This window comes from Aulonocara stuartgranti (assembly GCF_965226115.1).
Source record: "Aulonocara stuartgranti genome assembly, chromosome: 2".
NCBI lineage: Eukaryota > Metazoa > Chordata > Actinopteri > Cichliformes > Cichlidae > Aulonocara > Aulonocara stuartgranti.
In genome coordinates this window covers 5,679,474-5,823,652 of record NC_138940.1, presented here as the reverse complement: position 1 = coordinate 5,823,652, position 144,179 = coordinate 5,679,474, and the positions used below count along the sequence as shown (strand labels likewise).

At 38.3% G+C, this 144,179-nt stretch overlaps 3 protein-coding genes across 8 annotated transcripts in view; 1 reads left to right on the top strand and 2 right to left on the bottom strand.

Moving 5' to 3' along the window:
* Positions 1-27,249, bottom strand: part of gria2b (glutamate receptor, ionotropic, AMPA 2b) — a 53,867-nt gene extending 26,618 nt beyond the window's left edge. For 2 of the 5 annotated variants that reach the window (XM_082506061.1, XM_082506060.1), the window contains exons 1-2: positions 26,861-27,248; positions 26,580-26,720 (exon numbers count right to left, since the gene is read on the bottom strand). In XM_082506061.1, coding sequence (XP_082362187.1) covers positions 26,580-26,720; positions 26,861-26,945 — 226 coding nt within the window. In that variant the 5' untranslated portion in view covers positions 26,946-27,248. Of the gene's footprint in view, positions 1-26,579; positions 26,721-26,860 lie in introns of all 5 variants that reach the window. The other 3 variants (XM_082506058.1, XM_082506059.1, XM_082506062.1) reach the window with 2 other exon arrangements.
* Positions 27,250-37,028: 9,779 nt separating this feature from the next.
* Positions 37,029-66,528, bottom strand: glrbb (glycine receptor, beta b). 2 transcript variants are annotated; one of them, XM_082503004.1, is made up of 10 exons: positions 65,861-66,520; positions 62,308-62,436; positions 59,453-59,559; positions 57,951-58,018; positions 52,685-52,911; positions 49,654-49,736; positions 49,026-49,166; positions 46,007-46,159; positions 41,097-41,389; positions 37,029-38,175 (listed from the first exon to the last, which is right to left on the bottom strand). In XM_082503004.1, the coding sequence occupies exons 2-10, from the start codon at positions 62,427-62,429 to the stop codon at positions 37,879-37,881; spliced, it is 1,491 nt and encodes a 496-aa protein (XP_082359130.1). In that variant the 5' UTR covers positions 62,430-62,436; positions 65,861-66,520; the 3' UTR covers positions 37,029-37,878. The 2 variants fall into 2 exon arrangements, with proteins under 2 accessions (XP_082359130.1, XP_082359131.1); XM_082503005.1 differs by lacking the exon at positions 37,029-38,175 and adding an exon at positions 43,894-43,978 and having other exon boundaries at positions 41,303-41,389; positions 65,861-66,528.
* A 6,733-nt stretch (positions 66,529-73,261) lies between these two features.
* On the top strand, positions 73,262-125,377 carry pdgfc (platelet derived growth factor c). Its single transcript, XM_082506203.1, has 6 exons — positions 73,262-74,034; positions 102,350-102,542; positions 107,745-107,925; positions 117,526-117,733; positions 117,872-118,092; positions 123,752-125,377. Exons 1-6 carry the CDS (start codon positions 73,857-73,859, stop codon positions 123,863-123,865), a joined length of 1,095 nt encoding a protein of 364 aa, XP_082362329.1. The 5' UTR covers positions 73,262-73,856; the 3' UTR covers positions 123,866-125,377.
* The last annotated feature ends 18,802 nt before the right edge of the window (positions 125,378-144,179 follow it).

The following is a 144,179-nucleotide window of genomic DNA, read 5'->3' as shown; positions in this document are numbered from 1 at the left end:
ACATTATCTACAGTAATTTGATGCTGATTAATTGACCAATTTGATATCCACAGCAGATGCAGCAGATGCACAGGCACATTAAGGAGAAAACAGCATGTGTTATTACTGTTTTGTTTTTATTTTTGTATTTTGTTTGATTTGTTTTGCCTGAAGTTGGGTTAATCTAATGGATAGAATATGCCATTTCTTGTAACAACTCCATTAGTTCACCCAGCAGTTGCTCCACATTATTTGTGCTTACATAAACACTCATCAGGCACTCCGTGGTCATCAGAAGGTTCTAATCCCTTCATTACAGGATGACGTTAAATGTGCTGCAAAAGTGACTCTGGCACAGTTTATCACCTTCCAAAGAGAAGGTGTACCCTTTGAAATATATTTAGCCGTCCCAATTAGCTGACCTCGTTTTCACCACTGTGGCACTGAAGGCAACTTCGCTGCTCAGCCACTGTTTACATGACTGCTCCGTCACTGATCAAAGATTAAACTTGCATAAATTTGCAACTTCAGCTGACATCTAATATGCCCTGAAATTGTCCAAACAACATGGATGAATTCTGCAAATTCAGTTAATCTCATCAAAACATACTTAAGTCTATCAAAGTATGCCCATAATAATAATATAGTAAAGCTATTATTTTTTAATATTGTCACCATTTTAAATGTGATAAGTATCTAATCATATTTAAGCTTCAACATAGTTTCAATGTATTTTATTTTGAAAATATCAAATCCAGTAAACAGAAATCTTTGGCATATTGGTGCTTTTTTATTAATATCTACATAAAGAAAATACACAATTTCCCATTCAGTAGAAAAAACTGACTAAAACAGGCATCCAAATCTGACAAACCATCTGGTAACAGAAGGCCAAAATTGGCAAAGTGCTTCAGCAAACTGATGAATCAGTGTAATGCACATGCATGCATTCGCACATGCCACGTCACTGTGGTGATAATCATCAGCAGTCCACTCACATCTAACAGAACTCACTGTTATATATCTCAGCATCTCCAACACTTCTGTTCTCACCACATAAAAAACTGCCTCGAGACCTTAGGGCTTTTATGTAGAACTGATATGTCACCAGTTTGCACAGCATAAAAGCACCCCAAGGAAATTTGTCACTGATATAGTTGTTGCACAGGAAAATTTTGACCTTGGATGTCTACAAAACACTGGAGAAACCTGGTGGCTTGTGGCTTCCCAAAACAACCCAATGGTCATGCTACTGTTTTGTGAAAATGATATTGGAAGATGGAAGGGATTTTTTGTATTATTTTTTTTTAATAATGAAAAAAGGACAAGTTGAGAAAGGACTGCAGTGAAGGACATACTTCATCAAGCTAGAATTCACGGCACTCGTGGGAAGAAAAATTTTTTTTAAATCAAATTTATAGTGTAGGGAATCTTTTTATAACTTATAATATGTTTTCCTCTCAGCAAATAAAAACTAAATTTTATTTTATTCCCTTTTTGCTATGTTGTTTTGATAACCTTTTTCAGGTTTGTTTTCTTTATTTATTATATTTTGACTGCAGTAAAGAAACAAAGGCAAGTTTTGCCAGTAAATGCAAATGAAATATTTAATAAACATACTATTCATTGACAAGTAATCAAAAAATGAGGTTCACGGGACATATATGGGGAGTTATATTTTCATATTTTTCAACATATTTCACTGATTAATGCTTGTTCTATATGCTATATGCATTCACTTTCCTGTTGCGTATTAGATCACAACATTAACTCTACTCATTTTGTAAAGATTTCTGATAAGGTGGGGTCTGTTATGCTGGTAATTAATATAAAATTCCATTGCATACAGGTTAGAAAATTAAAATTCATAAGCCATGTGCTTTAACTGATGATCAGTTTATGTAATATATAAGTATGTAGCAGAATCCAGCAGCTGGTTAGCTTAGCAAAGCATTGAACAGCTGTGCAAAGCATATATAATATATTAGATGTAGATGGCAAGTAAAATGTTTTTTTAGACATCTGTGACAAAATTTAGTTTTTCACTTGTTTTATAACCTCAGTAAATGTTCTTGTTTGTGGATTTATGGTGAGTTTCAAATTGTATTTTATAAAGCATTAATTCCACCTTGTAAATGGTGGTACCACTAAGCATTAAATAGAAGAAAAAGCATCCTGTGCATTAGGGGTTGTCTACCTTATGCATTGTCCCCAGATATTGAGTTAAATTTGGGTCTGATCTGATTTCAAGAAAACAACATGGGAACAATGAAAATGCCGAATTAGATTCAAAGGCTCCACTGTAGTACAAAGCAAACAGAACTTGCCTAAAAGCACCTTTAAATTCTATTTAAAAATGATTGTTGCATGCATTATATAAACCAATCTAAGTAACTATTGCTCAGAACAGCTGCCAAGAAACTAACAGACTGCAGACTTTATGATAAGCTAAGCTTACAGTAAGAGATAAAGATGTGTGAATCAGTGTTCAACAAACCAAATAACTACCAAACTGCATAAGAACCATTCACTGTTACCAGAAAGAATGTGGTTTCCAACTGCAATTAGCAGGGTTAAAATAAAAATGGCATTTTCATTTTCCTCTTCATTCTAGACAAGAGATGCTTTTAAGCACCTAAAAAAACATCTTTATTGGCTCTCCTGGGTGAACTCAATCTTTTTAGGCCCTTGCACAGTCCTCCTGTGTGTTCAACAGTGCTGTAGGTGATGTAAGGACAGCTACAAGCAGCTTTTTTAACTAAATTTATTGCTGTGTTCCTAAATGCTCTTGTAGTACTGGATTTTTTTTTTAAGTATTTGCATCCTTATCACTGTGGCTCAGATATAGAAAATGGGAAAGAGGTTTCTAACTTAAGGCTCTGACACGGGAACAATTTTGAGATTGCATTTTTTCTCAATTAACACACATTTTAGTGCAGAACAGAATTCCTACTCTTTTGATTCCCAGACATTTTCTTTAAGTTGAAGCCTGTGGTTGTGGTTGATGAGTCAAATAAATGACCTCATGTTTTTTATTTTTTTCCTAGACACTTCTCCTCAGTGGCAAACAATATGAATTCATGGAAGTAAGTGAAGGAAGGATTAAGAACGTACAATATGACATACTTCCCCCTTTCTTATTGTGTTGCTTAATGCAGGCTTGATAAACTGCTAAATTTCTCTTCCCTTTGCAGTTACTCTAGTTGAATTATTTCTTTTATTAAGGCTTTCATCATTTGATTGAAGTAAAATTTATGAATTTCAGTGCTAAACGCTGACAACAACTCTCAAAATAAAGACTCAGTGAAGCCCAAGTGAGTTACTCCACCGTAACATTATTTTTAACATTGATCTTTATAAATGGAGAGTCCTTTCTAAATCCATTGTGCAAACTGTCTTACACAAAGCAACAATTTGACCAGCAGAGACTTTGCAAAGAAAGATGGATGCAGCTTCTACACCTGAAAGGTGACTCCAGTGAAGACGTGCCTTGAAATGGCATTGTTTCAAAAGATCAGCATGAGCCTGGTCCTCTTGTTTCAAAAATATTTCTGACTTGAAGAAGAGTTTCTTGAAGACGTTTCACCTCTTGTCCGAGAATCTTTTAAGCTTCTCGGCTGAAAAATAAAGAAGTCCAGGTGCTTTCTTTCCAAGCTCCTTAAACTACAATGACCTGGATGACTGAGAACATAAACAGATATTCTGACTGTATAGAAATCTAAGAGAACTCACTGTAGTCTCCTTCAATCACTGTGGATCCTGGTGAGTTAATGGTCTCAATTACTAATTTCATGTTTTACTGTTTTACTGAAAATATGATCACCATTTGTTTCCCAAAGCCAGTAAAGCAGGGTATCCAATAAAATGTCAATCTTTTATATACAGTATGTGACAAAAAAACTGAATTTGCCTATTTACCTTGTTGATGGTTCAAAACATATCAAAATATTACCAAGTTATGGCACAAGCCTTAAAGCACAAAAGTAATTCATATGATGATCTGCATCAGTCATGCTGATATTATGGTTTTCTGAATGAATGGATGACGTGCCACTTTAAAATGTGGGACAGCATTAGCTCATTCCCTTTTGTAAGGGATGGTCTAGTGTATCCTTTGCTGAAAGAGGAAAGAAAGGAAGCACTGACTTATTAATTTTTTTGGTAAGTAGAGAATTTGAGATGGTCTTATTATGGCTATCATCCTGACACTTAGGTTACAAAATGTCTATTCATCTGCAACTTAAGAATATAGACTGTAAAACGTGCAACACTTACAGAAAGCAAAATATTAATATGTACTTCGTGTGCTTTATGACTTGTCTGCAGCCCATAAAGGCGTGATCTGGTTTAATTCCCTCTGTAGACTGTTGCCAGGGTAACGTATTTCAGCCATGTTCTCTCTCTACATAGCAGGAAACACAGTACACAGTTAAATGCAGTGTTTAGGCTCTAAAATCTTTCTGAAAACCTCTGGGATAAGGGAATTAGAAATATGGGTAAGATCCCTGCAGTTATTATTTCAACAAATTTTTATGCATGCAGAAATTGTTCTTCCTGAATTTTACAGTTACATAAACTCATATTTCCTATATGACCAAACTTGTATGTGAAAAATCTCACTTTTTGTATTGCTAATGTGGATATACATGTAGTAAATCTCTGTAGGCTGTTGCCGTGGTGACAGCTCTCAGTCATGCTTTTGAGTGGCCGATAGGACTGGGAACTGTTTTTGTCTGCCTTTGAGCAGCTCTTCCGGCAGCTGGTCTCTAGTAGAACAGTACAGCTCAGTTCTTATCAACTTCTGACCTCCCTCCTCCCATCTCCCATCCTATTTCTCTCTGTCTCCTCTCTTTCTCCCTCCCCGCTTTTGTTCACTGACCTGTTTCCTGCAGGCTTTCTGCCGTGGATACATGTAGTTTTCACAAGAACAGAGATTGCTGAATGCCCCTATACTAAATACCCAGTGTGTGATCTTAGTACAGAACCCACAATGTCCTGAGCATGATGTACACTTTGACTTTTGTTGCTTTCTAAGCATCTTTGAATGAAGTACAGTTGTGGTCAGAAGTTTACATACACTCATCATACTCTTGAATGTGATGGTCATTTTTCGGCTTTTAATGCATTGTTTAAACTCCTCTTTTCCAGGGTGGAAGTACTGTTTAGCGTACATCTTTAATGAGTAAAAAACAGGAATTGGGTGGACAAGTTTGAATTAATTTAGGATTTTCTCTAATCCACACAAGGTCAAAAAATCATACATATAGACTCTAAAGTTTTACATTCTTTAAACTTTACAACACTAATGCATATTAACTTCTTATCAGTGATCATAATTTACTACAACTGGTTGTTCTTTGCCAGCATTAAAACAATTTGGTTGACAGAACTCATTGGATTGGCCAACAGAACCTGTGAAAGTCCAAAGAACTTTCACAGATTAACTGATTTGACTTGGGAGAGACTCCTTTCTAAACAACTGCAGATTTCAAGATTATCAGACAACTGTATGTAAGCACAAGTGATCTGGATGTGTTAACACCTTTCCCACCATCGGATGAGATGAAATTGGCTAGGATGTTCACCAACAACCCAGGAACCACCAAGGCTCAATAGTGCCATGAATTTAAACACCACTCTCACTATCCACCATGAAGTTTTACATCACTGAGACAGTGCTGGCCAAAAAAGTGCCGACCAAAAAAGAAGCCTTGACGTCTAACTCTACAAGCTCGACTGAAATTTGCAGATGTCCACTTGAACAGGAGGAAAGTTTTATGGTCAGACAAGACAAAACTCGTTCTATTTGGCGTAATGACAAATGGTATGTTTCATGAAATGAAGGTGAGATTTTCAAATAATGCCCAAAATCCATATTTTGAGCATTATATTAGATATTATTCATCCATCCATCCATCCATTCCGACTGGGTTATGGGGGCAGCAGCCTGAGCAGAGAAGCCCAGACCTCCCTCTCCCCAGCCACCTCCTCTAGCTTATCCGGGGAAACACCAAGGCGTTCCCAGGCCAGCCGAGAGATATAATCTCTCCAGCGCGTCCTGGGTCTGCCTCCCGGTGGGACATGCCCGGAACACCTCACCCAGGAGGCGCCCAGGAGGCATCCTTGTCAGATGCCTGAACCACCTCAGCTGGCTCCTTTCGATGTGGAGGAGCAGCGTCTCTACTCTGAGTCCCTCCCGGATGGCTGAACTTCTCACCCTATCTCTAAGGGAGAGGCCAGCCACCCTTCGGAGGAAGCTCATTTCCGATGCTTGTATCCACGATCTCGTTCTTTCGGTCACTACCAACAGCTCGTGGCCATAGGTGAGGGTAGGGACGTAGATCAACCGGTAAATTGAGAGCTTCGCTTTTACACTCAGCTCTCTCTTCACCACGACGGACGGGTGCAGCTTCCGCATCACTGCGGCTTCCTTCTCCCGTCACTCGCGAACAAGACCCCGAGATACTTGAACTCCTCCACTTGGGGCAGGAACTCATCCCCGACCCGGAGTGGACACTCCACCCTTTTCTGGCTGAGAACCATTGCCTCAGAGTTGGAGGTGCTGATCCTCATTTCCGCTGCTTCACACTCGTCTGTGAACCGTTCCAGTGCGAGCTGGAGGCCATCACCCGATGAAGCCAACAGAACTACATCATCTGCAAAAAGCAGAGATGAGATTCTGAGGCCACCGAAGTGAAAGCCCTCCGCCACTTGGCTGCGCCTAGAAATCCTGTCCATAAAAATTATGAATAGAATCAGTGACAAAGGGCAGCCCTGGTGGAGCCCATCACCCACCGGGAACGAGTCTGACTTATTAGATAGATATTATCCTTCTAACCTTAAATTGAAACAAAGGAGAAAGTAAAATAATAGCCAGTGAGTCAGCCACCAAAGACTAGAATAAAGGAAACGTTTACAGACAGGTGAAGGGTACAGAAATGGTTTCAATATCTGGGAAGAGCTGGGAAGTGTATCTGTAACCGGAAGGTCGCCGGTTCGATCCCTGGGCTCTCTGTCCTGGTCGTTGTGTCCTTGGGCAAGACACTTTACCCTACCGCCTGCTGGTGTTGGTCAGAGGGGCCGATGGCGCGATATGGCAGCCTCGCTTCTGTCAGTATGCACCAGGGCAGCTGTGGCTAGAACTGTAGTTTGCCTTCACCAGTGTATGAATGTGAGAGTGACTGAATAGTGGCATTGTAAAGCGCTTTGGGTGCCTTGAAAAGTGCTATATAAATCCAATCCATTATTATTATTATTATTATAGCTAATTGTGAACAAGACTTCCTAGCATTAGCTGGCAATACAATTCTACTTCTTGTCCAAATTTAATCTCTAGTTCCTACAAGACAACATGGTATTGGGAAAAATGCAACAATCAAGGCTTCAGGCAGAATCCATGATTATCAGGGCAAAGTTAAGGAAGCCATCTTTTATTTACAGTCTATGTTCTAGACAACAAATGCGACTATTACAAATACATCGTGTGACTGATCAGTCTTCTCTCATCTGATTCCCTCCTTTCTACTGGTTTACAAAGCTCTCGTTATTTATGTGTTTCCCTTGTTAATTTTCAGTCTGTCCTGTATCTGCCTGCTTGCAACATGTTCATCTCCCACGTGAATTGCCATTTTTTACTGTGCTATGTTATTCTTTTTAGTTTTTCTGCTATTTCTGATTACCCAGCCTTTTTGTTTGCCAGCCTTAATTTTTCTAAGCCACATCATGCTCCCATTTTTTTGTGTTTGGAATTAAAGCTGACTTTTTGTTCATTTTACCTGCCTCACGAGTCTTGTATTTGACTGTTTTTTAGCAAACAAACATAACACTTTCAGAATCATCTTTTTGAAAACAGGAACCCCATTAAAAAGAGCAAAAATAATAAACAGAACAATCAAAGACCCCTGTGATGTCTGTATTTATGAATTTGACTCTCCTGCAATTTAACAGTGTTAAATTATGTGGAATAATTTATCACAGTATACATAATAGAAGACACCTTTCTATTACATTATCCAATACATTATATTATCTATATATTATCTAATAAAACTAGGGTCTCCACTTTGCCTTTACATTATCTTGAATTCAGTTTCTTCGTCACCCTGAAACTAACTGCATTACAACAGCTAGATACAATTCAGCAATCAATTACATGTGCAACCATTTGCAGACACCTATTCTGCAAGACATATTCTTCAAAGAAATCCTACATAATGAATGTTTATCTTGCACAAAGATCAAAGAAAATTCCATAGCTCAACCTGCTCTCTCTAAAGACTAATTTGTACCTCATTCACATTAATCATGGAGCACTCTGATTAAAAGATCTTTAAATACTTCTACTGTTAAAAAACTGGCTGCATTTAGATCTAAAGACTGTGTTGTATTACTGCACACACACACCAGTCTATTTCATGAAGCACAATACAGAATTCTTTAGTTGTATTGATTTTGCAAAGGCAGTCATACATCAGACACACTGTTCGCAATCTGCCTCCCATAATAAAACACACCGTATGTCCAGTGACCTTTAGTGGAAATACCAAAGCAGACTTTGGATCTGCTGTTTTATGTTGTAATGATCTGGGAACCTGCCAGAGCAAAATTAGTTATCTATAAAAACACAGCCTCATCCAGCATCTGAGGGAGCAGCTGCCATAGCAACCAGACACTCGGTGTTTGCTGTAGATATATAGGGATCAACTCAGAGAGGTCTGGCAAAGTAAAGAGCATTTAACACACATAATCCTGCACTTACTGTTCATGTGGTAGCCTACAAGTACGCTACTAAAGTTTTGGCACCTTCTTTGTTTTCTTTTTTTTTTTTTTCTTTTTTTTTTTGTAGAATCCTCTCATTTTTTTCTTTTAATCTCTTTCATTAGAGGGATGTAAAGAGAAAATACAATATCACCACACTGAATGTCAACTTCTAATTTCAGGTCTCTCATCAGCTAATTATTTCATTTAACCTCAGACTAACCATCTTTTCCTTGACCCTCAGTTCATTCCTCTTAAACTGACTTTCATACAACAATCCATCATTCATTTCTTTGCAGCAATTGGTGAATGTGTTCATAGATGTTCACAGAAAAATAGCAGTAAACAGTTTGTGTAATTACTAATAAAAAAAATAAAGACCATCCCCCTACCAATCAAAATCAAACATTGTCTTTGGTCATTATGTCATATAATGTCACAAACTAATAATCTGCAATATATATTCTATGCTCTGCTATCATACTTTTTACATCTTAATAGTGGTAAAAAACCAAAAAATGTGTAACTATTAAGATTATGCAATGATTTGTAAATAATGTAAACTTGAAAATAGTGCATGTTTTCCACCTTTTTTTGTCAGGTTTTGAGAACTGACATGTTTATGCTTGGCCCCGGACATCTTTGCAAACAGCTGTGCTGAAAAGTCATCTCATATCTGTGTGTCATTTAGGGTTGTCATGTTTTTTTAATCTGTCAAGCGACACAGTTGATGCAGCTGACTTGAAGAGAGCCCCAGGTTATACAGACAGAGATACTGCTGCAGCTTGAAATGATGAGACTTTCTGACTAGTTTGCTTCTTGTTTTGATTTTTTCTAATCATTTACCAGCTGATGTGGAACGTTTTTCTGAGTGCTGACACCTATAGTTCAGAAGAAGGCTGCTGCCTGCCCTCAAGTGTCAGTATGAACAGTATCAGGATTATGGTGATGTCACAGTCGGTGCGGGACACAACCAATGCGGTTTGTAAATGAGACTAAAAAGACCGGTTAGTGTAGTTGTACAATGATAATATTTCCTCTGTCTTTCTTTATACTGGTTTACAGCAGTTAAGCAGTTCTGGGCTTCCATTGTCCTTTGTCATGTTTCATAAACATCAAATCTTTTTACTCCAATGTCTGTGTAACCTGACTAGCGTTAACGGAGCCTTCACAGATGTGCAAGCTGACGATGCTAAGTCCCCCAGTGTCATCAAATTGCCTTACTTTGGCCCCAGTCACATAGGCCTAGAGTTTGATTGGTGACTGCTTGGCAACCACAGGTCACTAGAAAAAAATAAGTGGTTTCTGCCAGTTGTTGTGAAATCAGTTGCTAAAACTACTAGAGACTGGTCACTCAGCCCCTTGCAACTACCGATCACTTGGGAAAAATGTGTTTATTCCACTTGGCAAATGGTTGCTTGCTGTCACTCAGTAAAATTGGTTATAAAGCAGTTATCATGCAGTTGCTTTCGTTATGACCAGGTTGCTTCAATCACCCAAAGCTTGTATGTAAGATAATGACTTATCTTCAAACACTCACTAACTATTCCCTATGCTGAAACTTCAAAGTGTGCAACACAAACTGTCTTTAGTGGTAAGGCAGTACTTTTATGTTGAAAGTGGTTAGTTAGCAAGTGTTTGCAGACAGCTCTTTCACACCAACATAAGGCAACTGTGGCAATTTTCTAACAACCAAAGCAATCACAAGGAGGTTTTTGTTGCAGCACACCCTTGGAGACCTTCACCCGGCAACAGCCAGAAACCTCCAGCAACCGCTTGTTCGGGTTATACACATATTCATCAACTACAACAACAACCTGATCATAGCCACCATTTAAAAGGAAATACAAATTGAAGTAGAGGATACAGTAGTTAATGTCAGGGACCTGGGCTTGAGCGACCCAGGGTCCCTGAGCAGTTATGGACTTTATTATATTTTGTAGAAATGTGTGTGCACTGTGCTGCTGTCTGTGTGTGCATTCCACGCGTGTATGTTTAGGCAGGTGTGGGTGTGTGCCTGTCTGTGGGCGGATGTGGTGGTGTCCTGTAGGCCGGGTGACAGGCACCTGTGTGGCCCGGCTAGGGGGCTGGCCACACCAGAAGACCATGCCACGCACCTGCTACTGATGAGGCTCGTCGGGGGAGCTATTTAAGAGGATGATGGCGCTCCCACCGAGGCTGGATGATTGAAGTCGACTACAAGTTAGTTTGCCTAAGTGTAGTGACGTGCAGTAAGTGTGTGCCTGCTGGAGTGTGGTGTCCTGACGGCTGCCTCTGTTGTTTTTCCCCCAGGAGGAGGAGAGTGGAGCACAGGTGGACAACAAGCACGGGGAGTGAGAACAGAGTACAGAGTTTTGGGTGAAGACACAACACAGGAGTCGAGGGAGCTCACGGGGATTATTGTGTTGTCTCATTTACTCCACTGTAAATAAAATGCACTGTTCATCGCAAGAGCCCTGCGTTTGGGTCCTCCTTCCCCACTTCTATTAGTATGATTGAAAATAAAATTAACAGAGGTTAGAAGTCTTTGTTGAATATAGTATGGAAACTGTGTTTGTTATTTTACGTCTCCAACACTAAAAACACTTTAATATATAAAATATAGTCATGTTAGATAGGGGATCAATGGAACCATGCAGCACAGAAAACTGACTTCAGGGGGGAAAAATACTGCCTAAAGTCAATGAGAATTATGTTGTATTTACTTATCCTTCCTTGTTTTAATAATTTATTTTTAACGCAAGCACTTTATCTCTGCACCAGTATCACAAAAGACCTAGATTAGCAGATCGTATCCACAGAGCCCAGATTCTTATCCTCAAAAGATGCAACCAAGGCTTTATCCTTGGATCTCTATCAAGATGTCCCCTCCTATATCTATAATCTGAAAAATAAAGAAAAAAAATTCTCCTACCGTTATAAAAGCTTATATACTGCAGTGCCAACAGCATTAATATTAACACCACCCCTTTCCCTTGCTGTTTTATTATGAGAACTAGCTGTGTGAGAGAGAGGAACTACTGTATCACCACAGCAGAAGGAAAATTTGTCATGAGTCAGATGCTGGGTATCCAAAATGATTATGGATTATCTCACTTTGCCATCGAGAATTGATCACAGTTGATGAAGAGCATATTGTTACCACTGTATCTCTGAAACGTGGGCTGACTAGATTTTTTAAATTCTATAACTTTGAAGAAACGTAAAATTATATTTAAGATGGCTTTATTTATATCATCTATTCAACTAAGGCTCCAGATTATAAAGAATGTTTTACCAGGAAAATAATATAGACAACCAGTTTTTAAGAGAGTAGTTAAGTTGGACATTTCAAAACTTTAACAAAACTATCTTAAAACTAACCTAAAGCCCTGGTAACACAAGCAGAGAACAGCTGGTAACTGGGAGTTGGTAACCACTAATTCCTAGGGGAAGATGAGTTTTCAACAACCTGTTACAAGTGGTTGTTGGCAGTTGCTGTGAAACTGATTATAGAGCCACACTCATGCATGCCTAGAAACTGGTTCATGACTCTTTAGGGACTAAAAATGTGTATTCCCCAAAGGCAAGTGATTGCTGGAGGACACTTGCTGTCACTAAGTAAAATTGGTAACAAAGACATATGCAATACTGCACTAAAAACCTCCTTGGAATTGCCACGGTTTCCCAAAATTTGTATGGAAAACACAGCCTTGTCTTGTTGTCACAAACTACTCTCTGAGCTGTCGTGAAATTGTGAGGAGTGAAATGTAACAAGAAACCTTCAAAGTAATACATGCACCTTTTGAAACATGCTGGTTTCTGTGGTACGGTAAAGATAAAGTAACTTTAACTTGAAAACGAGCATTCTCAGTTTCCAGTATGTACTGAAGTTTTTTGAGTTTCCCTTCTGCTCGATGGTTAGTTAGCAAGTGTTTGCAGACAAATCAGCATTTTCCATGTTAACTATGAGGGACTGTGGCAAACTGCAAGTGACCAAGCCAATCTCACTGAGGTTTTTGGTGCAGCACCCTCTCTGTGACCGATTCCCCCTGACAACTGCCAGCAACCTGTAGTGCACATCTTTTCCTGAGACCTAATTTAACAACGTTCAACTTACTGAAAGAACATGACACAAAGCAAAACAAAGAACACACATTTAAAAAGGAGCTAGGTGAACTTCAAGTGGCTGTTATATTTCTACAAGAATCTTCAAATCTAATTACAATCATTGTGAAAGTCATTTAACTGAATATTTTCATTATTTCAACAAATAATGTTTACTGCTTAAGAGGGATACTCATCAACATGCATAGAGGAGAACCTGTGCTTCCTATCATTGTGGAATTACGATTTGATCTGGTTGCCTTGTCTACTCTTAATGGGTGTTTTTGTCAAGCTTTTTTTTTTTTTTTTTTTGTGTTTTTTTTTTGGCCTGTCCCGTTTGGCTCTTTTGCCATCAGAATTGTTGTCTAAAGGCAAAGAAAGATGCCCAACGGATTTACTTTACCAAATTGACCATCCCAGCCTTGCCGTAATGGTCCATTTGATTCACCTTTTATTGTTTATTTTATTTTCACTTACTGAATACGGGACAGACTTGACTGGGGGAAAGAAGGGGAGAAAGAAAGAGGGAAAGAGAAACAGCTGAGAAGAGGGACGGGGGAGAAGGGCAAAAGACAAAAACCAACAGAACGGGCAGAGAAAAAAAAAATGCATATATCAATCACCTGGATCACCTGCTGAGAAAGAAAAAAGAAAGCAAGCAGAAGAGAACAAGAGTAATAGAATAAACAACATCACAATGATATATGGGAATATGACAGTAAATACTAAATGTTAAACATTATTGTGCAGCACATAAGATCAACAGAACACAGTGTGCTTTGAGGTAGGAGCCAAAAAGGGTGTAGTTTGTGGGTGTGATCACCCGTGTGTACACCTGTGAGCATGGACGCGCTTGTTTTTTGTTTTTTTAAAAGGTTCCTTCATGTAATAATCTGCTAGAGGGTGTGGGGGGGCCACAGCCCCGTCCTCCAGGGCGTGAAGCAGGTGTGGAGGAGATCAAAACTCCAGACATCCAGAGGCCCCCAGAACACAAGAGACCAAGGAAGACCAACAGAGGGGCAGCCGCGCCACTGTCCCAGTAAGAGCTGAGGAGAGTCCCAGATGAGGGCTCACTCAGCAGCCGCGGAGCAGAAGCCAGGGGGAGTTGCAGTGACGCGCCCGTGAGCTCCGCCGGCAGCCAGCTGCGCCTGAGTGACCGAGCCCCAGACCGAGAGGCCGGGGGCACCCCACCTCCGAAGTGGCCCGAGCGAGCCCCAGGCTCCAGGCCCCGATAAGCGGCCGCCAAGGAGTGAGCCGGTGGGTACTGGACGCCCATCCCCGGACACAAAGAACCACCAACGCACCGATGTCTGAGGGGGTCCGCCACTGGCAGGGGAAGTGGTGGTAGGGGGAGATAGGCCTCCAAACCTTGGAGGGCCTGAGATGTCCCCAGAGAGGTGGCGCCTGACACCCAACATGACATATAGACACAGACATACAGGCACACACAGATACAAACATCCATTCCCACCCTCATGCTCTCATATGCACTTACTCCACACTCAACCAACGTGGAGACAGACATAAAGAGAAAACGAGCATTCTCAGTTTCCAGTATGTACTGAAGTTTTTTGAGTTTCCCTTCTGCTCGATGGTTAGTTAGCAAGTGTTTGCAGACAAATCAGCATTTTCCATGTTAACTATGAGGGACTGTGGCAATCTGCAAGTGACCAAGCCAATCTCACTGAGGTTTTTGGTGCAGCACCCTCTCTGTGACCGATTCCCCCTGACAACTGCCAGCAACCTGTAGTGCACATCTTTTCCTGAGACCTAATTTAACAACGTTCAACTTACTGAAAGAACATGACACAAAGCAAAACAAAGAACACACATTTAAAAAGGAGCTAGTCTTTCGCAGGTGAACTTCAAGTGGCTGTTATATTTCTACAAGAATCTTCAAATCTAATTACAATCATTGTGAAAGTCATTTAACTGAATATTTTCATTATTTCAACAAATAATGTTTACTGCTTAAGAGGGATACTCATCAACATGCATAGAGGAGAACCTGTGCTTCCTATCATTGTGGGATTACGATTTGATCTGGTTGCCTTGTCTACTCTTAATGGGTGTTTTTGTCAAGCTTTTTAAATCTGATTGTGTATTTGTGGGCATTTTGTGTGTGGACTAAAAGAAAAAAATACAACTGAAATGACAGGAAAGATAAAGAAATAAAAAAAATGATGAATGCAAATGACACAATAGGACGAGAATGTCTTAAGAGTTTGATAAGCTAGAGAGCAGCACATTTATAGATGTCTCTGTTCTCTCTATTGTTCCACCGTTATGTGTCAGTGAGCAAAATCTAAATGTAATGTAAATGTAGGACAGACTTTCTTTAGGCTGGCTTTGTCCTTTAAAAAAGGGCATGATGACTCAGGGTAAAGGTAGATAAGAGTGGTGGGGCGGGAGGGAATCTGGGTCTGTTTTTGTGATCTTAGCATTTCATACTTTCTCTGTAAACTATTAGGAAGGATAGATAAATACTCAAACTTAGCAAGTAATTGATTATACTATTTACATTAATTGCACTGATTAATGTAACTGACTGAAATTTATTTAATTGCGTAAATTAGTCACATGAAGAAGAGGAATTAATTCTCTGTTTCCTGCTGAAAAAGCACATATGCCTTTTTTTCCCCAGCCCTGTCTCTCAACCAGAGCTCACTTTGCCCACTTCATTTGCAGCTTTGATCCCTTTGAAAGAGTTCTTTATATTGTCAGCACTGCTGTTAACTGCTGTCTGTTTTACAGACAGCGGTATTGTACTCTTGTAACAACTTGCTCCCTGATGATCTGCCTGCTTAAACAAAAGGTTTCATCTGGACGGTAGCCAAAGCATCTCAGCAGCTGTTGGCTTGTCGTTCACTTTTTCTACAGTTGTGTAGAATTTTTTTGTGCACCAAAGGGTTGAAATTGTGAAACTAAGCCTGCCTACACTGCTAAAAACAATATTTCTGTGTTTTGTTTTTTGCTACATAGATTTGCATTTAACTTATAAATATTAGCCTTTGTTTTACATAGAACATATGAATATGTTGGTTTATTATATTTATTTCTAAGCATAACACTTGCTTGCTGAAAACTGTTTATCTTTTACATGTATAAGTGTTTGAGCTGTTGAGTGAACTATCACAAGATGATTTTGGTTTTCAGCCATGCACCAGTGCAGTCGCCCCCCTGCTGATTTGCTCTGCGTTGATGTTTGTCTCCATTAAAGGAACTTCATATGTTTCCTGATCAAAAGTTTTGTAAGGCCACAGTCCCTGAGCAGTTTCTTTAATCTACCTCTTTCATTGGACAGAGAATCATCTTGCCAAAGTGACTATGCAGTGTATGTCAAATTCTCTCTTTATGCAGAGGTGTGTTGGAGTATTCATCTTCACCTATTGCCCTGCTATGTTTATGTTTTAATAGGTGCAGTTTTGGTCTATTACCCCACTGCTTTATGAAGATTAAAAGGATAAATTATTGACTGTACAGGTTAAATGACATGCAAATTCTTCTCACGTGTCGATAGCATTTCCCTGCTTACATCATAACAAATTAAATTAGTTACAGTTACATGGACTCTCTAAAATAAAATACGTTTTATGTGTCATTTATCAATGACTGTCAATAACGTACGTGTTTTGGCTAGTTTCCTTATATGTTAAATGATATGATTGTTATTTTTCATACTAAACCTAACAAAAGATTGTCTGGCAGAGACTTTAAAGTTACAGCTGCCAGCAAAATGTGTTGACATTTATTACCGGGCCTACTGGCTCAGCTCTCAATGAAAACATAAAGAGACAGTGGGTCACATTAAAAGTTCCTTTATTTTAAGTAAAGCATATGGGTTTTTTTTAATATAAAATTACACTGATCAGTAATATTGCCCAAAAAAGCATTATTAGTGGATAGATTTTTCATAAATGATTAATCATTTTTTTAGTGGAATATCTATGTAGGTGAGCAGAGGACCATTTCAAGTAACTATAACATAGTTGTCTGGCTCCCAAAAATCATGGTTATCATGGTACGTGTGGAGAAAAAAAATAACAAAAAAAATTATACAATGGTGTGTATGAAAACTCTCTTCAAAATCTGTCTTTTACTGAGATAAAAAGAGAAGTGGGACTCCAACAAGTAAGTATCAAGTTTAACAAGCAGATGCCTCACAGGTCCTCATCTGTTAGTTTCATTTAATAGTACCCATAAGTGTCCAATAGTGCTGGTTTGTGAAAGGAGTAGTATACACTGTTGTATAAAAACTTTGACTGTTCTGTTGGTCTTTGAAAGCTCATCATTAGTTACAAAATTATTAAATTACTGAGGGACATCAACAACAACTATTGTCAAATCCCAAAACATATCAATACTAAACTAGCCAGTCTTTATTAGTTACAATGATTTTTAACTATGCTAACCTGACCTGATGAAACACAGGAGTGACGTTGAAAATGAGCCTCAGTTCTTCTAATACAAAATATTAAAAGGAAATAATTAATTAATTGACCCTAAACTTTTGAGCAGTAGTGTATACAGAAATGTGGACTTACAGTACATCACTGGTTTCTAGAAACTGGTTGGTTTCTAGGCACTTCGGAAATGCTAACAGAAGTCAAGGACAGTAGTGGCTCTAGCTCAACTTAGCATATGCAGCAGCATCAACCCTACAGTTAAGATAAGGACAAACTCACAATGGTAAATTCAATGAGAGATTGGTCACAAGGACAGCCAAATATTCAGCAGGAAGCAAATGGGTAGCAGGTCAAAACAATTTAATGGACATTAGAAGCAGATAAGAAAACAAATAATAAAGAAACATGATGAGAATGGAAAGAAGAGATGGGATTTCAGCCAGAAGCTGCATCAACAAAAGCTTGATATGCACACATGCCCAGTGACAACATTGTGTGTGACAGGTGTATGAAAAAGTGGGCAAACAAACCTACACATGCTTGACACACTAGTACCAGATATTCTTGCCCATGTACATGCCTGGGCAGCAGACAGACAGTGAGCATAATAATAAGGCAAGAAGAAACTCCAGACTGTTCACTACTTTCAGCTCAGATTTCAACATGAAGATAAAGTTAATGGAAAAGAGTGAAGTTGATTGTGTACAGGTAGTTTCTGAGTTTGGTGTGGAGACTTACAGTATAATGTTAGCAGTCATATTCTGCCAAAATATTTCAAAATTATACAGGATAAGAAAACCGCCCTTGCATTTTTGGCAGCTCAACAATCCACCCTGCTGTTTTAAAACAGCAGGAGAAACACTAGAAAAGGGGGGCAGCTGAATAAATTATCTGATATTTTCTGATTTCACGGTTTCTATCTGAAAGGAAGTCAGGGTAAAACATCTGATAAAACAGAGCCATGACAGTTTATATTCTGTGGTTTCATTTTACATATCCAGGGTTCATATTTGTATCATTTTTTCTTACTTTCTAAATTTTCTACATTAAGCTGCCCTTATTTTATGAAAGACAAAGAGTAAGAAAAATGGCTGTAGACCAAGTCCCTCCAGAATGATCAAAGTTTATACCATATTAGTGTCCTACTTATATTTAATACATTAACACATTTATATCATTGTATTTATTTTTCATCTATACAAACAAATACTTCTAAGCAAATATTAATATTTGGTCCAGTGTTGTGTCAGCACACTAAGTTTGACTTTTTGTCATGTCTGCACAACAGAACAGCCTTGTGCTTAACAGAGGTGCTTGTCAAAAATAGTCAAATTTGCATGAAAATCCCCAATAGTGATGAAGACATCAAATCCCATGAAAGAAGTGCAGCTGCAATCTAAATCTTGCTTTTTAATGCTTTCTCTGTTGTTAAAAGCCAAGGCCTGTGGAAGTTCACAACTTTAGTGTGCTTCCTTTTAAACTAAGAGTATTATGTACACTCAACAAAAATATAAACGCAACACCTTTGTTACTGCTCCCATTCCCCATGGGATGGACGTAGAGACCTAGAATTCATTCCAGATACACAATATAACCATCCCTCCCAAACAGTGGTCACACATCAGTCCAAATGTGTGGTAGTGGGCACATCTGCTATATTGAGATAATCCATCCCACCTCACAGGTGTGCCACATCAGGATGCTGATCTGACATCATGAGTAGTGCACAGGTGTACCTCAGACTGCCCACAACAAAAGGCCACCCTGGAATGTGCAGTTTTGTCTCACACCAAAATGCCACAGATGCCACAAGCAATGAGGGAGCGTGCAATTGGCATGCTGACAGCAGGAATGTCAACCAGATCTGTCGCCCGTGCATTGAATGTTCATTTCTCAACCATAAGCCGTCTCCACAGGCGTTTCAGAGAATATGGCAGCACATCCAACCGGCCTCACAACCGCAGACCACGTGTAACCACACCAGCCCAGGACCTCCACATCCAGCAGGTTCACCTCCAAGATCGTCTGAGACCAGCCACCCAGACAGCTGCTGGAACAATTGGTTTGCACAACCAAACAACTTCTGCACAAACTGTCAGAAACCGTCTCAGGGACGCTCAACTGCATGCCCGTCGTCCTCATCGGGGTCTTGACCTGACTCCAGCTCGTCGCCGTAACAGACTTGTGCTCACATTCGATGGCGTCTGGCACGTTGGAGAGGTGTGCGCTTCACGGATGAATCATGGTTCACATTGTTCAGGGCAGATGGCAGCTGAGAATGTCCCAGTTCTTGCATGGCCAGCATACTCACCGGACATGTCACCCATTGAGCATGTTCGGGATGTGCTTGACCGGCGTATACGACAGCGTGTACCAGTTCCCACGAATATCCAACAACCTCGCACAGCCATTGAAGTGGAGTGGACCAACATTCCACAGGCCACAATTGACAATCTGATAGACTCCATGCGACGATGTGTTGCACTGCATGAGGCAAATGGTGGTCACACCAGATACTGACCGGTTCTGGGTCCCCAGACCCCCAATAGCGCAAAAAACTGCACATTCCAGGGTGGCCTTTTGTTGTGGGCAGTCTGAGGTACACCTGTGCACTATTCATGATGTCAGATCAGCATCCTGATGTGGCACACCTGTGAGGTGGGATGGATTATCTCAATATGGCAGATGTGCCCACTACCACACATTTGGACTGATTTGTGACCACTGTTTGGGAGGGATGGTTATATTGTGTATCTGGAATGAATTCTAGGTCTCTACGTCCATCCCATGGGGAATGGGAGCAGTAACAAAGGTGTTGCGTTTATATTTTTGTTGAGTGTATTTCACATTGAATATTCACTGGCACCAATTCAAAGTGTGTAACCCTTCACAAAGACACAATGTCAAAACTGTTTTAAATAGCACAAGTGAGTGGGGGTGGTGGAAGGCGGAGTCACTGTATATGAAAATGAAGCCATTCTCAGGAGTTGCAGTCTTTTTCTCAGTAGAATACTTCACGCAAATGACACGGTGCATAAAATTATTTTCCTTCTTGACATTCATACATGTTAAAATGTGTTGTATCATGTTGCTTTACATGATTTACTACTGTATAGCACAAGGTAATGTCAATGTTATAGCATAAATTTGCATTAAATTACTCAATGAATGGATCTGGAACATTTACAAGCTCAGATGTTTCATAACAGTATTTCATGACTGTTTCATCAGCTCACATGACTTAGTTGCTTAGATTCTAGCAGGCTTTCAGACAGGAGAGTGGCAATCATATTCATCAAATCATATCAATCCAGTTATTATTACCACACATGTAGGAAATGTTTATTTATTAGTTAAATTAATGCAAACTGTTTAAGACTTATCACTGATGCAGTGAGTGAAATGCAAAACACCACAGGAGTTTAAGACTGAGTTATGATAATAAAAGTCAATGAAATAACTTGGAAACTTCCAGCTAAGAACTTTGAATTACACTGTAACACATAATATTTCAAGCTTGTATTTTTTGAGAACACAGTCATAAGGGCTTGGTTGAGGGCTGTATTCAGGGCAAGCTAAGATCCACAGAGGGTTTTTAGCCTCATTTTCTGACCGGCCAGCTCCCAGGCCTATTTAATATTTCACAGCACTCTCTGAAATGGAGGAGAATGCACTTAATTAAGCGTGAACAATAAATTGGCTATAACCAATTCACCACAGTGCATGTATGGCCGGTTTAGGCTTTTGATCATTCAGCCAGGTCCCTGAATATGTTCGTCCCAGAAATGCTGTGTGCATTCAGATGCATGAAATTACAGTATGACATGATTCAACCATGACAAACAAGAACTTTGAAGTGTTAAAATCACCAGCTGGCTGTCAGTGCCCTCAAACTCTTCCATTGGTCTTAGAAAAGCAGTTTGCTTGAAAAGACGTAGGGAACAGAAATAACAGCTCAAGAATATACAATGGAAGCATTTGAACTGAAATTAAGTAAACACACATAAAGATTATCATTAACACTATAAAACCAGAAGGCTGAGCCAGAAAAGATGGATTATCCTAGCAATGGCAATAGTGGAATTACTCCAAGTTATTAGGGCCACAACCTTTTGGAGTATTCTTTAAATGAATGTCTTTAACCTGCTAAATACTACTGGATTTATAAATAGTTTTAGCGGGGTTTTTTTAAATTCTACTTTCACATTGGATGGTTCCTTTTCAAGTGCACAGGGATAAATAACAGTCTGTCTTGTGGCTATTAACTGTGATGCTCTTAACTTCAAATAAGTTTTGAAGCCAATGAAAAAAGGCTCTTCAAGTCAAAAGAAAGAAAATTATCATGAAGAAAACTGCTGAGACAAGGCTTTGCAGAAATGTTTCAGTTAAAATAATACTAATGGCTAGCTAATACCAACTTTTGGCTTACTGTTATATACTAGCATTTCTACACTGAGTCTGACAAACATTGATAAAGACCAAATGAGCTGCAACGTCTTCCAGTGTGCCAAATTTTTCATTTCACACTGATATTTTCCAGCTTCAGCACATGAATTTACAGCTAGGACTTCTTTGTCTGTTTAGGGTATAATGAACTGCTCTAAAATTGTGTCAGAAATAATACAACCTCAACATGAACCCTCATAAACCCTCATAAAGGAAAGGGGGCAGCCATCTGCCGTGACCAGTTGGGTGTGGTGAGATGGAGAAAGGACAAAAGATGTATGAGACGGTCAGAGTGCAAACTGGTGTGTAAACCCATAATGAGTGAAAAAATAAAGCAAATCAATTCTGTATTTAACAGAGAACCAATGAATAGAGTCTAACAGGAGAGAAATATGCTCTCTCTTTTTAGTCCCTTAGTACTCTCACTGAGCTGAAGGCTTTTTAGAAAGCTTTTAGAACAACCTGATAATAATGAATTACAATACTCAAGCTTTAAAGATATTGCACAAATGCAAGGCAGTATAACATATTTTTTTAATATGTGCATTGAAGGACATATTTTGTCAAAATGAATCAAAAATGATTCCTCACAGTGTTACTCAGGGCTATGGTAATGTCATCCAAAGTAAATATCTAGTTAGTCGCCATATTACTAATATATTTTTCTAATATTTTTTGGGCTAAGTACAATGACTTCAGTTTTATCTGAATTTAAAAGCAGGAAATTAGAAGCCATCCAGGTCTTTGTCTTTAACTAACTGGTGTATGTCATCAGCTTCATAAAGGTGAGTGTCATCAGCATACCAATGAACATGTATGGTATTTCTTCTAATAATAATCCCTAACAGAAATATGTATACTCTACGTATTATTAGTCCCAGCACAGAACCTGTGGAATTCCTTAATAAACCTTAGTTTCTTAGTTAATCTCCAGATCAAGACCAGGTGACCAGGAGTAGGCACAAACCCACCCTCAGGGGTCACTATACTGCTAGTCCCGAGCCCAGATAAATTGAAAGATTGAGTCAGAAAGGGCATCTGGCATGAAATCTGTCCCAGATCAAATATGTGGAGCCACTACTGTAGCAGCCCCATGGGAAATAAGAGAGAAGCAAAAAGTAGCATTGATTATTTAAACAGGTGTGACAAAAGATAATGTAATGGGTAAGAGAGTTCACTGAGAGTGCATATGTGAATGGACTATAATTGCTCCCTGTACAACTTTGCCCTGTTAGTATTAATTGGTTATGTTATTTGGAATAAATTGTTTGCTATGTCCAAACTGGCTTTCAGTACTCCAGCGCACTGCTTGTGAAGGCAGGAGAGAAAAAACCAGAAAGATTATGTGGTGTGAGTTCTCACGTACAAGTAACTAAAAAGTTGTCATAGAGGGTGTGATATTTTGCACTATCATTGACAAAGCTGCAAACTGTAGCTGCTTGAGATGGAGTTTTGTTTGTGACTCCCTAATATGCAGCCACTTTTAACCCACTCAAAACTCACTTAAAAGTATGTATGTCTGTGAGCTGTTCAGCCATTAATGAATCTCCCTTTAAATTACTTGCTTCATGTTTTTCAAAGGCAAAAGGGAAGCTAAAAAATTGGATATATATTTTCTTGGGACTGGGACAGAATGCTAATGTTATCTCATGAAGGTATAAAGGAAATACATAATGTCAATGTTGCTTTGACTTGTTCCATGTCTGTAATCAAAGGTAGACACAAGAGTTATGACACAATAAAAGATGCAATTACGTAAAAAAAAATACAATAACAAAAGATACATATTTACACAGGTCTCGTTTATGGTAACGTTCCCAATTACTTATCACATCATGGATCTATAATTATAAATAAACTAGAGAAACTTTTTTTTTTACTGAATGGATAAAAATGGGCAGAAATTGGAATCTTTGTTTTGACTTGTCCTAGTATGAGTCAACCATTTTTCCTTTTCTTTCCTCATTATTTCTTTACCAGTGATGAAGAGTTTCAGGGTGTGTATGTCATGTGGGGACAGACAGCTGGTTATAATCTACAGTGTTCGAACATTTTTTTTTAATTTTATTGCTTTGGGTAGACAGCACACCAACCTGACTACACACACACAAACACATAACACGGTAACAACAACTCCCCTAGTCTTGGCAGCAGATGCCAGCCTGACCAGATGAAGTGTTATTGATGGAGGAATGTATCATCCTCCCTCCCACTGTCTCCGACACACTACATTGATGAAGTATGCTGGTGCCCAGAAGTACAGCCACAGTGTGAGAGATACCAGTCCATATATTGAGTCCCACATATTGCAAGGAAATAAAAGAAGATACTTTATCCACCAATACAGTAGCCAGTTACCTCAAATATGATATGTGAACATTAGAATATATCTCATATGAAAAATGCAAAACACATTGTGTGCCAAGTAAATTTTAGCGCTCTTTTTGTAGCTGATGACATTATCTACTTTCACATTGAGGGAACACATTTTAAAGCTAATCTGTCTCTCAGGGTACATACTGTAGTCCACTAAGATCGATTTATATATAGCTGGATATTGTCTTTCATTTTCCCCTCGTTATTAAAGACTAATGTACTTTTCTGGTTTGAGATTAGAAGAGTCTGATTATTGCATTCACAGAACTAAACATACAGCTTATAAAAACCTTTTGTTACAATGTTTTAGATTTCAGGATTGAGAATTGGCTTTATTGTGTCTCCCATTATTCTCCCCTGCATGTGTTTCATAAAGTATAGCTAACAAAAGACAAGGTGGTGGCATTAATGTGCTGTAATTACAGATGGAGGCGGACTGTGGGGCACACTGCCATCTACTGGATTAAATGCGACCCCCCCCCCCCCCCCCCCCACGCCTTACCCCAGCCAGTCCTACCTTTTCTCATTCTCACTCCCACTCAAAAAGTCAGTTGATGGAGTTTATACACACGCAATCTGGTATCACCAGATGCATGCAACTATGTATGAGACACAAAACCTCTGAATAAATGTGTCCCCATTTTAGTATACAGTGTGACTTCCTTTGTCCAGCATAACACAGTCTACATCTATCCATTTATTTGCTATTTTGTGTAACCATTTGTTCACCCTTCAGGGTCACTGCTAACTTTATGCATCTTTCAGTACTTTTTTAGTTCAATCCTGGACCAGCAGTAAATGAACTGAAGTCACTGTGGATGTGAACCAAGGTCATAGTCTCTACTACCATCTGAAACTGCACGAGATGACGAAACATCATGCAGGAAGTCCATTAAATTAACTACAAGGATAAATAAATACTGTGCTTAACTAAAAGATTAACTCAGTGCAAATCTTGCAGCCCATTGTTTTCCTTCTAGTCAGCGATAAGTTCTGTTTACTTCATTTAAAATAATGAGAATCAGTTCATTTGCCCACACATTAGCCTAAGTTAAACAAGTAAACAGGTGCGGGTCACTCCATGTTTTTATTATAAGTAGATATATAGTTTGCATATAGTTTTCCAAAACACGATTGGTCCCATCTAATCGCTCAGATTAATATATATGTGGCACAACATAGACAAACTTCAAGAGTAAAGTATGTAAAGTGTGTGTGTTTATGTCTGTGTGGTGGGGGTGGGTACAAAGAATGCACACAGGATATACTTTGCACAAAAAATTGTACGTGTGAGATGCATTTAAACCAAGTCAGCTAAACAACAGTGGTTTATATAGACTGCTGTAAACAATTCAATCATCAACATGACTCTCACTGTGATCTGTCACGCGCAGTGAGGATCTCTAAGCAGGAAGCTTTTATATGGTAATGAAATCGATTGGACCGATGCGCGCACCAATCAGAAGCGTTTGATTTATGTTTAAGGGACTGTTGAGAGGAGCAGTCGCTTGGCAACCGCTTAATGAAATGTATGAACTGTGGCTGTTAAAATAGCGACCTCCGAACCTATCAAGGAAATAAAGCTTAAAAGGGCCATGGATTTTTTTAAAGCAGTAAATGCATGTTAATCACAAAACTCGGTTTACTGACGTCTCGTCGAAAAAGAAGAAGTATTAGAGATTAATGTGGCAGACAATTCGAATGTCGTGATTCAAATTTCATCGAGAGCTATTGTCCTGTTTTTCACAAGAACCTTTGACGTTTTCGCTGCCTCGTGGTATCATTAGTTCTCAATGGGAATGTTAAAGCTTCGCCTAGTCGCTAGGCAATGCCTGAAGCGCAGTCAAAGGCTATATGAACAAACAATGGTTGAGCACCGCTCTTTCTGGGCTCAGAAAAGACGTGACAGCGGTAACCAATGAAAAAACGTCAGTCTCAGCAAGTCCTACATCTCAGATTTCGTCTTGAAAGATGAAAGAGGAAAACAGCGAATGCATACCGATCCAGTTAACCTGTCTATCTTCAGTATAGTTGATCCTTTCAGTGAACATTAAATATAAAGTAATGAAGGTGGCTGCTTAAAATGTCATTTGTTACAAGAAACAGATCAGAGAATACTGAAATTAAGTCTAGTTCTACCACCCCCTTATCTTCAGTTACTTTCGAAAAAATAAGTTGGTTTGCATGAAAGCAGGATCATAATAAATATTAGGATCGATATTCTTGCAGTACAGTCTGTTTGATCTCTAAATCTGAAGAAATGAAAATGGGATGGATGTGACCGACTGTTTCTGTGGAAACCAACTTTCCCCTGCCTACACGAGCCTCGTTCATCCTCAACTACACAGCTCACAGTCTGGATGTGTTTGCTGACAGAATATAGATTAGACAGCTCAGATCATTACATCCTAAGAGCTGATAACGTGTATCCAAACTCTTATGGTAAACAGCACAGCGGTGGAGATTATATCACAGATGACATTGAATGCTTCTTTCAATAAAAGTACACTTAAAATATGTTTAACTTACAACAATTGGTAACAGCGAAACTGTTTGCCACTTCCAAATTGTCAATATGAGGCGTCAGTCTGAATTCCGAGGTGCCAAACTGAACCATTCCTATCCGAAACGCGCTGTATTCTTGATCCGCGCCCCTTGGAAAAAGTCCCCCTGAAATAAATACAAATAATCTTTTTTACACTGGTAAATATTTGATTAATACAACATATTTAGAACCAATTTCACAGGTTTTTGCGCACAAAAATGTTTGTAGCTAACTGGCTTTTTCGGTTGAACTAATGGGTGCTTACCAATCTGAACACTGGGCGAGCCTCCAAGCGCGCATCCCCATAAAACCAGGAGAAGTGAAACGAATAAATTCACTATCATTTCCATGTCGACAGTTTAGTGTCCACATCCACTAAGGTATTGTGATATTCCTCTGTTTCTCCAGAGATATTAGATCCCAGACATATTGGACACCTTCAGTCTTGGGGAGAAAAAAAATAGAAAAGGACCGTTTTCTGCAGGTGGCTAGCAGTGAAAGGACACCGGCAGTGAAGGAATGGTCGCCTGCAACGTAGGTTTGCCGTTTCTTCTTCCGCTCCTCCTCGTCGCTCCCCTCCTGCCGCCAGCTGATACCTCCTCTAACGCACAGGCACACTGCGCGTCTCCGCTCGGCGAGCAGGAGATCTTCTCAGCATCACACCCACAAGTGAGGAATGTTAATGAGAAGGCGGACAGAGACGGAAAAAGCCGAGAATGAGCCACTTGGCGACAAGAGAGCACACAACACTTTGAAAAAGCGCTTCTTCTAAACAATGTAATCTTCTCTTTTTTCCTAACATTGCAAAAATAAGAAGTTACATTTACAAATATGCTTTATTCACAACATTCGAGAGTTATAAGTGACACTTTATTTTCGTTTCCTGATGTACGTTTCAACTTTCCTTTGTTAGTGTCCCAATTCATTTTAAAGTCTGTCCACTTTTCAGCATCGTTGCCACCAAGTTTATGTTAAATGAACCTTCAATAAACCAACAAACAGACTTCCAGTATAAAAGCAGATTTTAGTACAATTTCCATACACTCATATGCTTTTTTACATTAGATCATCACATCTACTTTCTCCACACACATATATGTTTAAAGTGTGCATTTTGGGCATTTTACTGCTATTTTCATAACCACTTTAACTCAAGTGCATATAAACATAAACATAACATTAAGATATTCAGTTTACAATAAGAAAAAGGAAACAAAGAAGTTGTAATTTTGTGATGTTATCTCGAAAAGGGCTACTGCTGGACTCAAAACAACTACAAATATCTAAACATTTAAACCTTCTCCAAAACTAAACATCTTTTCAGTCAATATCAGCAAAACCACTGATTGATTTTTCTGTTAATTAGGTAATCAGTTAATCTGTGTTCACTGTGGGAATTTTCATTAAGTGATCACAAAGAAAGATATCTCTTCAGACCACTGTAGTACTTAGCTCCAGCTAGTTCCAGCAATCACTGACGATATCCAAAAGGCATGAGAAATATGGATGTGACGATATATTTTAGATTTTAAGACTATACAAGTGTACTTTATGTAGTTACACAAAAGGATTTATATTAACATTAGTAAGGGTTACAAAAGTCTACATGTAGTTTATCCAATATAGACCTTTAATACATATTTACAGGACACTGTTTTGACTGTATTTGTCAGTCACTGTTTTGAATGACAAATATCACATATGTATATTAGACAGCTTGGATTAAGACATTCGAATATAGTTGGTCACTTAAAAAAAACAAGCCTCATCTACAGCACGTACAAGGCCAACATTTCTTACTGAGAAAACTCATCAAGTGCATCAGCTGGAGGCCATCACTCATGCCCTCCAGGAATAACCATCAAATGAATCTCCTCTTTAACTTTGATCTAGTGCTTATCTCCACCTTCTGCATACAAATCTGATGCAAATATATTCCTGGTCTTGGGTGCCATTATGAATGGGGTTAAATGGAGGAGAGCTTGCCTTGCAGCCAGCAGGAAATAAGTAGCAATCCTGTCACCTGCTTTTATGATATGCATATCTCAACCTGCACAGACAGATGTATATTAATCATTGGCAATGCAAGATAGCAGTCTAGGAGCAAACTAATGAGGCTGAGAGTGAATTAGAGCTGAGGGCAGGGGCAGTTATAAGCAACAAATTGGCAGATTTCAGCACCATGGACAGCACATAACATGTATACTGTCTCCTGTTGTGAGAAGTCTTTAGGTGAATGAGAACACGTAGGGGTGGTAAAGATCCAAGATACTATAAGAAAAAAACATCTTTTGTTTTGTTTTGCTTTTTGTCCATGATTCTAATTGATTATCACAACAATATTTTTGGAAATTGCAGGTAACTTCTTAAATCTGGTGGCAAGGATAAGTACAAATGGGCAAAAAACATACAGTGACTGGCCACTTTATTAAGTACAATAGTATATACAGCAGTAGTGCTATTGCTGGTTTCTGCCCCCCAGAATTCTTTGTGGCAAAGATACTGAAAACATTCCTCACAGATTTTGGTTTATATTGACATGACAGCATCATGCAGTTGCTGCAGATTTGTCAGTTTCACATCCATGATGTGAATCTCCTGTTCTACCACATCCCAAAGGTACTCTTTTGTGTCAAGATCTGGTGACTGCCAATTTGCGTGCAGTCATTTTTAACAAGAAACTAGTTTGAGATGATCTGAGCTTTATGACATGCCACATTATCCTGCTTGAAGCAGCCATGAGAAGATGGGTGCACTCTGATCATAAAGGGATTGACATTTAAGCTCTGGTATTTAAACAATGCTCAGCTGGTACTAAGGACACCTAAGTGTGCTGAGTTTTTAAAAAAATATATATTTTCCTGCATTTAATTTTGTTAAGTCTGCAATTTGTTTTAAGGTTCGAACATTGTTGTGCATTCTGATATGTTCTTATACATACCGTGGTTGTATGGAGTGGATATTTGTGTTACTGTTGCCTTTCTATCAGCTTGGCACAATCTGGCCATTTTCCTTTGGCCTCTGGCATTAGCAAATCATTTTTACCCGGAATATTTTCTCTTTTTCACACCATTCTCTGTAAACCCTAGAGATGATTGTGAGGCAAAATGCAGGGTTGCTGCCATCTGAACGACTTATTAGATATTTGCTTTAATGAGTAGCTGAATAGGTGTACCTAATAAAGTAGCCAGCGAGTGTAATTACCCACATGAGCAGACAAGTACAATTCAGTTCGAAAGATTTGCAGTTTATCAAGGCTTTAGATGAAATTATGACTGAAATTTAACACAAAATATCTGTAATAAGATATTATTACACATAAAAAAGCTCTGTGTGCACGTCTGTGATACTTATAGTAGGCTACAGTTTAATTTTAGGAAGGTAATTCTTAATTTCCCATGGTATGTTTTTAATTTCCAATTTTCACTCACTTTTGAAATGGCTGACAAAGAGTAAAGTATCTTAGTGTTTTAGCACTGCTGCCTTACGCACAAAAGTAATTTCTCCTGTCATTGTGTCCTTTATAAAGGCACTGGCTTGGGACAACCAGGCCTCTGTTGGTAGCTCTTTGTGTTTAAGTAAAACGCAAAGATGGAGTTTTCATACAGACATCAGAAAGAAATACACCCTTATCCTTCTTCATCCTCAACTTCGTATCTGTAAACATCTGTCTATCTCCAACTATTCAAGCTGGAGCTACTGAATGTTCAGAGGAAGGGTACATGCTAGAAAGGTTACCAGTCTATCACAAGCTAACAAAGAGAGACAGAGAATCATTCACACTCACCCTCACACCTAAAGCCAATTTAGAATCACAAATTAACTTAACCTGACCTAACGCTAGCTGGAGTAACTACACAGGCACAAGGAGCACAAGGAAGACAGGTAGACTCCAGTCAACCAGGAGCATCAAAGCAAAATCCTGTTTGCTGCCTGGTCATAATCCTGCAAAACTGTGGTGCCAGAATTTTGCTGTCTTAGTTCCCAAATTACAATAGAATTAAATTGTATGACACCACTATTTCCTTTCAACCTGTTGGGTTTTTTATTTATTCCTGCACTTCCTTCGTTTTATGTAAATAAACCAAACACCAAAAACTTTGCTTTCTTATGGTATCTTCATCGGTCAATTTAATTCTATACTCAACTGCTTGTGTTCCACAGGCACACATATGTTCTCCTGTTTGACCTTGTCTAAAGGTTCTGCCACGCATGGATTCCTTTTGCTGCTGCTGTTAGTAAGAATTTCAATTCCAGTGTGATTAGTTTAGAGCACATTTGCCAGTGTGCCGAATTGGCAGCCTGTGAGATAATTTAACTGTGACAATGCTGAAGTGTAATCTAATTAGTTTTTAGGGTGTGAGTAACATTTTAAACCCAATCAACAGCTCAGAACTCTTAATCAAATCACCCCACAAGCTGTGTAAGAATGTTTACATGGGGGATCTTTACATAAAAAAGCAAAAGAGTAGAATGAGAATTTTACATATGCTAATAAAACTGTTTCTGCCTTGTGAAACCATCATTGCGAACAGCTGGTAAAACTAACTCAATGTACTTTTGAGAACTATTTAGCTCTTAAGGTGTATGTGTTCCAGATATGCTCTAAAACCATATTCTAGAAAGCATTTATATTTCTGACATTTAGTTGGCTCCCCTATCTAGAGAGGTACACAGCACAACCGAGCAGCAATTTAGTGTCCCACTTATGACTATTTCAAGAAGACACTTAAGCTGTGATGGCCACACACTGACTAATGAAGTAGCACATTTCCTTTCTGCAACAGTATGCTGATTGTTATTGTTCTGTAAGCAGGATCAGTATGAAACATTTACTGGCTATTATTGTATGTGTTTGCATGTATTTACTCATAGTTCACTGATGATTTAAAGGCAAGTTAGTGTGCAAAATGTCTTCTATGTTCTGCATTGTTTTATTCTATATTTTTGAAACTATGTTTGTAATAACTTTAAAAGCAGGTGTATGCAGAATTTCAAGACAATTAGCATTGGCATGTTTTGGTTTAATAAAATAATAATTAGAAATTAGTTAACTGTGCATCCACTTGGGTAAATACGACCAAAACACAAAGCAATTAATATCAAATATTCTTGTTCAGTTCTTACTTGAAAAATCAGCAGGGTCACATCTACTCTAGCCTTTTCCTATTTCTAAGGAACTTCCCAGCACAGAAAGCAGAAAGAGATGTCAGACATGACCACACTGCTGTCAAATGTGTGACTACAAGTTTCAGCTAAACCATATTTCTATTGACTAATCCTGTATTTCAAGGGGCGTTTGATGTTTTAGAATATAAGCCCTTTCTTCCCATCTTTTGGGCTCTAAATAATTGACAGGGACAATAATGTTTGGTTGGTCCAAACATTTTTGATCTTGTTAATAATTTAGACCAAACATGGGGAAATATTAAAAAATAATACCAATGTCTTTCCTTAAAATCATGAGGTAACAGTCTCCACCGCCAAGCAAGTGTGCTGCCTCCAGGCTACATTGTGTAGAGTGAAAAATTCAACACTCCTCTGGTTCAAGAAAGGCGAACTCCAAGATCCACATCTAAGCACAGCACATAGGAGGAGGATATGAACTCAGTGTTATAAGTTCGCAAGTAATGAATGTGTGCATTGGCATATGTGCTGTTTTTTTGTGCGACACACGTTTTATATTATATAACTTAGTTAACATGTTGTTTATGTGTGTAAAATATTTAATACCTCAGGGAAAAAAACGCTAATAAATGCACCATGGTGTCAAACAGCTGAGCATGAGAACACCCACCCACAAACAGATGTTTAGACTAGCATTTGCAGCATTTCCAAAAATGTTCAAAGACTGTGAAAAATGCAACTGAATATAAAAATGAAAGTAAATATAATGACCTGGTAATAATTTATAGGCTATTTAATAAATAAAATATAAATAAAACATATTAGATATTATTTAAAAGATATATGCTCTTTTAAAAATGAGACATCAGCATCTCATTTTAAAACAAAAGGGAGGGGCTTGTTAACTACTGTGTTGAGCCACCTCTTCTTTTTAAATATGTGGGAAGGAAACAAGACGACCATTTGCTGTCATTTTGAATGCAAACTACATTTAAACTGGATTGGATGACTTGATTTGGTAATCTTGGAATTCAGCTACTGAAAAGCTCTTTTGTAGTATTGTTATTATTAATAAATGGAATTGCAACTAAAAGTGGGAACTTATGGATACAAATGCAACTGGAATTATTATAATAACTATTTTTTATTTTAGTGATTAGTTTTCTTGTGCTAGTTGATCAGAAAATAGAAAACAACATTGTTCTGTGACTTACAGCTGCTGCTGATGTGACACTGACTTCAGGGCTGTTTGTGCATACAGTAAAGAGGTGATGTGAATACAAAACAAGGCCTTTGGTCACACAGAAGTTGCTAAGCCAAGCATATCCTGCTATTAGAATTATTTTGGGGAGTTAAACCTGCAGGGATCGGTCCCAAGGTCAGGGAGAGTGCTGAGACTGGACACTCTGACTGCCTATGCTTGCATCGATAGCATTCAATCAATCTTTACACGTATGCATTTACAACATGGCCTCTAAAATACTTTTCCTTGAATCACATGAAAGTTTCTAAAACCCACTTAGTCCTTATGTAAGTAATATTATGTAATATATAAAAACTGTGTTTTGTAAGAGAAAATACAGTGTAGTTCTAAAGTCTTGAGTTACTCCCATCTCTTTGTATTTTGTAGGAAAATGAGGTTCAGTGATTTATTAGAATGTGTACATTCACACATGAAAGTACAGTACAGAAGACAAAAACAGAGCGATTGAAAGTCAGTATTTGGTATGACCAACTTTTAAGGTCTTTAATCCTTTATTTCTCCACTTTCCGTATATTTTATAATGACACAATGCCAAGATATGCCACATTTTCAGCTAATAGCTTTGGGAATCACCTTGTTGGTGCAAATGCATGTCAATGTTAGTTTTGTCATTTGTTTCATAGATTTGGTTGAAGAAATGGGAAGAAATTATATGCGTATGCACCAGTAACTAAAAATGCAATTTAAAACTAGTGCTTTACTGAGTTGTCTGATATGTCACTGGTTCTCTCCTTTAGTTAGGTGCCTTTTTATGCTTGGATGATTCATAGGTCCAGGTTACGTGGGTTAACAAACAAACATTCTTCTTAAAATGGCCAAATAAAAATGTGTGGAAGCAGCAGCAGATGTCCAAATTTCAAAACTTTGAAAGACCTCCAAAAAGCCTGAAAAAATATTGCTCAAGACTACTTTAATATCGGACTCCAGCAAAGCAATGAGTGGTGACTCAAGACATTTGTACAATACTGTAATTAAAATGTTTCCTTTAGTTATGAATCATATTTCATGTGTGAGAAATTGTGTGGCAGAAATTATATACTTAAACTAAGGAAAAATGTGAAGTGTTGAGCTTTAAAGCATTTAGGAAGATGCTTCAATAATACCTAAATAAAAAAATAATAATCATATGAATATATGACACTGTTAGACACTGACACTGTTAAGGAATTTATTAGTATTTGGTGTCATCTTGTCTTCAGGGTTCCCTTTATTTTTGTTTTAATGAGTCTGTTTTCAGGCCAAACAGTTAAAAATGCTGCTTTTACTGGTAGACTTAAAGTGATCTTTGATGTGGATTGTTCCCGTAACGAAACAACTAACTCCACACTGCATTCAAAGAGAAGCAAGTTTATAATGGTTTCTAGCTGTCTCTCCTAACTAAATCATGTCTGATGCATGTCTCTGTAGGTTGTCATGGTAGTGTTAAGAGCTTGAAAAGATATGGCAACTGCCTTCCATTTTCAAACTCTTAAGACCATGTCTGATGTATGTTTGTTTGTTTGTCTTTCAGCTACATAGCATATTACTTCATGCACATTTTGCATATGCATTTAAGGCTGTTGCATTATGGTTTTAAATGAGGTGAAAAGCTGAAGGTTAAGATTAAGATGTCATTCATTACATTAAATTAATCATTTAATGATACCATTATGTTACTCATGGGATTCTGTGTTCCTTTCTACCTAACTGGTTTACATAGTTCTGCCTAAACACCTGTTTTATTATAATATAGTCATTCATACACAATTAAAATGTAAGTGATATGTAAATTTAATACAATTGCAAGTCCAAATGCTTAAAAATAATAAGATGCTTCATGATTCCTGAGCTGGATAAAACTGATGACTCCACATTTTTATTTTAAAGGAATTAATTGTCTAGCTTCTTTTATAATCTCTAGTTCACTATTTTATTCATCAGCTTTTACTATCCTTCAATTTCTGCTTTTACTGTTTCTTACCCTCTATTTCTTCCAGGTGCAGCCTTTTTTGACTTGATGACAGTATTTCATCCCTGTCTTTCCTCACTCTTTTTTGCTCTTGTGCAGAACTAACTTTAATGATGGGACCCATGGTCGTGGCTGTTTTACAGATTTTTTTAGTCTGGCTGGAACTAAGCTTTTAGCCACTTTGAGCTCTGACAGGAAATGGCATCCTCCACACTTCCTAACCGTCCGTATTCAAGGTACTGCCAAAACCCAGACAGCTATGGTACCTGTGAAGGGTGAGGTAGTGGAAAATTGTAGCTGACCCAAAATCTGTTTTGGTCTTTGGGGAAAAAAATACTCCATTATGTCTTCGGTTTCAGATAAAACATTCCCAATGACAGTGTGCAAACATGAGAAAAAAGTAAAAGTAAACAGAATGTACTTTATTTGCTGATAGATGTGATAGTTACTGAAATATTACAACATGGCACTCTTTGCACGATATGGTCTTTTGAATTAATTTATTTTTTTGTGGTAATAATGTTACGCAATGGTATAAATTTCCTGACAAGAAAATCATTGTCTAGACTTTATTTCTTTATTTCAGTGCCTAGGGAAAGGTTCTAAAAGCACAACACTCATGTGTGAAAACCTTGTTTAAAGTAAATGAGCTTCCAATAAGCCTTGTGGCCTCTTCTCCCAAACTCTTCCTCCACTAATCATTGCCTGACTGTCATGGTGCTTGTATTGGTGCCTTGGGTGGGTGCCTGGCGAGAGGTCATGTTGGATTAGAAAGCACCCTGCGTGATATAGGTTACTGCACTGTGTTACTAGCAGGGTGCTGGGTTGTGGGGGTGGAGCACAAGTACACACACAGACACACAGATAAACACACACACACTCGCAAAACCACAGACAGATGAGTCACACCTGTAACAAGAGCTGCATCTACTGTTGCGGTGCTATAAATGACATCATTAATCTTTTTGTTTTTATTGCTTCCACTGCTGGTAGCCTATTAGCAGATGTATCATTATGTTTATTTTTGGAGCAGATAAAAGCCTCAGCTAGCAGCTGCAATGTGTACTGCTTATAAAGACAATTCAGTGCTAAAACGCTTCAAAGGTTTAAAATGTCTGATAATCTTGGATTATTTACAAAACTGAAGAAAAATAAACTTTCCAAGCAAATGTCATGTAGCATTTCATATGTATTTAAATATAGAGTGGAAATCCAACTCTTTGTTTTAAAGTGATACCAGTACTCTAGTGCAAAACCTGGCATTGCATCTGTTTTTCTCCCAGGAGAGCATTTTATCGACTCATCACTTAAAAGAAATCTAGATGCCGCCATTGGGGGGCACTGCAATGCAAAATCTTTTTCATTTGTGATTCAGCGAGACCTGGAAAGAGTCTACAGAGCTATTAAAACTAACCTCAAATATGTAATCAGTAAAATATATACTTTTCTTATGAGTCATACTTTATATGCTTTTAAATGTTATTTTAGAAGCTTCAAATACTGTTTTTCCCCGTCTCAGTCTGACTACCATTCTGTGTCATAGGTTGATTTTTGTAGTCTGTCTGTAACCATGGCAGCTGCAGAAGAAGAAAAAAAAATGTTTTTGTCATGTAGTGAAATCAAAAAAGAAAAAAAGAAAAACAGGAGATCAGGGCAAATAACACTTTAACTGTTCCGTTACATGAGCAAACCTGCCCTAAATGACTTCAAACTTCATTAATATGACCCTATTGTCATGACATGAGGTCAGCATTTATCTTGCTTCATTAAGCCAGAGACAGATTTCATACGAGAAGTCTCACAGTGATGGTCTGGGGTCATTTTCAAAGCAGGTTTTCATGAATAATTGATGGCTGGTTTAGCAGATTAGGAGAGGTCAAGCCTAGGTGAAGAAACAGATGTCGCATGATGTTCCGAATGCATATGGACAGTGCAGAAGGGAAAATGTTGTAAATATAGACCGTTTTTGTCTTATTGTTAGCAATATATGTTAACCAGCTGTAGGCTGAGTAAGAATCAACAAACAAGTAAAAAAAGAAAGGTAAAGAAGATGAATATTTGGAGCATAGCAATGAATGAAAAACAGTTCTCGGTTTAAATCTTTGTTTAATTTAATCACATTAAATGGTGAAAAGTTGCTTGTTCATTTATTTTTCTTTGCTTGTGTATTTCACAAACATATGGTCCCAGTTCAGTAGTGATCCATTTACACACAATAAAAGTGTCAAATATTACATTTGCTGGAGGAGTGGCAGTGTCACATGGCCGTCTGAGCAGGAATAGAGTGTTTCGCATCCACATATCTTCTCAAGAGCAAATCAAAATAATATTAAATAAATATATTAAATATATATTCTATACATATATTTTTTTATACTTTGTTTTCATATACATGCATTATTTTAACATGCAAGGTAATTATAATGTTGCACGTTGCATTAAAGCTTAAATAAAACGCTTAAACGTATTAAACTTGCGAGCATACTCCCACTGGGCAATGGCAAAAATTAATCAAACAAATAAATTAATAAATCCATAAGCATCATCAATCGATCTGCGCGACTACAGTTTATTTCTTAATCAGTCTTTGTGGATTTGTTTGCATCACATCAGTTGCTTTATTTGCAACCCTGTATTAACCTCTTAAGTACTACAAAAACAAAGCTTCAGATTTTATACTTACTTTTTAGGAAAGATAAGAAAGACTGATTTGGAATGATTTTTTTTATACACAAATGGTCACAATGTGTGTGTTTTTTTAAGTTAAATATAACAATTATAGTAATATATAATGACTCTCAAAATCATTTTGCATGGGTAGGTTTCACATTTCTTTAAGTTCACTTTGATAGTTAAGAAACTTGTGACGGTGTGTGTGTGCGTGTGTGTGTGTGTGGGGGGGGGGGGGGGGGGGGGGCGATAATACAAGATCATTTGAAGATAATCACAAATATATAGACCAGTAAATCACATTAAAGAAGAGGAAGGAGAAAGGGAAGAGAGCTCTCGAGTACAGGTCAACTCTTTTGGCAGCAGAGGGGATGACCGGCTTTGGGGGAGGAGGTTTCTTGTTGTTCTTTGCTTGGGATTTGCCGAGACCAGAACCAGTATTGATGGCCTTCCCGTAGCAGTCAAAGTTTGACAGTTCAAAGTCCCGTGGGAGTGAACCCACAATGCTGAAATCATTGGTCCTCAGGTCTGATTTAGAGGTGCATACCTTCTTGCAGCGGGTCTCAGCAACCTGGGTGGACAAAAGCACACACAGACACAGACCGACTTGATTATTGAATTCTGCATCATTTCTGTCTAAAAATACGCTTATCTGTGTGAAACATCTGAGCCATGATAAGATTAGAGTAATATTCCGAAAGCGCTACGGGCAGCCTCTAAGGCAGAGTAGCCACAGCAAAGTGGTTCAAAACTGGTTGAGTGAGCAACAGACTGACTTTACAATCCATAAAGGCTTGTAGCTTTATCAGTGGCCCCAAGATTATTCCACCTGTACAGCAAGTTCTTCAGTTAATTTAAGACTTTAAACCAATGAAACCATACCTCTACTGCGTTATTCTGCACTGTAGTGTATTGTAGCTTGGTAGAAATTAAATAAGGATGGTTAGCTGCAAAGTTCACACTGGAACACTATTCCCATGTTGACCAAAGTTAAGTTATTAGAGCAGACAGAACTCATCTGCTACTTTAGTTTAAGTTCTGCACATCTTTCCTCATGCCTGTCACTTACCTCTTGCTGCACAATCAGTCATTCTCTACTTGTTTAGTAGCTGCCAAAAATGTTTTCTATTACATCCAGTCACTTGAGCCAAAAACATGCTCCACCAGGAAACCCAGAGTCCTGCCATTTATTTCGATGCTGAAGCACGGCTGCAAGCCAAGCACACCCTGAGTGGAAGTGGCCTTTCCCAGCGAACAATGCACAGGAGCAGTTATAATGGAGCTGATCAGTCTATACCAGCACATTGTATATGCTTCATTTGTCATGAAATAATGAGGGAATGGGCCTGGTCTGGCCACAAAACTGCTTATTAGTAAGCCCTAAAAACAGGAGACTATGTATACAAATGTCTGTAATTCCTAAAGACTTGATCCAAATTTGTTGTTAAACCCACTGAATTACAGCCAAAAGTCTGCACTTCAATCACATCCGAATTGCTTGATTTAAAATCCCCTGTGGTGGCGTATAGAAGCAGAACTGCAAAAATGTGTCTTTGTCCAACAAATTATGAAGGTAAGTGTACCCAACAACATCACATAAGATATAAGAGTATTTTCTAATACACAAATACAGACACATTCATTTTTCTGCAAGTTGGAATTTATCTTTATCAGACTAAGACTGCATGAGGGTTTACAACTGAAACCCTTTTCCATCACGTCTGTACTTTGTATAGATACCTTTCTTGCGAACCAAGCAGCACAAAACAGCATATAGAAACATTTTTGACTGTGCCATTTTTAAACCTCTTATTATGGCAAAAGGAAACTGAATGCCACACTTGCTCTAACTACTCTTTGACACATTAAAAAGTGTTCTGTTTCTTTACAGTAGTGATGATGTCATATTGATTCTGTATGGAGGTTTTTCTCCAAACTGAAAGGAGCATTGAAATGAGGCTATGCAAGATAGCTGGACTCAATTGGAAACAGACTACCCTTTGAAAATGTTGTAAAAGAGCTGTTTGATCTTGAAACTTGGATAGAACTCTGATGCTAAATCAAAGCTACGGCTATTTTAAGAGGAAAAAATATCTTTGGAGCCAAAACTAGACTTGCTTTGTTTTATGAAATTTTGCCTAATATGGCTGTTCTCTCATCTAGGTTCTTGTGACTCCTCTACAGCCTCTACATGTTATCACAACCTGTGCTTACACAAAACAATCTGCAGGAGGACTTAAGTTAATGTCATCCAAAAAAAATCCCTTTCATCGACTTCCCTAAAGGCCTGCGGGGTGAACAGGATCTAATCAGACTAAGGATGCTTATTCACTGAAGTCATTAAGCTCATTAAAGCTTCATTATTTTGATTTGGTTTTGACAAGAAAACCTATTAAACCTCAATGGAATAATGTAATCCTCTCAGACCAAATGTGGTTCGGACTAACATAGACTCAGAGGTAAATTAATTGCAATTAGGGCATACAATCGGAAGACCCATGCAACATCCTCCCTGTGCATGTAAGTGTCAGACTTGAGCCCTGACCAAGCTGTGCGTATGTGTATGTCAGACACAATGCCAATTATTAATGACTGGATTTCCCTTTTCTCAGTGCCGTAATATTCCTATCAGATACTGGATCTGGTTGTTGATGTGGTTTGGGAGTTACATAAAAGCAAAAAAACTATACACAGGCATCCAAACACTCAACAGTCACTCAACAACAAAAATGCACCATCGTTAAAATGTTTTGGTGATTAACTGGGGCATCAAAACCCAAAGAGGTCGTTATGGATATCATCATTATTGATTACACAAGCATCTGTGCTCTCATTAAGCAAAATGCAACTGAAATCAAGTCCCACATAACATAAATACCCTCGATGTTATCTTGATGGATGATGCAAATATTTATGCCTAATGTATGAGTTCTTATTTAGGGTTTCAGGCAATGTAAAGATGTTTTGGTTTATGCCTCCATGTCCAAATATTCTTTAGCAAAAACTAAATAGATATAAGTGGATAAAGAACAAAATCAGAGGTTTTAAATGCCTTTCAATGGGGAATTTTAAGCTTTTGATGTGTCAAAAAATTGCTTTTTTTCTACTTGTATTTGAAGACAAAAGGTTTTGCGTTTTGAGTTTCTGTGTTCCAAACATAGGCATATATTTTTATGCATAATGTGGCCACGCCTATACCAACTGCCCTCATATAGATGGACAAGAAATGGTGACATTGAAATTATACTACGCATATGCAAAGTTGAAACTCTGAAAAGTAAAAGCTGTTGATGATCATGATAAAAGATCTAAAATGGACTGCAAAAAATGGATTCCACTAGTTTGAGCACCATATGCAAAGCATGTGTCCTCTGGTGCATTTTCATTTGAATTGCTCCTGTTATACTACATGCAAACTCTCATAAGAAGGCTACTTAGAGGTGACTTACAGATACAAACACACTCAAATTATCAAAAACCAAATATACTGACATGCAAGGTGCTGACGTGAAGTGGTGTCCCTCCGGTTCCGTTGACCGTGTTGTTCCGGGCAGCAGGGCTCTTTCCTGCAGCCTTCTCTTTGGATGCTATCTTTGCCTTCTCTGCCTCAATGCGTTTTGGGCTGTTGAGCATCACTTGAACCACGGCATACTCCACCAGCGAGGCGAAACCAAACAGCAGGCAAGCAATGAGCCAGATGTCGATAGCCTTGACGTAGGATACTTTAGGCAGCTCTGAGGCCAAGGAGGTACACTCAGAGGACAAAGAGAGCACTGAGAGGATGCCTGTATGGAGAGTTATAACAAGAGACCTTGTCAGTCATTATAGTCAGATGAGGTATTTTTTTGTTTTTTATATTGAGAGATATGTGCACATTTTAGTCCCTGTGAAAACAGCTAGTAATCAAAACATAAAACCTTCATCCCTGTATAGCAAAAATATTTATTTATCTCAGAGGTTAAGCATTTGATTAACTTACGGCTGAGGAGGGAACACTAATACGTTTCATCTTTAATGAATAAAAAAATTAAAAATTCATTTAGTAATACACTAATCTGCAAAAAAGCTTTTAGAATGTCGGAGTTACCTCATTTATTAGGACATTTCCAAGAGCTCAAATAGCCTTTAATGAAATAGCATTTTTAAATCATTTTTACAGGTTGGAGATTCCTTTGCAAAGCACCAAAGCATCCTTACAGGATACTAGTGATGGGTCGGTCGCGAACGAAATGGCTCTTAGAGCCGGATCTTTGAAGTGAACGATGCGAGCCGTGGGTTTTTTGTTTTTCGCTTCACGCTGCAAGTCACCCTTGTGTTTGCGCTGAGCAGAGACGGCAAACAGAGCCTTGCGTTTGCGCCCCTTCCCCCTCTGCTCAGCGCTGAGTTGAGGGGGCGGTAGTTACATTCGCAACAGCAGTAGCACACAACAAGAGCAGGAGGGAGAGGGAAAGAAAGAGAGCCGGGAGCAACAACAAGAGACAACACCGTCACATTGGAAAGGTACAGTAAAGAAAATGAGTGACACCAAGAAAAGAAGCAAAGTCTGGAACCATTTCAATCTTAGTGACAAAACAAAGGCAGAGTGTAGAGTCTACAAGAAAAGGATATCATATAGAGCCGGCTCCACAAACAACATGCACATACACCTAAGAACTGTCCACCCATCAGTGCAATGGGAAGATAAAACGCAGTCAGTTGAGTGTGATATTAATATTTCTAAATGCCAACCTTTCCCTTAATTAAAGATCTGGGCGTTCTCCCCCCCCCCCCCCCCTCTTTTTTTCCCCCCCATATTTTAATTTATTGCGTTGTGGTTTGCAGTGTTTTGTGTTGTTTCACTTTAAATTTGTTTAAAAGGAAAAAGCTGAAAATTTAAGTAGTTAAAAGTTGAAATGTATGAAATGTAAATAGTTGGTTTCTGTATTTTATAATTTATTTATTACATTTTATGTGGAGTGAATAAATAAAAGTATATTTACAGTGGCCTTTAAAGACAAAACACGTACAAACTCCAAAACACAACGGAAGTGCTCCAGGATGCTAGGGGCCGTGTTGAGCTTTTGTTACCTAGTGGCTACTACACAAGCCAGGAAGTACCAACAATTGGATTGGGTGTGTGGTAGTAACAGGTAAATGAAGTTTTTTTTTTTTTAATTATTCGAATACACACACACACACACACACACACACACACACACACACACACACACACACACACACACACACACATACATACATACATACATACATACATACATACATACATACATACATACATATATATATATATATATATATATATATATGAGTGTTTGTGTATTAATACAAAAACAATAGACATATGAATTCGATTGTGTAATTTAAGTGATCTAGGTAGCTCTGTTTTGGAAGTTCAGTTAACGCTAGAAATGTGTTTTGGAGTTTGTACGTGTTTCATCTCTAGGGGCCCCCATAAATATTTATACATAAACATACATAAAGAATACCACGTTTTTTCACATTACTAATTCCTTTTGTGCATAATTTTATATTGTTGTTGATAATTAAGTCATTAAAGCAACAAAAAAACCTGAAGAGCCGGTTGGGAGCCGAAAGAGCCGGCTCTTTTTAGTGAGCCGAGCCGAAAGAGCTGTTCTCTAAAAAGAGCCGGAAATCCCATCACTACAGGATACAGCACAAATAATTACAGCCAGCCTTTAGAGGGTGTTCTAACAACTGACAAAGAGATTTGCACAATTTTTTTTCAAATAATAGTGCTGCTTCAGGGACACAATAAAACACACAAATAGTTACTAGGTTTTGCCTCCAGGCCTCATATGGGTCACTCATCAACAAAATGTTCATACTGGGTTCAGGAATTCTAAACAAATTGCTTCTTTCTCACTGGAATAAACTTTAATTACAGAATCGTGGAAGCCTACCTATATGAACAGAGAGAAATATGAAAGTGGCAATATTGGTGTCTTGTTCATCAGTGAAAAAAAAACAAACGTGGGCTATATGAGAATGAAAAACAGGAACAACATACTGTACAGAAAATTTCTGTTGTGTCATGGCAAACCAAGTTATATTGTTACATCTGTTCACACTCCCTATACGGCAAGAATACATGCTGTTTAAACATAAAAACACACACCTCAGTTCAATGAGCACATGGACACATACAGTATATCCACATGTACACACACACACACACACACACACACACACACACATAGACACACACACACACACACACACAGCACAGAGCTATAAATGAGAGTATTCCCACACCTGGGTGCTAACTGACCTGGACTGATCCCATTTAGAGAGAAGTCAGGGGAGGCTTCCAGGAGGAGTTGGAGTGATGATGGAATGAAAGTGGTGATAAACAACTGGAGGGAGGATGGAAAAAAGGAAGCAGTGGAAGACTGAAGTGGGATAACAATGGATTATCTTATCTGTGCAGCCCTGAACACACACACACAGACGTGCCAGTGTGACACTGGGTGTGGGTGACACTGACATATTACACACAGGTTGAATTATGAAGGAGGGGGACAAGCAAATGGAAAGATTTTTTTTCTCAAGCCAGCACAAGATCTACAAATACTCTGTCAATTCTGAAAAGTGTAGTGTTTGTAAAGTGTAGTATAAGCATTTACAGCATATGAAGGAAAGATAATGCATAAACATCTATAAGAAATAGGCAAATATAACATCTATACAGTGATATATAACCTTGCTTGAGGCATTTTTCTAATTAATCTGAACACATAAGGGTGTGCCAAAACGTTTATATTTGGTACATGTAAGACATACTTGAAATATATCTGCTGTAAAAATAGTGTTAAAATTGTTAGTTCACTACATTCATTCATGTGACAGTAGTAGTGTCTTTATCTGAGTATTTTTACATTCAGGACTTGAATTTCAAGTTGTAACATCATTCAGAGATGGCCTTCTCTGAAATAGCCGAATTACTTATTCAGCTATTTCATTAAACTGAATGTGAAAAATCACAGTGGAGCCTGTGATTTGGAGCATTTGAGTGGTAAGTTTATCACTGTTATGTGTTGTACCATACCACATCAGACGTTAAATTAAGCTACAATTTGACCAGGTTAGTTAATCAGTTCCAGGTGTCACATGTTTTGAGGACATCCATTAAGTAGAGACACAAGACAGAAGGGCATCCACGGGGCAAGACAAAGAAATAAAAAAAAAACCCTATAATGATGCTATGAGAAGAGTGTGTTTTAGCTGAGGAAACTTATGAAACCGACTGTTTAAAAGAACTGACAACTTCATATTAGCCAGTGGTGCCAGCCTGTGCTTAGAATATATTAACCTAGTTCCTTTTTCCAACATACAGGCCTAAGCGAAAGACAAATTGTGTCAACAATCAGTGTTATAAAAAGGGCCACTAGATATTGTTCATCTGGGTCCTGTGATTTATGCAGTACATATACAAAGTCACACTATAATCTAAGTACTACCAGTACCAGACAATCCTTGTCACTTCCCTTGGGGCTCGTTCTAACACTCTAGTAATCTACCTGAACCTCCCTCAGGCTTGATACAACGTGTGCTTCTTTAATTTGGAAAAAAAACAGCACCTGTGTGCTTCAGCACACTCCTTCATTACTTTGGTTAATAGGGATCAGGTGTGCCCTGTTGGCCAGCTCAAGTAGCTTCTGCATTCCCACTGTCTCCGTAACACTTTATTGACTGCACAGAATAACATAAGAATTTAAGTGAAAGACAAGAGCCTGGCCTTGCCTCCAGCGATAATAAGCTAAAATTTAACAAAAGGCATTTTATCAGTGGATGTTTATAGGAATCAGCTTCTTGTCTAATGGGAAAAATAGCTTGAGTGGATGAATGTTTTAGATTTTAAACATAACAGCAAAGAGAAACCAAAGTTATGACAATTAGGCATAAACCAACTGGCTAACCAGCAAAGGGGGCAGTTATTGGTCTTAAACATGGGTTTAAGCTCTCAGCTCTGATTCATGTGTATTTAGCTTACACTGGACAAGGGTTCTTGCTTCATGGGTCCCATCTGTCAATTACAGCGACATTCAATGATTTGTCACATACAGAAAAACGATGGCTATGACACCAACCTCGACAGATAAGTCCTTCATGGTGTCAAAGTGATGGATAAGTCAGTGATCCATACAAACATCCAAATACTTTAGAGTGGTTTCTATTTATTTACTATAGCCTTTTGCCCAATAGAAATCCTTTTAGACAGTAGTTTAAATGTCTAATTCCTCCAATAAAAAAAAAACAAAACACTCTCACCCATCACTCTTTTTGATCTAATTATGCACTTATCCCTGGATGGAAGCACAAGAAATAGTTCACAGACAATGTGTACTGATAAAGATCGGTGAAACTTATCAAGTAATCCATACCCAAAGGAACCCTGGCAGCACTTGCGTCAGGGTTAATCCAGAAGGAAAGCCATGAAAGGACTACGATGAGCAGCGTAGGGGCATAAACACCCATCATGTAGAAGCCAACCTGTCGCCTTAGGGTGAAGATAACCTCTACACAAGTGTAGTACCCTGCATGACAATGGAAACAATGGTCACATATCAAAACATGATTTCATCAAAACATAGCTAAGGTAGTTAAGTAGGCATGTGCTTGATGGCACTGGCAGTGCCTTCATGCACATGATTTATGTGTCCCAATTCAGAGAAATGGCACTATATGAAGCCCATGCTCCACCTTACCTTTTCCCATAAAGCATAATTAATTAGAGACAATAGCCAGCAGTAGTTTTAAGATCAATAAGAAAAAATAAAATGTTACGTATTGGTTGAAATGTGGTCTTCAGAGCATCCAGTCCCTTAACTGAAACAGAGCAGGTGAGAGAACTGGCACTTCACTGAACGGTCTATAAAAGCCACATTAGGCATTAGGAGGTAAGGTAAGTTCTTTATGCACTCTACTTCGTCCTTTGGCCAAAGAGAAAAGCAAACTGCAGTAGTGTGCATCATTTGTCATGGAGAAAGCAAAAAGAGAAGACAACAGCCAATAGGCTTTAATATAATTTCACATAACTTTGTTAAAGCTGAGACTTATTTGAGCACTCAAGGTCGCACATCAGAAAATACTGCTTCCTACTGTGAATGTGCCAAATGTGTAGGATGTCTGAACCTGCCCCAAATCCTTTGAGTTATTACTGTTAGAATTGGCACTTCCATTTTCTCTTTTTTTTAAGTGATTTTGCTTGAAAGTACTATATACATTCCTACTAATAACTTATCTATTTTTCAATCACTCATTCCTGTTGGAAGTAAAGCCATCATTAGTAAGCCTGAGGAATAAGAATCCATAAGATTCAGACCTTTTCAGGAGCCTTTTGTTTCTGAATATAGAGCCTAGTTAGTCGGTCTAATGGGATGGTAGAGTGGGTGGGCTGAAGTAATATTTAACTAGCTCAGGGATCTCTGGAGCTTTTATACAGCATATAAGAGCCGCCTGTGTCGCCAAGCAGGCTTGAACCAGTCGTAGACAGAGGTGATCTTTGTGTCTGGCCAGGTAGCCATGGCAACCAGTTAAAAGCCTGACTCATCGCCAGCAGTGTGCCTCCCCAAGTGTGAGAGCATTGAGGTCATACCAGCTCTGTTGGCTGATAGAGATTTTTCCATTTCATTGTGAATTCATTTTGTACTCACATAAGTCTGCATGAGTGTATACCACAGTACCATTACCTTTTTCTTTTTTGCAGTTTTACTTCTTTTATTACAGGATTAGTTATTATTCTTAGTTCGGCAAGCAGCCTGGAAAATGACAACTTTTACAAGCTGTCTGCTACCCTTCACTGGTATTTAGACACATTTAAAAAAGAAAAAACCTCTTAGCAACAATATTCAGTAAGGACCACATAATTGTATATAAGGGTACTGAGGCCTGTAATGCAATTCAATATTTAGGACCAAGAAGGATAACCCAGTAGGTGGTTCACTTCTGGCAGGGCACACTGTCATGATAACTGATGCTGCACACCTAATTTGCTAGCTTCAAACACAGTTCAAGACAGCAGATAAAAACATAAAATCACCACCTGGGGATAAATCTGATTTTTAGAAATAATAAACAATTTTATTATTTCATATTTATATAGTAAATAGCTTTTTTTTTTTTTTTATTCTTCTCATGACAAATGGGAACAAACAGATCTTATCCTGTGTAGTCCTTGTTGTACATTTGGCCATTTGATGATAACATCAGAATTTTTGGTAAAACATACTTAGAAAAAACTTGGTTAACTTCCTTAAGAAACCACCTTCGTGTGATTGTTTAAAATAATAGGCTGTAATGGACATATTGAAGCCAAACAATTAAAAGATTCTTGGAAAACTGAATGTTACCACTGTTATTTTTACTATACTCAGTGCACAACCTATTAGCTACACCTTGCTAGTACTACATTCACCCCACTTTGGCCTTTACAACTGCCTTAAATCTTCATAGCAGAGATTTCTCAAAATCCTGTAAACATTCTTCAGAGATTACTTTTATTCTTATTGTACAAATGGATGAGATTTTCATGGTAAAGTGAAAAATAGATCCAGGACAGAAAAAGCTGCATTATGCCGGTCATACAACTTCAGCTTTTTGCAAGAGTCTGCACAGACAGCATGCTAATGCTAAGCTAGCCAGCATACTAAGAGAAGAGTCATCTGTGTCCTAGTTTGAACAGCGACTTGTGTTGGTGTGTTGGGCCCAGGGAACACATTCACATAAAAAATTAAATACATTTCAATGGGGGTTTTTTTTGTTTGTTTTTTCTATCTTTACATTTTATTTAACCATGAGCAAAACCTTCCCTGTGGTTTGTCTTTTAAAACTCTAAATTACTTTAAACTTGTCAACATTAGGTTTGACTACTGATAACACATCATGAAATAGAAATAATATGAATGAGAGGAGTTTGCACTGTGACAACTCAAAGTCACTCCATGTTTCAAATTACAGCGTGTGCTAATATTATTACTTTGTTTACTTTGAGGAGAGTCAGAGTAACCTTTCAGTCATGACTAAGTAAATTTGTAATATTTCTGAATTTGTCCTAAGTTATCTGATACATCTGTCTGCTCAGTGACTGTGATTTTTGGTGGCTTCCCAAGAGGGAGATAGTCAACAGTTAATGGCAGACATATCCATATGACTATACTTTTAGGTTGAGGATAATTTTCTTTTAAAAAAAAAATTAATATTGCTTAAAACAATGTTCATAGAAAGTCGGAATTTTAGCGCAGATGCCAGCGCAGGGAAAAAAAGTAATTTAGTAGTTCAATATACCCATTCAGACTTCTACTGTACATTTTTACTGTCAGCTGAGCGTAACTACTTTCTTTGGATGGTCAAAACTTTTTAACTTTCTTATCACTTTATATTGTTTCATAACGATGAAAGTACCTGTGCCTGCATAGTATTTGGTGCAGTTTCCATAAGTAATATCTTCTTGTCGGATATCAAACTGTGGCAGAGCAATAGCATCCATTTGCACAGGGTCTCCTGTCTGCCACATAAACTGCAGGTCATCTGTTGTATAACCAACTGGAAATCAGGAGGGCACAGATACAGAGATAGAAAAACAGTCAAACACAACAGATATATATAGTTTAAGCCCACCGTTACCACCCTTCCAATGAACATAACAGTTCAAATGCATGAAGCCATCCAGAATATGATACATCTCAGCAGTCAGGTTTGGCTTTACAGGGTAATGGCTTCAAGTTATGTTGCTTATTTAAGTCTAACTGCTTTGTAAACAAGATGCAGTAAAGACATGTCAAGCTCAATTAGCTATGAGACTCTCACAACAACCCTAAAATATGATGATTTATTCTACTGCACTAAGTGTTCACCACTGGAATTGGCTGCTAAACACAAGCAAAATGCTCTTATTTACCCTAAAACCAACTACTTTACAAAAACAACAACTATATTCCCAACTCATAAATACTGAATGTCTAAAATATCAGCAAGCACATGTGTATACTGATGAGATACTTTAAAGAGTTGTTAATTTAGGAAAACTTACAGCTTTCAAGTTGCATTTTACACCTCTGTGTGTCCATAGGGAATAAGGTCAGATCAAGTGGACAAGAAAGGGTGACGGACAACCTGTCGGAGGAAGAAGATATTTATTTTTTTTCTTTATGGCTGCTTTATTGTATTCATTGCATATATTACTGTATACACTTCACAAGATGAAACTCTAGATTACACTGGAGCCAAGGGTTTAACCCGAAAGGGTTTTTTTTTCTGAGTGATATATTAACATGGAATAAAATGGTACATGCAAACATACAGACAATTCTCTTTGGAGATGAATAAAACCTGGCAGCAATCCCTTTGAAGATTAAGTCTGTACATTCACATTTCTATTGGTTATCCAGTTTTGTGTTACATGGGGGCCTGGAACCTATTCTACTTGTTGTAAGGTAGAAGGCGGGGTACAAATCTGTTTTCCACTAAATCTTGTGCATGTAAACAGTTTTATCTTTTGAGTTTCCAGTTTTACAGTCTTAATTACTGAAGAAAATATATTAAAATAAAGTAAAGAAGGACAGAAAACACAGGCAAATATTTCCAGTATAGACTAAAATATATCAGAGTGAATTTGCAGTACTTCAGGTCATAGACACAAATGATCCATGATTAAATACATTGGCAGCACTACAGGTAATAGTTCTATGCAGCTGGGTCAAAAATTATTTAATGTGCTCAGTCTACAGATGTGTCCACAGCTACATAATATAATTTTGCACTTTTATGTAGTCTAATATTGAGAACACTGAGCAGTCATTTGGTTACTACTAAGGTTGATGCTACATTAATTCAGTCTGAAACTATGCCAAATTAGCCAGGAGATAAGATGTACCACAACGTAAGGAGTGCTCTGACACGTTGATAAATATGTTTTTTTCCTTTCTCACTGGGAGGTTGTTTTGCTCTAAATAGTAGCAAGAGGTGTCTCCTTTTTATTTGACATAAAAGCCATAGTAAAGCCTAAAAAGAACAGTTAGTGTTTTGACACAATATGACAATCTTAATGGTCAATTGTTTCTGTATCCAGGGATACAGCCCTCAAGGCACACACAACCAGGTAATAACTTAGAAGTGGGTATTGATAACTGGTTGAAGTATTGATAAGAAGTGATAAGCCATGATTGCCATGGTTCCCTGTAGTGTGAATGGAAGCGTAGTGAAACTGTGAAGAGACTATTCATGAAGTCAGATGCATCTTTTGAAATGTGTTGGTTTCAGTGGTAAAGCACAACTTTTATTTTGAAGGCCAATGTTCTCCGATTCCAGTTTGTGCCACAATTTTGCAAGTTTTACTACAGGGTGGTGAATTTGCAGATAAGTCGGTTTGTTCCATGGAAAACACAAGTGACCCTGATGATCTGCTGGTGACCAAAGCAGTCACAAAGGGGTATCTTCATTGCAACTGATTTCTCTTAGTAAAATCCAGCAACACCTAAGAACCACTTGCAAACCAGTTAAAGAACACACATTTCTTTCATAGCAAGCAGAGGTTGTCAGGGAATCGCCAGCTTGGGACTGAGGCCTAACATGGTTTACAAATTTCTAAATATTCCACTATGAGGCTGCCATTATGAAGTGATTACTTTTGAAGTCATGTAAGTGTTTACATTCTTTGTTCTATGGCCAATAATAAACTCTAATAGCCTGAAATACAGCTTAATGTATACTGTTTATAGAAAGCTAGATGTAAGGTAACACCCTATTGATCCCTTTCAAATACAAGATTTAATAACTCTAATATCTAGCATATTGGACTCCTTTAGCTAAAAGGCTGCTGAAAAGGCTGTGTCTTCAGTATGGCCGCCCAGCTCCAACAATTGAGTTGTGACTGACTTGACTTCAAGATAGGCAGGGTAACGCTACGCTATCCTTTTTTAAAAATTAGTCTCTAGTTATCAATGCAGGACACAGAACTGACTTTAAGTGCTTTGTAGATGTTTCTAATTAGTACTTAGGCACCAGCCACCGCTTAAGTGCAGTATAAATGGATAACACTCAAACAACCAAATGAGCTCCAGTCTCAATAACTAGATAAGAGAAAACTAGACAGGAAATTTGAATTGCTCTTCCTTCATTCCTTAATTGGAGTCAAATTATTTCAGTTGTTGTATGCTTGTCACCGAATATTTAGAAATGCAAAAAGCCTAACTGCTAGGTAGTAAAACAGAAAGAACACATTTTATATTACTTTCACTAGCTGGGCCCACGTCCTCATTTTAGGTTTGAAAGCGTATTAGTAGATAAAGGTGAATGCCGTGGACGTGAATTGAGCTGGGGTTTAGGGAAGGCCACTGGTGGTGGCTCCCGGACCCAGCAGATCCCTGTGTACTAATTAGAAGTGAAGAAGTTAAAGAATTGAAAAGAGGAGGGAGGGTGAGGAACGTAAACGAGTATTAACAGGTTGTAGAACTGGGGGAAACTACATAGATAAGAATCAGGAGGAGCGTGTTTGGAGGCGCGGTCCCACTCCTGAAATTCTGGTACTTTATCTCCAATTGTTTTAAACTGTAGGGATCACAGGGCTTGACCCCAGATCTAAGTGATAAAACAACCTCATAATTACTTGAAATAAAGATCAGCGAATATGGCAAAAGCATAAATACACCCTGTTTAAGCCATTTAGTAAAAAATATAGAATGCTATATCAATATCATAAGGTATATGTTTTGGTATCATAAATCAATGCTGGTATTGATAAAATATTAGTGAAGATCATTCCTAGACTGTATGAGATCTGTTTGCAGACAGAATCCTTTCTACTTAACTTAAAGTTTTTTTTTCATCAGCTTTAAACTTGAAGATTCATGACTTATGGCCCAAACTAAAATTGAGTGGTACTGTCGAAAGGACTTTTGAATTAAACCAGATACTAAGTCATAGCAAAATTTACAGTAATGCTGCATTTTCCTGGATTATTGCATATCTGATGAAGTGACTATTTTCAACGAATCACATAAGACTGAACGACATTTCAAGTACACTGATTAAAAACAAGTTAAAAAAAAAAGTAAATAAATTACCTCATACTGATTAGGACATCTCCATTACGGAAGATGAAGAGGAGAATATTTTCTTGGGTAACATCATGAAAGTTGGCGCTCTTCTCATTAGCGAAGAACAGGTCGGGTTTCCAGAGACATTTGAACATCTTGGGATCAACAGTGAGAGAATCAGACTTGAAGTCGTCTGGCAGTTTCAGCCTGGGGTCATTCCAGCGCTGCCGCAAGAAGATGTTGACTCTGTAATCCTGTTAAGTGTAACACCAGGCGAGTACAAACACAGTTAATGTTACTTCCATGTAAAGTCAACTGGACACAGTTTGGGTGCTTTCACGGTAAATGATGCCCAAAAGGCAAACTCTCTAAATGGAATAAAATAAAGCATATGCTAATCTTTCTGCTAACATTTTCTGAAGCTTTAAGGGGGATGGTACAAAAAAGTGCATTTTCTGTGGGAATGAATGAGATGCTTTAACAGGGTAACAAAAACATTTTTAAGCCTCCTAAATATGTTTGAATAATGAATAATAACATATAGATTACTTTAAGTGCAGAGTGACAGTTTACATCTGCAACATAATGCCTTTAAAGCGGTCAACACACAAGAAACTGCACAGTCCAAGGGTCAAATGTTATCAACACAGCAACAGCAAGTACCTCATTAGTGCACATATTAGTAAAATGTCCACATTCTTGATGGTGGGAAAGTATCACTGTGAGCTTTGGGACACATCTCTGTGCACACACTGATGGTGGGCCTCAAGCTGTTCTGGGAGCAGGTGAGCTATTAAGCTGAGGTTGAAGACAGATGGTATGTCAAATACAATGGCTGAAATATCAGCTTTGCATGTGTTCAGTCTTGTGTAGGAAATATGCCTTAAACGTATACTCTCCCCTTCTATTTAGTTTTTATTACCTGAAACTATATTATTATTGACATTTTTGTTATTTGACATGGCAGCTTGTTTAAATCTAAAGTAAAGTCAATGAGAAACCATTAGAATTTTTAATAACTCAATTTTAGCATATGTGCATCTACTGCAATTTAAAACATGTTAGTATTTATTACAAGGAAAAAAAACTGCCCATGGCCATTACACTTGCAATACATAAATGATGCAATGTCAAAATTATGGAAGCCCATTTCCGCCACTAAAATTTCGAGTAATCTACGTGAATGACGTCATTTCCTTGTTACCCGGAAGCTGAAGCCTTCAGGTAAAAATGCTACAGCTAAGCTACCGGCAATGTCAAAATACAGCAGTTCAAATGACATAAATAGAATATACGTGTTTATAGACTACACAAATCTGCCAAGTTTGAGCCAATAGAAATTCTGATATGATTGTGACACGTTGCGTGTCACTCACTTCTCACATGGTTTGGCACCTAGCTAGCTGGTGAACATAGATATTGTTATTATTATTTCAGCCAGTGCAGAGATGTCAATTAACGCTGAGCAAAAACAGTTAAATTGTAGATTTTAAGGGTTATTTGTGTCTTTTATGTACCCCAAAACAAATTTTAACTTTACTGAGGAATTTTCCACTGTCCATCAGCATTTATACACTCACTTGCCAAATCATTAGGTACATGTGTTAAATTGCCAGTGTAAATATTTTATCTAATGGCAGCAAGTCAGTGCATTTAGGCATGTAGAGTTAGTCAAAGAAAAAAACTGCTGAAATTCAAACCAAGGATCAGAATGGCAAAGAAAGGAGATTTAAGTGACTCTGAGCCTTTCTAGGTTGTTGTGCTGCTCTGAGTATTTGAAAAACTGCTGGATTTGGATTCTCTCACACAACAATCTCTGGGGTTTACAGAGAACGGTCCAAAACATAGAAAATCTCCAATGAGCTGCAGTTCTCTGGGTAAAAATCCAATGTTGATGCCAGAGGTGAGAGGAGAATGAAAAGACTGTTTTAACCTGATAGGGAGGCAAAAGTAACTCAACCACTATTTAATAACCAAAATATGCAAATACTTGGCAGGGTCGGAGGCAGGGTCAGAATTTGGTATAAACAGTTAAGGAGTGGCCCGTATGATGCATTATTTTCTTTTGAAAGGGGAATCTTGCAATCAAGCTGTTGATATCTTATTTTATAAGATATCATTTCTATACAACCACATTTTAGACACCTGTGTTGAACTAGTCCTTGAGCTACAACATGAATAGCTTCTGGTGGCTCTTCTCTGTCTGAGGGAGACACGGGCCAATTCCCACACCTTTTCCTTCTCTAAAAACTAGACAAGGAAATATATCTTGCTTCTGGCTCACAATCAAGCTGCCAGTACAACATTCGATTCCAGAGAGATTTAAGAACTTTCTATAACCACTGAGGGAAACTAAAGCTGAGAAGCAGTAAAAAAACATATATAACAACAATTTATTCCATCTCCGAAGAAAATTAGTCATTGTTTTCTAAAGATTATAATCATAATGTGAAAATAGGTATGTTAAATATAGTGAGTGTTTGGTAGAGGGAGGTGTGAATAATGAAAGAAGGTTTCCTGAGATCAGATACCCCACAGAGTGAAAAATTGAGGGTAGAGGTGACCAGCTGTCTCTTCCTCCTTCTGCTAGATTTGTTTCAAACCTTCCTCAGGTGTCCAGGGGGAAAAAGGAAGAAAGGAACAAGCTACCCTTTTGAGAGTTGTGCATTTTTCTCTTCCACTTTGTCTTTCTTGGCTCTTGTTCTTGCTTTCTTGATCCTCCCTTTTTGTCTTCGCTGTTATGGTCTCTTTCTTCAGATTATTCTCGCCATTTGCGGTCTTTATTATTCCTTTGCTTTCATCACACTTTGAACCATCACACTTTTTAATTTTATTCCCGCTTCCTCTATCTTATTCTTTTTCACTACTCAATTTCCTCATCCCTGTCTTCCATTATCCATCTTAATGATCTTTGGCCTCCTACTGTCTGATTTAATCTTCCTTCTCCCATCCATTTCACTTTACCTTTGTCTTTCTCTCTCTCTCTCTCTAACATGGTGTCTGTTTTTCACACTTTCCTTCACTAGTCAAAACTTTTTCCTCGAGGTCTTTGTTTTCCTCAGCTCTTTCTTCCTCATTACCCTTCTTCTTTGTTTGTTTCCTCCTGATGTGTTCATTTTCTTCCACCATCTTTGGGTCCTGTGATTTGTAAGGATTTTCCACTTATCATCCTAAGTGGTCTATAATAGAGTGAAACTCTTGACTGGAGTATTTTATAAGCAAATACACACTACCTATCTGCTGCCAATCTTTTCCCCGTGTGGCAGATTTTCAAGCAGTGCCAGCTCCAGGATATATTATCCAAGACTTTGTTCAGAGTGCCATGACTCATAAAAGTGAGCATGATGGAACACTTAACCCTGCTGAACACTGATCATTCTTGGACATTTGGTTGTTTCAATGGCAATACAGCAAGGTCCATAATTTGTTGGACAAAGACGAAGACATTTGTGTAATTTTGTCTCTGTACATCACCACAGTGTATTTTAAATATAACAATAAAAATGTGGTTGCCGTGCAGACTTTAAACTTTAATTGAAGGGGTTTTTACAAAAAAATGTTTAGGAACTAAAACCATTTTTTACATAGTTCACAAAAACTAATTGGAAAATTGAGTAACAAGCAGTTTAATGGCCATGTAAGGCCAGTTTCCTTGATATTTTGTGAAAAATGGAGCAACCAAATGAGAGATGTCAAAAAGATAACTCACAACTTAAACTCCTGAATAAGAAGGTCAGATTAGACTTTGCCAGAATTAAAAGCACCTGCACAGTTTTGACAAAACCTTTGGTTAGATGAAACCAAGACTACGTTTTACCAGAATGATGGGAAGAGAAAAATATAGAGAAGCAACAGCTTACGAGCCAAAGCATACTATATTACCTATCAAACATGGGAAGGCAATTTTATAGCATTGGCATGTATGGCTGCCACTGGAACCGGGCCAATGGGGCTTACTGATGATATGACTGCTGAGTGAGGTAGCAGGATTAATTTTGAAGTGTACAGCTCTATACTCTTTGCAGAGATTTATTCAAATGCTGTGAAACACAGGGCAAACTCTCACAGTGCAAACTAATCATGAGCCGAAGCACACCACAAAAGAAATGCAAGAATTTTTTAAGGCCAAGCAGTGAAAAAATCTTGGATGGGTAAGTCAATTCCACCATCTCAACCAAACAGATCGCTTATCTGATATTTAATACAAAACTAAATGTAGCATTTGGTGATGTCAGTGGGCTCTAGACTTCAAGGGAGTCATTGACTGTAAAGGGTTTTCATCAAAATATTCAAAACTAATCTTATATTTAAAATTATGTAAGTAAGCCTCTGAAAATGGGTGGTTAGGTATAAAAATAACTGTGATCCCTCAACAGTTGATGCAAAAAGTCTGTAAAAGCCCTTGAATTAAAGCTCAAAATCTGCATATAAATCACGTTTGATTTTAAATTCACAGTGTTTGTGTACTGAGGCAAAGTTAAGAAAAATCGATAATCAAATCATCTCTTTGTCAAAATAATGATGGACCTAACTTTAGGTTCTGTAACTAAAATAGGATCAGTTATACAACATTAAATAACAGGACATGGAGAAGGACACTGAAATGCATGTTGGCTGCCACACACATAAATACTGCTAAATTTCTGAAAGAAGGTCATATACATATTACATGTGTCAGCCTTAGAACAACTATAAATTTTACATTTTTATTAATCAACTTTCCATTTGAGTAAAAATGTGATTGTACTTATATGGGAAAAAAAAAGTCAAATTTATCTCACAAAAATGATTTATGAGTGACAATGTGACAAATCATACTAACGCTAAGTGGGAAGAAGGTTTGTTTTTTGTAATAAAGACATCCTGGATTAATTTCTGTAAAACACACATGGAAGAATAAAATAAAACTGTTGATTTTGGTAATTTGTGACATTACACTGTTGAATGATTGGATGTATCACACCAGGTGAACCAGTCTTATTAGAAACTGGGAATTTCCATTTATTGCTTTCTAAGTGATCAAGAGTCAACCCAGCTTCGTCCTTGAGTTTAATCTAGTAATTAGTATTCAAACTGCATTTCTTGATCAGCAATTAAGCCATCAGATAAATGAGGCATGCAAACCCCAGTCTTCATAATGATTCACTGCTAAATGATCTAATACCATCTAGAAAACATGCTCATGAATTCTCCCTAAAACTTGGCCAAAGCAGTTTTCAGCTCTCATTCACTGCTTCTGATTGGCAGAAGTATTGATTACCAATACTGTCAAACTGCAGCAGCAAGTCCTTACCATGGTTGTTTCTTGGATTGAGCCAAAGCTGTTGATGAAAATGTTCACTCTATCCTCCACAGGAATTCCTGGATTTAGAAAGAGAGAGAAAATTGTAATTTTGAAAACTGTATTCCTTGTGTCTAATAACTGCTTCGCCCATGTCTCAAAGCAAAGCAGTTATCAAGTACTGCTCCTGCAGTTTACAATACATTTGTTCTGTAAATCCATGTAAATGCATTCCTAAACCATACATATTGTACCTAGTGATTTAATTGATTATATTAATGGTCAGGTTTTGTGAAAGGCCCAGCATTGCAAAATAATAAAAATCCCTTCTCAAAATCATCCCATCTTCTTGCCAAGCTCACGCTGTAAACATTTACTGTATATTGGCACCCCTCCCCACTCATCCTTTTGCATAAACTAATAAAACTGTTGATGAATGCAGACCGCTCACCCTGCTTTGAATAAATTATTTCCTTTGATCTGTTTACTTGAGGCTCACAAGTTTCACTGGATAAATTCTACCATGCAGGTCACAAAATTAATGCACAAGTTATGGCGTGTTATAGAGCTCACATCTTTGTTGCATTAATGTAACAAATCAAACATTAACTTGAATCAATATTCAAAGGTAATGCTGCTATTACTATATTCTATTATTCTATAGGGCCCATAAAAGCAGCTTGCCATGTTACAGCGAAGTAATGCATAAGGCATAGTTTAGTTCTTAATTTGGGAGATTATGATATGGATGCTAATGGATGAGGATTTCAGGCCACCCTGAAATGGAGAGCAGATGTTTGGCTGCTGGACCAGTCGGAGGGAGTGAGGGAGAATGCTAAGTCGGCTCACTACACATCAAACATTAAGTCCCAGATACAGCTCCTGGTGCCAAGTGCCAGAGCAAGGAAACTACAGATCCACCTGAAGACTGGGGAGACGATCAGTCAGACAAAGAGGCCACCAGCCACCTCTTTGTTATTTTCATGGCTGTTTCTGTGAGACAAACATAGTACTCCCAGCAGTGTGATGTGTACAGTACACTATAAACACTGACGATGGATGGTTTTTGGGCTTTGAAAAATGAAAAATGAAAAAGAAATGACTGTACAAAGGTAACAGATGAAGCATGCTTCCACTTCAAAATCAAATTTTTACTTGTGCATTTGTCTGTAAGCTAGCTTTAGCAATTTTGATTAATCTGATTCCTAACCTTAGACAGATTTTAGAAATATCAACTTGTCCTATGCACGAGTGTCTATTAAAATCTGTCCATGCAGCAGTATCGGCAAGAAGTCAACCCAGGAACACAAGCCTTCTGTAACTGTTTAAGCACAAGTTACATTTGCAAGGGAATGCATTTTGATTAATGCCTCCACATTCCTACCTCCAGCATTAAACTCTTAGAAGAAATCTGGAGGTACACATGCACGTGTTTCTTTAATTAGCATGACAGCACTGCAGCTAGAATGTAAATTAAAAACGAGACAGAAACAGATAAAGAGCAGAAAACCTGCCTTTGAAGTTGGGCCTTATTCTGGGATCATAGGTGATCAGTAACCTGTTCAAGATGTTGCTGGTTGAATTTGCAGGGACCCGGGCCAGATCCTCAGATGACAGCTGTCTGCAAATAAAAAGACAGAGAGAGAACTTGAGGCACGATTACATTAGCAGGTCAAATTCCTGGCAGATGAACAGACAAAGTGCACAGTGCACTCACTTCTACTCTGTATACTCTTTGATTAAACTATAACCTGGGAGAGCTACCAGTCTGGGATTAAATTGGCTTTTAAGATTTGGACCACCAAGGAACTGTTAGACTGAGACAATGTTTAGAAATGAAATGTGCTGCTATTATGGGATGTTTCCAGATTATGACTGAGGAAGTTGACAAGATCCCTTGGGCTAATGGAAGACTCTTCTCAACATGCTGAATTTTGAAATATTTGCAGTGTTCATCATCTCAACATGTTTTCATACAAATATATGTTATTGAGCAGTAAACACAGGGCAGTTTAAGTTGTACTGACATTTAATCATCCATAAATAAAACATTTGGGTATGTGAAAAATTCTAAAGGATGCAAAAATATTTCATTTTAAAATCATTCAAGGGTTTTTTAAGATAAATGAGTGAAACGCTTGATCAAAGCACATATTATACTATCTTTATAAAAACAGCACTAGTTCAGTAAGCAAGCCAATAAGTAACCCACTGAAATGATTTTCCCCTGAATGAATCAATCTGCCGCACAGGTGACAAGTATAAATGACTTGTCAAGACAAATAATCTGTTTTTGTGCTATGTAGTTCTTTTTGTTTAAGTCTACTTCAAATGTTCCTACAAAATTGAAAAAACTTAACAGTGCTTGGTAAAAATATCACCAACAACATGACGACAATCAGTCAAACATCATTTGTTTTCATGTGCTTGACTAATGAAAAATACAGTGGGACAGAGAGAAAAGGACGAGGAGGGGATCTGGCAAGAGAGAAAGGGGAAACAAAAATCCTCCTCCTGGGTGGCAATGAATGCTTCTGCCAAAGAATTCCCCCTTCTCAATACATATTATTATGTAAACCTTATCATGCACTGAGGATGGGCTAAAGTGCTACACAAGAATGCTGCGCAGTGTGTATATGTTCAGCGGTTCCCCTGATCAAAGTAAAACCCAATTCCCATCCGCTAAACCGCTTTTTTTCCTCCTCTTTTTTTAAGAGACCTTCCTGACAATCTCAAGCACAAGAGCTAAACTGGAACCAAGTGCTTTAGTTGATCCGCAAAGGCATCTGCAGCATTAAACACAAAGCATGTCATACAGCTTCCACTTGCCAATTTTCTACATCAAACAGTTTATCCCACATTTCAAGACTTCATTGTAGAGACATTTGTTACCATTTAAGGAAGAAGATAGCGCAGCTCTACATTACACTTAACTCAGCGTGCAGGACACAATTACGTCACATTCCTTTTGTGATCTACAGTATTTACATCTATAGTTTAAACCATAACCTGAGAATCACCTTTTGGCATGCACTGAAGAGGCAATGACAACCTGAGATCTATTTATGTGTATGGTGGAGAGACTGAAAAGTAAGATCCATTAGGTGTAAAATAGACAAAGTCCGCCATGCTTCAGCTCCATGCTGAACTGACAACATTGGTCAGGGTTTTTCCTACAAAGGGTAATTGTTGTCCACCCCTAAGATGTTTTACACCCAAATAGAAATGAGGCACTGTAATAGCCATTCATCCATTTTCTTAACTGCCTAGCCTAATTACAGTCATTGAGGTGGGAGCACCTGGTGAAAACCCACACAGGCACAGGAGAACATTAAAACTCCATGTCCTGGCCAGCAGTTTCAAACCCAGAACCGTCTAGCTTTGAGCTGCTGGTGCTATTCAATGCACCTTCGTAATATGATTTTTCAAACCTACGTTCCAAATTGTTCTGCTATTAGGATAACAACCATTTTACTATCTGTACCCACATACTCATTTTAGGTTTGGCAACATTTTTAGTAGATAAAGGCAGATGGCTTAAACATGAATTGAGATGCGGTATTCAGCTAATTTATCTCCAATTTATTTACCAAATGGTCAGAAATATGCTTCAGAACTAAAATAAATAAAGGCAAGTTTGTGTTTTTAATAGATTTAATAGACCAACACTATAATATATGTATATAGAAAATGTTTTATATGAGGTATAGCCTCCTCTACAAAGGACAGTAGTTCCCCATCTGTCTATTGGCTCCACAAGTGTCCCGATCTGCTGAGGAACTGCTCTCCATTCCTAGATGAGTGCACCATACATTTTGTAATGGTCACTGGCCATGGCTGCCTCAGATGAACATGATGACTAAGTCCTTCCTGACCATTTTCAGTGGAGAAAAATCATATAAATGGTACCCAAGGAAGTCTCTGCATACGCTCCTGATCCAAAAAGTAGAGGCGGGCACCGTCCTGACAAACGGTGCCTGCCTCAGCACAGAGCAGGGTGTTTCCATAAGAATCTCTGACTAGTCAAATTTCCACCAAGAACAGTTAGATCCGAAGACGCTCTCATGGACATGTAAGGCTGAAGAAACATCATTAGCAAGAGCTAATGCTGACTGACTGAAGCCAATCAAGCAGAACCAAATTCTACTCATAGAAAATGTTTAGGTTTTCTAAGAGATTAAAGTGAATGGATTTAAAACAGAGATTGCAAACAAATTTCACAACAACAAAACTTACTTCTTTATTCGACTTGTATACAAGAAAAACGTATGCATTACTGTGTATAGAGCCATCAAGCTAACATGCCTAGTCAATACGCCAGAGGCCAATATGACACAGCACGATGTTGTTTATTCCACACGGTACTTACGATGGACAGTAAACATGCTTCCCTTTCTTCTTTCCTTTCTTTGCTCCTTTTTCTTTGGCAAATCCTCCGTCTAAGCAAAGAAAGAGAACTAGGAGAATAATGGCGAACTTCCTTGTGCCCATTCTGAACCTGTGTAAAAGAAAAATAATAATAATAAAAATTGTGAATAAAATGACCATATAAAATAAAAATGGAGGGACAAGAACAAAAGAAATGATTTGGAATTGTGAATCCAATGATTTTTTTTTCACATTCCACAAATTCAGCTGTTATGTGACAGTAATTCTATGGCTTCCTTGTTGGCTAGAGCTTAAAGCTTCAGAGCTTGTTGTTTCCTGAACACTGCAACTTTGCCCCTTACTCTTTTTAACATCATCGATTCATATTTCCTCTAGATGCATGTCACATACAGTAAATGTCTGAAATACAGATGAATCAGTCTGACAAGGTTTAATAAAGCAGAGCAAGTTCAAGCATAAATTCAATCACTGAAGCATTGCACCTGAATAACAATGGTCATTGAGGACTCGTCAGCTGAATGTGACCTTTAAAGGATAGCTGAAATAAATATCGCCTACAATATCCTTCAGTTTAGTCCAGAACTTACATCAAAAAGGCTCAATAGGACTTTTTTCTAAATGTATTTTTTAGATTTCAACAATCATGTTTAGATTTCTAACCCTTGGAGTGTTATGACCAACACTCCCTATTGGTCAGTCATTTCTTACAACATAATACTAAAGTGAAGGCAACTAACAGATAATATGGTCCTGTGTATTTACAGTAACAAAACTATACAAATGCACACTTACACAAACACACAGAGCATTTTTGCATTTCTTGATAGAGGCCATTAATCATCTTGCAACCACAGTACCTGTGTGATTCATTGTCCATCTAGAAGTGTTGCCCTTTCATTGCATTGGGATACTGAGACCAACAGCAAGGCAGCAACACCAGCTTACAAACACACACTCATCCAAACATATATCTTGTGTATTAACTGAGGCCGTCTAGACAGAAATACTCTCTGTCTGTCTCTCTCTCCTTGTCTCACTGCCTTGACCCAGCAACTCCCTGTCTACTCCTTGCCTTCACATCGATCATCATCTTCCTCAACAGAAATCCTTTCCTGAGTGCACTGAGAACTGTACAGAGTGCAATGCCTTTTGGCTCCATGCAAACAAGTTGCCCAAACAAAGACAACATTGGTTTATCGATTTGGAAAATTCCTGAAAACCAGAGGGCTGGATACTACTCGCCTGGCCAGCATAATGTCAAAGCTAATCCACACGTCTCAGATGGCAACAGCTGGAGCAGTGTCAAATGTTGGACTTCACAACTCAACCACATTTCTGAGAAATAATTTCTTATGCAACCTACAAATTCTCTATGCAATCTTCCCTGTTAGAGCCAATCTATAGAGAAATAGACCGCTGACTACAGTAACAGATGATCCAACAGACCTGGAACCACTGACGCCTAAAAGCCGGGTTTGCCTCCTGGACTTTTCAGAAAGGAAGACTCATACTCCCGCCGCCGTTGGAAGCAAGTGCAATATCTTGCTGACTTGTTTTGGAAGAGGTGGGTGCGCGAGTATTTGCCTATGCTTCAAGAGCGTCAAAAGTGGACTCAGGTCAGAAGAAATGTAACTGTGGGGGACATTGTAATGGTGGTCGACGAGTCAGCGCCAAGAAGCTCGTGGATGTTGGGGAGAGTTCTTCGTGTATTCCAGATGCTAAGGGTCTGGTGCGGCGTGTGATCATCAAGACAAAGACTAACACCTTAGAAAGACCCATTGACAAGCTATGCTTGATCTGTGAGAATGTCATGTAACTTGGAATGAGAAAATACAGTATATGTTCTGATCGGTTACAGGTTTTGTGAAAGATAATTTGAATGACCATGTGTGATACAGGAAGTGTTAATGTTATTTGGCTCTTTTGTAAGTGTTCGCTAATTGTCAGTCTTCACGCCCTCCAATTAGGGGGCTGGAAATGTTAGAGCCAATCTATAGAGAAATATTTTTGATACTGTTTCAGTTATTATGTTACATGCTGCACGTTTAATTTGTGTCGGGTAAGAAAACATTACAGCGCATGTGTGGTAGCAGGTTAGAGTGAGCCAGGACGGCAATGGAAATGTGCGCTGTAGCAGCAAATAGTTTTTTGACCGTGACATCTTTTGTTTGTATGTACGAGTCAGAAATAAATCTGAACAGCTCACATTAAGAAGTGGAAGAATTATTTTTTCGAAGCTTGGGACAGAAATTCGCCACTACATTCCCCTTTGCATTTCTGTAGGTGAAATCTCAGCTTCTTTCCACATTCTACCTGATAAGGAGAAGGATGAAGCAGAGGCATGTATACAACTAGTATGCATCGCACTGTAGCGAATAAAAGAGTCTGAATACCAAATAAGACATATTTGAAATTCTTGATAGTGCTGAACATTATCGCACTGGTTCATAATATTTGTTGGGATTGTGAAAGCTTAATCCTTATGCATGTGTCTTCTTATCATAGTTGCATTATTTTGTCTTCTTTTGAAGCGTGCACCTATACAACTTGAAGAGAGAAGTTAGTGATCTGCTTTTGTCAAAATATATCTATTTTGACATCTCTTTTGGGTCCCAGTCCCAAAGTGGAGCTCAGAGAAGCCAGTCGATATATAATTGTGTACAATCAAAATTAAAAAACAAAACAAAACCCTCAATCACGCGTCCACCCAACTGATATTAAAGCATAAATATGAGTTCAGCTGAAACTATAACTCGACCTTGGCACTGTCTGACTCATCTGTGTGCCACCACTGAAGAACATTGCCCTAGCTCTGTTTTACTAGGGGCAAAGTTAAAACGGCAGAGGCTTTGTCATGCAACGGCTGACAGTGACTCAAGCGGGCTACATGGTTTGCCCTACGGGTCATGGGATAATAAACAATTAAAGCCAATCTGCCACTAGAGCACAGTGTCTTTTTTTTTTAAGATTCTGGACATTAAACAAAACACCTAAAATTATTTCTGCCGGGAAGAGGGTTTACATTTAGGTAAATAAACGAATACTTATTTATTATATTAATGTTGATGATATAACAGTCCGGCCATGTCATTTGGTGGAACTGAGATATGTATATAAGTATAGGTCATATTCCTGGTAATATCACCACTTAAAACTAGATTATTTATTACTGCTTAATCCAATAATCCACGAGGAAAGGCCTCAGATGTATTCAAGAAAAATACTGAAATGGAACCAAAGAAAAATAAATCCGCACACTGCCGGTGCTCTCACAACCTGTGGCTGCACGTCGCATTCGGTCTCTTTCTAACAACAGAAAAGTAAGTAAGAGAGGCTGACACTCGCCCGAAGCCTGAGCATCAGAAGAGCAGAGGATACAGCGACCACCATGACGGGGGTGGGTGGGGGATGCAGAAAGAAGATGCCAACACATATGAACACGAGCATGCGATTTCACTACATGCGAGCGCACGCTATGAACATAAATAACACAAAGTCATCTCTCGCGAAACACGGTACGCAGTTCTGCTTACCGTTTGGCTTTGTCACCTGTCAATTCCTCAGAAATCTCGATCCACTCAAGCTGACTGTGAAAACAGTGGTTAACAGAGCTTCCACGACCATTCGCTCCCTTTCTTTTCCATTCTGTTTCCGTCTTCCTGCACTGAAGCGATTAGTTCAATTGGTTTGAGGGGAAAAGTTACATCTCGGCAAATTGCCAATTTTTTTTTTGTTGTTGTTTTGGTTTCCGAGCCCGTTTGTTGTTATTTTTAAATCAACGTGTATATGGCTGCTGCCCTTTCGCCTTAGCTTGGGATGCCCAAGATGGAGGCTTGCGTGTACCTGTCATGCAACATGCGCAGTAGCGGCTGCACAGAACTGGAGAGCATCATTCCCATCAGCACCACGGACAGCCGCTCCCCGCCTCCACATCCACAGCCGCTGCTAGACGGAGACGTGACGGCAGGAAATAAAAGCTCTCTTTCACGGGATAGACGCAAACGCATCACTACTTATGGCTGGGACTGAGTGGTATTTAGCAGCAGATGGATGAAAATAGAGAGCGCTTTATTAGAAATTATGAATCCAATAAGATACTCAAGCTTCTATTTCTATGTATTATGTAGTAATAGACTGTGTGGTAATCATGTGCCGTAGTATGACCTAGACTATTTTAGATGTGAGATAAAAAGCTGATTTTTTGTATATGTGAAAATGTGACTCATTAAATCAGTGACAAAGAAGATAAAACAATATAGTATGTGTTTCTATCATCCAGATAAAAATGATGACTGCTTTAATTGCATAATGCAGAAGTCTCAAACATATTTTAGTTTGTAGGACACAGAGCAATCTGATCTCACGTATTTTGGTGTAAAGAATCACAAACTCATTCTGAAGATGTTCATATTTCATAAACATTTACATTCCCGTCTTCCACATCCTCAGCTGCTGCTAATGTACACAACAGACGCCATACAGCCTTATATATTTTGAGTAAAATTTTCATTATTTCCACATTAAGGCAGCCCACTGTCGATGCAAAAAGTATCACCACAATGAAATGCATTGGCACAGCTTCTTGGCTTAACCATCTTTGGTGTGATATAGCAGACCACTGGTGATGTCAAGACGTCAGAGTTGAATGTAATTCAGAACTCTGGCTCAGTGTTGACAGAAAATCTTATGACTTTTGGTCTCAGTGTCCCCGTGCAATGAAAGGGCCTTTTTTGTGCGTGTGTGCGCCTGTGTGTGTGTCTTCAACAACTGTACTGTACTGCGAAACATCTTGAGCCACCCCTCATCTCTTTATATTTTTGGGGAAAATGGGAAATTGATGCAGCAATTTATTGAAACATGTGCAATCACACATGGAAATACAGCACAGAAGGCAAAAACAGAGTTTGTGCAAATTTAACAAGCTCGAAAGTAAATATTTGGTATGACCACTTTTATTCTTCAACACAACCTATACTCTGTTAGGAAGGCTCCCTTGTAATTTCTTTCATTTGTCTTTGGGAATAGTTTTCCAAGCTTCTTGAAGGACATTAAAAGCACTACTTATGATGTTGGCTGCCTTTTTTGGGGAAGGGGGTTCCATGCAGGTATGCTTTTACCGCACTAGCAGTATGTTTGGAATCTATGGATATGTTTGTGATAGGCTGTTAGTAATAAAGTGTGGTTCTGGTTCATCCTTCAAGTGAGGTGCATTTTCTTTGTTACACAAATGTTTCATAGGTCAGTGTTAAGTGGTTGAACAGAATAAATAAATACATAGATACATTAATCTTATGAAAATCCTCGGGTACAAGGACTAGACTGAAAATGACTGATAAGATGGTCAATGTCACAAAAAACTTTGGAAGACCTTGAAAACTATGGAGAACTATTACTTAAGACCACTTTAATAATTGCAAGTCTGACTCTTTGGAAGCAAAGTGTTAAAAAAATGGTTTCACGGCTCAAGACTTTTGCACAGTACTGTATGTATTTACACTTAGATCCACCACTGAACTACAAAAATGCTTTGTTTTTATACATGTCTTAGATTGTCACACAGTTTTCATTGGAAGATGGGGAAGGGAACTTAGAAAAATGGAAACTTGAACATCTGCGAGTTCATATTGGCTAAACTGTGTCTCCTAATGGGAGTGTGATGCACTATAAAGTTACTAAAAGCCCCAGAACAACTATTTAATGGACTTCTGGTTCTCAAATGTTGTTATATCTAAATTCAACAATTTGGATTTACCTGCTACATCTGTGCTGTCAGCTTGTTTGTTAAAACACATTTAAGATTTATGGCAGGATGAAATGTCTTTTTCCTTTTGCTGTGGAGTAATTGCTGTTTATATCCAGATTGAACACCTGAAAAAATAAATGAAACGGAGAATGGGTATATTAATGAATGCAGATCTTAAATCATAACCATTGACTGTGACAGAGTCACCATTAATTTTTAAATTCAGTCAAAAAGCTATTGTACGTAAAGTCATTTTATGGATCATATATAAGACTTTTTACATGTTTTTTGTTGAGCTTTCCGCTGGTTGTAAATAAATATTAATCTAAAAATGTCTGATGGTACGGCCTTTTGTATATGTCTGTGAAAGAAAAATGCTTAGCGTGACTATAATATCCTCAACATCTAAAATCTAAGAATTTTCATTCCAAACACAAGTACTGTAAAGTATGTTTAGGCGGGTTACTGTACCTGCCAGTCACTTTAAGGATTTTATTTTTTTAAAGAATTTAATGAAAAGCAGAAAAAACTGAACACTGACAGTATAATGGCAGGGTGTTATTAAATGTTAAGGATTAAAACAATGAATAGTTGAGCCATAGTTTCCACGTTTAATTTTTATTTATTGAAATGGTTCATGTAAAGTTGTTGTTGACTATTGCAAAGAAATCTGTCTTTAAAAATAGGTTTTTGCCAGAGGTGTCTTCCTGTTAAAAGGGAGTTTTTTTCTTCCCACTGTCGCCAGAGTGCTTGCTCATAGGGGGTCAAATGATTGTTAGGTTCTCTTTGTAAGTATTATTGTAGGGCCTACCTTACAATATAAAGTCCCTTGAGGTGGTTGTGATTTGGCGCTATGTAAATAAAATTGAATTGAACTGAATTGAATAGGTCACAAAATAACTGATAATCTGGTGGATGATAAAGAGCGCTTCCTATTTACCTTTCATGTCTGCACAGATTTGAATGTTTTTCTAAGAAAAAACCCACATACATTAAGAGGGAAGGTAACAGTAAGTTTGATTTTTTATTTTTATTTTTTGTTGTTGTTGTTCTTTAAATAGAAAAAAAGAAAAATCCACTGAGCTGATTTTCCCCACAGTTTTGAGCCATATCTCATGCATCATTGTGTCAAACAACTTGTGCGGTCTCCCCAAAGATGATCCCCGTGGTATGATCTTGATTGACAAGGCATTCCATTTGCATACACAAATTAATCAGTACCATATGCATAGAGATTAATGATTTATGTCACAGGGCAAAGCTCTGGTGTTACAATAAAGAGGCAGCCATTCAAGCACAAGGATTCTTCTGTGTTGTTTAGAAAAATGTTCGCTAGCCAGCTGGCTATGAGCCACGAGTGTGATGGACAATCCTATGCCATTCCAGAAATATGTCAGGCTGGATTGAAACAATCTACTGTGGTATAATACAACCTGGCATGAAAACCACATTTCTGCTACCACTGCAGCCCTGAAGAGTTATATGTGTTGTCACATCAAAAAGGAGTTTTTGACAGATCAAGAGACAAAGAAGTGTTACTACTAAGCAGCTTTATTTGTTTATTTATTTACTGTGTGCTGCTTAGTAACATGTTTGTTTTCATCTCAGAAGGATGGATCATTCTTTAACTAAACCCAGAGTAGCTTTGCTGACAGCACTTTAATTCAATGATGATGTAAATTTTTTGGAAGACGAACGGGTACATGTCATAGGAGCTGAGATAAGAGCAGTGAAAATGAATAAAAACTTCATGTAAATCATGAAGGATGGAGATAAAACAATATTTATTGCAAAATACAATACATCAGTTTCTGAAGAACATGTGATCTTTCTATTAAGGTGACTGCTGTCAAAATTACAGCTACAGACATTTTCCTATTTTACTATGTACAAGTAAAATATATTTCAAACTATATGAAGGTCTGCAACATGTTCATTAGTACATTCAAAAGGTAGTACACTGACACATACGAGGATTAGTATCTTCCAACTTCCAGTTCCTGGTTTATTGATTAAAGTCTTTTCTCTCTGCATGTCTGGCCTGTACACATATATGATCTTGTCAGTATCTATTTTACATTCAAGCAGCATGCTCATACGTCAGTAAAACAATAGATAAGGAGAGAAAATTCATCATTACACTGTCCTGGATTCCAGTTCAGTAATGTATTGATGAACTTTGGCAGTGTAATATGAGATCCTTGGATCATTAAATAAGCAGAATGCTATCATGGAAACTGAGTCTTCCTTGTCAGCAGATGTTTAGGAAGTGCTACAGTATCCAAAATTATGATGGAGGCATCGAGCCAGAAATCTGTTAAGAAGGAGAGTTCCTTTCAAATATGTTTGGATCACTTTCCTGAATAAGGATTGTGTAAGAGGGGAAATCCTGAAGGACAAAAAGCTCTTTCCAAACTGAAATGTCTAACATAACTAAACGGTTACAGTGAATCAAGATTTTTAATTTTTAATTTTTTTAGCTATTCTGTTTTAGTTGATTCCAGCAAGATTAACAGCAAGATTATTTTTTTTTAGGTTTTCAATGCATGTGTTCTCAAAGTAAAAATCTCGTAGATATCCAGCCAGGTGTTCATCCCAGCTGCACTACCACACTGCAGACATTCATTCTTTCTCATTTTCAGGGCATCAAGCAGCAATAACAAATGTAGTCAGACAGCATTATTAAACTTATAATTGGATTTAAACTGAATTATATTCAGGTTTTGCTGTGGAGTGAACTCAGCTAAGCGATTATATTGGACAGCAGTGTATTTGATTTTGTGTAATTTATGCACAACTGAAGCCAAACTGAAGTCATGCACTTCAATACTTTTTGAATGAATGAATATACTGTATGTACAATATTACTGATGATCAGTTTACCACTTAAGCATATATTTATTTCTACTACAGCACGCTTTAGAAGAAGCAGCATTGTGTCCCTGAACACCTGAACATGATAAGCACATCTGATTCGTTTTAACCTGGAAATATCTTGAATCATCAGATAAAATATGCTTCCCCTGGTGGAATAAAAATAAACAAATTCCACACCCCTTGCAGTATCTTTAGGAATTTCAAGGGGCAAACATTGCCTGTAGCTCTGAGGGGCACCACCAGGGGGCTCTGGTCTCAAAGCCAAGTACAGCCAGGGGCAATTATTGAAACTTTTCACTTATCAACATGAGACCTTAATGTCCATAAAACACCAGAATGTCTCTGATATAAAAGTTTGACTGCGTGCTGAAGGTCAGTATGCCTTTTAGAGGATGAATATGATGATATAACAGCTGATCAGGTACAGAGATAGATATATGTTTGTTATGTATGGGTGAGTAAATAAAATGATTTACTGGACTACACAGATAAAGTTCATGCTGCTGCAACAACTGGTTTTACAGTATAAATTAAGTAATTTAACATTTTCATTCACTTGTGTTTCTCTTCACCACAAAGGTGTTTTTAAAAAAAAACCCCAAAAAAACAAAAAAAAAAACCTATGACAGATGTGTTTTCTAATGGTGACTGATGTTTGAGGGCATTTGTTTGCTTGACAGAATGCATCTCATAACAGCAAGCAAGTCTAAGGGGATTTAAGCAGTATACGATGAGTGTGAATTCTCCATTGTATACATTTCCACTTGCACTCTGCTCAGTGGACACAGAGCTCTCCTAGCTGGCTTGTCTCTGCATGTTTGGCGTGACCCAAATAGCCTAACTTGTTTCTAATTTCCTCTGTTTATTATATTTCTTTGTATCAAAGACTTTGCGTTTCACAAGACCACCATGGAAGCGGCAATCAAATGTGGACAACAAGACAAAATACCCAGCTTTTACAGACAAAACCTCATGGGGTGAATGAGTGTGTGTGTTTTTGTGAAAGAGAGAGGGATTCCACGATGTGAAGTGCTGACATCTGCTGCAGGCGCTCGCAGGGCTGGAATGTGATACCCTCCTTTACACAAAGGGCCTTGGCCCTTCCAACAGGCACATGAAGACCTCTATATGCCCCTCTCCACAGGGGCAACACAAGTATGAAATGACTGCATCAATGTCCCACGCCTTCTTTCCTGAGCCATTAACTTGGATTAAAACCACAAAAGCTTCCCTTCTTACCTTGATGCTGGAGAGATGGTTGCTCTATATTCTCTTTAAGTTGGTAGTTTCTAAGCTATGTGAGGCTGGGGGTAAATTGCTGCAGCATTGCATCATGCGTCTGGCTCAATGGGTTCAATATGTCTCCAGCTCCCCTTTGATTGTTGTGTCTGTGCTGCAGCAGACTTACCATACAGCGGGGGATACACTGTTGCATTTTGCCAACAATAGGATGGGAGGAACCACATAAAACACAGTTGATGAGGTACAACATTGTGCTGGGGAGAAAGGAAATTGGGAACAGGAGGGAGTATTGTTTCAAGCGGTGTCTCTGCTTTGATATGACAAATTGAGAACCTTAAACATTTCCTTCCACAGAAACATTCCAGGGGAGCACAAAACTGCATGTTAAAAAGTTTTCTTTTGGGGCGCATTTATCTTTCATTCAGTGAATCAAGGTTTTAAACAATTACTCAGTGGTTAAACAATGTTACTTAGGAATGTTATATGGAAGGTTTTAGTCTGAATCATGGGACTCCTGATGTGAATATATACTGTGAACTGCACTGTATATATTATACATTGGATGGATCATGATTTAATGGGATAAAAATGCAATCGGGCCATGGTGTTGTAGTCCAGTAAAATAAGCAGAGAAACAGATAAAGGACTAGTAAGACAGTGGGTACAACTGGTGTACACACAGCAGAAAGTGAAATGTGTCCCTTAAAAAAAAATCCAGAAATAGCCTAAAATGTCTCCTTCACATTTTTGTATCTCTACTCTTATATCTTTATATTTACAATATATCGTTTAATCTGGTGTTATAGTGTTTTAAGTTATTCTGTAGTTTTAAAGATATATTTCCAAAAGTATTACCGCTTATGTAAACCTTATCCTTAACAACAGACTGTGTGATCTCGGGAGGCTGAAACTTTTGGCTAGAAATTATTTGAAAAGTGCGCAACCATCAAACAAACAAAACAAAAACAAAACATAAAACGGACCCGTAAGGGAGTGGAACACCTCGTTAAACCAGGCAGCAACTGAATAGTTAACATCCTGGGAGTTTCCTCCGCTGAGAAGTTGTACTTTATGTATAGCACCTGTTGTGCGTCAGTTGCCAGTCTCCAAAAAGCCAACCCCGGGCGCGCAGCGATATTTTATCTCAGGCTCCAAGTTATGACTCTAGACCGCGCCAGAAAACAGAAAACGTCTCGGTGTTGCGAATGGTTTCAAAGTACAGGCTGTATCAAGTTGCTTCACTCTCTCGCTGTCTCTGTGTGTGAGCCTTTGCTGTAATGCGTAAAGATCTGCAGGGATTTATCAGACGGAGTGAAGAACGCACCGTGGACGCGCGCTTTCCCCAAAATGCGACTGTGTCTTTCTAATGTTCTCGTCGCGTAGATTATATGCGTGCATAAGGGTGTTTTTTATAACTAATACCGGGATTATAGCAACATAAAACTAAACTTTGCTCAACTTCCCATTGAACCAACAGGTGCGCATTTGCTCTGCGCAGCAGCGGCAGGTTCGGAACCTCCGCAGAGGAGTCGTTCTAACTTCTCAAGTTAAAATTTTGTTCCCGAACTTTCCTCCGAAGGACTGATGCTTAAAATTAAGTGGATTTTACTCTGCGCTTATCCTCTCCAAATGTGTCCGAAACAGCACTGGTGCCCTGTAAACGACGCATGTGTGTGGTGATACAAACCGTCCCGTCTACAGCGCTTTGTGATCGCCGGCTACCACTCATCCAAATGATCCTTCCATTAATATTCCTTCTTGCATCGCTTCTCCAACAATATGGCTCGGAAGCTGAATCAAGTCATGTCAGCAAATTTCCCCTACCAAGCGTAAAGGAGCAAAACGGTGAGTTTCGATGCATTCTAGTTCATTCTTAAAAGTTCAAACTTTTGAATGATTGCTCACACAACCTAGATGCTCATTCTTACTGGGCTTAAAGACATTCCTTTCAAAAAGTACATCTTTTGAATGAATAGAAGCATTTTATTTAGTTCAACCAGTATTATCCAGGATAGGAAGTGCAGTATTACCCTTTACCTTTAAAGCGTACCCCGTATGCTTAAAAGGAGAAACCCTTCTGAAATTCCTTGCCCCTCGGGAGAAGTTTTTCTTGTGATCATAAAAAAAGGCTCCATTCATTCAGGAGCAGTCACTCAGGGCGATGTAATTTGGGGCTCATGTGAAATGACTCCAATGAACTTCACTAATTCTGAAATCCTTCCCCCCATTTTTCCCTGTTTAATTTTATTTCCATGCTAATGACAAGATTATAACTGTGTTTAGCTAAGTAAGTAAATAATTAGCCTCCAGTGATTGTTTTGCCATCATGGGGAATTTGACAGTCTTTGTTGTTCTTTGTTGTTGTAAGCATCTTTCAAATCTTAATTTAATACTTAAGATTGTGTATTATGATTATTAGTTTTGGCTTATTTTAAGTTTTATATCTTGATCCCTTATATTCCCAGTGCTGACATTATCTCTTCATAACAAACTTTATATGTCCTGCATATGAATGACAAAGGTTTATAAGAATTACAAAAGAAGCCAAGACATGCTGGTACAAGAAATGTAAGTCCAAAAAGCTTGCCATAGAATAGTTTATGTGTGACCGATCCTGTGCATGTGAGCCTTTTAGTCAGGAGTCCTAAAATGTGATGTTTGATTATTATTTTGCTTATGTGAAGCACATAACAAGTCGTGACATAGAAGCAGACTATGTATCACATAGCTTAAAGTACCTATATCTTGTAGATATGGTTAATCTTCATACATTTCTTGATCTTCAGTAACCAGTAGGTTTGACTCGACTTGTGTGAGGGCATGCAGCTCTGACTTCACTACAGTAACAGTCAGGGTTGGGAAATCAGAGCCTCCTGGTGGGATATCCAGGTTTAATCAGGACGGCTGAGAAAGGAAAACAACAGAGAGGAGGGAGGGAGGGCAGGGAGAGTGATGAAGGAGGTGGAGGGGAAGTGTGGTGGGGGAGATGTTAAACTGTCAAGGAACTCTTTAAAAAGGCGGTCACACTTTGGCTGAGGGCAAAGCTGGCCAGACCGTCTGTAACCTTTGACTGGAGTGTCTGAGTGCTCTATTCTGCTGTGCTTGATTGCAGATGCTCTGTGAGACAATTTGATATCGATCTGACGGAGGGGAGAAGCCAGACCTGTCTGGCATGTTTAGTAGTAGTTGCCTGGAGAGTTACGGTCCCCAGTCGTATTAAACTTGGCAAGCGGCTGCTGATGACTCCATAAGATATCAGAGGGCACCATCTCCCATTGAGAGCCAGAGCTGTGCAGAGTAACCATCTGTCACAATGAATGATTTGGACAAAAACTCTCAAAATGAACTCTAAAATCAAAATTCTGTGTTTTGGGGTAATAAATAACGTCAACATTTCTTTGCTCCACTGGTGAGAATAATGTTACAGTGTTGTGCATGTCATTTTTATGTGTTTGCCACATGACTATAGGGTTTCATGGTTATTAAGAGGAAACACTGCTAAAAATGACTTCTCCAGGCACTACAAAGAAGCTGTGTAGTGTAAGGTTTTGAAAATGAAATAGCGCTGACGGAAAGTACATGTATCAATCTAGCTCAAGCGCTACCCCAGCCTTTGGTCTTCAACATATTGTTTTATTAAAGGTAAAACAACATTGCTGTTTCTGAAAAAGTTAGAAACAACAATGTTGTCCTGTTTTTGCCAGAAAGGCAAAAACAGCCTACCTCTCTGGAATGAAGCAAATAACATCAGAGGATCGGATCCAGCGAGTATTACTTTCATTCTCAAGCATTTGCAAGAGGAAATCAAAAGTTTATATCATCATAAAACACATTTTATATGAGACAGGATTTTGATTTGTGATGAAACAACATGATTCACAGTCTGTATACTATGATGTAGCACTGATTGACTTATTATTTAATAGCCTATAAGCTTGTTTCATTATGCAGTGATGGCCTGATACCAGTTGTCAACACTGCAAACCCAGCTAAAGCTCCATCTCAGCTTCCCGATCACACAGGTCATCTCAGGGGCACCTCTTATATCACTTCTCCGAGATAAGTGGTTTGCCTTCTCTTTCCCGTAGAAGGCCATGTTTTTTTTGCCAAGGCCACCCATAAGCAGAGAGCCAGATATTTTCAGAAAAATCCAGCAACAGATATTTGTAGGAGATGCGGATTACCTGTGATATTCCCACATAACCCCCCGAGCACCACTGGAGGAAGGTATGCACCACACTAGACCTGCCAATGATCACAGAGGCTGCTGTTCCGCTAAAGATTAAGAGATTAGAGGGAGGACTGGGGTCATAAGGATCAACGGCCTATGGGGAACATATGCAGTGTACCACTTATACATAGATGGAGGACAGAGGAGCATTATACATTCAGTGGATTATGATTACGATGTAGACAAACAAGACATTTGCACCGGGAACATACTGGGTGGCCTCGTATGAATCGTGACTTTTTCAGGTGTAACATAGAATACAATATTTGTTTATTCTCCGATAGCTGAGAACAGCTGTTAATAGCATATTTGTAGAGTAGCAAAGGAGGAGGAGTCCTTTTGGTTGCCGGCAAAATCCTATTCATTTAAGTGATTGACAGCTAAAGTACTTCTAAGGCTTGCCTAGCCACAGTATTTAAAAGATTACCAACTGCCTTGAGAAATACTTGGTAATTTAATAAAGAGTCAAAGATCTTAGCCTGTGTACAAAATCACTTACGGCAAGAAGTAAATTGCAACTCCTAAGAAGCATTTTTGTAAGAAATATTTCATCATAGAGCTGAAACGTTTATACTAAATTAAGTTTAGTTTATCTGGCTGAGTGAAAGCACTTTTTGACTTTGGGTCAACTTTTATTCAAGGATTAATGCATCTAAAAACTTTAATTGTACTCGGTGGAGCAGGTGTTCATGACAGAGCTTTAAATTTGTATCTTTCTCTGTCTAAAGTTGAAATCATTTTAAACAGCTGACACAATGAAAATATAGTAAAAACATAAAAACCTAATATAAAATCACTGTCCCACTCTTTATGGTGAAACAAGCATTTCATACAAATTATGATACTATTATGCCATCTCATATCATATTGTACAGTATGCGTATTGTGTAATTGTTAAAGTTAAGAAGAAGTATAATGTCTTTGTTTTTGTTTTGTTCTCAGCCCACTGTTACAAAATCTGCCCTGACAAGACCAAACATAGTCATTTGTAATGGGTCAAGCCTCTTCTACTAAATGTGACCAGCTGGCATTCATGTATCCACCATGTTATTTTAAGTGGTTTCCATAGTGCTTAGCTCTGGGTTCAAATATGAAATTACAACTATGACTCTGAAACCAGTCAAACAAAATGTGCCTGCCTTGGAATTTCAACTCATTCTTTTATACAGGTTAGATGTTTCCTGACCCTGGGAAAGCTTGTTTCCACTTAGGGGGATCCGTGCTTTGATGGATATGCTTGAATGAATGAATGCAGCACTATGCAGTTAATCATTGTATTGGGCAGTGGAATAGCAGCTGGTATGCTTGTCTGAATTAAAACCATCAAAGAAAATGGATGGCTTGAATGTTCAATAAACTCAGTGGGAAGCATAGAGGGCAGACGTTACACCAAGGAGATCACTATAGTGAGATGAAAAACACAATTATAAGGAGGTTTATCAGGGTTTTTATTTGCTGACTGAACGTGATGGATTTTTTTCATTTATACAAACGAGTTTGGCTTCTTTTCCCTGTCTAATATGGAAGTCACTAAATACACCAGCTTCTGAATAACCATTTAGTGTTAGTAAGAGAAAGAAAAATGCACTTATGTGAATTTTCCACAACAGTAGCAGTAGAAACCACTGGATACAAGCAGGTCTATATCTTCTGGAAAGAGGAAATTTTCCCCTCAACACCTCACTCCAGAGTGGGGGACCCTGGATAAAAGTGTCTATGTTTTTCCTGTCAGCACTATTTGAACATGGAGTGCTGTATTTGGCAAGCAAAGCATGCCACCGCCTGCCTGCTGTTTGTCATTTCAGGCAGCCAGTGCACCGTCTCTCCCACCACCTCAAGAGGCTTTCCGGGGGCTCTGGGTCATAGGTTTAAGCTCTAGTGAGGAAAAATAGTATCTATAGAAACCTATTCTGTCTTTTCTTGGCTCGGTGTTTGTGAATTTTTCTTCACTGCACACAATGCTTTGGCTGCCAGTGGTATAATGAAGACCATTTTGTTATACAAACAAAATGCATGAGGGGGAAGGGGACTAATACCTTAAAGCTACTTTCCACTGCTCCTTATTCATAAGGGGTCACCACAGTGGGTAGTTCCACAAATTTGATTTGGGAGGTTTTTGCACCAGATGCCTTCCTGATGTAAACGTCAAGGGATGTGCATCCCCTCTTTGGAGAACAAGGGGACTGAAACCTCGTTCTCCAAAAAATACTAATCACTTTCATTGCCTCTTTGCAGCAGCACATCAAGAAACAGTAAAATAGTGAACCACATAATGTTTTTGTGTCAGTTTTACACACATAATTTGACTTTATTTGAAGATTTGCTTCTCCCAACCTGTTAACTGTCATTTTCCTTTTAGCTTAGCTTTGACTTCAACCAGTCACTGCAACCTGTTCTCCACCCCAAAGGCTTCAAATTGCATTGCACTGGCTAGTCTTTTTCATGCATTTTTCATCATGCATCGTGGTGCTATAAAGTTCAATCGTCCCTCAGCATATTAAATGGATTCACTTCCATTAAATGGATTGCAAGAAAATGCTCTGCTTGTGCTGCAAGGAAATGATGGACAAACCTGTTGGATATGGCGGAACTTTGTTTTGGTGGTTAACGTGAAAGGTTATGGTTTAATACAAACAATAGTGTTTTTATAAAACTAAACACACAGTGTGGGTGCTTAAATCTAAAAGAAAATTCACAGAAAAGACAAAGTTGAAAAAAAATCATATACAAAAAGCAAACTGAAGAGATAATAATAGCAATCCAAGCTGGGACTTGAATTCCTGTCTTCTGATTTAAAGCACTGTGATTATGCTATGAGCCTTTCAACTTGCCTCCTACCTTTTGGGCTTTAATTATTGCTTGTTTCTTCCTTTTGAGGCACAATAGTAAGGGATCATCCACTGCATTACAATATGATGAGAACAAATTCTTGAAATAGCAACAGTATGTAACAAGTAGGAAGTAACAACGAGTTGATCTTTGAGGGAACAACTTGGTCTCTTAACAAAATCTGATTTTCTGTGTACATGGAAACAACCTTTTCTTTCTATCTAATGATTTCAACGATAGTACTAACTAATTAATGTCTAACTGATAATAGAATAAAAGGAAAAAATGAGCAGTTTTTTCAAAACATCCCACAGTTATTCATTCATTACTCCCCATGTAAAAGACATTCAGTAGTTTGGTCAACAGCAGCAATTCCTACTATTCAGCATTATTTTAAGTATCACTGAGAGATACATGGAAGCACAAAGGTAATCTTCTATAAAATTGGATCCAAGTCATCATGGGATGCAGCTGAAAGTACTGAATTTTGTGTTAAGATTTACTTTTCCGCTGTATTGCAAAATTGTAAGACTGCCCTCTTTTTTTAAAGTTAAGTAACTTCAAGTGTCAACATGAATAGGTGCCTGTAACGTGTATTAGAGTTGTCAGTTTTACATTGGCTAAAACGTATCCACATTTCCTAAAACATGTGTTTAACATTTTCAAATGGACTGTTTTCATCCCAAAGAGGATCTTTTTCAAATTCCTTCATGAAGACAGAATGCATGAAAGAACCTGAAAACTAAAGGGTTGGTTAAGTCTTTCATAAAATCTGTTTTTGGAAATGTGAACACAGTACATCTTCATCTTAGTAGGCATGGAGTAAGTCGCTTAAGTTTGAATAGATTTAGACGTTCAGTAGGTCCACTTTATGTACTCTGGTGCATTTGAAAGTGAAAAATCTGGATGTTAGTGAGGAAACACATTCATTTTCATGCTGTAAAAGGATAAATATTGTTGTAAAATAATATATTTTCTTGCTGTGTTTCTTTGCTCACAGTTTCTTATCAGCTCAATGTCTGTAGCAGGCTCATTGTCCTGTCTCTGTCTGCTGCCCTCAAATAAGAAATCCACTTTCTGAAATATTACCAGCTTCCAGATAAGAATTGAGAGCAAGCGATATCATTTCAAATGTTCAGCTTTGTCAGTGTTTCCTGGTGAATAGTTGTTCTGAAAGCTGCCATTTCACTCACATTGTTAAAAATGTTATATTATACTCCACAAGCAAAATAAATACAGATAACTTTTCTATCATGTTTTTTTTTTCCTTATCAGCAAAATGAAATTACTTAAATCGAAAAGCAATTTAGCTCCCTAAATGGAAGGACTTGGTAAATGTTATCAGCTGCTTTGGCACAATAACTCAAGTAGCTACAGCATGACTAGCTGGCACAGAACAAAGCAGTTACACATGAAGCAGGATGAATAAAACAAAGCAAAAAGAAAAGGAGAAATTCTGGTTTAAATGCATGTTTTCCAGAGTGTGCTTATTCTCATAGTCTGATGAAGTGTCGGACTAGTTCAGTATATCTGGCTAAAGTAAAAGTTACTTATCACAGCAAATACCAGCTATTCTCTGTAAATTAACATGGTGTTCAAAACAGAATTTGCATTTTCTTACTGGAAAAAATGGTTACTGATTTATATTATTACTTCTTTTGGAGAAAAATGCATCCATAGAGCAAGATATGCTTATTTTTATTGCACCATTGGATGAGACAAAGGCCTGCATTAACACATGACCATCACAATGTAAATTGCATTTCATTTTCATTTAGGTAATTTGTCACTCCAATCAAAGTAATCTATCCCCTCTATTGTTTATATCACATTTCCATGGTTGTATATACACTCAACAAAAATATAAATGCAACACCTTTGTTACTGCTCCCATTCCCCATGGGATGGACGTAGAGACCTAAAATTCATTCCAGATACACAATATAACCATCCCTCCCAAACAGTGGTCACAAATCAGTCCAAATGTGTGGTAGTGGGCACATCTGCTATATTGAGATAATCCATCCCACCTCACAGGTGTGCCACATCAGGATGCTGATCTGACATCATGAGTAGTGCACAGGTGTACCTCAGACTGCCCACAACAAAAGGCCACCCTGGAATGTGCAGTTTTTTGCGCTATTGGGGGTCTGGGGACCCAGAACCGGTCAGTATCTGGTGTGACCACCATTTGCCTCATGCAGTGCAACACATCGTCGCATGGAGTCTATCAGATTGTCAATTGTGGCCTGTGGAATGTTGGTCCACTCCACTTCAATGGCTGTGCGAGGTTGTTGGATATTCGTGGGAACTGGTACACGCTGTCGTATACGCCGGTCAAGCACATCCCGAACATGCTCAATGGGTGACATGTCCGGTGAGTATGCTGGCCATGCAAGAACTGGGACATTCTCAGCTGCCATCTGCCCTGAACAATGTGAACCATGATTCATCCGTGAAGCGCACACCTCTCCAACGTGCCAGACGCCATCGAATGTGAGCATTTGCCCACACAAGTCTGTTACGGCGACGAGCTGGAGTCAGGTCAAGACCCCGATGAGGACGACGGGCATGCAGTTGAGCGTCCCTGAGACGGTTTCTGACAGTTTGTGCAGAAATTGTTTGGTTGTGCAAACCAATTGTTCCAGCAGCTGTCTGGGTGGCTGGTCTCAGACGATCTTGGAGGTGAACCTGCTGGATGTGGAGGTCCTGGGCTGGTGTGGTTACACGAGGTCTGCGGTTGTGAGGCCGGTTGGATGTGCTGCCATATTCTCTGAAACGCCTGTGGAGACGGCTTATGGTTGAGAAATGAACATTCAATGCACGGGCGACAGATCTGGTTGACATTCCTGCTGTCAGCATGCCAATTGCACGCTCCCTCATTGCTTGTGGCATCTGTGGCATTTTGCTGTGAGACAAAACTGCACATTCCAGGGTGGCCTTTTGTTGTGGGCAGTCTGAGGTACACCTGTGCACTACTCATGATGTCAGATCAGCATCCTGATGTGGCACACCTGTGAGGTGGGATGGATTATCTCAATATGGCAGATGTGCCCACTACCACACATTTGGACTGATTTGTGACCACTGTTTGGGAGGGATGGTTATATTGTGTATCTGGACTGAATTTTAGGTCTCTACGTCCATCCCATGGGGAATGGGAGCAGTAACAAAGGTGTTGCGTTTATATTTTTGTTGAGTGTATTTCACTTTGACAATCTTTAATATGGGCTGCATAAGAATTTGAGTTGCACAGTCGTAATTTAGGTACATTTAGCTCTGAAAACAAAACATGTCAAGGCAAGAAATTGCACTTATCTCTGAAGCCTTGTAATATAAAAACTATGATAGAAATGTTTAAAGGGGGGGGGGGCTCTAAAAAATTGTTCGATCAAAGTCTGACAAGAATCAGTGTCGTTCTTGTTGTAACAAAACAGATTCCCTCTAAAACAGGAGGTTCCATTGATAAAATATTTGGATCATCTTGAGGCTGTGAAGTTTGAAACCTGGCCAATGTGGCACTGTTTTAACACAGACCTCAGTTGTCGTGTGAGTATTGGTTTTCTTACGGTAACTGGAATTCCAGCCTTGACTAAATATCTTGGCAGTGAGATGAGTTGACCTTGGTTACCGTCTCTGGCATGTCTGCATAACGTGGCAGATGTCATCACCTTCTATCACAGAGGTATTTCACTGTCCTGTTTTGACTCTTCAGATTCACCATCTGTCTGTCTGTCTGTCTGTCTGTCTGTCTGTCTATCTATCTATCTATCTATCTATCTATCTATCTATCTATCTATCTATCTATCTATCTATCTATCTATCTATCTATCTATCTATCTATCTATCTATCTATCTGGTAGTTACTAAGGAAAATAAAAGCTCTAAACTAATGTAGATAAGGTGGAACTTCTGGAACTGTTTTCTTACACAATCATCCTTACTTATCTCTAATGTCTAATGTTAACCAGATGTAATACCATAATAACTGTTTAATAACATAGATAGGATGGGTTCAAAAGCAGTCCTTTAAAGGGCTTTATCTGGTTCTGTGGTCTTAATGGCACTTAATGAGTAAATTTCTCCAGGCAATTTGAAGAACTTGGAGGTTTTCTGTTGGTTTAGGCTGGGTGAGTTGCTTCTGTTGGACTGACTTGATGAAACTGAGATCAGGGATTTATGGGAGCGTCTCACTGATCATAGATCTTTATGAGTCTGGCTCTACTTGGAGTGATTGTCATGCTTCAGAAGAAATTTGGGACTCTTCGCATGTTTTTTTAGTGCAGTTTCATGGTGGCCAAGAATCTAAACATCTAGAGCTTCTAAAACTTTTTTTTTTAAACTGCAGCTATTTGTGAAAAGTTGCTCTGTTTTAGGACATTGCTAAGTCTAAGATCCATGCCAAAATGGGGCCTATATCTTAGAGGAAAGTAAACAGTTGAGCCATGAATCAGGGATTGTAGCATGAAGACCCAACACTGTGGCACAAATAATCCCAGCTGTCCCCCTTCCTCTTCATTATGATGAGAAGGGTTCATCATGTGTGAAACTGAGACTAGGTTCATCTGATGCAGCAGAGATATTTCATGGTTATCAAGCACCATCATTAAGCATGCTAATTTTAGAAAGAGGCAGCAAGAGTTAGCGATGTGTGAACACCCTCATACAGCTCAGAATATATATTAGACAGATCAGTGCTTAATGTGTAGTTTTGGCAGTTTATGAGAATAAGCCAATGATCTGTATATAATGGTAGCATTTTACTAACTTAAAAACATAATTTTAAATATAAAAAGCGAAATCTGTATTTACAGCACCCATTTGGAAAGAATCCATTTTCATTGGATTGGGCATAAACAAGCCTGTATGTTTCATTTAATCAGTAAAACAACTTTAAAAGCATGCAGTATATTTTATGAACTTATAACAAAGCTGTGCAGTATACTACAACCCAAGTCCAAACATAGAAAAAGCTGTGCAGTGTCGTGTAAATGTGGACTGTTTGTCAGGTGCATTGTTGGCATATATTTCCAGGCTTCTGTAATTAAATATTTTCATTACAGTGCGTGTAATGCCTTGCAATACAAACTACAGCTTATAGTGGGTATCTTCTTGTTTTCGTTCAGTAGAGACTTGGCAGTTTCCTTTGTGTTTAATCAACTTGTGCACCAATCTGACCAGGAAAAAATACATCTGCGTGGGACTACTTGAACTGCTCTACCGTTCAGGGACATTTTTTACCTGATCGATTACAATCTACAAGAATCAATACTAAAGTAAATACTTTTTAGATTAATATTTTATCCCTTGCAGCATGGTGTGCATCAGGTCAAGGTCTTTGGGCTGTTTTTGGCTTGCCAGAGCTCATGCATGCATAGCTGAACTATTTAGCATATCAGTGAACTTTATCTTTTCATGTGTTGCTTATGGAGGTAACTGGATATGTACAACATGATTCAATATTCTGAGTATATATGAAGTTATTTCTTTTGCTTTCAGTTTTCAGTCACTAAACAAATTCCAATGGAAATTAAATGGCCTTTATTTCTTGTTTATGTGCCACTGGAGGAGAGTGAGAAAAGAACCAGAAGCTATTAAAGGGAGATGTGAAATATCCCATCTCTAATGCATTTAAGGGGGTAAAATAAAAAGCACACCTGTCCCAGTAATCACTGGTACACTGCCGTCTCATGCTGGTCGGATTATGTCATCTAGCACATGGTGAGATGTGATATACGATGCTATGCCAGTGCCATACAGAGTCGGTAACCTAATCACACGTACTATTTTGAGAATGTATGGCTTTTCCCAAAGCACAAATAGGTTTTCGGGCATGCTGGATGTAGTCACCCCCGGCGTTCTTACGCTTGGATCCCCAAGAGAGGGTATCCGTTTCATTTCCAGTCCAGCTGGAATGAAAATACACATTAGCTATTAGGTCTTATGACTGACCAGAATGATTTGCCAACTGTGTGTGAGCATGTTCATGTATCAATGTCTGCATGCAGAACAGGACCTTCAGCAGTTTCTTTTTAACAAAACATGAGTGACTTTTACTTTTACTCAAGTATGTTGGGGTACAGGGTTATCCTGTGGCGCTGGGAAGCGTTTTGTGTTCAAGGTAAATCTTTGGCATAGGAACTTACAGTTTGTTGGATACGAAAGGGAAGCAATTTTACTTGTGGAATTTGGAGCTTCTTCAAATGTCGAATGTAATACTGGACGCAACATCATCATATAGGATCAAGTTTAAAGCATGAATTATTTGTTTGTCAATCACCTGATTAAGCTGGAACTGGGAACAGAGAACAAATTAAGACAGAACATAATATTACTCGTCACAAAGATGACATCTGAAGTAGAATTTCCACGGATTTTCTTATAATAATGTTCAAAATTTGATATTGTTTGTTTTCATGTTGGGCCAATAAATTAACATCTATTTCTTGTTATACATGCAGTGAAGATACATGTGGTTGTATTTCCTGCACGAACCAACAAGCGCCAAAGATTAACTAAAAGCCTTTCTACAAAAGATTGTAAAGAGATATGCAGACACTTGACTTGGCCTTTTGTATTCCATTCACAATGTACTGAACAAAATTGTGATGAATATGATACACTGTGTTAATGTGGCAATTTGTTGCAGGGCTGCTGTCCTTGTACACTGAAAAAAAAGCTGGCAAAACAAAGTAACTTACTGGAAGAGCGGGCTTTATTCATTCAACAGGGAATCTTATAGTAGGTTAGTAAGGGATCCCTTGACACTTCTTTCTTTCACTTTTTTTTGGAACATGAATTCTAGTTTAATGTTGAATAGGTTGCAGTATGGGTACTGTGATGAGCTCTCTGAGCATGTTTTCATGCTAAATGCTTTAAACAGATTGTACTTAATGATTAAAAGGGAATGTGATTGTGGTTGTGTTTGGTGCAGATGGGCATAATATAAAGGGCTCAAGTGCCCAGATGTTGCATAGCTCAGTATCACTTGAGGCATACAACATTTGAGAAACTCAATGATGTGGAATTACACACAGGGACCATGGTGCGATTAGAAGATGGCAACAAATTTAGAACTGTTATAAATGTGAAATATAGAAATGGTGCGATAATATTTATGGCACCTTTAAAGCAGAATATTGTCATTTAGGAAGTACTGGGCATAATGTGTTTTACTACTAGGTATTATGCCATTTAACTACACCATTGGGTGTGGCATTTCTCACAGCAGGCTTGTATTAGCAGGAAAAGCACATGTGTGCCAATAAGCTGTGCCAGAATGCACAATACATGGGTCAGACGAGCCTTTATTAATGTATTAGACAGATCCGTGACTGGAAAGTCAAAATATCCACTGTGACTAAGAGGTGTTTAATGTTGTTGTTGACATGGAATTGTGTTACATCTGGATACAAGTGGAAACAAGAATGACGATAAATCCCCTGAAAGGTCTTAAATGTCTAGCGTTATGTGTATTAAAGGCCTTCAACCTTAAATGAAGTTAAAGATAGTGTTCACAGACTGAGCGGAAAGATTGAGTTTATCTCCACACCGGTGATCATTGACATGACATAAATCGGGCACTCTGCCACGTCAGGTAATGAACATTTCAATAGGACAAAAAACGCTGTTTATTTTTTTGAGTTTTGTTTAGTTTCTAGGTTTAGCATGTTTTATGTCTTATCTTTTGTCTTGGCTGATCTTAAACCTCAGCAGTGTATCCAAGCTTGGTAGCTTTGTCCCTTGTAAATTTAGTTCCCATTTGTGCTGTAAAAAAATGTTAAAGGGCACCTGTTATGGCTCCTATTTTTATTCTTGGAGTCAACTAAGTTCAGGTAGAACTTCATAATATAGCCCATAACGTATAATTGTAAATTTAGGGTGTATTTCCCCCCCATCTAAAATGCTTAACAATAGGTGGTTAGCTGACTTTGGTCAAGTATTTGATTGGAATTCCTCCTTTAGGAGGTAGTTTGGCCACTTTCAACCAGTTGGAGACCCCGTGGCAGACCCAGGACACACTGGTGTGACCATTTATTTCAAAATGCAGGTGACAATAAAATGTGCAAAAATGATTAATAATAGACTAATAATAGACTAAATGAATAAAATATAGACATATCTGTATCTAGGGTCATCTTGGGAGTGAAAGAGAATGCCCACTACTACTCACCAGTTGTATTTCTCCAAGACTTCCACAGTCCATTTTCTTCTTCACATGGAAGATTGTTTGATAACAACTTGAAGGACACCTCATGAATGAATAATGCTGTGAGAAAGAGTGACTCTGTAAGAACTCTGTCTTTCACAAGAAAAGGTGCCCCTTTTTCCTTCTCCTCCTCCTCCTACTTCACATTTTTCTTCTCTTCAGCTGTCTCTAATTAGGACTTTTACAGACGACAGCATTAAAATGGCCCGGAACTACTGCAACTAATGAGACACCAATGACAAGGCAGATCTTTCATGCACAACTCCGTTTGTCAAAATCTATCTTTCATTTTGTGCTTTGACAGCCAAAGTTTGTTCAGCACTTTGTTTCCCTTCACACCTGTTGACAGGCTTTAGCGGAGATTTAAGCAGGTCACCGAGTTGGCTTGTTTTTGGCAACGTTTGCAGTATTGGATGCTTTCAGTGTTCAGTTTTCACAGGCAGATTATGAACGTGTTTGCATGCTTGGTGTCAGTGTAGCGTTTGTTTTAACCACTCTGCTGCTGCCAGTGTTTCTGTTATAAATATAACTGAAAATATATTAAATATTTTCAGTTATCACATAGGCAGAGAGCAGCTGGATTTGCAGTCAAATGCTATTTGCATTCGTCATTGTATTGTAAGATAGGTTTGAACGTAAGTATGAATTCAAAAACTCAAGTAATTTGTGAAAACAAAGATTTTAAAAATAAAAAAGATCACTCACATGGTCCTACATCATTTAAATTTAGATAACTACTATTGAAAAAACATGTTCAAACTGACTGATGATCAGGTGACTCAAAAGTCAAACTAATTAGTAGGAGACTTTTTTACTTCTTATTGTGTAAGTGGTTGTGTGTGTGTGTGTGGTGCATGTGTGTGTTTTGCTTTGTTAGAGCAGTATTTAGTACAGTAGTTTTTAGGTACATAACAAGCTTGTTATCATCTGAATTCTCAGTCATCTGAATCATACTGTCAAAGCACAAACATTTACTGTTATTGTAAAGTGACTTCAATTAGTCTACCTAAATAGCCTAAAAAGAGATCAAGTAACGAACAGGACTTGTTGCTTCAAAGCAGAAAATAATTGGTTACTCATTAAAGGCAAACTCATTACTCATAGGTACTTTTTAGCAACTACAAATGAAGGTAAACTCATTTGCAGTCAGACCAGAAAAAGAGTATTCCAAAGTATACTGAGTTAATATTTACTCTGTTGATGCAGTAGAAAAACAAACATTCTTGTCTTCCACCATGACCGCCAGTCACATTCAAAGCAAATGTGCGTGATTGGTGTAAGTGAATCGATTTGGTTTTGACCAATAAGGTTTCCTGCTTAGTACCAATGACTGCACATAGCACTCCAGAATTTCAGTCAAAATTGAATGAAGTTTATAAGCTGCGAACAAATAAGAAACGCTTTAATACATGTCATATAGGATACAATTTGATTCATTGTTATGTCTACGTTTTGGTCTACATGTGGTGTTTACTGTACCTTGGCTATAGCATTGGTTAGCACCATTACCTGACAGTAAGACTGTTCCTGGCTGGCTGGGGCTCTTCTGTGTTTTCCCTGTGCTTCCATAGGTTCTCTACATGTTCTCCAAGTTAACCCCACAGTCCCTAAGACATCAATTGTAAATTGTCCATAGGTGTTACTGTGACCATGAGTGGTCTATATCTTTCTGTTGGCCCCACAATACACTGGCAACCTCCCTAGGCTATACCTTGCCCCCACCCCCTCCATTACTTGACGTATTTACTCAGATGCACATATTCGCTTATGTTAGAGGAACAGACATCTGTTTTGTATCCATTTATCTCCAGAGATAATTATGTGGCTATTGTTGCTTGAATGCAGCATCATGAATATTCATTGTTTCTAAAGATAAAATAATCATCAAACTGTGAGGTTATGTTTGGAAGCAAACAGATGCGGATGATTAAAAGGCCTTTTTACGAGCAGCAGGAGAGTCAGACAGCCTTCAGATTGTCCTGAAACAGTGGACAGTGTGTTGTGTGTTGGTTGGTTCTTTGTGTCTGGGGGTGGGCGTCCGGGTACACACCGGCTCACTCCTTGGCGGCCGCTTGTCGGGGCCTGGGGCCTGGGGCTCGCTCGGGCCCCTTTGGAGGTGGGGTGCCCCCAGCCCCCTGGTCCTGGGGCTCGGTCACTCAGGCACAGCTGGGGGCCGGCGGAGCTCACGGGCGCGTCACTGCAACTCCCCCTGACTTCTGCTCCGCGGCTGCTGGGCGAGCCCTCATCTGGGACTCTCCTCAGCTCTTACTGGGACAGTGGCGCGGCTGCCCCTCTGTTGGTCTTCCATGGTCTCTTGTGTTCTGGGGGCCTCTGGATGTCTGGAGTTTTGATCTCCTCCATACCCGCTTCACACCCTGGAGGACGGGGCTGTGGCCCCCCCACACTCCCTAGCAGATCATTACATGGAGAAACCTTTGGAATGCAAGCATGCTGATCCACACAGGTATGCACACATGGGTATTCACAGACGCGGACTAAAGCTTTCTTGGCTGCTGCCTCAAAGCACACTGTGCGCTGTCTATCTTGCGTGCTGCACAATATCGTTTATTATTTAGTAAATATTGATATCTATGACTAGCTAGTTTATTGTGATGGTGCTTTGTTTTCTCTATTATTATGTTACTCTTTGTTGTTTGCTGTCTCCTCTGTTTGTTTTTTTTTGTTTGTTTGTTTTTTTTTCTCCATACAGGTGACCCAGGAGTTCTTTTTTTTTCTTTTCTCTCTCTTCCCCCCCCTTCTCACCGTCTCTTCTCCCCTTTGGTTTTCTTTCTTTCTCTCCCCCTCTTTCTCTCATTCATTCCCCCTGTCCTATTTATTAAAAAAAAAAAAAAAAAAAAAAATGACAAAGGATGAACTGAAGCTCTGCCATCACGTAATGTCGCATACTGCTGTTTCTGATGTCATTTAAGAAAAAAAAAAAAAAAAAAAAAGAAACAGTGGACAATCTGAGACTCAGTGACCTGTGTAGAGGAAAATTGGAAGCTAAGTGGTGAGAGTTCCCATTTATTTGTTATATCGAAAGCTGTTTCCTAAACAAGCTCATAAAAATTATGTCCAGTGAGTTTGATGATATCACAGTGCTCCTCAGGAAATTTCAGCCATTGAGTAGTATTATATTTGTGTAGCAGGATGCAGATGTTATAGAATGTCAGGCAAGATTTACTTGCAGTTCAGGTGCTGAAGTCCAGTTAAGAAAGTTCACCTTACGCAACAAAAAATGTGATGATTTACGCAGAGAGACACCATAAAATAATCACTGGATGTGTTTATAAATGAGTGAGCTTGTTTTAAATGAGATATTGTTTGACTTAATGATTTGTTTTTTTTTTGTTTTTTTTGTTTGTTTTTTTTGTTTTTTTTTTGTTTTTTTGTTTTTTGGAAGTGACTTAATGATTTGTATGCAATTAGCCATTCAGAATCAGCTAAGGTGAAGCATGAAAGGTCACTGAATCACCAGCTTCATCTGGTGCTTAATGAGTTAATCAGAGCTATTGGAGAAGACAGCAGCCTGACTTTCACACTCAATTGGCATTTAATTTCATTCATGCAGTGTGACACGCCCATGTCTTACACCAGGAAGCCCCCCCCCCCCTCCCCTTTTTCATTGAAATCAATCAGTGCAAGGTGCCAAATTTCCCCTTAACCAGCAAACATGTCCATCTCTGTTCTTGCAATAACTTGCACAGAGCTGGAATGTAGCTGCCTGTCTCTATTCTAATCTCACATAAACTGTGGTAGTATTTAATATGCTCTGAAATGTGAAATTTTGTAATTTTGTAACAGGGCTTAATGACATAATGAGAGAAAGATTTAATGTTTAAGATAATTAGATAATTGAAGAAAATTGTTTTTTCTTAAAACCAGACAACACTCCATTGTACTTCTTTATATAATTGATTAAAGTGACCCATAAGGAGAATTAACTTGCATACTTTAAGTCACTGAATTACCTTCAAACATCACCCTTCAGAAACATCAGTTTCCCCTTTTTCTAATCCTGAAATTGCCACTCATGTCAACTCTGAAGATCCAGGTACAAACATGTTTAGTTTAGCAAATCCAGCCTCTTGGCAACTTGGTATTCTGGGGTGCAGACACTATTCTCTCACATCTGAAAGATATACATTTCCTCCTGTTTTCTTTTCTTTCTTTTTTAGGTTCAACAAAATAAGTGAGTTTGAATTTGATTAAGGGACATAAGGACATAGTTGACTGAATTACCAACAAAGGAAGAACCAACGTCTATGGCTTTGAACACGGTTTCATCAGTTTGAATCTTGTATACATTCTGTACACAACAACCCAAGGCTTCTTTTCTGCAGTTCTTGTGTTTGGAAGAAAAAGCAGGATGTCACAGGAAAAGAGCAGTTGTGCTCAGTAAACCCTCCCTTGGTAAATAGAGGTTCAAAGGGGTATATTTTCATTACCCTAGGTTCAGAGCTACAGCCTCTCTTCTGTCGACAGCTGGACCAAAAGGTTACAGAGGCTTGGTCGGGTGGCAGTAATTAGAGATCCACGACAAGCTCCTTAAAGAAACTGATCTGTATTTGGAATCAGAGCCATAGACCAAAGAATTTATCTTTAAATTGCCAATACTGAACTGAATTGAGCTGTATGTTTATCTATTTCTATACTGAATGCTTTTCTCTTACAGCAAAAATCCCATCAGACCATTCGAGGTTTTACCCAGATTTTCTTGCGTTGCTGCAAGCTTCTTAAAGGGTTGCTTAGAGGTTATGTTTGCCAAGTAAATTGTAAGTTTATTTTTTGGGAATTCAAGGCAGATGTTGTGTTTAGATAATCATTGCTTAGTAGCTGCAATGCTCTTAGTTTTTACATTACAGGGATCACTGGGAGTTCTCTGTTACTTGGATTTTTCTGATTTAAGATAAGATTAAAGTAATGGGACAAGGGAGGAAGATGTGTGAAGACAAACTCATTGAGTGTCTGACTTTGGCTGCTCTCCAAGTTGCAACCTAAGCTTTCCTGACATTCCAGAACATACTTGTGTGGTCCCAGAACAATTTAGAAATCATTAGTTGAAAACATTATTGACCTCCTGTAAGCCCTGCATTGTTGATTTGAATGTTTCTATCTCAGGGGAGAGCTCCAGGGAGCTCCAAGGTGGGTTATGGTCAGGTCTCAAATCTCTCAGCTATGTTCATTGCAAAATCTGGATCTTTGATCAGTCTTAATAGCAGTGTCTGGATCTGGTAAAGCAAAGCTGTCTTCCAATCTGGCTCGTCACAGATCAAACTGTAATTTTCTCCAAATATCCAGCTGTCCAGCACACAGATGTGACTACAAAGCAGCCTGAAGCTGCCATCCACAGCTGTGAAACAAAGTTTAAAAAAGACCTAATTCATCTGTCATTGCCTTTTTTTCTTCTTCTTTAGCCAGAAGGGGACGGTACTTCTGTCTCCTAGTGTTTCACATTTCACAGCTCTGCTTTGTTTTCTTTCTTTTTTCAACTATCAGTCCATCCTCTTTACAATAATTAGCTTTGATATTAATTATGTGCGTGACAGCTAACAAGGAAATTCAGGTTGATGAGGGGCATCGTTGTATAATGCAGCACATGACAGCAATTTTAAGACAGAGAGAAGCTTGTACACTGTTGTAACTTGTGCAAAACTAGAATGATTTAGAAATTGTCTGTTTGAATTAGGCAACAGTGAGTAACTACAGACTTCATAAATGATAAAGAACAATAATGAGGTTGAGTGAATTTATTCTTCACTTAATGGCTGATTTTTATGCTGATGTCTAAATCCAGGCTCAGACACAGAATTCCAGAGGGTCAGAAACACTGACACTCAATCTTTCTTTTTCTAAATGCCAAACACAAGTGCGTGCACTAATTAGAGGCTCCAAGAAATCATTGAGGGGTGTGGAAGCATTGTAATCTGAGGAGAGGCCGTTGTGTGGTGGCTAGTGCTAGATGGGACCAAAGCCTGAGGGGTTGAAAGACTTCAGTTTAGGTTTGGTGTGTCTGCCAGTGGTGTGCAGTCATAACATGAGCTTGCACACTCCTGTGCATTCACTGTCATTAACAGCCTGCAGCTGTGGCTTTGGAAAAACTTATCACGATTTGTAATCATTTCTCAGATAACACTGTGCATTGCGCTAAGGATATCTTTCACAGCCATCGGTGGCTTGAGGACTTAATAATATAACTTTAGTGTTTTTTAGCATAGGCTATTTTTATGCATTCTGAGAGATACTACTTTGTATAATAATTGTTATCTACCAACTATAGTCTCACAGTAATGCTAATTTTAACTCTTAAAGTTGATGTGTTTTACTTTTCCAGAAAATCAGAACTGTGAATTTTCCTTTTCATCTTAATGAAAAAAATCGAGGCGATCGTGGCTCAAGAGTTGGCAGTTCGTCTTGTAATCGGAAGGTTGCCGGTTCTAGCCCCCAGCTCTGACAGTCTCGGTCGTGTGTCCTTGGGCAAGACACTTCCCCTGTTGCCTACTGGTGGCGCCAGTGTCCGGCAGCCTCGCCTCTGTGGCTACAATGTAGCAAGTTCTTGGATTTCTTGAGATGTTGTTTTGATTCTTTTGTTACCTCGTGGATGAGTCGTTGATGAACTCCTCGAGTAATTTGGGTGGGCTGGCCACTATTTGGCCACTATTACACTGAGTTTTCTCAATTTGTAGATGATGACTCTCACTGTGGTCCCAAAGCCTTAAAAATGTCTTTGTACACCTTTCCAGACTGACATCTTTTCTCAAGTTTCTTTAAATTGTGGGATAATGTTTGATTATGATTTTTTGGGGGGGGGGGGTTTGTGAAATTGAACTCAGATTTGCAAAAAATGTGGTTAGTCACAGATAATTCATGATTTGAAAGGCAGGGGGCAAATACTTTTTTACACAGGAGCAGAAACTTTAAATTAGCTTTTTTCCCTTAATTAATGAAATCTGTTTTTGTTTTGTTTGTTTTTCTTTTTGGTTTCTTTTATGTTTTACACTTATATAAATTGTTGAGGTGACTTTTAATAACACATTTAAAACTTTGTATGATATATGATGACATTGGTCAGAGGGCCCGGTGGCGCCAGTGTCCGGCAGCCTCGCCTCTGTCAGTGCGCCCCAGGGTGGCTGTGGCTACAATGTAGCTTACCATCACCAGTGTGTGAATGTGTGCGTGAATGGGTGGATGACTGGATATGTAAAGCGCTTTGGGGTCCTTAGGGACTAGAAAAGCGCTATATAAATACAGGCCATTTACCATTTACCATATCCAAAAGATCAAAGGTCAGAGTTATTGTGACTTCAATTCAATTCAATTCAGTTTTATTTATATAACATCACAACAAAAGTCGCCTCAAGGCGCTTCATATGCATCCTACTCTTGTAAACATGACATACCTGGAAGATATTTCCCTATATTGAGCCACAGCCAGCTTCTTGGGAGAAACCTGTCCGAGTATATCAGGGGTCAAAATGTCATATAAAAAAAGAAAGCTTTCACTTGACACATTATCTCATATCTTTGTGGAGAAATTTGGGCCCACTCTTCTTTATAATGTTGCTTTACTTCAGTGAGGTTTTCGTCTAAGCAAAGTTCCCTTAAGTTCCCAAATCTTGAAGCGATTCTGTTTCTATTAGTGAAAAAAAAAACAAGTCTAAATGATCACCCCTGCACTGCTTTACAGTTGGGATCAGGTGTTTATGTAAAAATGTTGTGTGAATGCTCCAAATCAGCAAACTACTAAAAACTCTGAATTTATAGAGGTGGTCATACTTACTGATGATCAGTTAATCACGTGCATTTGATCAGCAGCACATTTATGCTACTTACCCTCTTAATTCACATCAAATACCTGTGAGCGATACTTTTTGATTTGCAAAGTAATGCATTGAACCCTGTGCAAAACTGCCCTTTTCACAAAACTAAAATGTTATTTTATCTGAAGAACAAAAATGGGAATCCAAACATGCTTCATATTTAGCAGAACACTAGATAATGACACAAATCTTAAAGCTGTTCAAACTTTTTAGATCACGTTTCAGCTTCCAGGTTTTAGAAATTGTTGCTTTTGTTAATTCTAGATTTACAAATGTGGTTTTAAAAATGTTTTGTTTTTACACAAAAGGTGCAACTGCAAGTTTCTTCAACTTTTGCGGTATTCTTTTCAAACCTGCTATGCTTCCTCTTCTGCCCAACATGCAGAAGCTATGTCTGGCAGATTAAAGGGTTCCGCAGAGCCAAATTATTTTTTAATGGTATGAAAGTTTCTCGTGGCATGTTTCAGCTCCTTTTTTCTGGCTGGCTGACTGTAAACCCAAATGCAATAAATATCTTAAGCAGGTCGGGAATTTACTGCACCTGTAGTAACCACTGCACTAATTTAATAAGCAACAGATGTTGGACTGATTGCACTGAAGCTGGAACACATGCAGTAAAAGAAGGGAATTCTTTGTTAGGTACAGTTTCATCAAAAATGCTGCAGCTCTGTTGCACAGAGGCTCCTCATTCATTTTGATCAATAAGTAACAGAGCTGAAATTTGGATTTAGTATCATAGTGACTCAGCTGTCGATTACCAGGCAGGAAATAGCTGTTGTGAGTGGTTATCTGTGATCTATGCGAGGCTGAGAAAGTATTGGGCCAATCTTTTACCAGCTTTGGTCAAAATTATAAAATCATTTAATTAAGGTGCTGAAAATACATTCATACTGATTTATTGTGAATTTATTCAGTTAATTTATCAACTGTTAAAACAGCAAAAAAAAAAACAGTATTTCCTTTAAAACTGTTTATGTAAAACCCCACATGAGAAACACATGTATTGCTTTCTCAGGTTTGAATAGCGGCTTGCTAGGCCAAAATTATGTCTGCTACTGTACTATAAGCAATACTACTGCCAGATAAACTCCTAAGCTAAGGATTAATTTAATGAGATACAGTAATTTTAGAATGTGAAGAAAGATGAATTTAGTGAACCTAACAAAAGCCAGGATGGTTGTTTATGAGAAACATGCAGCAGCTTGGACAAAGGAGCCATTATCATTAATTAATCTTAGCTTAAAGCTATATTTCATTTAATAAAGCATCTGGGTTTAAATGCAAGTGTGTGCTTGTATATGGGTGCATATGTGTGTGCATGGAGCTTTTGAGCACTTTTACTGTATAACTGTTATGGCCCCATTATTTGTTAAGATGTGTGTTATAAATCCTGTTATAAGAGTAGTATATATCTCACTATTTTCATATTTCTTTCCTTGTGTCTACTAATCTAAGTGTTCACACAATCATCGTTTTCTGTATGGGCATTTTAGTTTTCCTTTGGCAGGGGAAAGGTTAATGTTTAGCAGCATGAATGGTTCACCCACTAATGTGTGAACAAAGCACAATGGCTGCAGTGTATAGGCTCCTATTTATTCAGAGTCACTTCCTCCCTTAATAGTTGACTCTACTTTACTCACAGAGAAAAAAGTAGGTCAAGGAAAAGTCATGTTTGAGGTAATTCACTCTAGGGGACCACATCTCTGATCATTAGATGACATTGGTTAACCCTGAGTGTGAGGTCATTTTCAAGTCAAAGTTACACCCAGAACATGGCCTGAGTGTTAGCGTGTCTGTGCATATTACAGTGCACTGAGGATAAATTACAGAGGGAGGCTATCAATGAGAAGGCTGAAAAGGAAAAAGCATGAAAAGACAGTGTTTATATGAAAGAAGGAGGTTGTTTTTTTACCATGTGGATTCGACTTTAATCAGATGTTGGTTCTCAGGTGATGTACTCTCACTTTTAAGGACTCTCTGCTTTGATGCAAGTGCATAAAAGATCCACAAAGAAGAATCACTCTGATAATTCATTCTTCAGCTTCACGGTAAAATACCTGAACCAAAGAGGAATGCGAACACATTGTTCATCCACCTTCTGCAGTTACTTGTGATGGGTGTGTAAGGATGAGAGAGGATGTTTGCAGACGTTCTGGATTAACTATGATTTCATCCATGAAGATGTCTGGAATACCTATGATAACATATTTCATCATTTTTAGGAAAGAGTACCTAGAAAAATTATTTTCTCTGTTAACAATTTTTCAATTTTTTGCATTTTTGCACTTAAATTACCAGATCATCAAATTTTAACGTTAGACAAGTGGGGCCTGTTAGTGTGTAGATGTTGTTTTGGCTTCTTTTGTGGCCTCCTGGATAAGTTGTTGATGTGCTCTTGGTTTAATTTAGCCACACTAACCACAATAGGGATGGGAATCTCAATAGTTCAGTAGTTCAGTCCCTTGGAACTGTTAGTCAGCTTGGTTCCACTTGCACTTGTGCTACAATCAACTGATTTCAGTTCATTTGTTGGAGGAGGAAAATAAACGCTGTCTACAGCGTGGATATGGACATTACTTTTGTTTTTATTGCACAAAAGGAGAAGAGCAAAATGGTAAATTGGAAACAGATCTGGACAGAAGCAATTACATTATGTCAACTCTTTGCAAACAGTTGCATAGATAGCATGCTAACACTAAGCTAGCCCCAGCCCAACAGCCAGACCCTAAACTTCAACAGGTAACAAACAGAGCGGTCAGGCTGCAGCCTTTGTTTCTACTTGTTCATGTTTCTAAAGTAAAATCACAGGGCTGATTGCTTTTAAAGTCCCTTTGTGCTGGTTTTCATCTTTTCTTTGTATTGTCGAGTTTGTGTTTATACTTGCATACTTAGATAAAGATCATATTTGTCTTCATTAGGACAGGGATTTGTGTTGGTGTGTGGGACGATAGCCTATAGGTTCATATCATTAAATGGTAATCATGAGACAATGCGTTTCAGGTCTTTTTACAGAGAAATGTGAGGAATGTAACGAGTAGTGTAACAAATTAATTTCTCCTGGGAGTAATTAAGTAACGTGCTTCATTTAAGAAATCTTTTCTGTGTAATGTGTAATACATTACTTTTTTGAGTCATGACCACAACATTGATCACAACAAAGAGGGGAAACACCTCCAAAATATATAAACATTTGACCACGCAATTTATTTGCATGACTGTAATGTCTTTGGTATGCTGCTTTGGCGATGGTGGTGATTCAAAGTGAAGCCAATGATACCCACTGAGAATTGATATTGATCGATTTGAAATGATAAATAATATCAATAATAGAAACAGAATCACTAAATCGCTTATCCATTCCCCTCGCTATTTACCACTATTCCAATTTGTGGGTAATGGCTTCCACTCTGCTTCACTGGAGTCTTCCTTGTAATGCTTTCCAGACTAATGTCAATGATTGTTTCTCAGCTGTTTTCTTAGATTATAGCATTTATGTTGCTTTTTGAGATCTTTTAGCCTACTTCACTTTATAAGACAGGTTCCATTTAAGTATTTTCTTGATTCAGCATGTCTGGCAATAATCCGATTTGGGTGTGGCAAGTGAAATTGAACTCAACTATCCAAATGTGCTGCTTAATCACAGTTAATTTTATGATTTCACAAGGAGAAGCAATTACTTTTTTAGTCAGGGCCAGATAGAGTTGGGTTGTTTTTCGTCTATAATACATAAAATTAATAATTAAAAATACCAAATGGACAAAATGAACCTCACTGTAATGGGGATGTAATTAAAAGATGTCATTATGATGGCAAACAAAGCTTTAATAGCATGAAAGCTATCTCCTTATTTCCTCTTGACTCAGCAAGTGGATAGAAAAAGAATCAATCTCACACAATGTGATAAATAAACCATAGTCTAAAAATTAAAGATTGAATTATTTATTTTGAAGCTTGTTGTTAATAAACATGTGTAGTCCTGATGCAGGAGATAAGACTTTTATTTCAATAATGCTTGTTGAAATGCCTGCTTTTGCAAGAACTGCATGTGCAGTTTTGCAAGGAGTAGGATCTACCCTGAAAGTTGGCCCTGGTTGGATGAGACAATTTGTACTTGAGGGTATACTCTTCACATAGTTATGAAAGAGCCTGTTCATTGAGAATTCATGCCTGGGCTTTGTTTTTCTTTGCATCTGGCATATAGTCATTCAGTTTTTCCCACCTGGCACACAATCAAACCGAAATGAAGACATCAAAGTGGTAATTGCAATGTGAAGTAATTTTTTTTCCCTAAAAGTGTCTTTTTTTTCTTTTCTAATATGCATATTCTGTCTGATAAATGGAATCAGAGCAGATGCAAGTGGAGAAGAACAAAATGTAATCAAGTTATACCTAATAAATAGATAAATACATTCAGGACTGTGTGCCTTTCTTCACCAATCAGAACCCTTTTCTTTTGTAATGCCCATGTTGCTTTATAAACGTGAGCCAAGCAAGCTATAATACATGACAAAGATGCACACATCTAGTATATACAAATCAAGTCCGAGTCAGTGAGTGTCTCTAAACTTTATGTGTACTGTATGTTAAAACAGCCAATTCAGCTAGCAGACTAGCTTCTAAACTTCTCATTGTAAATCACGTATAAAACTTGACATGAAGAGCAACAAGGGCGTGAACACTATGTTTGCTTAAAGTTACTGACTTTAAATTTTCAAAATTGAAACTGCTTGTTAAGAAGTCACAGCTGAATTTGGTTTCTCTTACCTACTTTCAGTGACCACTCCTTCAGAGAGATTTATTATCCTTGGAACCATTCAGAGAAACTCAGTTGCTGTGGAGCTGTTTTTTGACATTATACAGGGTGAAAACATGGCATAAACCTAGCCTGTCTATGTTTTTGTAATGCAAATAACCTCACAATGAATCAGGCAACTGAGTATGAATCACATCCTTAGTCAAATTTATGGCAAAATAAAGAGTAGTCAAGCTTTAAACATAAAATTGTTCGTATTGCACGGGGGAAATGGTTACTCATCCATTTAATGGACTACCAAACATCCAGCAGCACACTCCTTCTCCTGAACACATTACGCCCCTGCTGCTTCATCTGATGGTTAAATGCATTGGATTGTTTTATGAATACTGAATGTTCATCAGTGGTACAAAAATAAATACCATGCTGGGGATGGTATCAATTTATCATTGTAAACTTTGACAGAAAGTCATCAAAATTTCAGCACAGCACGTTAATGCTAATTGGAATACACCGAGTGAGTGTTTATTTTAGTAAATTGTTCTGCTGACAATTTATGTAATGCAAAACAAAATATTTCAGTGTTGACACAAGCTTAAACCTTTATCATAGAAAATGGGGCTTTGCTTAAAGGAACCTTTTTCCTGAAGCCAGATTATATGTTGTTCACTTAAATATAGCTACAGCATTACAGTGTTTTGTGCCAATTTCAATAGCGTCTCTGCATTCAATGAATGCGCCTGGGGAAAACAGCTAACCTGGCTTCTTTAAAAAGTGCATTTCCCTCAGAGAGAAGCAGACTAAAAGATTGTGTATGTGTGATTTTACAGCAAAGACAAAACAATCATCCTCTTTTAATACCTTTGACATACTTTAACATTGGTTAAAGTTGTTGTTTTTCAGTTATAATTAATACTTAGGTATTTTAGTAAGTGTAATGAGTAATAAACAGTATAAATAAGCATATAAATTATATACAGATATAATTATTAATACTACACTAGTAGACATATATAATGTAAAATATATATATTATATTAATTTTAATGTGTTTAATTGTGCAGATGGCTTCTCGTGTATTTATGTTATTTATATTTAATTATATTTTACTAAATGGCTTTAAAATGGCCCTGCAGTCAGCATGGTTTCAGGGTGTTGTCTTGCAATGATTGTGAGGCTCAGGTGGAAGCATCTTGGCAATTTTTCATGTCAAGGTGACAGGATCTGTGCAGTCTGGGTCTGAGTGACAAGCATAGTCATTGTGTTGTCATTGTCATTAAAACCCTGTAGCCACTAGTTCCAGTTGGATTATTGGGTTTGGTCAAAACAGTTTCTTGAATTCTACAAAGAATCATAACAATACAAATAAATCCAATTACATGCACTCACAAATGATAATAAAAAATAAAAGAGTATGAGTGTATGATTGATTTAATTTTTCTTTGGAGACTGCTTTTGTGTTTACTCCAGTATCAGATAAATCTGTCAGTTAAATTTTTAACTTCTTTGATTGGTTACCTTCATGTTATCTCATTTCCTACTTTTTTTTTAAAATCTCAAACTCAATATTTAATCCATGCAACCAGGTAACTTGGTCTGGGTTGCAGAGGGCAGGGCTGGCTCTACACAACTTAATCAGCTCTTCCACAGGAACACTTTGGGAATGCCTGTTCCCAAGCCAGCTGAGAGATGTGATCTCTTCAGTATGTCCTGGGTCTTTCACAGGGGCGCCTTCCAGGGGAACATCCAAATCACCTTAAATATCAGGAGTTCATGAGGCATCAGTTAGATGCCTAACCACCTCAACTGGTTCCTTTCAATGTGGAGGACTAGTGGCTCCCAAATGACCAATTTCCTCTGCCTATCTCTAAGGCTGAGCCCAGACACTCTTTGGAGGAAATGTTCATTTCCACTGCTAGTATTTGCAGTCTCACTGTTTCAGTCACTAACTAAAGTTCATTACCAGGTGAGGGTAGGAACACCAAGAGACCAGTTTACCCTGGGGTGGGTGCTTGAGGGCCCACCAACCGTAGGAGGACAATCACATAATGATTTGCCTGACGAAACAGTGAGCGCTTATTTTGTCTCACTTCTTGTGGTAAACACCTCACTATTTTAAACTACATAATAATCTTTAATTGTGGCAGACATGTTCATGTTTTAGTTTATAACCTTAAGTCTTTTTCAAACCAAGCTCTTGTCAATTAAAATGCAATAAAATGAGTATCCCTATTGGTAGTCAAGGACCAGTTAGGCATTATAATCTGATTTACATATTAAGCTATTACATGGTCTGTGCATTCTTTTTTCTGTTTTAGGAGTGCAAGATTCTAACCAGGAGAAAGTTATAACAGTGTCTGGAGAGGGAATGATCCACAGCCCAGACTTCCCGCACACTTATCCGAGGAATACAGTGTTAGTCTGGAGACTAGTCGCCAGCAGCAACATGAGGATCCAGCTTACCTTTGATGAGAGATTTGGGCTAGAGGACCCTGAAGATGGAATATGCAAGTAAGGCCATGCATTTGAAAAAAATATACATATTAAAAAAATTAATGCAACATAAAATTATTTTGTTTCGTTGTGTTTTCTGACCTCACTTTATTTAACAAAGGGGCCATCCTCACAGAAAGTATTTTAATATTACTTCAATGAAATTTAATTACATAACAATTTTTTTTTCAAATAAGATATTGTATTATATTAGTCTTATAGAAAAATATAACCATCATCAGCACTTCTGAAGCCTCTGCATCAGAAGTAATATACATTGTCCTCTATAGAGCACTTTCTCTGCTTGCTTGTCTTAATGAGATCATATAGGAGCTTTCCCAGTTGACATGCTAGATACATGTTGGTCTGAAGTAAAGACATGTCCCATCTGTGTTTTAATCCATATTTGAAAATCAGTCAGAGTGTGGCCATTTGTAAAACTGCCTTTAGTCTGCCAGAGTGTGAATATTGAAAACCCAGTTATTTGTTACACCCAGGAAAGGCATGGATTAGCATTGCTTTTTAGTACATATATATTTGATGCGTGGATCAGCTCATAGAACAGCTTGAAAGATACATGCCACACCCTCTGCATAGCAGCACAGACACAAAAACACATGCAGTACATTCTATAATTTATTGAGCATTCGGCTTTCAATTACTACTTTGATTTTCCCGTGTTGCCATTCATTTTAAAATAGGATCCTAAGCCCCACCGATCGATTTACCCATTTACGCATTGCACTTTATGCTCAGTACCTTTCTGCCAATATATCACAACTGGCTGGTTAGCATGATGGAGCTCAATCTGGGGAAGATTCTGGGGGAGGGTAACTTCACTAGTCATTCCTGGAGAGCCCCCTAATGGATAAAAATGTGAATGACCGCTGTACTTCTCTACAGAGCTGACAAGGTGTAGATAGCATTGCGTAGCTGAAAAAGCAGGCTGTGGACATGAATGAGTAAACCCTGTTCCATGAACAGTTCCTTGAAATTCAACTCCATCAATTAATGAGGTGTTTGTGATGTTGGCTCTGATGTTGGTCTAGTGTTTATATATGTTGTTTCTAGCTAATTTAATTGTCTTAAGTGCTGTATAGTTTTGCCAGCCAGCATTTATGCTTCTGGTGCAAATAAAAAAATCTGTCTTTATGGGCAGCTGATTGAAAAACTAAAAATTCTGTGTGTGACTGGAGGTAATTTGAGCGCCTTAGCTCACCTGCCATGGACCAGGTGCCTGTTGACGAATGAGGTTAATGTTGCTGTCAAAACTCTGCGAGGGAAAGTTTCACAGTAGGGCAGGGTGCCGACTGACAACTTTTGTGCTGTACTGCCCTTACAAGACTGCACTAGTCAGCACCCTCAAAGAAAGGGGCAAAGACGATAAAAACATCCTTTTCCAGGGTCATGCAAGTCATTTTCACATCCACTGCTCCAGCTCTAGCATTTTTGTATCTTTGTCCAACCCTTCTCAAGCCCCCAACAAAGCCCAACAGGTTTTGCTCAGATCCCAAGATACATACTTTTGCCAGGGTTGGCAGACAGATGAGTGGTGCATGCAATCACACGCAGAATCCCAAACCTGCCTGCTTTTCTCTTACACTCACTCTCTTTTTTCCCCTCTATCAAACACAAACACTTTGTTCCCCCCACACACATACACACTCACACACACAAGCCTCTGGCCTAGTCTGCTACTTTATCTTTTATGTGTGTTTAAAAATTAATTCCCCAAAACTTCCTCTTAGACCTCCATTTCTCTGGTTGTTATAACAAAGAAAATCACATGCAATGCTGCCGATACTCTGTTATGTCACTGTGTAATGTGACACAGATTAACAAGAGTCTAATCTCCTGTCCACTAATTCACATCAATGTGGCTAAAACAAACAACAGTGGGAGATGTGTTTGGCTCTGGTAACAACCCTGGAGTGAGAACTCTTTGCTATGATGAGAGGGAATAGCCGGGATGCTCATCTGTTATTCTGTTTTTTCTGTGGCACGATGAAAAGCATTCTTACCAAATCCACTGGAGGAGAGGCATATTGGAGAGGGATTGGTCTTGCTGCTGGTTGGCATGGCAGCAGATTCGTGCTTGACGACTCCCAGACAGGAGTGTTCTGAGAAAGGCATTTATGCTCTCTGTCTCCAGTCTGAAAAGAGCGGACTAAAAAGACAGTGTTTGTGTTGCTAATCTGCGTCATCTCTGTGGCAGATATTGTATCTATTAATAATGTACAAGAAGGAAAACTATGTAGCAAGAAAGCTTTGTGAATATTAAACACAGTTTCTTTGCTGGGTACTGAAAGGTTCTCCTTTCTCCACTGCAACATGTAGAAGGTCGCTTTTTTATTTTCATCCTGCTCACTGTGAGTATGTCGCCTTATTTGTAAATCTGAGAAACCACTGTTGAACATGGTGATTCTGAACACATGTCGACGTGTAATGATCAGGGTATTCTGCATTATTGATGAGCCATCTGTCAAAGCCCTGCAGCAGTCTAAAAGATGACTTTTAGAGAAGAAAGCTTCTCGATTCACTGACCTCCAACGAGGACAACAGGGATGAGCTAAAGTGATGTTTTGTCCTTTTCCAAAATGATTTTTTGCTGTTACAAATTATCAAACATTAATGCGTTTAAACTGGAAATATACAGTTTTGCCCTTCTCAATAAGTTCATTTTTGCAGATAACAAACTTCCTGTATACATTTCCACATCAAAGGTAACAGAGTTGGTAAATGTATTGACACTCCCACCCCTTTAGTTTATTTAACATCACAGAAAATCCATTTTTAGCATTGCTCATGTCACTCCATGTTGTTTTATTGAAACCAGCTTGAACTGAATCTGTCAAGCCTGTGCAAATGTAAACAATGTCCTTGAAATCCAAATATCCGAATTGGCAGCACTGAATGAGAGGTTAGCGTGCCTGTTGACGCAAATGGCAAAGTGATTAATCCCAGACTGTGAAGAGTCAGTGAAACAAGGCTTTATTCAATGCAGTGCAGCCACTAGTTAAACACAGGTATAAATAATAAAGGCTGAACTCCTGAACTACATGTCTTAAGTGCTGACATTGGTCAATATTTTCACTGGCACACCAAAGGAGTTTGGAGCATGGCCATATGTCTCTGCACTTCATAATGTTTACTGGTATTATGGATTGGCAGGGCGGTCAGAGGAGACAGACAGTCGTGTAATTACAGACAGACTCACAAGCCTGACAAGTCCACAAACGACATGATGCTTTTAGTCTTGTTTTTTCTCTCACACTAAAATTTATAGTTTATGTTGACTGTAGTTTTTTTCATTTTAAAATCCAGTAATATATATATTATAATATATTATAGTGTAATATATGTTATATTATACTATATTAATATATTACTGAAAATGTTCATTACTGACCATAATGGAAGTCAAAAATAAAAAATATAGATTTTTAAGAAACCAATATATATTTGTACTTTTCATTAAAAAATACTTAAAATCTTCAATCTGATGGAATGCACCACTAAAGACAACAATCCCAGAACTAGAGTATAAAACTGCATATAAAAGATGGATGTAGTCATCATGACATCACCCAAAGATCAGTTAAGACCTATCACGAGGGTACAAGTTGGATATTTGCAGTGTTGCACTCTAAGATATTTGTAATCAGAGATTGGCTGAATGTGTCAAATCTGACCAAGAAACCGAGGGACACTGTTCAACCATTTGCTAATCAGTTGTCAAGTCATAATTTTTAAGCTGGTATCCCTGTTTATCTGCCTTTATAACTCTATGAACATCATGACACATTAAAGGTGATTTTAAAATATCTAAAGAACTAATCATATTAATATGATGATCAGAAACTTAGTAAAGTCACACAACATGGGAGCAGAAGGACATTTTGCAGGGTTTTTTTGCAACTACAGGAGTCACTCAGCTTAAAGACCCGAAGTGCCATTTGAGGAGTGATTGGGATACTGAAACAGTACTTGTGTGCTTACCAATCATTTTGTAACTGATAAGTCAAAAATCTAAAAGTCATTCTTAGGTTGTACTAAGTAAATCTATAAGCAATATGCCACAAGACTTCTGTGAGATCTCTCTACAAAGAAAACTCAAATGACGACAAGGAAACAGTGCTTTTGATCAAGTGATACATTCTTTAGTCACACATACATTCAAAGAGAAAAAAACAGATAACATCAGGTAGGATATGCATGTCAATAAAGCAAAATGTTACAGTTACAGATTACAAGAGGTGATAAAAGTGGTTTAATGTTAGATTTGAAAGAAATATAATGGCAAGCAGGGAAGTAATAGACAGACAGACAGACAGACAGCGGACATACTAGGATAGGTGGATAATTCAGAAAGCTATGAGAAGCATATGTCTGTGGTGCCTTTGCTAACTATAGCTAGCAAGAAGCAGCATTGTCTTTCTAGTGACTTAACAGGTGTGGAGTGTAAAACAATCCTTTGACAAAGTGGAAATCTAATATTTAATAAAGCTAAGGGCCTTATATCAGAATTTAACCCCAGGTTGTATTTTTTAGGGCTGACAGTTTTTTCCTCTGCTTGGCAAGGTTGTGGTTTTCTCCACAAGATGCTATCTCCAATACAACAAAACAATGTGAAAGTAAAGTTTTTACTTTGCTACTGGAAATTTGTTTTGGAGTACAATTAAAGAGGCCTGGGTCTCTTGTGCAGTCAACAATGTTTAATTAAAAACTATATTTCAATGACATGTGGTGTAATAGGCCTGTCAAAAGACCGCATCATTGGTCATTAATCGCCAAAAGTAACAGCTGCTTATGCTGCACTATCCTTAGATTCTTCAACTTGAGATTTGACCGCAATGCACTAGTGATTTCCAGTTTATTTTTATCCATTTAACTCGGGCTGTAAATAATAGAGATCTCATCTCATGCAGCTACCCTGCTGTTACAGATATTTATTTTTGTATTCTTTTTTTAAATGAGGTTAAATCTTTATTGCCCTTGCAGCTTTATTAACAATCTCACCTTCAGAACGACCGTGCCAATGGGAGTCTTAAAGGAGCTGACAGACTAATAATGAGGCAAGAACACAATTAAAGATAACAGGCTCAACTCTAAGTTCAGATTTCCAGCTACAGCACCAGCAATAGCTGGATTGGTTCTATTAACAAATCATATCTAAGACACCAAAAACATGTCCTGCCCTTTCTCTGTTCACTGTGCCAGGTACGACTTTGTGGAAATAGAAGATCCGACTGAGAAGACAATCCTGGGTCGCTGGTGTGGGTCACAATCGCTCCCAGGTGGTCACATTTCCAAGGGAAGCCAGATCACTATTCGCTTCATCTCCGATGAGTATTTTCCCTCTGAGCCGGGATTCTGCATCCGCTACTCCCTGCTGCCTGTGGTACGTGCATGATTAACTGCTAAAATAAAATGTGCATTGTGAGTAGGTAAACACTTAGCTGTCAGCGTTTCTTTCCTGCCATCTTCATCTTGGGAATTTACATGGCAGTGAGCAGTGCCTCTCCATGTAAGCACAATTAAAATAATTTGCTTGTTACATAACACGGGGTCTTAATTTGCAATCATCCATTCCTGCTTATGTGTACCCAAGGTTTTAAGCATCACTGGGGAGAAATTATGCTTAGGCACACTGGAACATCTGGCACCTGTACTGTCATTTATTTTAGTTATGAAGATACACTGAAGACAGAATAGCACATACACTTTTACAAAAGCAAAAACAATGTATACACAATAGCTGCAAAGGCGTAAGTCCAGTGAAGTTCATTCATGAATACCAAAACCACTAAAATATCTTAATTTACATTAACAAAAAAAGGATAAATCTTATATCATGGATCCTGAAATACTGAAGTATGCAATGCCAAAATAGAAATAATTGAACTTCAAGTTTATTTTATGTTTTTTACTCTTCCATACGAAGCCAAATGTGTTCTAAACCCGTGATATATCCATGTAGTCACTTCAGTCTGACATAGGAGGTGTTGCAGTGTCACTAAAGATTGCATTCAAAATTTGTCCACTGACCCTTTTTGGGGGGAACTGGATATTCTGAGTATTTCTGAATTTTCCAACTGTGTTTCTGTTTATATTGTTACATCATGTATTATTCAAATGAAGTGTTTCTTTATTGGTTTGTACAAATACAGTACTGTGCCTTTGCACAGTTTTAGGCAGGTGAGGAAAAAGTGACGTAAGCAAAGAATGCTTTAAAAAATGTTCGTCTTTTTTTTCACTAATCAACAAAATGCAGTGAATAAACAAAAGAGAAATCTAAATCAAATCAGTGTTTGGTGTGACCACCCTTTGGCTTTAAAACAGTATCAATTCTTCAAGGTTGCACTTGCACACGGTTTCTGAAGGAACTCGGCTGGTTGGTTGTTTCAAACATCTTGGAGAACTAACCACAGATATTCTGTGGATGTAGGCTTCCTCACATCCTTCTGTCTCTTCATGTAATCCCAGACACACTCAATGATGTTGAGATCAGGGCTCTGTGGGGGCCGCACCATCACTTCCTGTACTTCTTGCTCTTCTTTACACTGAAAATAGTTCTTAATGACTTTGGCTGCATGATTGGGGTCATTGTCCTGCTGCAGAATACATTTGGGGCCAATAAACAATCATTTATATTTCTGAAAGCATTCTTTGCTTACAGCATTTTTTCCACACCTGCCTAAAACTTTTGCACAGTACTGTATGTATACCAGAAATATGTATTTGATTCAAAGATACCCAAACACTGTTTTGTTCTGCTGTTTTCTATTGTTCCTCTTGCCTGTAACAGATACTATAATCACTAGTTCCAGTCTTACCTAATCTTTGTTTCCATTCACCTTTTAAACTTCTGGCAGACATTTATCCACTGTAATTTACAGTGTGTGCATAAGCCAGAACTCATAATGAATAAGGGCTCCAGCAACAGTACCCATGAGGTTTGCATGTGATCATGTATAAAAACACACTGTGGAAAAGATACAGTACAAGCTAAATATCAATCAGTCGAATGGTAGGATAATTCTAGTTTGCTGTCCATGAGTTTTTCTGTCTTGGCTCTATGGCGATGATTCAAGGGAAATTTCTACAGCGTGGGTGGAATGGTCATAAATTCAGTGTTGCGATTGTTTAAATGCCATTTACCCAAAAGAAAACTACAAGAATCTGGTTGAAAGAAGTAACTAAGCCAAGTTTTTTGGGGGTTCCGGTCCACCCCAACCATCTCTCTACATTAGCTCTATAGTCTCAGGTTGGTGTTCCCATCATAACTGCTCACCTACTAAAGGCTGATTAAGGAATGAAACAGAAAGGGCTATAATAAACTTCTGACCTTGTGTAGCTCATGTGGTGTGATTAAATTTAAATTTAAGTAATTAAGTGACCGTTTTAATTCTTTAAAATGATGAGCAATGTAATGCAGAAGTTTAAAAACCAGCAAGATTAGCCAGTTATATTCTTGCCAGAAGGTCACTGGCCACTAGAGCATTTCTGATATCAATAATATCTGAAAAATTATTAGTACATACTTTTGTGTCTCTGTATAGCTACTCTTCTATGTCTTCGTCTGTCCTCTTCCCATTAGTCATTCTCTTGCTCCTTCTTTTTTTTTGGTCTTGACATGTAGACCACACACAAACACAGAAAATCCATTTATCCCAGATCCCACACTGACAAAAGCCTCAAGATAAACTAAAGAGATGACTGCCATGTTTTAACCTGTCATGTTTTAGTTCTGTTCAAGCTAGTTTAAGTCAAAAGTTTTACTCTTCATTAATCCCTGATGGCCTGTAGCACAAATATGCGACGGAGGTTTCTGAAATGGCTTTATATTCACTGTTTTAATTTCTTTGTGCTTCAGAGTTGTTGGTCTTTTGGTCTTAATTCACAATATTATTGCATTCTTTCATCACCATTAAAGCCCAGAATAGCATTGCTGATAGCAGCATGAACCACCAAATGATTTACCGTCACTCTGAACACATGCAGAGTGTCATGCAAACCTCAAAGCTGTATCACAAAAACAGTTAAACAGATAAGTTAGAAGATGAAAGGTATTCATTACTTATATATTATCTTCCAGTGTTAGAGTCAGTAAATCAAATTACTGTTTTTGTATCAGTAGACTGCAGCAGGGCCACAAGCAAGGTCAGGCTTTAACCAATATGAACCCAATGAGATGCTATTATAAGGAAAGATTTAATGAAAAAATGTTTGCAGCAGAAGGAAGTATGAAGTAAATGTGTTTTGTATTACTTTCTTATTTGAACAAGAGAATGAGTACTGTGAGGTTTTTTTTGTTTTTGTTTTGTTTGGGGGGTTTTTTTTGGGGGGGGGGGGGGGGTATTGAACTATATCTCTTTATGAATAATCTGTGAATATCTATATGCAAAGAATGAGATTTTTGTTACTAGAAGCTTTTCAGTTTTTGCTTCCAAGTTCCCATGCTGTATTTCAAGAAGTACTGATGAATCACATGCAAGTAGGCTTTGGCTGCATGCAGTTAAACAGTACTGTATGTGTGGATTGCAGAAATGAAATGCTGAACTATCACATGTCGTCAATTCAATGCTTTATTGTCTTTTTACAATTGCATTTGTTATTTTTAGTCAGACAAAAAAGTTGACTGATACACAGGCTAGGACGCTTTGCAAAGATATCCATTAGCCTGATAGCCAAATGCTAAAAGCCACAAAATATTGGAAACTGAGTCATTAGATGCTGAGCGATGTAGTCCAAGAATAGAGTCTCTAATGTCTGTTTGAGCTCATAATTACAAATTGTAGTATAACACACGGTCTATGCAGGCACACACAATATTTCAAATAGTGTCTGACAATAAAGTAGAAACCACCAAGAAGTGAAACAGGGAAGGTATTTAACTTGCAGGAGAAGCTGGCAAATAAAGCTTCCTTTGCCTGCATCCTTATTTGAAAGGGGTTACCACAACGGAGACACATGTTTGATTTGGCATAGCTTTTTATGCTGGATGCCCTTCTTGACACAAACCTCCCAGGGATTTGTGTCTCCTCCTAGTCTTATGCTGGGGATCCTCCACGTGTTAGGCAAATGTGTTAAATACTACACTATGGAGTCAATCAGAGTATTATAATCAAACATTATACTGTTAAATAAACAAATTACACATATTTACAAAGTATATGCACCTAGAAAGAGGTAGGGCAAGTTCCAGAAAATAACAAAATATTATCATAAATTTTTAATTTTTAAATAAAACTAATAAACAGTAAATTTTGATATTACAGCTGGTGTTGCAGGTGGACTGGTTCTCTACATGACTGATTGTCTTGTCTAAAAATATTCAAAACAATGCAGCTGAGGTGTAGCTGTTATATGAAGCATCTAATCCCTCTGTTTTTTTATTTCTCCATGAATTCTGTCGATATATTATAACCTTGGCTTTTAGACGAAAATAAATCATTGAAGTGTATCAATGTTAATGGGAATTATTATTAAAATAATGCTTTATTTGAATCTTTAAGAAGTTATCCTTGCCATCTGTAATAAACCCTTTAGAGCACATTGCATTTGGCATCTATCAAAAAGAGGATTTTTTTGTACTGTAGTGTACTCTAGTTACTACAACAACAACATAATCATGAGCAGAATCCTTGCCATGCAGGCTGAACATCTGAACCAAAAAAGAGCAGTTATTATCATTATCACAGAAGCTTAACTTACTATGAAGCACAGTCACTGTATCCTGCTGGTTTCAATGTTCTTCCTTGATTACCCCTGACCCTTTCCTCTTGTTCTCATTCCTCTTGTACTCCACATTAACAAGGATACAACAGAAATTCCCAAAGACCTGCTGTTTCGCAGTGTAACCACTCAGAGAGATTTAGATTTATCTCTCCAAACAATTTTACCTTTCAACAAGTGGAAGGCCAAAAGTAATGGTGGACATACATCAGTGGAATTTAAAGGCTTGGTGCTTTGATTCATCTGAGTTCATCTATAATTCTCGTAAAAAATTGTATCATGTTCAGATGTTGACTTTTGCCTTTCTTTATCATCCATCATTTCCTCTCTGTTTTTACATAAAACTTGCTCAACATCTTTCATTACATCTTTCATTCAAGTGTTAAGGAAGGTTTTCACCGATTTAAGCAAAGCACTCTCTGATTTATGGGTCAGTCATAGCAGAATGTCACAGTTTTGCAGCGACAGTGTTAAAGTTGCTATTTTCAGACACATTTTTACATTGTGGCACCTAAACTGGATCTCCTTCATCAGCCATGTTGAAGCCATACCTATTTTAGCATTAGATTTATTTACCTACTTGTTTTCTCTAATATTATTAACATGCATTTATGCATCTATACACAGAAGTTAAAAGTGAAGAATGAGCAGTTCATAGTTGAGATAACCATCCTAAATAAAGCATAAATAACAGTTAAGAGCAACACAACGCCTAAATATATGTGACATTTCATAAAACATTTTAATTGGAAAAGAAAGAGTACTTCACGAAACAGCAGGTATTTGAGAAGTTTGAACTTAAACTTAATCCCTTAATAGCAGATTGACATTATTCTCCGGTGTTCAGTTCCTTTCCATAAACTGTTTGATGAAACAGAGACCAAGTTTTTCCTTCATGTTCCAACTCTAGAAGGTGCGGAAACCATGATGGGGAAAAGGAAGTTTGGCCTCCGCACGTTCGGTCTGCCTTCCCTTTGAACCTTCCTCTGACAGAGGAGGAGCACACAAGAACAGCAGCACTCTGTTTCCTCTGTGGTCAACCAGCAGCTACTGGAACCTCATGCCATGCAGGGGCCAGTACTTTAGTATATATTTAAACAAGCAATAATTCCTCCCCACCACTTCCATGGAATGAAAGGGGGAAAAAATAAGACCCAGCCTGTAATTCACAGGAAGAAATTTTAGAAAAAGCAAAAAGGCTGAGGCAAAGAGGTTGTTAAAACACAGAAGGAGAAGGAGGCTGTTGAATAGGGCATAAGCGGTGTTGAGTGGTGTGCACTGCGGGTTACAGGGACAAACAAAACATACATCATTGTGTCTGTGAGGTCTCAGTCCCCAATTAAACTGCACTGTTACTTTGAAAGGAAACATCATCCTACCACCTTTGTTTATTTAAATGGATTGAAAAGAGTTTTACACACTCAGGATCTATGTGCCTTATGCTTGTCTGAATAGCAGCAAACTACACTAATCATATAAAACTGTCTAATTGTAAACATGAAGACTTGAATAGAAGCTAATGGAGCAGGTAAAGAATGCAAGTCTTTCCTAAAGAGAATGAAAATGACTGGCAAAGTCATACAGGAGCTTTACCGTTGGCATGATGAAACTAAGGTTTGTTTTTACGGCAACCTCAATTGCAGTGTGTGGCATATAGTGCGAGCAAAAAACACTTTTCACGCACAACAAACCAAGTTGCTTACTCAAAGTCCTCTTGTGCAAGGAAGTGGTTTTCAAATCCATGTGAATGAGAAGATATTGTTTTTCAGAGCTATTTCAAAAAGCTATTTCAGAATTGTCATCTCAACATAGTTAGTTGAACCTGTCATTTTAGATACCAGAAATAAGAACGTGTGGTTGTGCTTTATGAGAACAAAGAGACTCCGAAACAAGGAAATCACTGCTTGAGAACAAAGTTCTTCTTCGGGGTAAGGGGGTTTAGAGGCTTTGGTAGTGATAAGAAGCACTTTAAAATCTTCTGAATAAACAGTTTCAGCCTTTCAAAAGCAAGTGATATTTTTTGAAACATGCACTCAGCTCACTGCCCAAGTGGCCTTGACTGCAAGTTGGGCAATACCATTTTAGGATGCTGTCTCTGTGTGCTTCAACTTATATAAGATTCGAAATTGCATGTACTTCAGTTTGGTTTGAGGACAGAAGACTCCACAATGTCTGTGCTTAATATGCAGAATTGTCTAGTGTGCCTTGGGCTGCTGGCTCAGCATTTATTATTTATTTATTTCATAAAAGATATAAATGGAAGATAATAAGAGTTGCTAAGGTAGACAAAACAAAATCATAGATACCAGTCTGGTCTATTAAAAACACTTAATAAAAGTTAAAAATTGTGATTTTAGCCAAATGTTTAGTCATTCTGTCGTGTCACCGCAAAGTGTCTTACAGTTTAATATTTATGTCTTGTGCTTTCTATTACTAAGTCAGTCAATTCAGTTTTGTCTATATAGCCCTAATTCATAATAACAGGCCATCAAGGGCCTTTATATTGTAAAGTAAACACAGGGACAAAAGTTTAAAAAATAGCAAATCCTAACATTCAGACTGTCCCCTGTGAATAAGCGCTTGGTGACACTGAGAAGGAGGAACTTCCTCTTAACAGGAAGGCTCATAGAGGGGCAGCCATCTGCTGTGACCAGTTGATAGGGTGAGGGCAAAGACAAGAGTCTAGACAAGGACAAGACACAATCTATTAAAGACATTCAGTAGTGGCATAAAAATGCTTGGAGTATGAAAAGAGTTGAGTGGAGAAGAATGCACAGTACATCGTGGGAAGTCCCCCAGCAGCCTGTCTACATAACCAACAGATGATTCACACTGAGCCCTAACTATAAACTTTATGAAAAGGAAGGTTTTGGAAAGAGGGAAAAAACGAGCTCAAAGCCTTTGCTGAATACTGCTTTACTCACTTTGTTTTAGCCATTTGTGTTTTAGATGTTCATTTATCACAAAATGACAACTAATGAAGACCTTGTGAAGCAACTGGTTATTTTTTTTACACAGAAAGTTAAAACTCTTACATGATAAATCTTAATTATACATTAGCTACAACTACTAAAACGCCCTTGAGGAACTTCATCTAATATGGAACATGTGTGCATTGTTTCTATAGTTAATTAGTTTATTTGACCCTGAAAAAGCGTTACAGAATATATCATAACTGTTCATACATCTATGTCTTACACCTGACACACAGACACTGCTCTGAATTCAGTTTTGGTGGTCCATGTAAGGACTTTGTTCCTGAATTCCCTTAAATTGGCTCCCTCATCTGCTACTTATAGCTTTATTCACACCATCTTGATGTGTCTCTGAAGGATTGCTTGGCTTCTCTATCTGACGCTGAGCTTGCAGAGTGTTGCTAATTGGGGGAGTGTTGCACCATCGACATTCACAAGCTGTTAATGGCTTCCAGTCCATACAGTTAGCCACTGCCAAGGCTCAACTAATAAGAATCACAGATTCTCTCTGTTGTCTGGAAATACAGCTGCATCACTCATACGTATGGTGCTATATGACCTTTTTTTTTCCTATAAATAATTCTTTCACATTTGTGATTGTGTATCTCAGTTGGTGCCAAATAAACCAAAGATATGCTCAGTGGTTATAAAGGAAACCTCATTAGCATGAGTCATATCTGTGGCGTGAACACAGCTGTGCATCAGCTGTATTTTTCCAGCCTGTGGTGCAGCCATGTCAAACCACTGGCATCTCATTTTAAAGTCATTGCCAGGGGGCTTGGATTTTGAGCACACTTACGATGCCAATAAATCTTATTAGTGTTGTTGGCGTTCTACCTTTTCATTCACTATGAAGATCTTTCTATATTTTTTTAAACTTTTAATTACCTTTGTGTCTAGTCCAATTTACAGAAGTATGCATCTTAATCCTGCTGTCTTCGTATGCTTCAGCAGTCAGCTGACGCGCATTATAGTTACTCTACATACATGTATTCATATTATCAGCTAGGTAAAACATTTATTTTACAATGTTTATCTTTACAATGTTAGTACCAATGAGAAAAACTGCCACTCTTCATTCAGTCCTCTCATTTATTCCCTTAAAACACAGCTGCCAAAAGGCAACATTTTTAGTGTTTTCAAGCTTTTTTTATGTTGCTGTTGTTGTGTCACAATGTTTCCTTCTACCTGTCAGTCACGTAATATTAGAGAGACCAGTGAGCTGACATGTTGCACCATCACAAGACTGAAAGGTCTAACAGATTAGCTCCTTCTCTCGTGGGAAGAGTAACACACCAGGTATCAATCTTCTCTGTGACTGCTTGCTGTATCTCACTAGAGAGTTCAGAGCTTGAAACAAATAATACTGTTGCCAACCAAATCTACAGAGATAAACGTTGGAATGGAAAGTGATCAAAGGAGGTGGCAAAGATGCGATCTCATTTGGCAGCTTAAAAAATGTCTCTCATTAATTCCGATTTGTTTGTTTTTTTGCATCGGCGAGGGGGACTAATATAAAAAAATGTGTATTATTTTTAAATAATTAAATTATAATTATACTATTGCATTACTCATTGCATGGTCAGTTTTTTAAATGTTGAATTTGTTATCACGTTTGTCATGTATGACAAATTCTCATTTTCATTTTTATTTACAGACTGAAATTTCAGTCTTCAGTATGTTTCTGTCAAATGTAAGCGAATGCCTTCCAGTTTGGCCCAGTGTGGAAATCCCTGCATGTGTCTGTGATCCTCAGAGACTGTAGTCACTGTTAATCGAAATATTAGTTTGAGCCCCTGCTACAGTACGATGTTATGATTTTCAGCTTAACTCAAGTCCAGTTCACCATATCGTTTAATGACCTGTAACTCAAATTAAACTTTATATTTTATCATGATGTAAAATGTACAATAGCAGAGTAAGGTCATTTTTAACATCCTGTCACCAATGACAAAATTCCTCCTTCACTATAATTATCCTGTTTTAATATTTATAACCTAAAGTACACTTCCAACTTTTAAATGTCACACAAAGTGGCTGAGGTTTAAGTATCCTTGAGGCAGTTTATGTAATGAGGTAATTATTTGACCTTATTATGTATGGCACATTTCATCTTATTGAGAGAGTTGTGTATTTATTATGAAAGCTTGTTTAAAGACTTTTTCCATCAAAACCCAAAGCTATGCAAGTTGGACTCTTTACATTAAAAAAAACACTTTTTTTCAGTTAGTATGCAAATGACCCATCTGTTCCATCTCTCTTCATTTGATTTGTTGGTTTTCCCACAGAGTGTACCAGAGCCCAACGCCCCTGCAGTTCTCCCTCCATCCCTGCAGGATATTGAGGAGCTGTCAGAGGCTGTGACGGAGCTGAGCACTGTAGAGGAGGTCATGAAGTACCTGGAACCAGAACGATGGCAGATGGATATGGAAGAGTTGTACAAACCTACATGGCATGTGCTGGGGAAATCATTCATCCACAGTAAGAAGGCCCGAGGTAGGACATTATTAACATGTTTGTTTTCATGAATTAAATGTAAATTTAGTCCAAGAGCCACTACTGAAATGATTAATATTAAAAGAATATGTTTTGGTGAAATGTTGTGTTGAAATAATAACATCTGATGCATTTGAGGTGGAGCTGATCTCAATCTTCTGAGGGAAGAAGTTCAACTCTACAGCTGCACGCCACGTAATTTCTCGGTATCCCTGCGTGAAGAGCTGAAAAGGACAGATGTCATTTTCTGGCCCAGCTGCCTCCTGGTGAAGCGCTGTGGTGGAAACTGTTCCTGCTGCTCTCACCGCTGCTACGACTGTCAGTGTATTCCTGCCAGAGTCACAAAGAAATATCATGAGGTAAATATCAATTTGATCATGGCATGATGAAATCCATTTGATGTTTATTTTGTTAGTTTTTATCTGAACACATAATAATATGAAAAACACCTGCAATATGAGGTAGAAAAAAATAGTTTTAATTATGGAATACGTGAATATTACTGCAGTTTTATTCAGATTTATATTGATTTTTTTAAACCTGGTTTTGTGCTATTCTGTTTTCTAAAGTTATTTTGGTCATCATCTTGGTAGAATCCTTTGTTATTTGCCTTTTACTTATCATTTTGATACAAATATGGATTCTACTTTCTCTCCTAATAGCGTGTGGAAGTAATATAGGTTGTTTGTACAAACAGAAGGCTTAGTGGTCTCTAAGGCCAGCAAATGCTGGGCCACAAGCAGAAATTGGTTACACGGACTTTGAAAGCTTTGAAAGGTTTTCACTTCTTCACAAAGCTTTACAAAAGTAATTTGTTTTCCCCTGATCTATGACATTTTAAAACTTGTCCTTGTATTCAAACAACAGATTTAAAAGATTGACAGTTACTCCCAAACGATTATATGTGTTTTAGAAAAACCACCACATTGTTTATGGATCTTGTAGTGAAACAGTGCAAAGACAGTTAAAATCAGATTGCCATTTCTTATTTTGTGAATTTTAACATTCTAATTTTTTTTTTACCTTCCAAAGTTTGCTACTTGCATATGGAACGCCAGGACTGCCATAATGAATTAATTAAATACACCATTAAATAATTAATTAAATGTGGCAATAATTAATTAAAATTGGAATTAATTAATTAAATAAATAGTTATGATATATGTAATTAATTAATTATTGACACATTTAATTAATTATTTATGTATTTCACGTTTTAATTAATTATTGACACATTTAATTAATTAATTATTGACATATTTAATTAATTATTTATGTATTTCACATTTTAATTAATTATTGACACATTTAATTAATTATTGACACATTTAATTAATTATTTAATGATATATTTATTTATTTCATTTTGGCAGTCCTGACGCCTGGCTCTCATCATGAAATAATTTTATCTGTCAGCCTCACCCATCAAACTCAGGGGGCGGGGTTAACGCTGATCGAGTCAAAACCATTGCTTTGGCCTGGTGGCCATTGTTTCTAGCACACAACAACCGGCATGTGGAAGCTAACAGAACTGAGCTTTGAAAAACCCTGTTTGTGTGTTACCAAATACCGTTTTAATATTTTTTTAGCCGAGAATGTAGTGGTTTAATCTTCATGTGTCTGGTCGGTTTGTCAAGATACAGCCTCTTTGCAAAAGTGTTTCGATGATTTCGGAGATGTCGTCCCAGTCTCATGGCAAAGCGTGGGATAGACCCGCTCGCCTCGCAAGCAATCCCACCGACAAAGCGCAGGCCCCGGTACACAGCTGTAGTAACCCCCGCTGACTTCTTTTACTGAGGTTATATTTATCGGTGTTTTATTTCCTGATGTTCTTATGTGTCCTACGTGTTTCAGTCGCCAATTCTGAATTATAACTAACATTAAAAACATGTTTAAGGAGGAGAGAGAGCAAATAAATCTGTTTAACATCTGATCTTTGGGTTTTTGTTCAGTAATCAGCGTGACCTGTGTATAAACACATAAAAGAGATAACGTTGGTGTTTCCGTCATGTAGTAACTGCTGGCTTTAACTGTACAAAGGTTGTTCGACACTATGAAACACATACAGACTTCATGATGTTCGGCTAATATTTTTATTGTGAATATTAATCATGCTGACCTCGCTCTGTACACCACGCAGCGAGGTCAGCATATCCACGATATCCTCAGCTCCATGAGTTAACACAAAGTTTCCCAGCTGACTATCTAACTGCCAACTATTCCAGAGACGTGAAAATATACAGCATAAAGAAAAGTGTAAGAGACTCAGCAGCAGATTAGAATAACAGTTTGTGGCGTGAATAAGACACGGCGGGACCACGGAGCAACGTTCAGAGTCATCTTTATTTACATCTCACCACACCACAACACCCCCAAACCCCTCAGTCCCCGTGTTTTTAACTAGGCGGGCGTGATTAAGGATGCCGTGCAGGTGCGTCCGCCCTCCCTGCACGGCACCGCAGACCACGCCCCACCACATACCCCCATCGCCCGATTGAGGCCGGGGAGCCATCCGGCCGAACCTACTCCCCCACCGCCAGTGGGAGAGGGAATCAGCCCGGACAGCTGGCACCCCCAGGCCCCGGCCAAGCGACGGGGAGGTGCGAGTTCAGGCGGCCGCCCGCGAATCCAGCGGCGCAGGCAAAGCTGGTTCGGAAGTCGGACACGTGACAGGTGCACCCGGCGCGGCCGGCACAAGCGTGAGCCCCAGCTCACAGGTGGCTGGGCAGAGGTGTGGCGTGTACAGGCCTCTGGTGGTGGTGAGGCCGTTCTGGCGAGCACGGCGATCTCAAGCGTGGCGCCCGCCTCGCTCGCCAGTTCCACTCGAGCAAGCTCCCCTGGCACTGGGACCTCCAGCTCCTTGCGCGGCCCCTCCGTCACCGCTGTCGCTCCCTGCTGGAGCAGCCCATAGCGCGACTCCTCCGTCACTACTGCTCCCTCCGCCGCCACTCCCGGCTCGAGCAGCCCCTCGTGCAGCTCCTCTTTCTCCAACCGGCGCAGACCCTCGCGCACCTCGTCTGCCGCCTCCGGTTGGAGCGGCTCATCCACCACTCCCGGCAGGAGCAGCCCTTCACCTGGCTGTTCCCCCTCCTCCGGCAGGCGCAGATCCCCGCGCGCCTCGTCTGCCACCTCCGGCTGTTGAGGTGCCTCACGCGGCTCCTCCACCGCTTCACTGTCCTCGGGACACACCTGTGGGGGTGGCGCCCAGGCCCAGAGCAGCGCCGCCAGCTCCCCAATCCTTTCCAGGTGCCGCTCGGACTGGTCCTGCAGCTCTTCCTGCTGGCGACGCACCTCCGCCGCCTGCTCCCGCTGGGCGGCCGCCATTTCGGCCACCCTCTGGGCCAGCTCCTCCATTCCCTGGCTCCGATATGGACCCGCCGTGCTGCCTCCTGGGTTTCGGCACCAATGTGGCGTGAATAAGACACGGCGGGACCACGGAGCAACGTTCAGAGTCATCTTTATTTACATCTCACCACACCACAACACCCCCAAACCCTTCAGTCCCCGTGTTTTTAACTAGGCGGGCGTGATTAAGGATGCCGTGCAGGTGCGTCCGCCCTCCCTGCACGGCACCGCAGACCACGCCCCACCACACAGTTATACATTTAATAAATCACCAAATGAATCCAAGAAACGAGCAAACCTGTTCCGACAATTTGAATTTGTATTCCCTCAGCTGCAGACTCGCTGCTGTTTAAATGTTTGAAAAGGAAGATTAGATATAAACAAACGTCAAACATAGACTCAGTCTGCCTTCACATTTGATATGAGGCCAGCACGTATAGTGGCCTCAGCAGGCTATTACTGAAATACACGTGCTATATCATAAACTATGATATAAACAGGGAGGTCCTATTAACATGTTTAGTTTTAAAGGACACCTTCCTGCCTTTAGTCTCATTCATGAGCAGTATTAGTTTTCTTCTAACATCCAGAAGTCTGCACAATGTGTTTCATAGTTTGTAACAAGCCTTTGACAGGTAAACATAACATGACCGAAAAAGCAAAAAAAAAAAAAAAAAAAAAAAAAAGAGAGAGAGAGAGAGAGAGAGAGAGAGAGAGAGAGAGAGAGTGTTGACATAAGAAGAGAAAATGCTCTCAATTATGGAGACAGGCAAATGGTTCATTTATGTTTGATGTGTGTTTATTCCTCCCTAAATATCGTCGGTGAAGTTTGCCATGCACGTCAGATTTTCCTGCGCATTTTTATACCTCTGCCAACAGAGAGAGAAAAAAAATCACATTCTAACAGACAGCTGGTGCTTAGAATACAGTTGAATAACTATTAAAAAACAGATGATATTTAGATGATAGTTCAGTCTAACACATGTGCCAGTGGTTCATTAAACGTCTGTGAAACTATGCAGTTATGAAACGTAACTTTAACCTCAGCCAAACCGATTTGCTCAGTTGTAAATAAAACAGCGAAGTAAACGTGACCCGACAGACAGAACCTGAGTGAATGAAGTCCAGCGTTTAACCACTGAGAGCTAAAACTCAGCTGAGGCTTGAAAGCTGTGTGCTGGTGATTGGACATCAGCCGCTGATGAAGCTGTTCGCCTATAAAGTGCTCTGTAAGGAAACAAGCTCCAGCAGCTCTGCGCTCGGGGAAAATACTATATTTACTTATCTTGTGCAGTTAAACTGTGACTATCACCAGGTAACTAGGCGTGTTTCTTGAATTAGCAGCAGGTGTTAAACAGCTGACAGATGAGGAGGAGGATGCATGCAGGTAAACTGAGGGTCTGCTGAGCTGATCGCTGGTTTCGTGAGAAAAATGTCAGCTCGTTCTTTATGTTACAGAAGCACAGAGACACAACACCAGGCGGAAAGAGACGATCGTTCGGTGAAAATGAGAATCTGCGAATGCAACATGTGGAACACGGAGAGTGGAATATGTAAACAAACCGGTTAATGTACCCCCTCGGTGCGCTCTGCATGCTAACTGTTAGCAGAGCTAGTGAAATCTCTGAAAACATCTGAGCACTTTTGCAAACATGTTCTATGTTGACAACCTGACCAGACATACCGACATTCGCGGCTAAAACACTGTTAAAAGTGTAGCTGGTGACAGAAAAACGGCCTGTGATTTGATCTGCATTCTGGGATAACTGGCTGCCCCAAGTCTACACAAGCAATCGATTATCTAGGATCGACCTGTTTTGACTTACTTTGCACGGCAACCAATCAAATGTTAGAGAAGCTGCATGGGCAGCGTTAACCCCGCCCCCTGAGTTTGATGGGTGAGGCTGACAGATAAAATTATTTCATGACGAGAGCCAAGGGTCAGGACTGCCAAAATGAAATAAATAAATATATCATTAAATAATTAATTAAATGTGTCAATAATTAATTAAATGTGTCAATAATTAATTAAAATGTGAAATACATAAATAATTAATTAAATGTGTCAATAATTAATTAATTAAATGTGTCAATAATTAATTAAAATGTGAAATACATAAATAATTAATTAAATGTGTCAATAATTAATTAATTACATGTGTCATAACTATTTATTTAATTAATTAATTCCAATTTTAATTAATTATTGACACATTTAATTAATTATTTAATGGTGTATTTAATTAATTCATTATGGCAGTCCTGGCGTTCCATACTTGCATACCATGTTACTTAAAACGTGTTTGCATTTCAATCAAAAATGGAGGATTTTTTGAAACCCAAACCTGATTTATGTACATTTTAACATGCATTTTTCAAAACAAAACAAAACAAAATGAACAATGAACATAGAATTTTAACACATCTGGGTTTTTATTTTTTTTACCATTACATGCAACATGTCTTACACATGTCAAAGCAAAATATTATTGGTTGGACTGGTTTGATATTTACAATGTACTTCACAAAGATTTTTTTTGTTATACCAAAATCACACAAACATTTCCACCCATCATCCGTGGTTCCACTTTGCAAAGCAGCAGTTAAAGGTCTAAATAACCTATCCACTCAACATGCTTTAAAAACACTGCTTCTGGCCTCTTTTGTAAACAGGTTCTACTGTTGAAACATCGAAGTGGTGTACGAGGTCTCCAGAAGTCCATGACAGATGTGCCCTTGGAACACCATGAAGAGTGTGCCTGCGTGTGTAAAGATGATTCTGACTGACCTCAGACATGTGTAACAGCTGCCAACGGAAGCATGCGGATGTTAGAAATGAACCTCTGCCGCTGTTCCTATCTCATCCACTACCACTGGAAGCTAACAAGATTCTCCTTTTATCCTGATGTCCTTTTACTAATTGGATGAAGCAGAACGGACTGGAATCTAATAAATCTTCCAAATGGATTTGACTGCTGTGGAATACCAATAGAGTGCTCTGAGTCCATTTTAGAAAGGCCAAAAAAAAAATCACTGGAGCAGATCTGGACCATTACCTATGAGCTCTGAAGACTATTTTCTTCCATTCTTCTGAGATAAGAACACTGAGGCATTTGCGCCATTTCTTCCTGAGGTCTTTTTTAAAGTTCAGTCAGTGTGGGCTGATACTGTCATGAAAAATGGGAGCTTCTTTGTTCAAGTACTTTTTTATATCTATAAGTGAGCTGGCTCCAGCTGCCTTGCCTTGCTCCCTTGGCTCCTCTATTATTACCATCAAGGCAAAGAAAGGTGGTTTTTAGCCGTTTCCTTTTGCTCCCCTCTTGTTTTACCACAGTTTGTCTGTGGCAGTGTACAAACACAGTATAGTTGAAATGTAACACTAATGAGACTGCATTACGTGTAAATATTTTGTTTACATTTCTTTTCTTTATTAGTGTGCATTTTCTGCCAAAGTTTTTCAAAGATAAGATCAAAGTTGCACATTCAGAATCAGTTAGAACTCCTTTTTTAAGTCTTCATTTGATCCATCTCAGCAATATTAAATCTGCTTGCTCAAGACATGCCTGGCGTCAAACCATTTATTTTTTTTTCAACATTTGAGATTGTTCACAATAAGTATTTATTTGTTTAAGGAAAGGGAATTTAGGTCCAAGATGACTTGTGTGCTACATATTTCCTGTTTACTAGCCTCCTCTCTGTTTGTAATTTTTACATTTTGATTTTCTTGTGGATGTTTTTTTTTTTTTTTTCATTTTTCTGTATGCCAATATTATTTATCTCTACTTTTGCTACAACTGTTTGTGTATTTTATAGTATTGGAAAGCAAAAATAAATTCTTCCATTTCTAACAGAATATGTAGTACTTGGGATTGGAAACTTTGATCCAACCACTGATATGAATATAGTACAAAACTCCGAAAAACAAAGGCACACATACTTATGAAAATCATCATCCACCAATATTATTGTAACCATGAAAGTAAATGTTTAGTTTCTAAAATGTTTTCACAAAAAATAAAAAATGAACAATTTTGCCCCACTAAAGTGGGGATGGGTTAATTGGAAACTCTAAAGTGCCCATAGGTGTGAATATGAGTGCGAATGGTTGTCTGTATATATGTGTTAGCCCTGCAACAGACTGACGACCTGTCTAGTGTGTACCCTGACTCTGGCCCTAAGACATCTGGGATAGCCTCCAGCGCCCCCTGCAACCCTGAAAAGGATAAGCGGAAGTGAATGGATGGATGAACAATTTTGCCACATAATGTAAACAGCGAGTCCCATTTATGAAATAGAAAAGTGTGACGTATTATATTATTCAGTGAATTTTTCTCAGCACAAACTTTGGTTTACTTCTGATGCACATCAAGGTGAATAATAATGCCAGGCAATCCACTAAATGTTTTGGTAACCCAAAATGAAGCATTATATTTATTCACGTCCAAATTTCAGTTAACATTCCACTAAATTTAGGGTCAGATATACATGTTGTGCCAGTTCAAACTGGGTTTGAAGTACTCTTGGTATTTACAGTGAGAGCACAGTGACAGTATTGCACGTAACAGGTGGGAACTCAGACATGTTTGCGATTGGCCCAGGTGCATATGTGTTTCTGGGAGTTCTTTTCTCAAGTCAAAAAAGATAGAGAGAGGAAAATATTAAAACTAAGTGTGATTTACTAATGCTTGTAACACGCAATTTACTGCTAACTGTGCCAGGAAAAAAAAGCATGTCTCATTTTTTGTGCCAGATACTGAATTGAATTGCCTGTGTTTAAAAAACATTACATGTAAAACGAACCACACCTATGCGGGGATCGTGTGCACATGCTATTTTGTCCTATTTAGTAAATCTGGCCTTTACCCATCGATGGATAAGTGTAAAGAATATCCCAAAGCCTATTTAGAAAACCAGTTCCTGTTGAAATCTTATAATGGAATATAAACTGATGCATTTAAACCCTGAATTTATTAAATAATAATTTATATGGAAGTCTAGATAAAGTCTGCTAAATCAAACACTTTACCGTGGTTTACTATAATATCTTGTGACTATTGGCAATAGTCGTGCAAATATTGTATACAAATGAGTAAATAGTAGGTTGGAATTACACTGTAGAGAATGATTTAGAGAACATGATTTGCCAAATTTCTCACTAATCATGATTGTGTATGAGTATACTTTTTAATCCAATAACACAAAGTTGGCAGGATGAACGTATGTTTTCCTGAAGAAGTGTGTTTTTCACTCCACAAGCTCTTTATCACACTATGAGCAGTATTGTTCATTCTCCCCTTGGCCATCAGGTCACCCAGGAGGAGGTTCTCATTTGTCCATCTCACACTGCTGTCCTGGCCAATTACTCTGATCTAATGTGCACCCTGGCAGGCATCTGCGGTGACGCCAGATGCTACTGCACAAACCCGCCAGCTCCCAGTGTGGCTTTTATAATATTAAACAGATTGTCTTTCTTTGTTGATGCAGTGCTTCTTTGCAAAGGAAACCTCATTGCACTGGCACGAGATCTGATATAGTACGAGGAGTAGGTTTGTTGTGTTTATATGAGTGAGTGGATGTGTACAGTTTAAATCTAGCACTTCCGCCCTTCACCCACGTGCCTTTCTGCCTTTTGCCATATTTTTATGAAATCAAAGCAGCCTGAGTCAGGCTAGACCTCATCATCATAGCATAATATTTTTTGGGCAGTTAACCAATTGTAAAACAAACGCTTATTCTGTGTTCTAATTTAGGACTTTTTAAATATTCTGTAGCTTAAAAAGTAAAAACCTTGGAAAGTATTGTGCTGTAACTGCAGACACTCTGCGGTCCACAGAAAATTCAACATCAGTGATTCATGGCAATAAAGGTGATAATAGTATATGATTCTGCAGAAGCTTTTGGAATTACTCAGACCAAAGGTTGAAGCACAAGGACATTCTCTTTCTGCCTGTAAATGAATGCTCTTTGCAACACAAGACATTCAGCTCAAATATTTCAAAGACGTATTTGAAAAATCCTGTTAACCTCTAATAAACTGCAGTTTTGACCTTGCCTATGCATGCCTCAATAGATGAAAAGATTAAACCTCGTACACATTCCTCCAAATAAGCACAGGAACATAATAAACTATCCCTCAATTAATTTCTTCACAGATGTCCCTAATAATTGTGTGAAGAGTTTCTATAACCCATCAGGTTCTACTGCTCACATCATCAATCATGTTTTGGTTGGAGACATAAAACATATATATTCATCCATCCAATCATTTTCTTCCACGTATCAAATTCTGTGCCCCAGTACGGCTGGAGCCTATCCCAGCTGTCACAGGGCGAGAGGCAGAATACACCCTGTGCAAGATGTCATTCTATCATAGGACTAACACAGAGACAGACAAACATTCACACTTACATTCACAATTAAAGCAAATTTAGAATCAGCAACTAACCAAAGATGCGTGTCTTTGAATTGTGGGAGGAGTCTGGAGTCCTGGAAAAGACCCCATGCAGACATGGGGGCTATGGCGGTAGGGAAATCTGGCCAGGATCCTTCTTGGACACCTCCTACAGTAGGTGAGGTGTTTCACGAGATTTCAGGACAGACCAAGGATAGAAAGAAGATTGTGTTTCTGGGCTGGCTAGTTATTTATTTCAGTTATTTTATATTGGGGTCAAAATTACACTAATTAGTTTTGTCATATAAACACAATATAAATCATGTTTACTTGAAATGACTGAAAACTAAGGGATTAAGAGTTAAAAGATGGTCGATTAGCTATTAAGTAAAAGTGGATTGTTTTTTTGGATAAAAACTACAAGTTGCATTAAAGAAAAAAAGCATTTTTGTATTAATTAATGCCGAATTAATAATAATAATCTATTTTTTGTCCTTACATGACAGATATTATATAACTAATGGTGCTGCAAGAAAAAAAAAGGTTTTACAATAAACTGTTTTTGGGGTCCTCAGCGACGCTATGTTAAATATGGTGGTAGAATGAAGGTATAATAAAAGAACTCAAACAAGCAGCGGCTGGTGTAATCTTTAAAGTTATTCATGTAGAAAAAAGCGCATTAGTTGGAAAACAACTGCAGCAATGTGTGCGGTCCAGCAGCCAAGCAAAACTAAGTGTTCAGTAACTGAGCTCCAAGAATGAACTTAGTTCTATGACCTAAACCAAACTTCTCAGGCGTTGCAAGTGTGCCTGCTGCACGTCCCAGCTCCAGTCCAATCTGTAAAGAAGGCAGCCACACAAATAGGTAGACACAGAAGCTGGGTGGCTTTGCACAAAGAATGAAAATGCTGCAAATACAACTAGTATTGTATCTTTATAGTTTACTAATTAAACTAATTGACATTGAAAAACTAGTTCATGCATTTATTACTTCTAGGCTGGACTGGCTCCCTTCAGTGGCTTCCTGTTAAATCCAGAATTCAAAATCCTGCTCCTCACATAAAAGTCTTAAATAATCAGGCCCCATCTTATCTTAATGACCTTGTAGTACCATATCACCCTATTAGAGCACTTCGCTCTCGCTCTGCAGGCCTACTTGTTGTTCCTAGAGTATTTAAAAGTAGAATGGGAGGCAGAGCCTTCAGTTTTCAGGCCCCTCTTCTGTGGAACCAGCTTCCAGTTTGGATTCGGGAGACAGACACTATCTCTACTTTTAAGATTAGGCTTAAAACTTTCCTTTTTGCTAAAGCATATAGTTAGGGCTGGACCAGGTGGCCCTGAATCCTCCCTTAGTTATGCTGCAATAGGCATAGCCTGCTGGGGGATTCCCATGATGGGTTGAGTTTTTCCTTTTCAGTCACTTTTTTCACTCATTATGTGTTAATAGACCTCTCTGCATTGAATCATATCTGTTATTAACCTCTGTCTCTCTTCCACAGCATGTCTTTTATCCTGTTTTCCTTCTCTCACCCCAACCGATCACAGCAGATGGCCCCGCCCCTCCCTGAGCCTGGTTCTGCTGGAGGGTTCTTCCTGTTAAAAGGCAGTTTTTCCTTCCCACTCTCACCAAAGTGCTTGCTCATAGGGGGTCATATGATTGTTGGGTTTTTCTCTGTATGTATTATTGTAGGGTCTACCTTACAATATAAAGCGAAGCACCTTGAGGCGACTGTTGTTGTGATTTGGCGCGTGTGTAAAGATGATTCTAATATATTATATATAAATAAATATTTATATAAACAAAAATTAAATAAACTGAATTGAATTGAATTAAATGCATTCTGGGCTTTACTGCATCGATGACAAGTTACTGAACTGATTTCTAATGGATGCAAGCACAGCAAAATGCCTTTAGGTTTAGGTTTCCGTGTTTTCTCATTTAATTTCTTTCTGCTCATTTTGAATACTTTGGTTTTTTTTAAACTGTCACCCCCTGCCTGTACCCAAAAGCTTGAAAATCCTCTGGCATCGTCTCAGATATCAACCACCAGCACTTTAGCCAATGGCAACCACAGCAGAGGTCTGGCGCTGTCATTTTCCATCACTCCTGACTAAATTATACTGTCCAAAAGTTTGACATCAACCCAACAAACAACAAAGGGCTGTTACAGCATTTTTTGGAATATAAATTTATTTATCTGCTCTTCTTGATTCCCGTAGTGATTTGCAGGTCTTGTTATCATGTCCTCCAATGAACCTTTGGTTACATCTTCTCCGAGACCAAACACGAGCTCAGCAAGTACTTTTAGGAGCAATTAAAATGGTATGCATACAATTTTCTTTTCAAAAACCTGACAGATGTCTTGTGAAAACAGAATCTGCTGTACATTCCAAATGTATTTTAAGTATCGTTGCAGTGCTGTTGCACACAAAATATGAGTTGCCATTCTGCTGAACTACTTTATGTTTTTATCAAGTTCTCCTATTTTATTTCCAAAATAATTCACTACAGCTTTCAGAGCGTTAACATTAATAAACATCCATCTCCTGTAACTGGCAGCTGACTCTAGATTTCAACATGCAGTCTGTGAATTGATCTTAGCTTGAGGTTGTTTATAACTGTGTTGGAGCACTGCCTGATAGAGGAAATTTGGCAGCCCGTTCAGATGATATCTCCAGCATCCCTAATTGGTTCACAGTACATGGATGGAAAGGCCAAATTGACGGGTGCATGTTACGTTTCTGATAATTATAGGGTGTTTCAGTGGTGGTTTTCAGAGAACAAGCTGTTGTTTCTGGGAATGTAAGGTCCTTGAATTTAGGTAGAATTAATCATGGGTCAAAGCATCATTTACAAAGCAACCCAACAGAGGAGAGCTCTGTGTTGAACATACTTTAGGTTAAGTCATTTGACAGATGTCTCCCTTTTCAGCTTTCATCTCCTCATTACATCCAACATTTAACCACTCCACCTTACCACACCAAGATGAAAGGTTATTACATTTACCCTGTACTCTATAATACACTATACATTAAACATCCTGCTGTAAATCAAATATATAGGCCTATGAAACCCTAGTCACCAAATGTAAATTGTATCCAAGTTGTCATAACTTCTAATATATGGTGTGCTTTTAAAATAACATAGCAAATGGATATTGAATAAGTGCTTTGCATCACCCTCAGCTAGCGATTCTGTGTGAACTACATAAAGGTTGTATGTGCCCTGTAATATATGCAGGATGTGCTGGCGGTGATGCAGGCATATTGCTGGGGTGGGACTGATTAATTCTGACAAGAGAGCTCCCACTATTATTTATTAACCTTAAACACAGATGGCCATAAGGGAGCTGCATCCTTACTAGCAAGTCAAAGGTCACCGATTCTTAACAGGCAGTGATTTGCTAACCCTGGAAGTCCACCTTCTTGGTTTCTAATGATCATTCAAGCTTTGGAAAATCAGATTTGGGGTGTGGTGTCGGGGGGTAGGACTTTATTTTCCTATTTTAATATTCAAAAGTGCAAAGGTTAAAGTATTAAAGACGTGTCAAGAGAAATGAAGAGTCTTCTTTATTTTCTTTTAAAAAGGTTAAAAAAGCAGATACTTGGCAGAAATATTTTACTTTAAGGAAACCATGTTACACAGACCTTTTGTTTTGAGAAGTGTGTGAAAAGAAATATTACCAGTAGTTGCAGCCACTGTGAAGTGGATGATGACAGTGGTGATTAAGTTATTGTATAAAGCTATAAAAAAAAAAAGATATGGTAGTATCGGTGTAACAGTTATCCAAATGCTATGCCTTCTGTTTGCTTCCCTTTAGTAAAGAGAATAAATGGGCAGCTTATGCTGTGTTACAGTGATATCTGTCTCCAGCTAAAATTTACTAGTATGTGAGTCAGGCTAGAGTAAAACACTGCAGTGTTTTTAACTTTTAAATAGCACTAAATTAAATATTAAGTCTTAACTTAATTTATATTTACATTAGGTGTAAAGTCAGAAAAAAAGACCTATGCTTTTCAATGCTGTGTCTCATTCAAGTGACAAAATGTAACTTTGAAAGCCCAAAGTGGTAAAGTTTGATGTTAAATTAGGCCAGGTCATGTGATGTATGCTGTCTCATTACTGGGACACATAAGTGCAACAGAGTGAATGCTAATATTACACCCGTGAATTTTCCACCCATGGAAAAGGCTTATTGCAGGGTTTCCTATAGCCATAATTCTGACTATGAATCACAGAAATAAATAACATATCAGATTCAAGATGGCAGGTGAGTGATGTGCTGTGGCTACATATCAAGGTGACAGATGTGTGCTCCATATGGCCCTAGAACACAAAGGTCATATAATCCCCAAGGAGAGTTAGATTACCACTAGGAGTGTCGTGTGACTGCCAGGACCTAGATCTTCATACCCCTCTTAGAGAGCTAATGTGTCGCAAAGACTGATTTTCTTTTAAAAAATCCAAAACATAAAGCCACTAGTTAGAGGTTATATTTTTTTATATGTATGTCGTAAAATCTACAGCGTGAATGTGATTGTACATATTTTATTGGAAGTATATAACTGACTTTTACAATAACACATGCTCTTCTTTTTGCTGAAATTATTTGATTTCATTTAGGACAATTAGGTTTAAGTTCAAGAAAGACACTTCAAAGAATAGACGCTTTGCTTTTGTATGACTTTATGTTTTGAGAGGCTTGAGTAAGGGGGGCAAACTAACCTACAACTAAATTGTTATCATCACCTTAATTCTAGATTAATCATAGAGCAGAAAACTGATCTTCACAATTTTACCTAGGCTTTCACTTTAAATTCATATTTAGAAACTCCAGCAACAAAGCAGAAAATTTTGCTGTTACCTGTTTTCATCCCTTACAAATTTAATTGTGTGGAGCAAATGTCACATATACCAGATGTATCCCAACCTTTAAAGTCATCAGAGTCTCCTGACTTAGCCTTTGGGGGCAGCATTTGAATATTGCTTCAAAGCTAAAACTGTCATGAAACCAAGCTAGACTAAAGGAAGACACATCACTTTTATTTCCTACTCTGTTGGATTTTTTTTTGTTTATCAGATGTGATATATAAATAAAAGTGACTTGATATGTTAAATCAAGGATAACCGTCTCTAATTCAGTTGCACAGTTGTAGTGTTAACACCAAAAAAAGGAAAATCAATTCTACCAAAAAATGCAATACTCAAAAACCTTGTTCTCTTTTAAATGGTGGTTTCATAGCAAGAAGGGGAAATGACTAAAGGGAAGCGTGTAAGCCAGGGGTAGAAAGTTTGTTTTACAGCTTTAAAGCGCTGCACATTAGATCATAGACTGAACACAGCAGGCACAAGAGTCTTTGACCATCAATGAATTATTTTCTTTTCTACAAGCCCGGACTTGCCCCAGCGCTTCACTTTTGAGTCACACGCACAAATGGGCCAAGTCAAATGGTTTATGCATCCTGTTTCCTTTTTTCAACAGTGTTTGAAAGGAGGGGTCACAGACCACATGTGAGGCACAACACAGGTCCCAGTCAGCAGTCCACTAAATGTCCCATTCATGTCGAGGCGCTGCTGAGCCAGGGCTTAAAATCTACTTGACTGATGTGGTCACTGGGAAAAAAAACTGTAATGCATGGGGTCGGTTTACCCTGAAGCAACGCAAGGGCACAAATTTAGGAAACTGGCCAAGTCACATGGAGCATTTTCTTTTCCAATCATTCAGTTTCTGGATATTGTTCTTAATTATCTAAGGCACTGATATCAGTGCATTCAGCACAACTTCAAGCTCAACTTAAAAAGCCTGATTCAGTTGATGAGGAGCACACTGAAGCAGAGCTCCAAGGAAGTTAACATTTCTAACTTTCCCCCCTGTTATCAATGTAGACATGTATTCCAAATTAAGTCCTGAGTTTTAAACTAAAATAAACTCATCATGTGACCTTATAAACAAAGTCCAGCCAGTGTCCTTTTAAGGAAGAAGAACAATGTTTGAACATACCACAATTTCTGAGCCATAATGGTGGGAACCATGTACTTTGAAGAGAGACCAAAGACAACACCAGATATCATGTATCTGCCTGTGCTGCCACAGACACTGAATCTTAGTGTATTTTGATTTTATTTTAGTTCAGTTGACATTATTTTATCTCAGTACTTCTACTGCATTTTTCTTGCTTGGTCACATTTTCCCTTTTCAGTTTATGCTCTCTGGTAGCACTTTTCCCCACCAGTGCCCAGTTTGGTCTCTAGGGGACCATTTGACTGTAATCACCAGCTGTGTACCTCTTAGAAGTTGTTGGGGGAGAAACTGCAGGTGTTGGTACGTTCTGTTGAGATGATCTCACATTTGTGAGTGTCTGGGTTAAACTCATTTACCTCCCATTTTTCATACGTTTTTTTTCCCTGATAGATTAAACTGTGAAAATCTTTGAATAATAAATATTATATAAATGCTAACAGAGTGTCCAAAAAATGTTTTTGTGCTGTCAGTGAAGTTCATTTTGAGACCAGTGTAAAGCACAAAGACCTTCCTTAACTTGCACCCCCTCATTAGAAAAGGTGTTCTGATCTCTAGTAGTTAAATTAAAGAAATAAATTAAGAAATAAGGTCCTTTTTTGTGAATTAGAGTGGGGTTTTTTTTTAGACATAAGGGCTATGATGTCAATCAACCACACACAAAAAAAAATCCTTCTTATATGTTTAATTCTACTGTATCAGTAAGTCACCCCAAGCCATCAACTCTGTTTTAAGACCAAAATTCTTGGATTTATGTGACCTTACTTAAAAATGAGCTGATATATCAAGATGGTACATAGTAAACAATTACTTTAAATTTCTCAATCATCATTTAGAACTTTGTTTTATTAGCTGTGTGCTCCAAATTAATGCAAAAACAGACTGCATCGAACAGGACAGACCATTCTGAGTTGTCAAGACCTATTTGGTCTAGAAATGAAGACTTTGGGAAGGCAAATCCCTGAACGGGGACACTGCTGTTGTCTAAGTGCTCATTTTTTCCATCAGATATACACTTGAGAGCATGTTCTACTTAAAATCTCCAAACGCACCCTGATCCAGCAGAAAATATCTTTGGGGTCAACTTGCTTTTAACCTGCTAATTAAATATTAATTTAGAGTCTTTTCTTGTCATCTCATATTTCTCTGGAAACTGTTTTTTAGGGTCCTACAATATAAATTGAATGAAAGTGAAATTTACACACATTTACAGCAATTCATGCTGCAATTACTGCAAGACTTGCATCATGGTTTTGTCAGTAATGCAGTAGATGAGCATTTCAGCAAATTAAAGTAACCCTTTGTTGCGGGTTGATTTCTCATTGTCCAGTGAAAGAATTTGTCACAATCATTTACAAGATTTGCATTCAAGATGTGATGTAATACAATAACCTTTGATCACATAACAAAAAAACTATCTAAAACTTTGCCTTCGGTTTTCAGCTCCTACTTGCTCTGAGACTGTATGGCAGTTAGTGTGTAGCATGGCTTTTCATATAACACTAACTGCTAAAGTTTTTCTGACGAAAATGTCTTTGAAGTTGCCCTCTGATAAGATCAAACACTAATATAAATCTGTTACAGAATTATTAAATACAGAAAGTACACAACAAGCAAAAAAAAATAAAAAATCCACTTGCTTTGCTCTCTGACAAGGCATCAAAGCCTTCTCAATCCCCCAGGTATTGGCTTGAATAGGTTAAAGCAGCACGACAGGACTTGTAGATCAACGATGGGCCATTGCTCTTTGATAAATACTACGTACTGCCAACAAGTAAGCACTTTGCAACTGAGCTTTTTTAGTGATAGCAGTACAATTTTGAAATTACTAACTACTTTAAAGAGCGTTTGTTAACAGAGATCACAAAAACAAAATGACAACCCAGTGAAAGAAAAATAAAGCCACTTTTTTTTCTTTTAATTTATTGAAAAAAACAGCATTTCTCATGCACTGAGACATCAGTCACAGGTACATTCATCAAGAAGTCAACAAGGTCATCAAGCTCTGGTTTTGGTGGCATGGAAAATAAAAGACTTTTCTTGCATCATACCCTTTATGGCCTTTTAAAAGTGAGTTAACTGTGAAATAGATTCTTAGAGAGATAAGTGGTTTGGCACTAGCTCACTGTAATTCTTTAAGCTGTGTTTAGGCCTGCAGTAATTTATGCTGGCTGCTCAAAGAACAAGTACTGACTTAACTGTACATCTAACTACGTTTTTTGCCCAGCTTGCACACTGTACATTCACAGCAGTACATGAAGTTGACAGGGCGTAGAGACTGTTTTCATCTGAAAGCACACTGTGCCAAGTAACTGCGCCTTAAATGAGGCTGTTTTTATTGGCTCCTTAGCGCTTGGCTCATGGTGAGTATAGCTTGAGCAGGCACAGCCTGTAGTGTTAATAGCTTGTAAGGTCCTGACTATGCTTTCAACTTCAGCGGTGAGTGAGGCAGTTTGTAATTATTTTACCCACAAACAATTATGCATATTTCATCTAACTGATAAAAGTTTCACCTCCACATGTGTTCGCTTTCTTTACAACATGCCATTATGCATGACGTACTAGTAGCTCATACCTATGAACTCCAGTATTAGAGCTCCTTGATATTACTGTGGAAAATGTAATGGGCATTTTCCCATTACATTACCTAATTTACAACTTAGTGCATGTTAGTCTGGATTTATTAAGGAAATAACTCCACGGTAGGGAAAGTCAGGTCCTGTTGTTTTACGAGTAAATGAAGCAAACAGTGCATTTAACCATTCAGCCTCAAAGGAGAGCTCTCGAAAACATTTCTGACACCTTCCCATCTTTTAAAGTACATTTGATGATTATTAAGATTACATTTTGACAAGGTCTGAGAAATACAGTACAGTCTTTTCCTAAATTGTAGTTTTAGTCTTTTATGAAATGCACTGTGTTGTCATGAAATGTAAACTTCAAAATGACAAAATAACCATGTTGAAATAAAATTGAATGCTGCTGTATGAAGCAAGAAAAAGTTGAAATACAGAATTATTATTATTTTATTTGTTTGTTTACTTATTTATTGGAAGAAGAAGGCATATTATATAACAGAAAGCAAAATGTGCTGTATGGACAAGAAAGCAAGAAGCAAAACTTAGCATGTGAATAAAAATATCCAGGAAATGATGAGGGAAAACATATGAGTGCATCTCAAAAAATTGCTAATAATTTCCCCACAAAAACAAATAAATCTATTTTAAAACGTGTCTGTTCAATCTAGTGGAGAGACAGTCAAACTGCATGTAGGAACATCAGCAGAGGGCAATGCCAGACAGGCCACAGTTAATTGCCAGGTGACTGAGCGTTACTTGGGTCAAAAGTGCACCAGGGAGATCTATGTGGAGCTAAGTATCATACACTTAAATATAAATGTTTACTTTATTTGTGGTTACCAGTTGGAGCTACTCCCAGATTTATCCACAAATGTGACTGTGAAATGATTAAAAACCTTGCTTACTGTATGAGTCTAAGGTGAAAGTCGCTCTGATTATCAGCTACTAGGATCAAAGCGATGCTGCAGTTTCCCCTAAATATATCTACTGCTGGGTTGTTTGGTTTATTACTTAAACATTTCAAAAGAGAATCCCGTATGTGGTGAAAAGAAAGATTGATGATAGAGGAGAGTTGATATAAAAATGAACTCTGTGGGAGGAAGTACGCATGCATTGGTGGTCTGCCACTGCTGGCACCAACTGTGAGTGTTTCCGCTGGAGATGCCAAATGGCTCCAGGTTGTGCCAAGAGAGAGATGGATCAAGGCGACGGGCCGAGCCGTGGTATTCCCATGTCTCTGATCACAGAAGGTAGACTCTACAGGAAAACCTGGGAAAATCTGGAGGTGGGAAAAGGTTCTGATTTGCTCTCTGAGTAGAGCTCTGACTCGCCTGTGCTGCAAACCTCTGTGGTGAGTTTTCATTTAGATCAAAGGGCCCAACCCCATTTCCAAGCATGCAAACAGAGAGAAACATCTGCAGCAGAATCCATGATATTTCCCGTGAGGGTTTTCAGAGAGGGCTTACTAAAACAAACTCCTCCATGCTGTTGACCACACCCCTGACCACTGGAGCTCTGACCACTCCATGTCTACATCTGTGCTGGTATGAAAGGAAAATGACCAAGAATGGTCTTGCTAATCGTTAGAAAATTAATACAGTACTCTGTAGTTTGTTTGTTTGTTTGTTGATTTAATTCAAATTTGAAATGTAGTTTATTGTATATTTACTGAAATGGCATGATGAGAAAAGCCATTTCTTCCATTGAACTTTAAAACACTTGATTCTCATGATCAAGTGAGTTTTTCCACAAAGTTCAGGGATGATCTATACTATGAGGGTATGTGACAAAATGTGAAACAGACTTGAAAAACGCTTAAGCTATATACAAAACATCTGTAATGGTCTCATCTTTGGGGCACATTTCATTGTATGCTGAAGGAAAATGAAAACTTAATTTGAGACCATTTTGTAGCAAGATTACACCACTCCAACAATGCGTTCTAGGACCCAACCTATTTTGTGTTTATTCACCAGATGATGATAGCTTATTTGGCTAACTACCAATACATTACAGAATGTGGGAAGAATGTGGACTGAGGGTGTAGGGTGGTAGAAGGGCACTTGGGCCCCCTAATTTCAACATTCTTTACTCATTACTCATTGATCAGAGCAGATCTATGAAATGTAACTTTCATTTATTTAAAAGTGAGACTATGAAAGAGACAATGTACTCAAAGAGAGTACTGAACATGAATCTGTGGGAGAATTCATTATCACCAAAGACTATCACACAAAGAGCCAGTTAACAGTGGGGCCGGCAGGGGAACATTGGAGCCAGATCTTGTTCCACTGATATAAGACATTTGAAGTTCAGAGCATTTGAAGCTACTAAATCCACTAATTTTATATTAAATATTTAGCAAAGTGATTTTATAAGCATTTGGCCCCACTCACCCCACACACCCCATTTTTCAAGTAACCCATATTTGACAGGAGCATAATAAAAATGGAAATTCTGTTTTTGGTGTGCCACTCCAATATTTATAATGGCCACCCTATTGAAAATAATCTGGAGGCACCCCTGTCTGGATTATACCACAAATACCTGTATCTCTGTCATGGTCCTGGATTACTTGACCTAGTGTTTTTGAGTTGTGGACTTTTTAGTTCCCTTTTTTTATTTATTGTCTGCTAATTTTTGCTTACTGAAATAATGGTTCATTATTTGTTTATTAACTAATTCTCAATAGTCTGCATTTGGGTAATTAATCCCTTATGACAAACCTATGGGGAAAAAAGAATAATAATAAGACTTAAATTCAACAACACTTTCAGATCGTTTTTAGCTCATTTGACAGATTTTTATGTTCTGCTGTCTGTCTATTCCGATAGGAGCTTGTTCCTGTAGTCCAAATGCAATAACTTGCCAAGGTAGCTGTCAAGCAAAAACACCTTCCAGAAACACATTTGCTCATCTACACACTTCTGAGGTTTTGTGTCTTGCATGTATACAACACTACAGCCATGACAAAATCTGTCCACAAACATATAAAAAACATTTAGTTTTCTTTTTTCTTTTTCTATTTATTTATTTATATTCCTATTTTTTGCTTTGTATAACCCACCATCTCACTTGAACTCACCAATTCACTTTCAAAGGAAGAATCTCACACCTGTAATTTTCATAGCAAATGAGCACTCCACATACTCAGTACAACCCCAGAGACATTACGCTCTGGTGTAAATATCATATAGCACTGTGCCTTGCTTAAGTGCATTTATGATCAATAAAGAGACTTTTCTTTTTGTCATTGATCAGGCACATCTGCAAACGAATGGCAAAACAACCTCCTTCTCTGTTCAAAGCACCACTCCAGCTTGGTTGGGGATTGCGTTGCTATGGTAATAAGCATCCTGGCTAGTACACAAGGGAGACGACCCCTAAAAGAACAGTTACCCTATGCAGCACATAAATGAGAGGGAAAAGCTGTCTGAGGGAGCCTGGTTGAAAAGGCATCATACTGCTTTCATACATGGTAGGATTAACTTGCGAGTGGTAGATGGCATTAATAAATAGGAGCCTACTTCATATCTCACATTCACACGCACACAGACACATGCAAATGAAGCAGAGCTTCAAGTTTGCCTAGCTCCTTCTTTAAATGTTTCACAGAGTCTTGTCATGTTGAGGCAGTATCATGAAGCACTTTGAATAAATAAAGACTCAGATTTTATTTTTCATAAGCCTTGCCTTTCAGTGCCCCTACCGACAATATAAATGTCTTGTATGTATGAGGACAACAAAAACCAAACACACTGATAATAGAGAAAGCATTACTTGAAGACAATGTAGTGTGGTAACTAAAATACATTGTTTGAACATCTATGAATAGTCAAAACTATGTTGTATGAAAACCTTGAGATTTTTATACAAATGCCAACAGGAAGAGATTGGATGACAGTGACTACATCAGGGTCTACACCTTAATAACCATGTGACTATTTTTTGGAGTTCTGTGCTCAAAATGTTAAAAGTGATTGCAATGTAAAAAATGCATTATTTTATTATTAAGCAATCCCTTCAGGATTTAAGCCACATTCTGAGCAAATGCAGGTGTTATCACGTTGCTTAAATGGAACTGAAGGTGATTATAATCCTTTCTGAACTCTGGTTGAGAAAGCTTAAAGCTAACTGTCACACACAGTGATATTTTATGCAAAAAGGAAAATTAATGAATGCTTTGACATATAAATTGTGCATGAAATGGGAAAACATTACATTTGTGTACAGGAGTACATGATGTTATTCAGTTGTGATATAACAAATCAGTCTCAGAGAGAGGAGACACAATATGCATGCATAATATAGCTAAACAGCACCAAAAGCACATGAATGAGTATTTAAGGAAGGAAAAAGGTTAGATGCCAAATGTAGTGTAAAACGAGCATAAAGGGGTTACTGTTGCCGAGTAAAGTGCCAATTAATGTTCGCCATTTTTTTACAGTTTGATTGTAACTCATAAGATATGAATGTTGCATGCTCCATTTTTCCATGTAAGCTCCATGGGATCACGTAGAATGACAACGTATACATCTTCAGGGACATTTGAATGCAGTTTGGCAGAGAGGAACTCCCAGCTTGGTATTTTAAAAAAGAGTGGGCTTATATTTTTGAGCTTGCAGCTTGCAGACTGTATGAATGGTTACCAGGCAACAGCACCGAGAGCTGCTGGAATTGAAGTGTCTTCAACTAAAACTTCCTGCAAAGCAAATTTCAAATGGAAGCCATCCAAACACAGTCAGACACTCAATTTAAACAACTCAAATGAACATGGTGTTAGCAGACACACAAATACACATTCAGCAATTCAAATGTTGCTACTACATTATCTTTGACATAAACAGCACATATGATTTTGCATGTTATCCTTCTTACAAATAAATGTGTTGACTCAATCAGGGTAATAGGGACAATGCACAATATTAAGGATCTAAAGAATCAATCAATTCTCAGCCTTTCTTCTCCTCCTCCTCCTCCTTTCTCTCTGAGAAACATTATTTGAAGGCACTTGCACAGCATAGTTCATGTATGTGTGGTGCTGCACTAACTTGAACATGCAAAGCTGAAACACAGACATGGAAGACAGTCTATGAAATGAACTGTTGAATTCTTTGATTAGATTAAATAAATCTATCTGAGGCAATAAAAACCAACAACAAGCATGCAGGTGCATTAAGGGTGGCTTGGTACCAGCAAGATGTATAAAACCATATTTTTATATGTTTTTTAATAGTAATAATATCAAACATTAATCTTTCTGGCTGGTTCAAGTCAGGAGGTATTTGTGGAACAAATAATGTATCTGCTGTGCATTTCTGCTGCATGTCAGATTTCACAAAACAGTCCACTTTACTGCCCCAGTTCATTTGCTCCATGTCTCTGACCTCCAGTTTCCCCTTAATTTATCAAAGGACCTTTTCTGCTGTTGCTGATATAAGGCGTGCTCAGCTATACTGACATTATATGGCATTTTTCATTGTCGTTGTTAGTTTTTATTTCTCCTGCATTTGGCTCCAACAATATGCACTGTTGTGAGTGAGTGTGGGTGACTGCTGAGATTTGGAAGATCTACTCATTAAAATTCCCGAAGACGTTTCTGGCCTCGTTAAAGACTGGCTGTCTGGTCAGGAGATAAATTCCACCCACACCTTTTTTCTTGCCTCTGTTTTTCTCTTCTGCTCTTTGTAATCATGCTCTCTCAAAGGCTTCAATATGAAAGGGAATTGATGGCTCAAAGGGCCCCAGGATGCTGCATAATGTTTCAGTGACTCCTTGTAAGCAGACTTTAGTCATCCAAGAAGCTTGCAGCAGTTTGCATCCCTTTTCCTTGTCTTTTTTAAAGAAAACTTAATTTAAGAGTAGACAACATTTTAACTCTAATCTATATTGAACCAAAGCCCAAAGCATATGTGTTACCAAAAATAAGGTAAAAGCTAAGATAGTGTTAACGTAAATGTGGAAGCTACTATAGAATGTGATTTTGACAATAACTTCATCAATAAAAGTAGATATGTAACATGTAATACTGGGAAAAATGCACAGGTATAAAAAGAATAATTAATTAATTTAAAAAATGCTTTTCAAGCAGTTAGCTAACATGAAATCTGATCACAAATGTCATGTAAATACAGTGTAGGACTAAAGCAGGAACTTAATTTCTCTAAACAACAGTGTGTTCCCCTGTTTTTCTCTGCATTTCTTTCTCAACAACAGATGAAGGAACTAACATACAAGGTAAAGGTGGTGAGGAACCAAACACATAAAGAGCTTTCATGTTCATTTCTGTACCATCAAACACATTTTCTGGATAGATATTTTAAGATCACAATGACTAATGTGTCATTTGCATTTACTGTATTGTATTATTAAAATGCTGTTGCCAGAAAGGGAGTGTTTCCTCTATTGTGGGCATTTTGTGTCATTTCAGAATCTGTCAAATTGAAGCTTTTCTCTAATGTTTGTATTAACGAGTCAAATTTCGACTGTTATTATCGAGGTGAGCCTGTGCAAAATGTAGCCTCAGTTTCCTGCTCTGAGCTGTCTTTCACTGTTGTAGCCCATTAGCTTCACGGTTCAACATATTGTGCTTTCAGCGATGCTCTTTTGCATATCTTGGTTGAGAGGAGTGGTTATTTTAGTTACCCTGCTTTCCTATCAACTCTGAGCAGTCTTGCCATCTCCTCTGGATATTTTTACTCACTGAACTGCCTCTCACTGGATATCATATACCTTTTTTTAGATGGTTCACTGAGACAATCCCATTTGGTACCAACAACCACACCTCATTGAAAGTCCATTTTATCACCTTTCTTTCTGCCATTAAATTGCTGCCATGTGACTGGCTGATTGGATATTTGCAATAACACGCAGCTGGAACACCTAAAAAATTGGGCAGTATATACTCTTGTGTGATGAAAAATTGTAGATATGTGACTAATACTGTATAGGAATAAATCATTTGAATGAAGAGATGGGAAAGAGAGGAAGTAATAATGCTATAGATGTAAAAAGACAATTGCAAAATGGTGTGGAACCGCACTGCTGCATTCCAGCAATAAAAAGAACAAAAGCCAAATGACTGTGGAAGGAAGATTATGATGAAGTTCCTCCATCTGTGTTGGTGGCTTAAGTCGCACTGGGAAAGCACCTGTGTGAGACAGAGCCCATTACAGAGCCGTTACAAGGCCATCTCCACAGAGGACAGACCACAAGTGGCCAATTAAATAATTAGAGCATCCCTTTTCTCCATGTTCTCCCTCTGCTTCTCCTTTATCTCTAGCTCAGAACTGAAATTCTAAGCTCAAGCATAAAAAACACGTAACCCTCACTCCTGTAGGCCCAGCTGATACACGAAGGGGAAATATCACCATTAAAGGAAGGAGAGAGAATATGTCATTCGTCTTTGTCGCCACACAACAGGACTTGCTTACTCTATTTACCCAAGTCATTACTACTGCAGACTGTGGAAAATAATTATGTCTAAAAGCATCTGAATTGAAGCATGGACTCGTTTCTTTAACATTGTCTTTCTGGCTTATTTCTGTTTTTGTAGAACTTCTTAGTGTATTTACAGTATGTTTAGATGCACAAACAAACCTGGATTTAGTATGATTTTGGTGTGGAGAACAGGCTTTGGTTAAACAGCGTTTAAGGTTCATGAGCATCTTTTGTTAGTGTGGGAAGAAGCTGAAGAGACACACCACAGACATGCGAAAAACCAGGTACTATCTTCATAAAGTGTGACTTTACTGTTAGAAACTTGCATGTTTATTTATTATTAATTCTATAAAAAACAAAGCATAAAAGCAAAAACGTGTTGTTTTACTGCTTCTTGTCAGTGAACAGTTGCCAGGCAACCAACAAGAGAAGGCACTGTCCCCAGCCAAGAAATAGTCACATAATCCACTGTAAAGTGCATTGTTGCTTTAAAACTTTACGGGGGGATAAATCCAACATAATGTGTTAATTTGTTAAGTTTTAGTGGTGGTGGGAGGCAAATTTTGTTATTATTGGGCAGAGCCAAGATTGCTCTGCAAGATGTTTGCCCTAGTTTCAGTTTTTCCTATATCAAACAGGTGACTGGAGCCTCATGTTTAGTAGACAGATGC

Coding starts and splice junctions, on each gene's coding strand:
- pdgfc (XM_082506203.1), top strand. CDS start 73,857: ATGTGTGTGGTGATACAAACCGTCCCGTCTACAGCGCTTTGTGATCGC. Junction 102,543..107,744: donor CCTGAAGATGGAATATGCAA/GTAAGGCCATGC, acceptor TCACTGTGCCAG/GTACGACTTTGTGGAAATAG. Junction 118,093..123,751: donor TCACAAAGAAATATCATGAG/GTAAATATCAAT, acceptor TTTTGTAAACAG/GTTCTACTGTTGAAACATCG.
- glrbb (XM_082503004.1), bottom strand. CDS start 62,429: ATGGGCACAAGGAAGTTCGCCATTATTCTCCTAGTTCTCTTTCTTTGC. Junction 59,560..62,307: donor AAGCATGTTTACTGTCCATC/GTAAGTACCGTG, acceptor TTTTATTTGCAG/ACAGCTGTCATCTGAGGATC. Junction 58,019..59,452: donor AATAAGGCCCAACTTCAAAG/GCAGGTTTTCTG, acceptor TTCTAAATCCAG/GAATTCCTGTGGAGGATAGA.